Source organism: Sciurus carolinensis, chromosome 9 (assembly GCF_902686445.1).
Source record: "Sciurus carolinensis chromosome 9, mSciCar1.2, whole genome shotgun sequence".
In the NCBI taxonomy this organism is placed as follows: Eukaryota; Metazoa; Chordata; class Mammalia; order Rodentia; family Sciuridae; genus Sciurus; species Sciurus carolinensis.
The window spans coordinates 27887908-27992101 of NC_062221.1; the positions used below are offsets into that span (position 1 = coordinate 27887908).

Consider the following 104194-nt stretch of genomic DNA (forward strand, 5'->3'; position numbering starts at 1 on the left):
AATTCTTATAGGCAGGTTTTCAGTTTCATTCCATTGATATTCTCTAAAAGCGAAGTCTCAGAAGTCATTTTCCAGAATTATTACCTGGACATCAAAGGAGACAAACCATTGTCTCCTTTGCAAACTTCCCTAGCCCGTACACTGCAATTCTCCACTTTCCATTGTTGAGGACAAAACCATGGTAGTAGTAGTCACCCATGACTTCTCTCGTTTACTTACACCTAATCTGTCAGCAAATTCTGTAATATCTACCTTCAGAGTGTATTCAGAGTCCATTCACTTCTGTCTCTACTGCTGTCCTAGTCAAAGGCATCACTGTCCTTGTTTTTCAGACATAGTAGGTTATACAGAGCTAATAATAGTGGTGGAACTGGGAATTGAACTAATTGGGTTTTAGAGTACATGTCCTCAACCACTAGAATGTAAACTCCAGGAAAGACTTTTGTCTGTTTAGTTCACTACAACATCCCTAGTGCCTCTACTGATGCACAAATGGTGCACCATCAGTTAGTATTCATTGAATGAACAAGTCAACCTGCTACCAAAGCATAACATTTGCAGTAGAAAGAAGCAAGGAACTTTGGGAAATTCAAAGGAGGATATTTTGGACTCTTTTGGCCAGTGAGATATTTCTACCTCATCTGTATGTATGTATTGTGTACATATCCACAGTGTCCAGTTTATAGGGAAGCACATATTTAAAACTTTAATCATCAGAAAAAAGTACATGTACCTAATCCATAGAAGGCACTCAAATACTGTATTTAACAAAATTAAAAATTAAACATAGCCTGGGCATGGTGGCATGCACTGTAATTCCATAATCCCAGCAACTCAGGAGATTGAGGCAGGAGGATCTCAAATTCGAGACCAGCCTCAACAACTTTGTGAGACCCTCTCTTAAAATAAAAAATACAAAGGGCTGGGGATGAGGATGTTGCTCAGTGGTAAAACACCTGGGTTCAATCCCCAGTTCCAAAACAAACCCATAGATGAGTAAGTGCAAATGCTACAATGGATGATGCAGATGTCAAGAATTGGGACCCCTCTAGACTTAATGGCCACTAGCAGCTGACTACCTTGTCCCCAAAGTAGTTCCAACAAGCATTTTTTGTTGGAGGGGAGAGGTTTCTGGCAATTAAAACTAAGATAATTTCTTTTGTCAGAGATGGGCTTTGACAAACTAAGATATATGATCAAAATTTAATCCAACATTTCCCATAGAGCTATGAAAAATATTGTAAATTTATTGAGTGCCAACTGTGTTACGCAGGCCTTAGAGATATAGTAATAAAGAAAGTTACCCAAGATCCCTGGTTCCAGCACTGATTAAAAGCCTTAGGGAACTTCTGAGGGACACCATAGGATGACATTTTTTACACCCCATTCCTACTTTCATCAGTACCTAAGGTACTGTTTTTCAAAATGTATTAAAAGTTTTAGGCCTTATCTTCAAAATCCCCAATTGTAAACTCAAATGAGGAAAGAATTTAAACAAACACCTAAGCAATGGGTCAGACTAGTCTGATTTTTTGTTCTGTGGTACTGGGGATTGAACCCAGGGTCTTGTACATATGAAGCAAGCACTCCACCAATTAAGCTATATCCCCAGCCCTAGTTTCTGAAATTTGGAACTTAAACTATTTCCTTCAGGGAAGATGTTGCTGTCACCAAACAAGGATTAAGTCCATGTCATATCATCCCGATAGTTCATCGTACTTCTTCCTTGAGGTATTTATCACATCAGTCACTGTTCAATATTCATTTTTACCAGTGGTCTGAGTCCCATGAGCAGAGACCAACACTACTCTTGTTATAAGCCCCAGTGGTAAGCAGACTAAGTTCTCAAAATCAATTATTTAATAACTAGATAGTGCCTCTACTGAGCAGTCAATAACTGGGGTTAAAAATTTCAATAGTGAAGCATTTGATGGGTTCTAAAGCTTGTGTTTGGACTGGAGTCAGGGCTCAGTGGTAGAGTACTTTCCTAGCATGTGTGAGGCACTGGGTTTGATTCTCAGCACCACATTGACAACTGAAAAGAAAAAGAAAAAAAAAAAAAGATTGTATTCCCAGTTCCAGTGAGGTAAATCACAAGTTTAGAAGGAAAATCTGGAAAATCTGGTTTAGCCTATCCAGGATAAAACTGGACCAGTTTCCAAAAAGGGACCAATATGGAGTACTGAAATGCATCACGTATGAACCTACAGACCATCAGTTTGACCAGAGGGCTCTGAGTACTATGTGTTTAGGGCTAAAAGATTCAGATGGCCTATCTTCTGTAATGCAGCACTTGTGGAACCAGGTCCCAGAAACTGCAGTTCTCAACTTCTAAGCTAATGCATTGTTCCTGATTTTATTTTTTGCTTTCCTTTTTGGAGGCTTAACAGATTTATTAAAGATAAAGAGAAGTTGGGGCAAGGCACAGTGGCACATGCCTGTAATCTCAGCTGCTTTGGAGGCTGAGGCAAGAAGATTATAAGCTTGAAGTCAACCTGGGTAACTGAGACCATCAAAAACATAAAATTAAATTTAAAAAAGGGATGGAAATATACCTCAGTGGTAGAGAGCTTGTGTCTTATGTGTGAGGTCCTGGGTTTGATCCCCAATATGAGAGAGGGGAATAACATCTGGAAATAATATGGCAAACAATTTAATTCATATTTATAATTTCTGTTGCTGGTAATGTTTTCTCCTTAGCTTACAACCCCCTTTACATCTCCCAGTCCTCACTGCTCAACCCCCACCTTTTAGAGTACACTTCAGCTCTTCTTGGTCCTACTTTATGCATACAGATTATGCCCTCAGACCAAGAACTGGCAAACTACAATTTGCAGACTAATTGTAGCCCATGTTCTATTTTTTTTAGTTGTCAATGGATTTTTTTTTTAAATGTGTATGTTTTGCTGAGTATCCAACCCAGTGCCTCACACATGCTAGGTAAGTGCTCTACCACTGAGCCCCCGGTGACCTATTTTTGTGAGTAAAGAAATAGTTTTATTGACTCATAGTCACTCTTGTATGGCTGCTTTTTCTCTACAACAGCAGTGCTAAATAGTTGGCAGCAGAGATCATCTTATCCATACAGCCTAAAGCAATGAATCTGCTTTTTCCAAAAAGTGTATAGACTCCTGTCTCGTATCATAAAAGTGCTATTTAAAACTTTCAGTTCTCTTAACATTCTTCCCAAGACATGTGCAACGTACAATTCTTAGCACTATTATATTACCTTGAATAATTATTTTTAAAAGTTCTAATAGCTTCATAGACTTGGCCTTTAAACTACAAAGTTTTTGTCTTGTTTTGTTTTTCAAGCTCACTTTTGAAGCAAACCTTTTGTGAAATGCTATGATGGGAAACCTGAAAAGGATCTGGAAGAGGACAGATAACTCTTTGAAGAGTTTTAGCTCTACAGAGGAGAGTTAGGGCAGTGGCTTGAAAGGAATGGTGGTACTTATTAGGCCAACATTTTGTTATCAGTGTCAAGCACCGAGTACCCAGCAGGTACTCAGAAAATGAACTATCATACTGCCTGTCCTCTTCCCCATAACCATGGAGAAGTCAGAAGAGGACTTTTTTTTGGTACAGAAGATTGAATCTAGAGGTGCTTTACCACTGAGCTACACCCCAGTCCTTTTTTTTTTTTTTTTTTTTTTTTTTTTAAGTTTGAGACAGGTTCTTGCTAAGTTGCTGCAGATATCGCTAAATTGTTTAGGCTGGCCTTAAGCTTGTAATCCTCCTGCCTCAGTCTCTCAAGTCCCTGGGATTACAGGCTTGTACCACTGTGTTTGGCAGAAGAGAACTTTTATGTTTTTAAATGCTGGGGATGGAACTCAGAGCTTTGTTTCAAAGCTCTAATGAGCTGGGTGCAGTGGTGCAAGTCATAAACCCAGCAGCTCAGGAGGCTGAGGCAGGAGGATCACAAATTCAAAGCTAACCTCAGCAAAAAAGCAACGTGCTAGAAGCAACTCAGTGAGACCCTGTCTTTAAATATAATACAAATAAGACTGGGGATATAGCTCAGTGGTTGAGTACCACTGAGTTCAATCCTTGGTACCAAACAAAACAAAACAAAACAAACAAAAAAAAACTTCTAATGAGTTGTAAGCCAACATATGGAAATATGTTCTGCCTCAGCAGTTAAAAAAAAAAAAAAACAAAAAACCAGAAATAATGAAATAATAATCACTGATTAGATTAAATACAAAACAAAAGAAAAGTCTAGAAATCTGACAGTATTTACACAAGCCGTTTGAAGGTCACCACCACCTGCCCACTCACAATGATAGCATGCAGCATTCCAGGGATCACTGCAGCCCTAGTCACCATTTCAACATCACTTCAGATGGGCATTCTCTTTCTCCTACCATTAGGTAGTTCACCCTCTACCTGTCTTTGGGAGAAAATTTTAACAAAAAGTAATCACATTGAAAAAAAGTTTATTTAAAAAAGTTCTAGCAGCAAGAACAGTAACAAAACAAAAGGAGAGACAGACAAACAAAAAAGGAGGTGTGTCCTCTGGGACTTGTCTCCATTCTTAATCAAGTTCTTTATACCGAGCAAACATGACTCTTCGAACAGCATCTCGGTAAGTCTCATTGGACTGTCTCTTGCTGGTTCTTCCTGGAGTGCCAACTCCAGATCCCCTCATCCGGCCTTCGGTCTGCAAAACAAGACAGTAAGGTGGGGTCTATGAATTAATCAGTCTCAGGGTTGATCTCTGACCACAAGCATTTCTGAACCAGAAAGGAGAAGGTTATAGGGAACTTTTTAAAGAAACTTTCATTATAAAACAAATAAGGATGGTGATACCATGGCTGCTGGTACAGGCTTCAATATCAGAGACATGAGAAGCTCTGTAGGAAAGAGATAAGTCAATCTATGGTTGGCATTTTCAGAGAGGAACCAAGTCAATAAATAATGGACAATGTTTCCTCTTATTCTTTTCTTGAGGCTGTCACTGAGATATGAGAAGCAAAGTCCTTTCTGGAAACCAGGACTGACTTTATGCTCCTCAAATTTTAGTCATCAAAGACTCTACTTACAATCCCTCTAGAAGCCGCTTCTGTTTTTGTTTTGTTTTGTATCAGGGACTAAGCCCAGGGGTGCTTAACCACTAAGTCACATCCCCAGCCTTTTTTATTTTTTAATTTTGAGACAAAATCTCGCTAAATTGCTGAGGCTGACTTTGAACTTGCAATCCTCCTGCCTCAGTCTTCTAAGTTGCTGGAATTACAGGCAATGTGCCACCATGTCCAGCACCTTGTACTTTTTATTGCTGATTCCCTGGTTCTTTGTACCAAACGACCCTCAATTTCAAACGATCAGGTTCCCATACTGCGCTACCGCATGCTCTCTATAAGAGTACAAACTCCATTCCAACTTTTCCCTCCCACTGCAATCAAACCATCAAGGACCCGGCATGCCAAGCTATAACCCAGTGATCAAAACTGGGTTCCTGAGCTCTCATATCTTAGGTCAGCAATAGAAAAATCCTAGCTGAAAGGATACCATGCTGGGCCATAAAGTAAGAGAAAGTTATGATTTTAGGCTAAAGTAGCCTCCAACAAGATAAAAACCATTTTACCTCCTCTGATGAACCCAATCCAGGATGGCCATATCCCAAACCTGCCCCTTTCCTCCAGCCAGTGGCCTGCTGGACACAGCCTCCTTTGCTGCTAGTGTCAAGGTCTTCTTTATCAGCAGGTTTACGATCACTGTTAAGAGAAGCAGACATACACAATCATTTTCAAGCTGACTTGCTATTAGTGAGTCTAACAAAATCCTCTGTTCTTTTGGTTCAGATCTGTCTTTTATAAAATGTATGAAACAACACCTTTGGGTGCCTGGGGATTCAGAGATGACCATGATTTGGCCCTGTTCATGGAAAAAGATGAGAGAATTATGACAACAAATGCTTATAGAATACTGAAGGGTTTGACAATGGATGTGGATATCTGTTAGAGAAACAAAATGGGGCACAATCTCTGAAGGGTTGTACATTCTGAATTGGGTCTTGACAAATGATTAATGATCTAGAAAAAGTATGAGAGTAAAAGAAGACACAAGCAAGGAAAAGTGGAAGAACACAATTTGTCCAGGAGAAGACTAGTAGGAACCTGAGGCCAAGACTGTAAAAAGGCTTGGAAATTAAGTTAAATTAGGCCTCTGCACTTCATCCCTCAGGAATGGAACTCAGGTCTCTTACTAGGCAATGTTCACAAAAGGGCAAGTTTTAAAAGAACAGATTTCTGTTTACAAAGGTCATTTTGGCGGTAAACAATGAATTAAAGGGTTGGGGATATAGCTCAGTAGGTAGAATGCTTGCCTCACAAGTATAAGGCCCTGGGTTTGATCCCCAGCACTGCCAAAAAATAAAAAAATAAAGAATAGGTGGCTAGGGAGGCTGAGGCAGGAGGATTGTGAGTTCAAAGTCAGCCTCAGCAAAAGCGAGGTGCTAAGCAACTCAGTGAGACCCTGCCTCTAAATAAAACACAGAATAGGGCTGGGGATGTGGTTCAGTGGTTGAGTGCCCCTGAGTTCAATCCCCCCAACAAAAAAAAAGAAATATCAGAGTTCACTACACATAGTAGGAAGTATTTTACATGAAGGCTTCTTATTCAGTTCTCTCTCTCTCTCTCTCTCTCTCTCTTATTGGGTCATAATACAAAAATATAAGCTGGACACAGTGGCGCATACCTGTAATCCCAGTGATTCAGAGGGCTGAAGCAGGAGGATCGTGAATTCAAAGAGAGACTCAGTAATTTAGTGAGGCCCTAAGCAACTTAATGATACCCTATCTCAAAAATTAAAAAGGGTTGGGGATGTGACTCAGTGGTTAAGTGTCCGTGGGTTCAACCTTCAGTCACACACACACACACACACACACACACACACACACACACACACATATTGGTCTCTCTTACTGCGGGCTGTGCTCAAATTAAGCTGAACTATCAGGACCTCAGACCCTGTCCGCTGCCTCTGGGGTTTGCTCTGTCAATCATTTCCTTTCCTTACTATGGTAAGGAAATAGATAGTAACAACCTCCAGCTGCTGATTTTTTAGCTTACCAACAAAGAGACCTGCTCAAGTCTCTCTTGTTAAAAATGACTACTCCTCTCTGCTCATGCATCTTCTTGTCACCCTTTTCTCCCTTTCCTTTCAAGATCTTAACTGCCCCTTCTCCCTGTAAACACACGATAGAAACTTGAGCATCATCAGTAACTTTTCCCACTCCCCCGATAATCTACTGATCACAAACACTGATGGATTTGATACCTCTAACTCATTTTCCTTGCCATACTCACTGCCTGCTCTCAGCATTAGTTTTTCTATGAATTCATCTTCCACTCACTCAACGATCTCTCTAAAATGCAAAGCTAAATGAATACAGTACTTAAAATCATTCCATGATGTCCCAATACTTTTTTTTTTTTTTTTTTTTTTTGGCGGTACTAGGGATTAAACCCAGGATACTCTACCAGTGAACTACATTCACTCAGTCCCTTTTATTTTGACCCTTCTGCCTTAGCCTCCCTAGTCACTGGGATTAAAGTGTATATCACCATGCCTTGCTTTCCACTGTCTTTATGGAAACAAACCTTAACGTGTGTGGTGTTTAAGGAGTACAAACTTCATGAACTGGCTTTTATCTGTTGCATCTGCCTTATTTCCTGTCAGTCAATAACATGCTACCAATGGTTAGCCTCATCAAACTCCTTGTAACTCCTCAAATGCAGCATGAACTTTTCCATCCCTGCTATATGCCATTCCCTCTAAGTGAAATGCCCTCCTTGACATACCATCTCTAAACCTTCTCTATTATGTGTTCACACTGTCAGATGTTACATGTGTTGTCCACTTGAGTATACCTGTACTTACACAGTACCTGTAAACAATGGATTATCAACAGATTCCATGTAACTTTGGGCTTATAACTTAGGAACTATCTGTATTTTTAAATTTTGAGAAAGGGTCTCATTAAGTTGCTGAGATTACAGGTGCCTGACTGTAGCCACTCCAGCCCTGGCTTTGAGCAGTTGAAGAAGCCAGCCAACCTTTCACATAAACACATATATTTCTGGTGTAAACACATGTAGTCAAAAGGCCAGGGTGGATCTCATGCTCAGGGAAATCAGACAAAACTTGTTTTTAATAGCCTCACTTCCTTGAGAGAGGTAACAGTGGTACACTTAAAAGAAGAAGATGGTTTTACAATTAGGTCTTGAGGCCATAGCTAAGTCAAGAGTTTGTCTTACCTGTCAGTTTCTCTGGAGTATTTAATCCGTTTCCTTTCTGGAGAGTCAAAAGACTGGAGCTTTTCCCTGCGATCATTTCCCTTCTCTTTAAACCGTCCCTGTAGTTGAGCAGAAAAACAGACCTGAGATTTCCACTTAAGGAGGCTGGGAGGTAGAGAACCTGATATCTTTTTTTTTTTTTCCTTTTTCTTTCTTTGAAAGGGGACTTGCTATGCTGCCCAGGTTGGACTCAAGTGATCGTTCTGCCTTAGTCTCCCAAATGCTAGTACTACAGATAAATGCCACCACACCTAGCTCTAACACTTCTTTTAATGTGAACTCCTGTAATCTCACTCCTTCACATTCTTATAGAGAATACAGTGACTTCTTTGGCTGGTAAATTTGAAAAGAATTAACTGGCATGCTTGGCTCAGCTGTCTTTTTCCCTTCCAAGAAGGAGATAATCTCCCAGAGGTCTCTCCAGAGAAGGATTCTTAACCACCACATATGATCTGCCCTGAGCTGGTGGAACTTATGCCTGAGGTCATGACACTACTTAATTGTGTGGTCTAGATAGCAAGTCTAAGTGGCTCTCATACTAAACTATGTACTCCAACTTAGCCTTTAACAGTAAAAAATTCTATTTCAATGGTGCTAATATTCCTTTAGTTTCACAATTGATTTAAAATTTGGGCAAGAAAGAATGCTATTTATTGACCTATGTGAGAACCTAACACCATCTTTCAAAAAAAAAAAAAAAAAAAACACACAACTTTATTCAGGTATGTGTATGTATGTGTATATATATATATATATATATATATATATACACACACACACACATATATACATATAATTTATAATATATGTATATATACATATATATAATTTATAAACAACAAAATGAATCCATTTTAATTTAGAATTTAATGAATTTTAATGAACATATACAACATGTTTTGGGGCCTCCTTGTTTTCTGTCTTCTTGTAAGGGGGGATCAGTATAGCTTATAAAGTCTATACCAGAAAACAAAAAACAACTGGGGTTAAGGTAACAGGTCACCAAAGTTTACCTCCCGTTCTCTCCTCTCCAGGTAGGCTAGCTCCTGCTCAGACTGTTTTATCTTCCGGTGAATTTCCAGGTTTTGCTGAGAAAAGAAGGGAATCTAAGAATATAGGTCTAGGGGAAAATGGTCTGAGAAATGACTCTAGGCCTTTCTTAATATCTGTTTTAGAATTGTACCTCTTCTCATTTGCGGATTCTTCTAAATGATTGCTGTACCATGCAAGCAACAAGCCCAACCTGGGTGGTCTCATCAATGGGGAACCCAGATTCTAATGCAGGATTGTTGCACAGATTGGTTATATGGAGTGACACATGAGGGAATGTCAATGTACCTTTCTCCAAGATGTGGAAGACAAATTTGGTTTTCTTCTCCAACTAATGTGAAAATTAATGGGAGAGGAGATCCAAGTGCACCAGTGAAGAAAACTACATGCCCACACACTGCCTAACACCTCTATCATTCATTATCCCTAGACACAAGTCACTCTTTCAAGGCTCCAGAGAAGCATGAAAAGGAGCACCAGGGTCCTGAAGGAACAAACATACTTCTCAAGCACAGTGCCATTATATAAGAATGCGGGCACATATATGAATTGTAGGGAGTGCAAAACAGCTCTTGAATGAACAGGTGGTTCTTTATATTGGATGACCTCAAGAAAAGGAAAAGTAATACAGTCCCCTGTCCTAGGGCTGGTTTAGTTTGTGGACTCATCCTCTGTCCTGACCACTACTTTTCATCTCTTTTCCCATTCATTGGCATTTTTAGCAGAGAGCTGAAATTCAAATGTGTCAATAAGACGACTCAGAATTCCGGAAGGTCAAAGGTATGTGGGAGATAGTGTGTTTCCAGAGATTGTTAGGAGGAACTTCTCAGAGTCCTAGGAGTTTTGCATAGCCTTGGGGGATGGGGGGCACAGGTTGGGAAAAGTATTTGGCATACTTATACCAAAAGAAGAACTTTTCAGCTTTTAGTTATGTATGATTCTGGGTTTTATGTTGAGAAAAAACCTAAATCTATTCCCCTCACATCTTTTCTTTCAATGTTTGCTAGAAAAGGAGTATGAAAGAAATTATTCTGAGAACATGTGTTTATCCAGGGGTTTGTTTATAATTTGGCTAGCTCCTTAGTAAGTGCAAGCAAATGGGAAGACTGCAGGAAAGGACCAATGTATGTCAGTTTAATACCCCAAAATAGCTCCTTTTGTTGTGGCTTATAATAATAGTCACTACATGAAGAGATGGCAGAATCTGACTCCCTTATGGGGAAAACTGCACACCATCACAGCTGGATAGAACCAGGTAAGTGTCAAAGAGAAGGGTCTTATCTGAGGTCAACTGTGCACAGATGTGAACTATGCATTAATTCACATGAACAAAATGTAAAGATAATTAATTCTTGAACTGAACTGACTGAATAATAGAAACTGGGGACATCACAGGCTAAGGAAGGACAGTATAAGCTTCTCTGTAATACCCATCAATGCAAAGAATCAAAAACTTGAAAGGTCATGGCTCCTTCCTTGAATACCTTGTGCAGATCTGACAGCTGCTGGTGTTTGATTAGAACTTCTTTATTGGGAAACTGTCTTCTGCAGAGCAGACAAGCCAGTTTATTCCAGTCAGTAAGTTTGTCTTCTTCATTCTCCTTCTTGGTCATCAGTTCCCGTGACTGGGGCTGTGTTGGGCGGGGCTGTAGAGGAGGGGTCTGTTCCTCCTCCTCTTCTTCTTCATAGTCACTGTCTCCTCCATATTCACCCAGGAGGCCAATCAGTGGGTTTACCACCTTCGGCTGAAAGAAGGTGGCCAGGGATCAACACCAAACTCAAGCTACATTTTGGGGGCCTATTTTTTTGGATGTTTCACTATGGATATTTCCTGTCTTTTTTTCTCTTTTAGTTAAAGTAAAGTTTGAACTGGGTTCAAACTAGGCCCAATGACTATGCTGTTCACTTCCCAGGTGGCAGCAACATGTCTAGAGCTTGACCTTCCTTGTTTTTTGATCACTGAGGGAGACAGAAGGGAAGTGGCATAGAAAATAGCAAAAGAATTTAAAAATTACAAAGAGGAAGTGATGAACATCTCCAAGTCACTGTAATGGAAAAAGGAAAGATGAATTTCACCAAGGCTCTAGTGAAGGAGATTTAGGAGGTGGACTAGAAACAACTTTAGTCATAAGCACTCAGCTAGATGGATCTGGCTCCTGAGTAAGGTAAAGACATGGTTAGGAGAGATGCCATAATGAGCTGAATTAATAATGTGGAGTAGGCAAAGAGTACCTTTAGGTAGGAACTGCTTAATAATGATGCGTGGTCACTGGCCTATCATCAATTGAAATAAAAAAAAAAAAAAAAAAAAAAAAACATGGCCACTACTGACATATATTTATACTCAATTGGAATCATTAGTGATTAGATTGAGACTACTGCCTCAAGGTATTTAAAAATGGGTACCAATATATTAGCATCTTGGCCAGTCAGGTCAACTATGAAAATGACCACAAGGGTACTCCACATCTAAGATCCGTAATAAATGACACCAAAAGGAATAAAACATAGATACCAGGAAAATGGATTTCCTTGGGGATTTAGAAAAGAACTAACAAGAACAAGATTTTAACTAAAAAGGGCAGACATCTGATTAGGTAAAAACGGTGCAAAGTAGAAAGAAAGAAGACAGACACCCTTATTAACAGACTAGAAATTTTACCTCATACTTAACACTCAAGGGTAATCCTTATTTCTGAGACACAGAGAGTGGCAGGACCAACCCCAGAGTGAAGCATCAGCCTTTGAGTTTCCTTTCCCACGAAGAACCAGACCCAGCCCTACCCCCAGGGCAGCCACATTAGCCTTACTGGAGGAGGGCTTTCTTCCTTCTTCACAGTGGGAGGCAGGGGCTTCTTAAAGACATCCTCTGGAGGGGCCTTTCCCTCGCTGGCATTTTCCTGAAACTGACCAAAACTTGAGGTAATTTTTGCACCCCTCAGGACTGGGGATTGAACCCAGGGCCTGGAGCATGCAAGGTAAGCTAGCTTTACTATTGAGCTACATTCCCATTCTCTGAAGTCTTATATGATACTCACTCAAAAAAAAAAAAAAAAAAAAAAAAGTTAAGAGTCAAACCTTTTGAAATTGGGCATATTTTCTGAACCTCCAAACCTCTGTAATGTTGCTATAGTGATTTTGAAATATAGAGCCTTTACAAATAGAACATTTAAAGGTGGGGGTATGGTTCAGTGGTAGAATGTGTGCATCTACAACTACAAAAATAAATATGTTAAAAAATATAACATTTGCATATATTATATGACTACTACATGTATAGTTATTATCTTTTTCACCTTTTACTACAACCTTTCTAGATAGGCATAAATATTCTCATTTTACAAATGATTGAGAATACAATGAGAAAGATTAACGGCAAAAGAAGAATCCAAACAAAAAGCTATGAAGTTTAAATTCTTAGATAAACAAACATACATACATACTTTCTTCTCTTTCTCTGTTTCACTAAATGACTAGCAGTATTAGAAGGAAAAGAAAAAGGTGTTATGAATTATACCACAAGAAAATTAATCTATTTTCACTAATATGTAACTGGTATGAGGATAAATCAATATAATGTTTCAGAAAATAATATGACTTTATATTGCATGTGAAAATGCATTATCATCTTTGATTCTGAAAATTTATTCTAAAGAAGTAATTTAAAAGGAAAAATAGGGGCTGGGGTTATAGCTCAGTGGTAGAGTGCTTTCCTAGCACATGTGAGGTACTGGGCATCCCCAGCACCACATAAAACTAAATAATAAAATAAAGGTATTATGTTGATCTACAAGTAAAAATATTTTTTTAAAAAAGGAAAAATAAAATGATAAATGCTGCATATTATAATAGTTTAAGATTAGAAAGAGATAATGAAGGACTTCTCAAGAAAATGAAGGAATCGTTTATTGTGAATTTTAAGTATAGAAACATTGAAAATAAAGGATTATTTTCATGATATAAACATGAAAGATACTTACGATAAAACACAAAAGTAATAAAGAAAAAAAAAAACACAGAACAGTATATCCTGCTACAATTATACCTAGAGAAAAATGTATATACTGAGTCAAGCACTAAAAAAGGCAGGCAGAAAGGTAAACATTTGTTTAGCTGAGGCATGGGGATTTGAACTGAATCATTTTGTTCTACCATCCAATTTTTCCATTTGTAAAAAGGAGAGAGTAGTACTGTGGGGCTATAAGACATGTGAGAAGAAGGGATTGCCTACACCAGAGTTCATTCTTTCTGTTTTTCTTTCAGTACTGGGGATTGAACTCAGGGCCCTGCACATGCTAGGTAAGCACTATACCACTAAGCTACATTCACGGCCCTTTTTAATTTTTTTTCCCCCCTGAGACAGGGTGGTCTCACTAAGTTGCCCAGGCCATCCTCAAACTTGTGATCCTCCTGCCTGAGTCTTCAGAGTTGCTAGGATTATATGTGAACGCCACTGGGCTTAGCTTAATTTTTAAGGAACTTTATACCTCAAACCTGGATCACTGTCCATAAATCTTATATTCACATCTGTAATCATGTGGTAAAAGCAGATACCCAAGTCCTCTTACCCTTGTTACTCCTCTGTCTTTTTTCTCCTTGCTATCTTTTTTAGGCATTTCCTTTTTGCTACTTGACTTCCCTTGACTGGTGGGTTTCTTTTCTTTGATCTCTTCTTCCTCAGATGACCCAGGGTCCTGTGGCACATAGACTTCTTGCTGCAATATGGTGGGAAAGAGGTAAATCTAAGGAATAAGTTTACTTTCCTGCAATTTCAGGTCTAAGGAGCATAGTTCCCCTCGATGGAAGATAATCTCTCTTACTCACAAACCCAACAGCCTATATCAGTCCTTCCAGGGCTCAGGATACATACATACCACCCCATCATCCACTTTTTCCAAGAGCAGCACTGATCTTACCTGTAATGCTGCAAGGCACTGATTTTTCCATTTAGGTAAGAGTTCAGTTTCCATAGATTTAAACTTTTCCACTTTTCATGCAATGAGTATCCAGAGAATCCAGAATATAAATTCCTCAAAATGACAAATTATGGGTGTTTTTCTTAAAAGGACTGCTGGCAGAATAAACAAAGCCAAAAACTCACCTGGGTGTTGGGGTCATAATAAGTTCCTGCCAAGGGATCGTAATAGTAGCCAGTAGCAGAATCATATATGTAACAGTCAGATGATGCTACAAGGAATAAAATCAGAGCCAAAATTAGTCAATGTCCAATGAAGCCCCTACTAAGGAATAACCTAAAATTAGGGTGGTCAATCCAAACAGGTATAGAATCTTTAGATAGTACTCTCAATGGATGAGTTCCCCCAATCACTAGCCTTTCTTGCTAACTTTGTGACCACATAGATTTTAAGTAATGAGTAGCAAGTTGAGCAAAAAAGAATAAAATTAATAAAACAAAGGCTACTTACACTGCTGTCCTTGTCGATTTGTATCTGAAGACCAGTCTGAATTTCTGCCACCTCCCCTCCTATCTCGGAAATATTTTTTACCCTATCACAGAAAGGCAAGTTAAAATTATGGAACTATCCAAAAACCACACACCTTAACAGTCACCCACTGCATGAAATCATCCTTTCAACCACCTGAGTATTTTTTGTTTTTGTTTTTTTGTAGTACTGAGGATTGAACTCAAGGGTGCTCTACCACTGAGTTATAGCTGCAGTTCTTTTTATTTTTTTGAGACAGGGTCTTGCTAAGTTGCAAGGGTTGGTGTTTCACAGTTGAGATCCTCCTTTCTCCTTAGTCTCCTGAGTCACTGGGATCACCGGTGTGCGTCACTGTGCCTGGCTCATCACCTGAAGATTTTAACAGAACACTCCCCCATATTAAAGCCTACCTGATAGTAATGCATGTGGTCAGAATGGTCCCCAGAGTCATTTCTGCAACAAATAACATAACATGTCAAAGGTTGTTATCAAAAGGCACCTGAGAAGTGCCTAATCCTGCAGATTTAGAAAGAAACTCTTCTTCCCTTTTTTGAAGGGAAAGGAACCAACCCAGACAGTCTTGAGGGGAAGAGCAGTGGGATACCTGCAAAGCTACTGGCTAAAGCAGAACAGTGACTGAGTAGAGGATGAAAGAACAAGATCTGTCTCTTGATATGGCCATTTCCCAGCTACCACTCCTCTGTCAAAATGAGTGAAGGAATAAAGAGGAATTAGATTTCCCAATTCTATGCGGATATGATCAAGGTTAGGAGAGTGGGGTATCAGGACAGTTTTTACTTAGGATTCCAAACAACAAAGATAAATGAAGATTTTTTTCTGCACATCCAAGACTGTACTATCATTTGGGACCCAAAGATACCAGGTAGTCAAAAGCAAAAAGCCTCAAGTACCTAGAAATACTATTTAAGAATGAATATGATTTTAAAGCCAGAACAAGGCAGGCTTCAGAAAAAGAAAAAGTATAAGCACATATCTGAAGCAACCCACACTAGGAAGGCACCATGCCTTACTTTTCTCCAGACAGGAAGAGGAGTTTCTTCCCAGAAACTGAAGAGGGGGCAGTAGAAGGTATCTTCAGCCCTCTGCCATACCTTCGTTTTCCAGTGGCCAAGTTTACAGCTACCATCTTCCCATCAATGCTAAATGGTGGATCAAGGTTCTGTAAGATCTTCACTACACGAAGAGCTTCCTAGGGAACCAAAGACACACTTGAACCCAAAGAAAGGAAAGACTATATCTCTAGAAAGAGACTTGAACATGAATTTTCCTTCTCTGAAGAGAAATTTACTAAGCATTATGTTCTAGTCATAATTTTACCATAAGAGCACATTGGCAAACCAGGCAACTCTCAATGAAGGACTAGAATAGTGATCAGAGTAGACATCATTTTCTGATATAAATTTTAGAAATACAGGTTGCAAAGTCATCACATCAGATCCAGTTTAAAAGGCCCTTGTGATTTTTGAGCACTAAATCTGAGAAATATCAGACTTTTATTACTATTTTCACACTATTTCCATAGGAAAAAGAATTCAAGCATGAGATCTGATAAATACTTTGAATAGAAAATATCCTGTTATCAAGTATAAAACTATTTTGTAACTGGACATAACAAGTCCACAATTTCTTTCTTTTTATTTATTTATTTATTTATTTTTTTGGGTGCTGGGGATCGAACCCAGGGCCTTGTGCTTGCAAGGCAAGCACTCTGCCGACTGAGCTATCTCCCCAGCCCCTTCTTTCTTTATTTTTAAATCACTAAAACCTTTTAAAGGGTTCAGAAGAATCAAAATTCATATTCTTCACAAGCAAATAGGACAGAAACGATAAGCATGCCACAAGGGAGAAATTGACTATGAAAACCAGAAAAGCACAAAGTTCTAACTTTTTTTTTTTTTAGTTGTTGATGGACCTTTATTTTTATTTATTTTTCTGTGGTGCTGAGGATCAAACCCAGCGCCTCACACATGCTAGGCAAGTGCTCTACCACTGAGTCACAACCCCAGCCCAAGTTCTAACTTTTGAGGTCAGTCATCTCACTTGAAAATACATTAAACTCAAAGGAGAAAATTCTTAAGAGGGGTTAAGATAGCAAGTAGCACAAGAAAATTAAAAGGATACAGAAGTCCCATCTTTATCAAACCTTCTTAGAGTGTTTTTTAGTCATCCATCCCTGGACCATTTCAAGGTTTAAGGGAAACTTACCGCATGGGAGTCGAGGTCTATAAAGCCATAGGTGTGGCCCATGGGGCCAGTTCTGTTCTTGATGATACGGACATTGGCAGTAGTGAGGTGGACGTAGGGCTCCAGCACTTCCACTATCACCTCAGGTGGAGTGGAACGATAGATGCGTTTTAGCATTATTGCTGAATGAACCACACACAGATGGGAGAGGCGCAAGGAAAGAGAGAAAAAGATGAAAATCTTAAGTCCCAAATAGCCTGATGGTCATTTTTTATAGCATATGTTACTTTGTTCTAGGCAAGGACGGTTCTATAAAGAAATGCTAGACAAATGCTATATTTCTTCACCAATATTTGGAAATCTAAACTCACACCTTATTGCATTTGTACAGCAATTTGCTATTTTGAAGGATGTAGATTTCTTCACCTAGTACGGTAAGGTTAACAGAAAGCAACGCCTCTGTAACCAGATTGTGCACAGTTCTACTAAGGTATCGGGAAGCAGTTGAGGTTGTCACAGTCTGGTACACTCTCTGACAAAATACTTACTTTTGCTTTCTCCATCTTGCCGAGTCTCTCCAGACCATGGCTCCTTCTCTCGGTCTCTGCGGAAAGTGAATCCTTCCCTTCGAGAATGTGGCACATATCTTTCTGATTCTCTCTTTTGATGTCCCATGCGTGGTTCTTGTCCTTCTTCTTGCTTCCTGGATTCAGGTTCCTTATCAGCTGGCCTTGGGGACTGGTTGGATTGTTTTTCCAGTGATGGTGGTATGGATGTTTTCTGAGGCTGAGGGTAGGTTATTAATTCTTGCTTGGTCTCTGTCAAAAGAACAGAAAACAGAAGGAAATTCCCTTGAAGATTTTATCAAATAACACTACTACTTTGATTCTTTTTTACCTGCTACCAAATACTAATACTGGAATACTTTTAATATTGTCTCAGAAATTCATACAAAAGCCCTCTAACAGTTCCTAGGAAGACTTTCAGTAATGCTAATAAGACAGCACATGAAATAATTCATAGGAGAAATAATCCAAGCATTTAAAATATTTAGACTCATGAACTTTCTATCACCAATACTTTAATATAACAAATCCATCATGACACCCTCTGTCTGACTATTATAGCCAATAAGAAGAGAATTAGGGACAAAATTATCAGATACATGGCCATTGCTAGAGGTTTGGTTAAAATATATGTCCTGAAGATATGTCTAGGAATCTTACTTTTTTTTTTTTTTTTTCTGGACTGGGGATTGAACCCAGGGGTGTTCTACCACTGAGCCACATCCCCAGTCATAGTTTGTATTTTATTTAGAGACACAGTCTCACTGAGTTGCTTATTAGGTCCTTGCTAAGTTGCTGAGGCTGGCTTTGAACTCATGATCCTCTTACCTCAGCCTCCCGAACTGCTGGGATTACTGGCATGCACCATTGCACCTGGCTAGGAGCCTTACTTCTGGTGTTACAGTACTAAAACAACTATCTCAAATTCTATTAAGATCACAGCAGGCTGGGGATGTAGCTCAGTTGGTAGAGCACTTGCCTCAAAAGCATAAAACCTTGAGTTTAATCCCCAACACCACCAAAAAAAAAAAAAAAAAAAAAAGATCACAGGCTCCACCTCTCCAGCAAAGCTAGGAATAAACCTACCTGCATATAGCTCACTTATATGTAAGTTATTACAATGAGCAGATATCCTTTAAAATATGAATGATTCACTTAAAATTTTTGTCTACTTAGGGCATATTTTTGTAATTCATTCATTCTTAGAGGGTTTACTAGAAGCCACGTGGCTCAAAAAAAGATATTCTATGGGGGATAATATAGAGATTACTTAATAGCAGTGACAGGTAGCTAGTGAATATCTACCTTATGTTTCCAGGTTAAAGTCGTCTCTACCATCTTAAATGCATAAGGTGCCCACAGGTTTTCATAAACCATCTACTAATGTGTTAAAACAGCTTAATATCACAAGTTTGAGACCAGCTTGGGCAACTTAGCAAGACCCTGTTTCAAAATAGAATTTAAAAAATAATGTAAAAGGGATGTAACTCAGAGCTAGAGCACTTGTCCTGCATGGTGAGGCCTTGGGTTCAATCCCTATACCACAAATAAACCAATATAAAACAGCTTAGGAAGTCTTTAAGAAAAAAACCACAACTATGCCCAATTGAAGTGACCTAACAAGCTAAAAATGTCAGTTGTTTATTTCATTTCCCACATGTTGGTTTGGTATCCAAAGAAGTAGAGTCTTTCCCACAAAATTTTCAGAATACCTGCTTTACGGTTCTCACTAGTAAGCAGAATATGCTATGGGTCAAAGAGTTTCTAACTAAGAAACTCTTTGGAGACAGAGTAAACTGTAACCTCAGAACAGGTCCTTCACAAGGCTACTGAATCCCAGCACTGAACTGATTTTACGAGGTTTACCTTTGGGGTAATATCAGAAACAGGCATATAATAGTTATGAGTATAGGAAACCTTTGATAATTTTCTTGAAAGTTGTTTACCTATAGGTTCTCTGAAAAAAATTTCAGTGCACATATACTAGATACATGTATTGACTATGTGGCAATAAAAATTGATCTTAAAAAAGGGTAATTGCCTGAGAAACTGGTAGGTTTGATTGTTTTCGGTAGTACTGGGGATTGAAGTCCTTTTTAATCAATCAAGTCTATCTATCTATGTATCTCACAGTACCAATGACACTCTACAACTCTGCCACTGAACTACAAACATCCCAAGCCATTTTAATCTTTTATTTTAAGACAAGGTTTTGTTGCCAAGTTGCTTAGGCAGACTGAACTTTTGATCCACCTGCCTCAGTCTCCCAAGCTGCTGGGTATGTATCACCTTGCCCAGTAAAGCTGATAGGTTTATTCCTCTATAATAATAACATATCCCCCCCCCCAGTCCCAATTATTTTCTCATGTTTATATTTTTATTGTTACTTACTATTTTTCTGTTGATAATCCTGAAATGCTTATGAAAAATGTAAATTAGAAAATAATACAGCAATTGATTCTCAAGAACTTCAAAGAAGTGTGTGCGTGTGTTTGTGTATCTGGTCAAACAGACTGATGCCATGTAGTTTTTGTTGTTGTTTTGTAGTGCTGGGGATTGAATCCAGGACCTTACACATGCTAGGCAAGTGTTCTGCCCCTGAACTACATTCTTAACCTTTTTATTAAAAAAAATTTGAGATAGGGTCTCACTAAGTTGCCCACAGTAGCCTCAGACTTGCTTCAGTTTCCCAAGTAGCCTGGATTACAGGCATGTGCCACTGTATTCAAATCCATATACATTCTTTTTCAAAACTAATCCTTAAATGTATTCTAAATTAGAATACTACCGACTCTAGTCAGCTGCCCACTTAGCCAATATAGACTGAAAGTCTACAACCCCATCTGTTCCCTCTGGTGGAACTCTGAAATTCAATGTCATTTACTCAATAGGTCACATGAAGTTGGAAGCTGAATTCCACTTTACATTTGTATGTGGTAGTTCATGCCTATAATCTCAGCTTCTTGGAAGGCTGAGGCAAGAGGATCACAAGTTTAAGTTTAGCCTGGGCAACTCAGCAAGACCCTGTCTTAAAATAAAAAGGGCTGGGTGTCTACCTCAGTGGTAGAGTATTTGGCTAGCATACTTGAGGTCCTGGTGTTCATCCTCAGTTCACACACACACAGACATACACACACACATTACAAATCAACTGTATTTAGGAATGTCAATTCTTTAAAGTCAAGAAAATATGAATTTGTCTTGTTCAGTGTGTAAGATAAAAACCACCATGTCTACTGCTCACCTTCCCTTGGGCACTTGCAGAATGAACATGAAAATCGATGCCCACCAGTGCTAGCTTTACACTGTAAGGAAAAAGGAAAGAATTCAACTGACCAAAAACATTTTTAAAAACTTTATAAATATCCAACACAGTAACACCTGCTAAAAATGAAAGAAATAAAGCATACCGCTGAAGTCTAAAGAATATGATATTGCCCCACTTATCAAAGTTGCCAGGAAAGATCTGATGAGCTACTATTTAAGAGATGCTTTTCTAACAGAGCATCTAAACTTTGAAGCAGCCCATGATGTTTGCCCTGGACAGAGATTTTTATAGGAAATAAACACGACTACTAAATGGGTTAAAGGATACTACTGCCCCCAAACCATGTCCATTTATAGCCTGCACCCAAAACTTGGTTCTGGACTGATAAGGAGTCCCCCATTCATATTTGGCAGGAATTGAAAAGGAAACTGATAATGAGGAGCAAGAAAGGAAAAAGGAAGACATACAGGTAGTGCCTCTAGCAGTTAGATAAAAGACATTAATGGAAAGGGAACATTTAGTAGCCCAGAAGAAGGAAAGACATTTGTACTGTGAACATAATTCTTCTTGTCTGAGTCTATGAACAAAAAGTCAACTACAATGCCCCACCACCAAAACCCTGATCTTTCACCATTGAGCTTTAAGTGCTATGAAGGGCAGAGCATTGGCTGGCAGGAACACTCTTGTGCTGCATGCCTATTATTCCAGCTACTCAGGTGGCTGAGGCAGGAGGGTTGCAAGTTTGAGGTTAACCTCAATAACTTAACAAGATTCTCCTTCAGAAACTTAGGGGGAACCTGTGTCAAAAAATAAAAAGGGCTGGGGGTGTAGCTCAGTGGTAAAGTGCCCTAGGGTTCAATCCCCAATACTAGAAATAAGTAGATAATCAAGTGAGCAAGGAAGCAAAAAGGAACCATGAAGAGGGTACAATTCAAATAGGACCTTGTAGTACAGGAGTTTGCCAGATGGGAGAGAAGTGAGAACAATAACAGTAGCAGCAGTGGATAAATAATGCTTAAACACCACATACTAGGTACTGTTTAGTGCTTAAATAGCACATACCTACTTCACATTATTACTTACTGATTCCAACAATCCCATAAACCCCACAAAACAGGCACTATTATCTCTCCATTTTACAGATGAGGTCTAGAGAGGTTAAATAATTTCAGTAAGGTCATTACAGTTGGTTATTTCATTGCTCCCTCCCTATAAATGAATCATACACACACTGATCCACTGTTAAGAAGACTTCAGTGCCTCCTTATAGGCTAAGTGTACTTCCTTCTCCACTGTGTCTTGCTTTGGCCAGTAGCATGTGAATGAACATGACCTACACCAAATCTGGCAGAAGCTTTGGGATTCACTGCTTATATGAATGAACCTCTTGCTCTTTCCCTCTGCCAGGAGAACACAGTCCTACATTGGGCCTATTCCAATGGCCTGGGTCCTAGATTGAGAAGCTATGTGGCATAGAAACGAAGTGAATGAACCATGGCCCCAATAGGTAATATGAGTTAAAAAATGTTTGTTGTTTTTAACTGATGGAATTTGGGGGATGTTTGTTACTAAATGAAAGCAACTGTAGCATGTAACACTTCAGCTAGTAAATAGCATAGTCAGGATCCTAACTTTAGTAGATATAATTTAAATACTAAAAAAAAAAAAAAAAACTATAAAACTCATATTTAATATAAAATTCAATGATTTTTGGTAAATGCATAAAGCAATTATCACCATAGAACATTTTCATCATCCCCCAAAGAAACCCAGGAATGACTTCCCATTCTTACCACTGGGCCCTATGAAACTATGCAATAGTTTTTCTGGCATAGTGTTCTTTGTTTTGTTTTTGTTACCAGGAATTGAACCCAGGGTCACTTAACCACTGAGTCACATCCCCATCCCTTTTTTTGTTTGTTTTATTTTGAGACAGTCTCCCTACATCCTGAGGGCCTCACTGAGTTGCTGAGGTTGGCCCCAACTTACAATCCTCCTGTTTCAGGATCCCAAGTTGCTAGGATTATAAGTATGAACCACTATACTTGGATGGTACAGTGTTTTTAAGGTTTATCTGAGGTTGTAGCACATTCTCTTTTATTGTCAAATAACATTTTATTTTGTGGATATACCAATTTTATTTGTCCATTCATCAGTTGATAGACATTTGAACTGTTTCTACTTTTTGGCTATTATAAATAATCCTATTTATGAACATTAAAAACAAAACAAAACAAACACCAGAGGCTGGTGGTGTGGATCAGTGGTAGAGTGTTGATCTAGCATGTATGAGATCCTGGGTTTAATCCTCAGCACCACCACCCCTCCCATTCCTGTAGGAGAGATAAAAAAAAAAAAAATTTAAGAATTAGGTAGTGTTGATAGTTGCACAACACTGTGAAGGTGCTCAATGATAATGATTTTTCTTTTTTTTAAAGAAGGGATCTTGCTATGTTACCCAGGTTGCCCTTGAACTCCTGGGCTCAAACATCCTCCTATCTTAACTCCCAACCCAAGTAGGAATATATACTTAAGTGGTAAAAATGGTAAATTTTATGTTCTGTGTATTTTATAATAAAAAAATTAATTTTTAAAAAAATGATAATTTAAGGCTAATGATTATCATAGCTATCCAAGTTGTATTTGATTCAGACTACTGAAAATGTCAATCTAAAGTTTTCACTGAATTTTGCCAAGTTCTGTAAAACTTTTAATGAATCATGGTTCAGAAACTTTTAAAATTTTTACAATCATTTTCTTTTTTAAGCTAATCTGTAACAATGAAACTAAAATTATATTTTAGTGCTCACTACAATCAAACTGAACTGCTAATAAAAGAATAACCCTAAAAATTTTAATATGCCATTCTAAAGGAATATGGTGCATAATGGAGATAAAACGCCATGGTTAAGTTCTATACCCTTGGAAATCTCAGAAAACCCCAAAAATGTACGAGTACCACAGAACCATCCTTCTTCAAATCTACTTTTCCAAAAATCAATTCCCTATGTCCACCCTCAGGAAGTGTAACTGAATAGGGGCTATAAAGGTACTGTTACTGTTTTCATAATTAACAGACATGCCCTTGGGAAAGTTTCTACAGGGCAGCCCAAACATAACACCAGTCACATGCAGCAGCTGAAAAACAAAAATTATGGATGATCTTGCCCTGACCTCCATTCAGTTCAACTGAAGTAAAAAGAGGGAGCAGAGTTTTGTCCTTGGTAATACATGCTAACAGGCAGCATTCCTGGAGATATGGAAGAGCTGCTATGTGGGTTGCTTCCTTTTAAAGAAAGCAATGCTTGGTACTTACTCGTTTGCAGTACCAAAATTCCGTGCTTGGTAAATATTCAAGGGTGACCTCTTTGTCATGGATCATTAGAGTTCCCTGTAAAGAAAAAGACAGAAGTCATTAACATTAACCCTCAGAGAAAAAGACAGAGAGACAGGATGGCAAGAGAGCCTTTCCAGTCCCCAAGATGAAACATTTTATAAAGTGTGTGTTCATTCATCAGCAAAAGGAGATAGCTGTTTTAAGCCACAGACTTGGGGCAGTGTGGCAGAGGAAGCTTAAGCTTAAGGAAGGCAAGTGGGAGAAGTGAAATCGGTCTTCAGCCTTGGCTCCATGGGCTGGGGTGCTGTCCTTGGGCAGGCTATATCCAGTCTACTCATCCAGAGGTCACACTCACCAGCCCCAGCAAATCCCCTACCTGGCTCAGGAGCTAGCACAATATCAAGAAGCAAACTCTTCCTTCTGTAGCACAGAGGTGTAGGAACCCTCTCCTCTCAACTGTCTTCTTTTCTACCACTAACTTGCATCTCCTCAGAGAGGCAGTAAGGTCTGTAACTTTGGTGCCTAAAAATTATCTTTAGAACACTGGCTGCATGGCAAAAACACCAGGAGAAAGAGGTATAACACCGAAGACAGGAAGAAAGGAGGAAGGTAAAAGCTTCACAGCAGATTATTTTCTTATAGCAGGATTCTGTGAATGGCTGACGGCAGCAGTAAAGGTGGTGGTGGTGGTGGTGGGGCGGCAGCATCATCACTCTGGGTTTGCACTTACAGAGTGAGCCATCCCTGACATCTGAGGAGCAACCATTGGCACATAAGCCTTTGGGAAAGTGTGTCAAAGGAAAAGGTGGGAAAGGGGCTCAACAAGCCTGTAGTTACAGAGCTCCCTTGCCTTTCCATTTTGGATGTCTCAAATTCTATTTAACATCAGGAAAAATGTGATTATAAACATGAGCCAGCATACATGTAATGGAGCAAAAGGAAAAAAAAATCTCTGCCTACTAACAAGGAACCGTCACCCACACTTGTAAGTGAACTAACCGAGGATGCGACTCTGGAACTAGCCCCTGCGCTGTGTTCATTCTCCGCCCTCTAGGGTCCTCTGTGTCTCCTCAGACAGGGCTCTGAGTTATACAAGTCATTTCTCTGCAATTGGACCTCAGTTTCTTGCTTGAATCCATACATCTGTCAAATAATGCTTTACCTCTCTGCTTTTCACACCAAAAGAGTCAAGAGAAATACACAGAATAAGATTATTGTCTTGTCAAACCAAAGGAATCTGGGTAGATTTTCCCACCTACATAGGTCTTAAGAAACTGGTCTTTGACAAACTACTTGCTGGCTTGCTCTCAAGGCTAAAGGAAAACGATAATAAAAATTGCTAGCATTTATTAAGTGCTTACCCAGAGGCCAGAAACCACTAAGTACATAGTCTTATTTAATCCCTTGAGCCCACGAAGTAACATTTCCACTTTACAGATAAGGAAACATGTTCAGAGAGGCCAGATCATCCAGCTGGCAAAGGTCAGAGCTGGACTAATCTGGGACTATAGAGAATGGAGCTTAAGTCTTATTCACCAATTTGTGCTCAGTATTAGAACAGATAATGTAGTTCTCAGGAGACAAGCAGGAAAGATAAGTTCTTCAGGCAGGGAGGATCACTGCAGCACCATTTTTTCAAGCTCTACCCATGCAAAAGGTTGGTTAAGATGGTCCCCTTCCAAACCCATTTAATCATTTAAGAGTATGGACTCTGGTCCAGGTTCTCTAAATTTGAATCCTGCTTCTACTCCATGACCTTTAGCACTATCATGAACTTCTTTGTGTTTCAGTGTCCTTATCTGTCAAGTGGAGATTACAGTACTACTTCATAGGGCAGCAGTAAAGATTATATAAATTATTACACATAAAAAGCTTAGCATGGAAGATATAATGAAGGCTCTATGAATGTTATTATTGTTTTGTTTTGTTTGTTTTGTTTTGTTTTGTTTTGAGGCAGGGTCTTGCTAAATTGCCAAAGGCCCTATTGTAATCCTCCTGCTTCAGCCTCCTGGGTCCTGAATTACAGGCATGTGCTACCACACCCAGCAATGTTGATTATTTCAAGCCCTAAGTACTCAAAAAGACAATAATCATCAGCAGGTGAGACTATACAGGATTCAAACAGTCACTCATTTCACCTTACTTGCTTGCCAGATGGGAACATTTCACATCACACTTCAAACTCCTTAAAGACTAATAATCACCATGTACAGCAGAATCTGCATATTTGTGTTAGTTTTCAAACTGCTGGTCCAGATATTAAAAGAGTGCAGGCTAAATCTTGTTGGTCTTTTATTATCAGCACCAAACACAGTATCTGATTAATTAATAAATAAGTTTTTACTGAATGACTGGAAGACTGAATAGAAGCAACTATGTCCATAGGACAAGAGTACTTAGCACACAGTGGCTCTGGATTTAAATATTGCTGTCATAGCATACATCTGTACACCCAATCCATAAAACACGTAAGTTGCCATTTGAACAGTGAACAGTAGTAGGAATCAAAACCAGGCAATGTTAAATTTCACTATGTAAACTCTGACTTCACCACTTGGAGGTATCTGTAGATTTAGGAATTTCTAAGGCAAGGAGCACTTTGTACTTCACAGACAACAAATATACTATTTCAATAGCTGTGGATGGATGACCTTTTATAGAGGGTAGGGAACACCCCCTACTAGCAGAATCTATAGGCATGTCAACTCTGAGATTCCTTTTACCTCATATAATACAAAGGCAATTATTTCTTATTTTTACAGAATCCCTTTCAACTCAGGCAGTCATCCTTCTTAACTGGCATACAGACAGACATCAGGTTGCCAGTGGCTGCTATAGAATATGAAAAGGTTTTAACATCACTGATGAAGAATAGCCAATTGTCCAATAAGAATGAACAAAGAAAAAAACCTGAATAAAAGTCATCAAGTTTATCTATGATTTGATTTCTCAGCTGTTGTCAAACACAGGTAGCCCAGATGTTCTAAGCACAGGTGTGACATATATACACTGTACCCCTCCCAATCTATATCACATTCTTTCTCCAGATATCACAGAACAGAGATCTGCCAGTGTTTCCAATGAAAGTAACCTGTGGGGAGATGAACTAATGAATAGGTAGAAAGATGCAATCCTATTTTAGTGGCTGTCCATTCTTTTTTTTATAGTACGGGGATTGAATGGAGGACCTCACACATGCTAGGCAAGCACTCTAACACTGAAGTACACTCCCTTTTTTTTTTTCCCCCTTTAACCCAGGCTGGCCTGGAACTTTTAAGATTCCTCCCTCAGCTGGGATTATAGGTTTGTGCCACTGTGTCTGGTGCCTGTCCACTCTTAATGTTCTATTATCTAACATCTTTGCAGATTGGAATTTCCCCACATCATTTGAAATATTGGATTGTTTTTTGCTGTTATTATTGTTTTGGTCCTGGGAATTTAACCCAGGGGTGCTTTATCACTGAGTCATATCCTCCACCTTTTTTATTTTGAGACAGGGGCTTCTTAAGTTGTTTAGGGCTTCACTAAATTGCTGGGGCTGGCTTTGAACTCATGGTCCTCCTGCCTCAGCTTCCCAAGTCCCTGGGATTATAAGCATGCACCACCACAACCAGCATCAGCAGTGTTAATCTTAAATTAAACTAAAGTCTGTTAAAATCCTCTCAAGCCCAAATCCCTCACTTGTCAAAGTTTGCTAAGAGGTGTTTCTAAGTACACTTTTTTTTGTACTAGAAACTGAACCCATGAAGCTACATTCCCAGCTCATTTAATTTTTAATTTATTATTATATTTTTTTTTTGCGGTGCTGGGGATTTGAACCCAGAGCCTCAAGGAAAGTACTCTACCAACTGAGCTATATCCCCAAACCACTTTTTATAGTATTTATTTTTTTATTTATTTGGGTACCGGGGACTGAACTCAGGGACACTCAACCACTGAGTCAATCCTCATCCCTATATCTGTATTTTATTTAAAGACGGTCTCACTGAGCTGCTTAGCACCTCATTGTTGCTGACGCTGGCTTTGAACTCGTGATCCTCCTGCCTCAGCCTCCCGAGTCACTGAGTTATAGGTGTGCACCACAGCACCTAGCTCATTTTTAAATTTTGAGACAGTGTCTCACTAAATTGCTGAGCGCTCATTAAATTGTGGAGGCTGGCCTCAAATTGGTAATCCTCCTGCCTCAGTTTCCCCAGTTGCTGGGATTACAAGCATGTGCCACCACACTGGGCTCCCATTTCCTTTTTTATCAGTGCTCTCAGAGACTTCACAATTTCATTTTATGATGGTCAGTGAGTAAGGACTGATATCAGAGAAATAAGATTCTACTATATGCTTCGCTTGGCTCATAACTAACCCTCCAGGATCCTTAAGATATTGAGAGGTACAAGAGACAATGGAAAGAACTATTCTAGGCAGCAGTTTTACATCTTTGTTGAAGCTTGCCAACATAAGCTCAGTCCCAGTTATATTTTATGAGAATATGATTACTCGGTGACATAAGATTTTCCATTAAAGCCCAGAAGGACAGAGGCAGCAGGAGCAAAAGGCAAGAAGAAAAAAAAAGTATGTGAGCTCTTTGAATACAACTCACAATGAAAAATCAGCAACCCTTTTTTGTTGATTTGTTCGACTGATGGAAAAATGAGGTTATTGATGGCTGAGGGCTAGTACTGTTTATCAGAGATAGTAATCTTCATTCAAAAAACAACATACAATTTACAAAGGCATTCTTCACAAATGTCTATTTATCTGGTTAACAAATATTTTACTTCCAAAGATATGACCTTAGTGGAAGTTAAAAATTACATTTGAACATATTTCACTGATAGTCCTCAGAATAACCCCCAGAATTTAGGTTTTTATAATCTCCATCTCATTATTTCCCTTCTTTTCTCATTTGGTTCCAGTCACACAGGAATTAAATCACAGTATTCATAAAGAACACACATAGAAACAAGATACAGGTTGTTTTTTCTTAACGATTTTCTCAGTTGACTCTAAAATAATGATGAGGTATTCAGGGCAAGGGTCTTCAGTCCTGAAAGAGAGGCTATCTCCTATTGTAATTAGGGCTACTCCCTCTCCCATACACACACACACACACACACACACACACACACACAGAATGAAGGGCAGCTGATATGCATCATCTCTGTAACACTTTTTTATATTCTGAGCTGACTATTGTTTAGCTCTCTAGCTCTTTCTCCTAGAAAAGGTGGACTCTAAATTCAACACATAAGCATGCTTTACTGTCTAGGTCTCTAAACTGAGTTGCCATAGGGGAAGAAAAAAGGCAGTATGTGAAATCCATGTGGAAAATGTAAAGTTTCTTAACTTGCTTTGTTTATTGAATAAACATAATCAAACCATTTCTTTTTATTTTAGAGTTGATTGTGGGACGTGGTGGTGAACAGGCAAGAGAGCAGACTAAATCCTACTCATCCTAAGACACTGGGGAGGCCACACTGCTAAGCACACCACAAAGGCTGCTGTGTTCTGCAGGAATCCCAAGAGAAGCAGCAGCTATTCTTTTGGTTGCACCACTGAAGAGATTATTTCTACTGACTTTTTATCTATTACCTCCTACCCCAGAAACCTGGCTTTCTTGAAAGATGTCTCTTTTTAGCCCTTCTGGCTTCAATATCCTTGCTCAGAGAATTAGAGAGCCCATCTGACTTATTTTCTACAGAAACGGTATACTGAAAGACGAATATAAATAATGTAGAACCCACAGTACTTCCGAACACACACTGTTCAAATTGTTCAACCAACATTGTAGTAAGGTCGCCATCCACCATTCTTTTTTTCCTTGGGGAAAAATCTAGAGACCTAATGCTACACACAAGATATAACACTATGAATAAAAGCTTCAAATCAAAAATAGCCCATTGGAACAGGAGGTTAGGTCACAAATCAGTCTTGATCAACTCATTCTCAAAAGTAGATAACACAGAATTATCAAATTCAGTCACTGATGAAAAAGGGGCAACCTTACATTTAAGATATGCTAAAGTTAGTCTATATTTAGAAAGCAACATTTGCTGAACTGTAATAATGCCAGGACTGCTTCTGCCACAGAGATGTATATGGAGTGAGGGAATGAACCTTGCACAAAACAGAAATCTGTGGTTTTCCACCAGTGTGGGTAAAGACAAAGGTAAGAGGTCACTAACAAGGTCCCAGCAAGAAACCCTCCTAATTGAACCTATATGTCCTGGCAATCTATTACAGACTTAACCCTTGGTGCCTTCAAACGCTATCAGACCCAAGACACAGTATTTGGAGTGTTAAAAAGCATCTCTTACGGTTTGAAAGCTACCAGAAATGCTAAGATGTTAAATGATCATAAAATTGAAAATTTCTCCTAAGAAAAATACATTACAAAATGGAGAGTCTTGACCAGTATTAGGAAGCATCTTGAGGTTTTTATTATACAAAGTACTGTATGCCTGGATTTTTCAGGGCAGTTCCAACTTTGTGTTTAGTCCTGTTGAAAGATTATGTGTTAGACAGTGTAAACCAATTACAGATTCAAGAAGATCAACATATTTTTACATTATACTCCACAGGAGGGTACCCTCCAAGAGAGTTTGATTCTGTATTTTGATATTATTTCTTCTTGTGGGATGACTTCTATAGTTCCATAAATTTTCAAAAATATCATTACTTGACTTCAGGGAACTCCCACATTCTCTTCCTGAACTGTATGGGTTGCTCCATCTATTAATCTACTTTGAGAAAGAGGAAACTGAATGAAGTGAAGTCACAACACCTTGGCCATCTGACAGGGTCTCACTATGTTGCCCAGGCTGGTCTTGAAGCCTGATTTCAAGCAATCCTCCTGCCTCAGCATCCTGAGTAATTGGGACTGCAATCACACACCAGTATACCCAGTAACCTACTTGTATTTTTATTGAGCATCTTCTATATGCCAGGTACTAAACAATGAAAAGGACATGGTCTTTCTCTGCAAGGAATTTACAGCTTCAGGACAGCCACAAGACCAAAGAAAGAAACATAAAGCATCATCAGGAAGGAGAGTTCAGGAGCCCTAATACCTAACAGCACAAACCTGGAAGTTCTCCTTTTGGTAGGTTCTAGTCCAGGTCTCCTTAGTCTCATTATTCTTTGCCTTCCATTAGATCTTATCACCTCCTTTCAGATCTCAAAGGATTTGAAGGTACAATCCAACCTATAACCAGTTTCCTCTGGCCAGAATGAAGAATGGCATCTTAATCTTTGCCCTTGGCATAGGAGTACAAAATGGAAAAATTCAGTTCCTGTGCTTAGGAAGTTCTTGCAGTCTTGATGAGAAAATTACAATTAACAATGGTCTGTGCATTGACAGAGTTAAATTCCAGCCCAGGGCATCCCACAATGGGATACAGATACTAGGAGAGGAAAAAAATACAAATTTTGGCAGTACTGGGGATCAAACTCAGGGTTTTTGCACATGCCAGGCAAGCATTCTACTACTGATCTACATCCCCAGTCTTTTTCATTCTGTATTTTGAGACATGGTCTCACTAAGTTGCTTAGAATCTAAGTTGCTGAGGCCTGCCTTTGGCTCCTGAGTCACTAGGATTACAAATGTGCACCACTGTGCCTGGCTTATCTGTTCATTTTCAGTGATGACTGGGAAAAATACAACCAATACCTCAACTCTACCCCTCCCCAAATTACTCTTTCTGTAACACCCCTCATCCCCCAAAGTCACATTAACCAGAAGATTTATATTCTTTATTAAACAACAGATGTTTTCTGAGCAACTAACTAGGCCCAGGAGTTTCAACAGTGTGCAAAAACCTTGAACATTATGTTTTAAAGTGGAAAGATAAACTGGGTACAGTGGTACACTCTTGTAATCCCAGCTACTTGAGAGGCTGAGACAGGAGGATCACATGCTCAAGGCCAGTTTCAGATGCAATGGTATAGTGACCCTGGGTTCAATACCCAGCACCACAAAAATAAAATAAAAAAATAAAGTGAGAGAATAATAAAATAAATACATTTTAAGACAAACAAACCACTATCTGAAATAATTATTATTTTTTCCCTTTCCTTTTTGTGTGTGTGGTGATGCTAGGCATGTGCTTTACACTGAGCTATACCCTCAGACCCACTATCTAAAATTCTTACCAGAAATACAAAAATTAAAAGTTCTTTAATACTACTGGAAGTAAAGAAAGACAAAAGAGAGGGTAAGAAGTAAGAAACTTTATGTTGAGAGGTCAACTATGTCAACATTTTCCCAGATATAAAGTGCATTACAAACTGTACATATAATGGATAAAGCTGGAGGTGACTTGGGAGAAAATTATAAACTACACAAGTTCAGAAGTAAGTAAAAATCAAGACATAGTCTTATTCTTGCTAAGGTAGGCCTGGCAGAAAAAAAAACTAATCCTCATGTTTTCTCTGTCAAAACATGAACGTTTGAAGAGGAAAGAAAAAGAATCTAGTTCTGTATCTCTACTGGTGACCTAAAGGTTCTGCTGTCACCTCACAGTCAGCAAATCTAAAACAATAATCACTTCCTCCTGAATGTCTTTTCTTTCCATGTGCTTTATTTCTGGTTCAAGGTACTAACATTCATCTAACCTTTGAGTGGTCTTTAAATCTTTCCTCTCCCTTACAACTCCCTCCAATACCCAGTCTTACCAAATGCTCTGTTCAATCTCTTTCAAATCTGACCCTTTCCTTCCACATTTATCCTTACTCCCCACTGTAAACCATCAACTTCTTACATCTCAATTGCTGTTCTTCATTCTGAGAGGCCTTTTCCGCTTAAGTTTTTCCTCTTAATCTATATACTACCAAAGAAGAGTCTCTTTAAAGTATCATTTTCATTCTGTTACATTTGTGTGGTTTCTCCAGGTCTTCAAATGAAAGACTAAAATATTCAAGGCCCTTGACAACTTACCCGACCTACTTTGCACCTTCCAAGTCATTCCAGTTGTGACACCCCAGGGAATAAGAACAAAATCAGACAAGACTTTGGAAGCTAAAACAAACAAGATGTGCCAGCTCTATCAGAGCAGAAACAGTATTTATTAAAGATAATAGGGCATAAACCTTATTTCTAAGGTTTTTAGCAAATTGGGAGGTGGCATATTTTATGAGCACAAGGGTCTCACACATATTGCAGAAATTAAAAGGATCACTAAGGCTTTATGCAGATGGAGTTTAGAATCAGAAAATACTTTATCCAGCATTTATTAACCTAATCAACAAATATTTATTTAGGATGTCATATGCTGCCAGGCCCAGTTCTATGCCTGTTAAGTAGTAAAGAAAAAAAAAAAAAAATTAAAAAAGAAATAGTCTCTACCCTCCTGGACTTTTCAATCTTGTGTTATCTGTTAAGAGCACATTTGCTAGACATTACCCAGGCATTCTGTCTGGTTTAGTTATTTACTACTTTAGTCAATATTTCTCAGGACTTAAATGCTACCTGGAAATCACACACAAAAATTCCTAACAATGAAATGCCCCCTTAATTTCTAAGTATTCAGGAAGAGTCACAAGAAACATTTTCCTGGATAAGGTACCCAAAACAGATGTTCTCTGGCCTTAATTAAATTTTGGAAATGTGACAGAAACAAATGCAAATATGGTTCTGGGATGACTGATCCCCGTTTCTAGAGAATTGAACATATGCTGCCTTATTCTGGATTCATAGAACATAGGGAGAATGACAAACCGCTACACCTTTCAACTATTATAATATCTCAGGCAATAGGCCACATGAACATGATATGGGATGTTTATTGCCATTTATGTGGCAATAAATATGTCATTTAATGGTTGGCTACAGTCAAGAGAATCTGTTTTAAAAAAAGAAAAAAATGGAAGCAAATTCACTGTTCAACTGTCATTTGTAAACCTAGTCCTTGATATGCTCAAAACACAAATAACAAAGACTGACCCAGGCCATAGCAGCAAGTGCCTAAGACATTTGGTTAAACAAAGAAACAAAACAAAATAAAAACATACCCCAAAGAGAGATGGCTATGTGGTGACAAAATGGTAACTGTGAACAACTGAAGACTTCTAAACAAGAAATGAAATGTTGCCATCCAATCTATAAGCATTACATGTTTTCAATATCCCATTGCTCTAAGACAGAGACTAATAGGTACCCATATGTGAGACTGCCTGATCAGAAACTGAAAGCCTTACTATTCTCATTCCTGGGTATACCTAAGAGAATGGAAAAAAATGTATCCACACAAAAACTGGTACACAAGTGTTCATAGTAGCATTATTCAAAAGTCAAAAGTAGACCTAACTCAAATGTCTATTAACCACCAGATAAAGAAAATGTGATATACCCAATACAATGAAATATTCAACATTAAAAGGATTAAAATATTAATTCATACAATAGGAATGAAATTCCTGGAATTTCATTGGAATACAATGGAAAATATTATGCTAAGTGAAATATGCCAGTCAAAAAAGACACGTAGTATATAATTTCATTTAAATGAAACATCCAGAGCAGACAAAACTATAGGAACAGGAAATTAATAGCTACCTAGGACTTGGGGTAATACAGGTAGGAGTAGGAGAAAACAGGCAGTGACCACTAATGGACAAAGTTTCTTTCTAGGGTGATAAAAATGTTTCTTGATCTGGCACATAGTTACACAGGTGTGTTTAAATTGTGATTAATTCCCTTAGCAGTACATTTATGATCTGATATCTTTTCTATAGGTACAAATAAAGGAAAAACTAATGACTTAGAACACTAGCTGAGCTGCTTTTGTTCCCTCTCTCCCTCCCCCTGCCCCTGCATGAAAAGAAAAAAGAAATATTAGCTAAATGTGGTAGCACATCCGTAATCCCAGTTACTCAGGAAGCTGAAGCACAGGGACCACAAGTTTAAGGCTAGCCTCAGCAATTTAAAAAAACCTGACCAAAAAAACAAAACACCAAACTTGGGGCTGGGAGGATAGCTTAGTTGGTAGAGTGCTTGCCTTGTAAGCACAAGGCCCTGGGTTCGATCCCCAGCACCCCCCCCCCCCAAAAAAAACACCAACCTTGGGACTTAGGGATATGACTCAGTGATTAAGCACCCCTTGGTTCAATTCCTGGTACCAAAAAAGAGAAAAGAAAATTAAAAAAGGGACGAACACCACTGATTTCACAAATATTAAAATAAGAAAAAAAGACTATTTTGAAAAACTCCACACAACAAATTCCATAACCAAAATGAAATGGAACAATTCCTAGAAAGACACAATTTATCAAAACTTACACAAGAAGAAATAGATGATCTGAATAGAGCTGTATCTATTAAAGAAACTGGATCAATATTAGTAATCTTCCCAAACAGAAAGCATCATGCCCAGATAAGTTTGATGACAAAACCAATCAAACATTTAAGGAGGAATTTATACCAATTCTCTATAAATTTTTTCAGAAAAAAGAAACAGAGGAAATATTCTTTCTCTCTTACTTTTTTTGGTGGCACTGGGAATTTATTCCAGGGGTGCTCCACCACTGAGCTATACAGTCTTTTTAATTTTTTTGAGAAAGGGTCTCACCAACTTGCCAAGGCTGGCCTTAAACTTGAGATCCTTCTGCCTAAGTCTTTCAAGTCACTGGGAATATAGGCACATACCACCACCATGCCTGGTATACTAACTCAATCTATGAGACAAATATTAAGACTAATTCTAAAAGCAAACATAAGAAAACTACTGACCAATATGTTTCATAAACATAGATGCAAAACTCTCTAACAAAAATTAGCAAGTCAAATCCAACAAAGTTAAAGAATTATATACCATAACCAAATGGATGTATTCCAGCTATACAAGGTTGGTTCAATGTTAAAAAATCAATTAGTGGCCAGGCACAGTGGCACTCGCCAGTAATCCCAAAAGCTTGGGAGGCTGAGGCAGGAGGATCATGAGTTCACAATCACTCTCAGTTACTCAGTAAAGTCCTAAGAAACTCAGTGAGACCCTGTCTCTAGATAAAATATTTTTTAAAAGGCTGGGGATGTGACTCAGTAGTTAAGTGCCCCTGGGTTCAAACCCCGCTACCCCATCCCCTGCCAAAAATAAATAAATAAATAAATTCACATCAACAGATTAAAGAAGTAAAGCACACAAGCATATCATTAGATGGAAGAAGAGCACTTGACAAATCCAATACCCATTCAAGATAAGTATCAGCAAATTAGGAATAGTGAACACTTCCTCAATTTGCTATAGAACATCTGTAAAAAACTTGCAGCTATCATACTTAATGGTAAGAAACTAGATGCTTTCCCCACCAGATCAGGAACCAGGAGGGGATGTCCCCATTTCAACACTGTATTGGAAGTCCTAGGTAATACCATAACAGAAGAAAAGGAAATAAAACATACACAGAGTGGGAAGGAAGACATAAAACAATCTTTTCCAGGTGTGGTGGCCCACGCGTGTAATCCCAGCTACTCGGGAGGTTGAGACAGGAGAATTTCAAGTTCAAGATCAGCCTCAGCAGCTTAGCCAGACCCTGTTTCTGGGGTAAAGCACCCCTGGGTTCTATTCCCAGCACCACAAATAAACAGTTTTTGTTTGCAGATGACTTATCTAGTTAAAATATCCAAATATGGGGTGCCAAGGTTGGAGGGTAGAATCCTGGAGCTAAGTGATTATGACAAGGTTGTAAGATACAAGATGCTATGGTTTAGATATGGTTTGTCCCCCAAAGGGAAGATCTGCTGGAAGCATGGTTCTCTAGAGCGGCAGTTTTGAGATGGTAACCTAAAACATCTGGGGCCTAGTGGGACAGAATCAGGACATGAGAAATTTCACCTTTATCAATGGATTAAAGGTGATCTCATGGAGTTGGGAAGGGTCTCAGAAGAGTAAATTAATTCCCAAGAGAGGAGGTTATTATAATGTGAGGTAACCCCCACACACACTCCTTCCGCAAACAGCTCTTTCCCTTTCCATTTCTCTACCATGTTTTGACACAGCCAGGAAAGTTATCACCAGACACCAGTGCCATGATGCTTTCTTGGATTTTGTAAATATGAGAATTGTGAGCCAAATAAAGTTCTTTTCTTTAAAGTACCTAGCATCAGGAATTTTGTTACAGCAATATAAAATGGGCTAAGACACAAGATTAATATGCAAAAGTCAAATGCTTTTCTATAACAGGAAAAAGTAACTGGAATTTGAAATTAAAAGCAAAATAGTACTACATTAGCAACAACAACAGAAAATACTTGGGTAAAAATCTCACAATTTGCATAAGAGATATATGAGAGAAACTACAAAATTCTGATGAAAGAAATCCAAGACTTATTAAATACATAAATGAATCCAAGTTTATAGAAAGACTGATTTGATATTGATAAGATTTCTTCTTAATTGGATCTAAAGATTCAATGCAATCAAAATCCAGCAACTTGTTTTATGGACACCAACAAACTGATTCTAAAGTTTATGGGGCAAAGGAAAGTACCCAGAATAGCTAATACAATACTGAAGGAGAAGGACAAAGTCAGGACTGACACTACCCAACTTCAAGACTTACTATAAAGCTACAGTAAATAAGATAGCATGGTACTGTAAAAGAATGCACAAAAAGAAAAAAGGAACAAAACAAACAGCCCAGAAAAATTCACACAAAAACAGCTGAATCATCTTAGACAAAGGAGTAAAGGTCATTCAATGGAATAAGGATAGGCTATTCAACAAAGGATGCTGGAACAACTGAATAGCCATTTACAAAAAGGACCTTAGGGGGATGGGGATGTCGGTCAGTGATCCTGGGTTGTATCTCCAGCATGGAGGGAGGAAAAGGTGATCTTACATCCTTTACAAAAACTAACTCAAAGTAGATCACATACTTGAATGCAAAACTATAAAACTCTTAGAAGGGAACATAGATAAGAAAAAATACATGATCTATGGTTTACTGATGACTTTACACACAACCCAAAAGGAACAACACACGGAATGAAGAGTACAGCACTTGTCCAGCATGTACCAAGACCTGGTTCTGATCCCTAGCATTGGATGGTGAGGGGTTGAGAGGGTGATTATCAAGAAAATAATAAGACAAGTCACAGACTGGGAGAAAATATTTGCAAAACACTTATCTGTTATAGGACTGTTATCCAAAATATACAAAGAATATTTAAAACTCAACAAGAAGAAAATAATCTACTTAACTAAAAAAATAGTTAAAACATCTGGGGGTATATAGCTCAGTGGTAAAGTGCTTGCTTGCCTAAGAAGCCCAAAGCCCTGGATTTGATCCCCAGGACTGGAAAGGAGAAAAAAAAAAAAAAAAAAAAAACCCCCCCCCCCCACACACACAGAATTACAAATACATATACGAGAAGTTCATTTCTGGGGACTTATGATTCAGACAGACCCCCACAGAAATAAACTTAGCAAGGTTCATTCTCTGAACTGCAAGAGACCAAAGACCACCTAAATGTCCATCAGTAGAGCACTGGCCAAGAAAGAAAGGTCAGCCACATGGCAGAGTACTATGCAGCTATAAAAAAGAACATGTAACTCCTAAAAAAAAATAAAATTACCATATGATTCAACAATTCCACTCCTGGGAATATACCCAAGTGAAATGAAAGCAGGAACTAGAAGATATATTTGTACCTCCATGTTATAGTACTAGTACTCATACTACTCAATGAATGAATGGATAAACAAAATGTGTTCTAGTCTTACAACAGAGTATTATTAAACTTAAAAAGGAAGGGAATTCAGACACATGCTATGATTGGGATAAGTCTTGAAGACATCATGCTAAATGAAATACTCTAATCACAAAAGGATAAATATTATATAATTCCATTTATATGAGGTACCTGGAATAATCAGATTTATAGAAATGGAACACAGAATGATGGTTCTCAGGGACTAAGGGAAAGGAGTTGAATGGGTACAGAGTTTCAGTTTCAGAAGATGAAAATTTCTAGAGATGGATGGCAATGATGGTTGCAAAACAATGTGAGTATAATTAATGCCACCTAATGTACACTTAAAAATGGCTTAAACAAGGGACTGTGGATATAGCTCAGTTCTAGAATAAAAGGCCTTGGATTTGATCCCTGGAGTTGTTAAAAAAAAAAAAAAAGAGAAAAAAAAAAGAAAAGAAAAGAAAGAAAAAGAAAAAAGAAAAGGCTAAAAATGTAAACCTTATGTTATAAATTCTAGTGATTTACTGCATGGTATGGTGGCCATAGTAAATAATGATGTATATTCTGAAATTCCTAAAAAAGTAGACTTTAAATGTTCTTACCACAAAGAATTGATAAGTATATGAGGGGATGGATACACTAACTAGCTATATTCAATATCCTACAATGTATACATGTATCATAACAGCACATCGTACCCTATAAATATACATAATTATTGTCAATAAAAGTAGGGCTGGGAATATAGGTCAGTGGGAAAAGAAAGCCCTTGCCTAGCATGCATGAAGCTCTGGGTTTGACTCCCAGCACTGCAAAATAAATAAACAAACTAACAGACAAACAAACCAACAAACTAATAGATAAATAAGTAAAAACTTTTGGGTGGAGGATGTAGCTCAGTAATAGAGTGCATATTTAACACGTTCTAGTCTCTGGATTTGATTCCTAGCACCACCAAAACCAGAAAAACAAAAACAAAAAAATATTTAAAACTTTTTAGATTTTTAAAGACTTATCCCACTAGAATGTAAGGAGACATGTCTATTTAATTCATTAATAAATGTACACCACTTGCACCAGGGCGCCTCATAGACGGTACTCAACAATTATTAAGTTAATGGAAGTTAAAATTAGTTGCTTTGTTATTTCTAACATGATTATAAATACACAAAAACTTATATATAGCAGTCTATACAGAGTAGGTTCCTTTTATAGAAAAGTGCTAGGTTTTAAGAGAAAATATCTTTTACTTTGAGTTCAGTCTCTATAAATAGTCTAGCCTGTGGGCCCTGGTTAGATGGTTCTGTGTAACCTTCCTCTAAAATAGAGTCCAATGAAAAGATAGTAACAGATCCGAATGCTTGATACAGTATAACAAAAGCTGTGAAAATCAGTATTCACTTTTTAAATTTTCCCTGGAGGACAACTATCTGAAATGTGAATTAACTTGTTTGGTTTTTCAGATAACTGTTCCCCTCCTGACCACTCCCCTGCAAATCTGTTGGATGACAGAACACCTCAGTGATATGTCAAGCTTGTTCTAAAAATGTCTATGACCTTTGGTTATTCCAAGAACTTATTCTGGTCCACACATAAAATAGGTCTTGTTCTACAGCTCCTATCCCAAGAGGACACAGGTCTAAGCTTATGACTATGGCAGTCTGGAGTGGGGACAGAGCTGTGTCTGTACTTTCATTTTACTCTCAATCCTACTTACCACTCCTCATTCTAGGGGAATGAGGGACTAGGGGGAAGGTGAAGAAAAAGATGACTCATTATGATAATCCACAGCAAGCAAGTCAGGTCATCCTCTCTTTGATGAAACAACTCACTTATACCAGAATTTCTCAACCTTGGTAATACATTTTGAATCAGATAATTCTTTTTGTTGCAGGGCTATCATTTGATTGCAGAATGCTCAGTGCATCCCTGGCTGGATACCAGTAGTGTCCTCTTCCAGTTGTGACAACTAAAAATGCCTCTAGACATTACTAAATGTCCAGTCTTTGGGGAGAGAAGAGGATGTCAAAATCATCCTCCCTTCCCATTACGAACTACTGCCTTGCTGGGCACCTGTAATCACAGCAACTCAGAAGGCTAAGGCAAGAGGATTATGAGTTCAAAGTCAGCCTCAGCAATTTAGTGAGGCCCTAAGCAGTTTAGCAAGATCTGCCTCAAAATAAAACATATAAAAGGCTAGGAATGTGGCTCAATGGTTAAGCACCCCTGGGTTCAATCCTCGGTACCAAAAAAAACAAAGAAAAAAGAATCACTGCCTTGAATGGCTGGCAGAGGTACTGCTCAGTAGTAATACTAACAGGTGTGGTCTGCTGTGGAAAGAGCTGTTAATAGAAGAAACAGTCCCTGCCAATCACAATTTAACAGCAGAAAATCTCACTTCCTCTTGGTGCCCAACTTGGAGCTTCTTTGGAAGGCATGATCCTTGCTCTATGTATACCTTATCCAGTCACCTCACCCACTGCAATCATGGACCTCTGGACTAACTTAATGTACAAGACACCCAAGCTACAAATGGCCCTATAGTCGGAATCCAAAGTAGAATCTTTGATCTAATAGGGGCTCTTATACATCTAGGTCTCTAGAGGAAGACCTTAACTGCCCTTCCCCTACTAATGCCCCTTTTCAACTTGAAGTAGCCAGAGTGGTTGTCCCCCTTTTCCCTAATGGCAGTTAAGGGCCACTTCTTCAGAGGAGGAACTTGAATATGTAGGATAGTCAGATAGTAAAACACAGGCAGGCAATTAAGGAAATGGGCCCCCAAAAGGCTTCTCTAAATAAGATGGAAAGTACAGGCTGCTCCACAGAAATGGATTGCCCAGTGGAAACATTTCTAAACATTCTAGTTGACTCCTTTGTCCCAGAGCAAAAGGGAAAAGATAGTTCCAGAGAGGAGAGAAAAGGGAAAACGGGATTGAACTGAGTAAAGGCTACAGAAAATTACAACTCGAAGGCTACAAGGGCACAACCAATCAGAATGCTACAGACCCTACCAAGTCACCTTCCAGACACCTAATTACAAAAAGTTAGGACCAATAGTCTTAGTGTTCTTCTGATACCTGACTAGCATGAATATTGAGCAATGCTACTACCACATAATCCCGTTTCTTTTATTCTCCCTCGAATAAATACTCATTTGCACTAAAAACAAAACAAAACCACTACCATACAAAAAATATTTTCAGACCAGTGGAAGGGGCAGTAAATTTGCTTCCCTTTTCCCCTGGTTGCTATTGTTTCTTAGTCTAAAGCTGACTAGCACAGGGACATTCTACCACTAAGCTACATTCCCAACCCATTTTATTCTTTATTTTGAGAAAAGGTCTCCTATGTTACCCAAGCTGGCCTCAAAGTTGCAATCCTTCTGCCTCAGCCTCCCAAGTCACTAGGATAATAGGTATGTGCCATCGTGCCTGACCCTCAACTATTTTTATAACTTTTCTGTAAGTCTGAAATTGTTGGTGGAAATGCATCTTTGAACTGGGATCTTATTAGGATCATGAAAATGTTTTAAAACTGGATTATGATGATGGTTGCAGAACTTGATAAATTTATTTAAAAATAAAAGAACTATATAGTTGAAATGGGTGAATGATATATATAAATGAACTTTAAAGTCTCCCCCATTATTAAAACAACTTCTGCATTCCCCTTAAACTAAAGGTCAAAGATAATAGCCACAATGTCAATGTTGACAAAAGGCTCCTCTAGAGGGAAATGAGAGGAAGGAGGGAGCAGGGGTATGAAAAGTGGTAGAATGAGACAAATATCATTACCCTATGTACATGTATGATTAGACGAATGCTATGAATCTACATCACTCACAATCACAGAAATGAAAAGTAGTACCCCATTTGTGTATGATGAATCAAAATGCAGCCTGTAAAAATAAAAATAATTAAAAAAAAATATATATATATAAGGAAGGCACCTACCCCACTTGTGCTCTGCTCTTTTTTCTCCTGTATTTGAGCTTTGGATAGCAATTACAGGAAACCAGGAAAGATTATATTGGCACCTACATATCATCCGATTACAGGAATATCTGTATGAAAAAAATTAGCCAATGGATTTCCTTTGTATTCCTCAATTTATGGTACTATAGCTTGAATGAAGGGATACTCTACCACTGCGCTACATTCTCAACCCTTTGTATTTTATAAAAAGTCCCTATAAAAACTTTACAGTGCCCAGGAATGGGAACTTTCCTTATTGAGATGATCTCAGTAAGTTGCCAAGGCTGGCCTCAAACTTGCAATCCTCCTGCTTCAGTCTCCCTAGTCATTGAGGTTGCAAGTGTGTGTTACCGTGCAAGTTTTAAATCTCTAGCTTCCTCACAAATGATACACAATCTTCTTTTGGTGGGTGGGGGTGGTAAATGAATCTATATTGCATTTTAGTTGGATTTAATCCTTTAGGGCTGGGATATAGAAATTTGCTAGATGTAAAGACTTCCAACTACTCTACCACTAAGCTACAATCCAGTCCCTTTTGTTTTCATACAAGATCTCACTACATTGCCAGGCTGGCATTGAACTTGTTTTTGTTTGTTTTTGGTATCAGAAATTGAACCCAGCGGCATTTTACCACTGAGCCAGAGCCCCAGTCCTTTTTATTTTTCACTTTGAGTCAGGGTCTTGCTAAGGTGCTCAATCTGGCTTTGAACTTGGATCCTCCTGCCTCAGCTTCCCAAGTAGCTGGGATTATTGGTGTGAGCCACCATGCCGAGCTAATATTAGCATTATTAATTTCACCATGTGAGATTAAAAATAGTTATTATTCTAAATGATTAATAGTTCATCAATATCCTTTATAAGAAATATATAATCTATGAGATAGAGAATTCTATGGGTTAGACTGACAATACCTAAGCACCTGGTGCTGAGGAGAAAGGGAAACAAAGATGTGTTGTAACCTCCAAGTTCAACATGTTGGATGACTGCCACCTACAGTCTATATGAGAATTTCATGATAGAAGAACTACCTACCAATGCTAGCTTCAAAAACAAGGTTCATTACTGCAGGAGGTATAACACAGCCATGCCCTCTCACGGCTGGATGAACTTATCCCCAGATGCTGTCAGGGCAGGTGCTACTCAGCATCTCTCATTATCTCCCAGACATCTCAATTTCTGAGATGAGATGAAATAAGAGAGGCACTGGACGAAAGCACCATATGGACTAACTATAAAAGATTCAGCTGATATTCAAAGCAATAATGATGCTTTTCAAGCATTTCTGAATTCCAAGAGGTAGATAGGAGCCAAAGAAAAACAGGAACTGGTATAACCAGAGTTCAGAATTACAGAATCATTCTTTGGTATAAAGCAATTACCAGATGCCAACTACTTTATATGTATTATATACTCTAACTTCAAAATTTCTCTAAAGTGAGTACTATGATTATCCCTTCAGATGAGAAAACTTGAGTTTCAGAGTTACAAAAGAGCCAAAAAGTAATGAATTCAGAATTCTAAACTTTTCTGTCCTATTAACTCAGTATCATCTGGAGGTATTCTCAGTATCAATTTTTCATATTAGTCAGCTTTTTGTTCTCACAGTGAAATACTGGAGATAGGCTATTTAGCTCACAGTTTTAGGATATTCCAAATTTAAGATCAGGCAATCCCATTTGTTCAACCTCTGGTGAGGGTAACAGATGGTAGCACATCATGGAGGGAGCATGGTAGGATCAAGTAGCCACATCTTGACCCAAGAAGCAGAGAACTGAGTAAGGTCAGTCTTATTCCTTTTATAACAACCCTCTCTCAAGAACTCAAGGGGGTCTCATGAAAGTTATCTTTTGAGAATCTCCCAAAGACTTAAGGCCCTCCCACCAATCCCTACTTCTTAAAGGTTCCACAGTACCTTGTATTCAAGGTCACAAGTCAAAGTTATAATCAAGGCCACAAACTGAACTATGCCTTTAAATAACCTCCAGTTAATGCATTAAAATTAAACATATCCTGCTTTTTTTTCTACAACCATCTATAATCCAGTTCTAAAAAACCATGAGACAATGAAAATTAGCACCTCACACAATCCCACTTTTATAAAAAGTCAAACATTAGTTAAAAATACAAGTTCAAAGATATGTGACAACATTGAAGTACAAGACACATTTCTAAATTAGAACTAATTAAAAACTAAATTAGTTGGGTGAGATGGCATATACCTATATGCCCAAGTACCTGAGAGGTTGAGGTAGGAGGATCACAAGTTCAAGGCCAGCCTGGGTAACTTAATGAGACCCTGTCTCAAAATTAAAAATGTTAAAAAGGAGATGTAGCTCAGTGGTGGAGTGTCCCTGGGTTCAATCCCTAGTACCACAAAATAAATAAATAAAACTATGTCAATCCACAGAAATAACAAACCTATCATAGACTAGAAGACATACTGGAAGGTCTCCTAAAATGGTCAATGGATAATTGTCTATTTTTCAAGTTTGAGAAGTACATGTTATAATGAGAGCCTGAGGTATGGCAAAGTCAAAGGCTGACTATACGAGTTCAGGATTTTAAGGCCAGAGGCTAGATTTCATCATGGTCTAACCATACTGCATGTAGTAGTATCTATCTCCTGCTTTTAATCTCTCTCTCTTTTTTTTTTTTTTTTTGGTACCTGGGACTGAACCCAAGGATGCTTAACCACTGAACCACATCCCCAGTCCTTTTTTTTTTTTTTTTTTTTAATTTAGAGACAAGTTCTTGTTGAGCTGCTAAGTGCCTTGCTAATCTGCTGAGGTTGGCTTTGAACTCGCAATTCTCCTGCCTCAGCCTGCTGAGTTGCTGGGCTTACAGATGTGCACCACCGCATCCAGCTCTTACTCTTTTTTTAGTTGTGGATGGACTATCTATCTATCTATCTATTTATTTATATGCAGTGCTGAGGATTGGACCCAGTGCCTCACACATGCTAGGCAAGCACTCTACTACTGAGCTGCAATCCCCAGCTCCCAGCTCTTATTCTTGAAAGTATTTAAAACTTGACAGTTAAAGCAGAAGTTCCTTAAGGGACCTGGAAGCAGTCCTCCTGAATCTCAATAAACAGACTAAACAAGATGTACTGCTGATGAAAAAGAAAAGAAAAGATAAGATCCTCTTGGGCATTTCCACCAAATCCTCTTTTAGCAATGTACTTGATGAAGCCAAGACAGACTAATATAACCTAAGATTTTCTTGTCAATCAGATGAGAAATTGTGATTAACAGAAAGTACACATTCAACATTCAATGCACGCCAAGACCAGTTCTAATGTACCTTACATACATTAACTTATTTAATTCCTAGAAGGACACAAGGACACTGAGGCACTGAGAAATTAATCCACTTGCCCAAGTTACAGTAGAAGGTGACAGAGACAGAACAACTCAACCATGAGTTGCTTCCTTCCAGAGTCTGTTTTAACTATTACACTACACTGTCTCATGCCCATTGGAGAGTAACCAAAATGCATAATCAAATACCTAATCCTGAAATTCACTACTAATTCTCCAGAATACCCCACTCCTGAGAACAAGAATCTTCCATAACCCTTGGTTTGCACTTCTTTTAGATTGCATTTCCCCATGTTCCTGTCAATACTTTTACTGAGGGCAATCAGAAGGCACTGGGACTGATGTTTCCAAGCAAAATGGCATGACTCAAGTCACAAGTTGTAGAGGAGAGTTCTGGTTAGACACTACATTGTTCTGAGTGAAACAGTTTTGGAATAAGAGTTGTTTAAGTAAAACTACAACCTTCTTGTTTGTAATGATTAATGTGAATTGTCAACTTGATTGTATCAAGAGATGCCAATGATTAAGAGGCTTCTGGGTGAGTCTAGGAATGGTTGACATGTAAGATAGCGAACTGAAGTGGAGACCCTTCCTAAGCATGTGCAGCACCATCCAATAGGACAGTGGCCTGGATAAAAGCTGGAAGAACAAGGAAGCAGCAGCAGATGCAAGCCCAATTCTTCTTGCATTGGTTCTTGATGGCTGCTGCCATCACCTGAGGATATCAGACTCTCACTTCTTCGCTCTTCCAAAGTGGACTCTGCCAGTGATTCTCCATGGAGTTTCCAGAAGCCTCAGTCTCAGACTAGGGTAGAATCGTTGATCCTTCCTGTTCTGAGGCTTCAGCCTCTTGGACTGTGCAGCTACTGGTTTCTCCAGTTCTCTAGCCTGCAGACTGCCATTGTGGACTATCCAGTTTCTGGTTGAATAAGCCAAACTATTAAATTACCTTTTCATAATCATACTTCCTATTGATTCTGTTCCTCTACAGAACTCTAATACACGGTTGTTTACACAGATTAGTGGGGAACTTTTGTTTCTTGAAATTCACACAACTTACAGTACTGAAGTGTTTCAGATAGCATTATCTCGTTAACACCTTGAGTAAGTTTCAAAAACACTGGGTCTTCACTGGTTTTTGGTTGTGTGTGCTGGGGAATCTAACCCCAGGGGTGTTTTACCACTGAGCTACATCCCCAGTCCTTTTTAATTTTATTTTGGGACAAGGTCTCGCTAAGTTGCCCAGACTGACCTTGAACTTGTAATCCTCCTGCCTCACCATTCCAAGTTGCTGGAATTAGTCATGCACCAGCTCTCTTCACTAATTTTTTTCCATCATGGCCTCACAAATATTCTTTCCATCCCCAAAAGCGTAAGCTTTTTCCCTGATGCATTCCAATCTTAATAAAAAAAAAAAAAACAGACCACATTTCAGATTTTGCCTCCTTTACATACCTTCATAAACATCCAGATCATCCTGGTATCTTCAATAACCCAAACTCTCTTTAATTTTTTTGACACAAAAAAACACTATTCATAAAACTTCATGAATTTCATAGCTTTCATTCTCCACACCAGAAAAAAACTGGTGTCTAAAGGAATGTTTATGTTAATAACGGCATCCTTTTCCTTGCATTTTAGAAAATCAGGCTAACTGTGTCACACACAGTTAAGTAAAAAATCCAAATAATTATTTTCCCAGTTTTTTAAAATAAGAGTATTTTAGTAAATATCTGGACAAAAATTTGCATCACACCTGCAAACTTGAGAAAATGAAATGTTATTTCCTATAGCCTAACTGCCAACAATTTCAGGGAGCTAGTACAAGGGGTCATCCACTGAAAAAGATCAATGCTTCTGCTGGACATTGTGGCGCATGCCTGTAATAACTGGCTCTGGAGGCTGAGGCAGGAGGTCTGTGAGTTCAAAGCCAGTTTCAGCAATTTAGCAAGGTTCTAAGCAACTTAGTGAGACCCTGTCTAAAAATAAAACATAAAACAAAGGGATGGGGACATGGCTCAATGGTTAAGCACCCCTGGGTTCAATCCCCCATACCAAAAGAGAAAAAAGAGAGAGAGAGAGATCAATGCTTCTTACTCATTTCTCCAAATTCCAGTAAAAAGTCATACACAGCAAAAAGAGATATTCATCCTCAATCCCCAGAAATTTAGACCAAAAAGAAAGCCAAAGGCATATGACGATTTTAGACATACATTTCCTAGAAAAGGTGAAAGTCCCTGCCCCACAGTGTTCACCGATTGCCCCTTTCTCTTAGACAGACAGATGACAAAGGCATTAGCTAAATGAATCATACCCTCATGCCTACTGGAAACTACTTCCACAGACAGACAGACAGCTGATGGCTAAGTGATGCCTCCCAGCCACAATACTCAGTACTGCTGTGAAGAGTCCTGCTGTTTGACATCTTCACATAGACACTGGAAAAGGGCTACAAGGGCCCTGATTATCATTCTAAGCAACTTCACTGCTGCACACAGAACCCACAATATTCATCAAAGAAAGCTAGTAGATGTCTCTTTTATTCTCATCCCTAGGCCTATAAGGGTCAATAAGTGGTACATAAAAGATATTTCACACAAAGAGGATAGTGAAAAATTATGAAAAATGAAACTCAGCCAGGTGCAGTGTTAATCCAGCAACTCAGGAGGCTGAGTCAAGAGGATTACAAGTTTAAGCCAGTTTTAGCAATTTAACTAGGCCCTAAGCAACAATGAGACCCTATCTCCCTCACCAAACAAATAAATAAACAAATAAATAAACTCAAAGCATTTCACAGAAACTTCAGAAGTATATACACCACACTTGGGCCCTTCTCAGAGATGCCCAGCAAATCTTTAATGAATCAGGATCTGTACCAATTTGGTCTATAAGTAAAATTTGGAAGAAAGAAGAATAGATGAGTAGACAAAAATACTTCATCTATCATAAACACTTACTTTATTCATTCTGAAGTCAGGATTTCTTCCTCCATACTAATATATCTTTCACAAGACCCTTAACTACTGTGTGATAAAGAGCTTAATCTATATCAATTTTGTTAGTTTTAATAAGCCTCAAATATAAATTTATTTTCCTAGAATTATGATTACAAATTACCTGACATGTGAAGAGGAAGGAAGAAAAAAAGAACATAATCATATAATATCAAATGCTCACTAAGTGCCTGGTGCTATGCTAAGTGTTATACCTACATTATTAACCTAACCAAGAGTCATTACTAGAATGTAATGTCATTCCTCAAGAAGCTTCCCTGACCACCTCATCTATTCTTTCAATACCTTGCTTCAATTTCTCTCTCAATACTATGGATATTATATTATTTTAATTTATCAACTTGTTTATACCATATTCCCACAGTTAAAAATAAAGTTATATACTCTGCCTTGTTCCCTGCAGCACCTCTAGTATTCTAACAAGAACCCCTTGATACACTGGGAATAGAGGGAACTGAGGCCTCAGGAGATTAAGAAACACACAAAAATAGCCCAACTAGGAAGTAACATTTGACTCCACATGCATTCCTTTCTTTCTTTTCTTTTTTGACAGTGCTAAGGATTGAACCCAGGGCCACAAGCATGTTAGGCAAGCACTCTACCACAGAGATATATCCCTATCCCTGTCTCCCTATTTTTACACTGTATTACCTAAGTATGAAAAATTCCCAGATTTCATTCTCAAAAATTTTCCTTTCAGAACAATATACACACAACCTGATATGTGGTAAAGGCTATCAAAATAATGCTGATTTAACATGACATCCATGTAGTTCAGCAAGAGAGGATTCTATCATGTGGCAGTGTCAGCAATCTGTCCTATGATTAGTGAAGAAATAAAAATCTAGGAAATGGGATTGACTATATAAGAATATTGAAGAGAATATCTTAATGGGGATTAACTCCAGTGAATACTGAAAATGAGATCAGACAGAAATTTGGAGTTTGAGAGAATACTCTATGGGATTTTCATCTCCGACTCCTTTCTAGATGCCATAAGGTCCTAGAATGTATTCCTGGCTAGATGCATGCCTACAATCACCAAGACTTGGTGAGGCTGAGCCCAAAGAAGGATCACCAAGTTCAAGGCCAGTTTCAGACTTAAGTGAGACCTTGCCTCAAAATAAAAAATGAAAAGGGCTGGGGATATAGCTCAGTGACAAAGCATCCCTGGATTGAGTTTCCTATTTAAAAAAAAAAAAAAAAAAAAAAATTAATTATACTCCTGAACACAGCACTACTTTGTATCCTATGCATAAGGACTGCTACCTGTCAGAAGACTCTAGTTCATAATTGAAAGATCACTGGCCCTGCTCCTGCTTTGTTCACTGAGCAGGAGTCATTTATCGGGGATCTGGGAGCCTTAGAGTGTTCCCAGAATGATGGGGATTGGGTAAGATGTCAATAAGTAACCTTTCAATGTTATTGTTGTAAATGAGTATTTTCTCAGATGGGGTTCCAACAGAAAATGTGCCTAAGAAAGCTTGTTTTTACAAAAGGCTGCCCTAGTTCTATTTAATACTATTGTTTAGAGGACTGGATGCTTCAGATGAAATATTTTGTTGGAATGGAGAGAAGAGATGGTAAAGAAATATTGATATTTTTAAATCAAAGATTAAATAGTGCTGATACAAAGTAATGCCACTCTAGCAAAAACACATAAGAATAATAATACAGGGCTGGGGTTGTGGCTCAGTGGTATAGCACTTGCCTGGCATGTGTAGGCCCTGGGTTCGATCATCAGCACCACATATAAATACATAAATAAAATAAAGGTCCATCAACAACTAAAAAAAAAAAAAAGAAGAAGAAGAAGAATACAAAAGAGATGGCATCTCCTCATTTATATTTCCACCACTCCCAGAATTTAGTACTGTGACAAAAAACTGATAGGAATAATCTGCTTATGACTTAAAAAGAGTATCCTCAAATTTGGATAGACTGTCTGAATAAACCATGAGCATACAGATTGAAATCTTCTTTATTCTCCTCAAAATTGGAGAGTGCTGGGGCTGGAGTTGTGGCTCAGTGGTAGAACACTTGCCTGGCATGTGTGAGGTCCTGGGTTCAATACTCAGCACTGCATATAAATAAAATAAAATAAAATTAAATTAAATTAAATAATCCACTGGCAATTAAAAAAAAAAAAAAAAAACCTGGAGAGCACTGATTTAATCATGAAGCCTATGCAGTTCAGCAAGAGAGGATTCCGTCATGTGGCAGTGCCAGCAATGGAAGAAGAAAAATCTAGGAAATGGGGTTGACTATATAAGAAAATCCTCATAAGTAAATTTTATGGAGTACAGTTTGATACAAATTAATATTTGCTCAATGATTGGACATTGAATAGTCAATAAGAATACTGTTAAGTCAATAAAAACCCCTGTTAAGAGGATATGGTCCTGAATGAGGCATTCTCTAAAGATCTGACAGTGCTTATACTACTAATAAGAAGTAAGCATACATTAACAAGTTTTCTCTAATTAATGCTTGATTCTAACCCCCATTCAGAGTATGTCATTTCTATATCCATAAGAGAGAATAGAGCCAAAGAAGGAAACAGTGTAATGAGTCATGCTGAGTGGAGCAAAGCTGATGAAAGGGCATTAGGCTACAGAAGAGGAAGAAATCTCATGAAATAACTACTCTTCTCTGGCAGAGCCTTCTTTTAAGATGCAATACCACGTTAGGAAAAGGCAGTAAGTACATAAAAATCAATATTCCTAGGCTTCTTATTCCCACTTTACAGATGGAGAAACTGAGATACCACAAAGAAAACTACTTTCCCCCAAGGAAACATTGTGTCAAGGCAGATTCTATCTATTTAGCAATTCCTCACTCCCCCACCCTCCCCAATCCCAGCACCAAAACTACCAGGCAGGGTTCAATTAAAGATACAGATTACAATTCTAGGTGACAAGATGAATAGCTCCAGATGGATCAAACATAAGTTAAGTACAGATTTAGATTCACCAGCTCTGACTATATGCAGTCAAGGACTTGAATATGAAACTCCAACTGGCAAAGAACAACAATGAATGCAATGGACACAATCCATTCCTCTCTCCTCCCCGATGGTCTTCTTTCAAAAGTAGCACATACAGGCAGGACCTTGGTGCCACAGAAGTTACTATCAGTGGAATTCACCTTTGGTCTGGGTGTGACCACTGACCTAGAATTGCTGTGCCAGGCAGTTCCTTGGGGATAATCAAGGCTCATTCTTTGCTTCAGGATTCCCATCTCAGCCACATTCCAGAGGGAAGCACTCTAGACCTGTCATCTAAAGTCTGGAACCTAATCCAACCACATTTGGGCTCTAGTTTTTAAAACACTCTTTGTACCCATTAACTCTTCTAGAGAAACATTCCCAGACTTTTTAAAAGTTTCTCCTCATAACTGCTTTTTGGTTGGATGTGGTATGCTCTAAAGATACTTGATTTCTTGTACCTCTCCAAAATGAAATCATGTGAAACCCTCCCTCCCAATACATTTAAAAAAAAAAAAAAAAAAAAAAAAAAAAAAAAAAAAAAAAAAAATCCTTCCAGCATCATTTGACCGAAGTATAAAGCAACCTGGTTGGCCTCCATGCATCCGATGGCATCTTCCAAGAGTGAAAACTCCACGCAGACATAGCCATAGTCGTAACCTGGGGACAGCATTTAAATACAGACGGGAGTGGTGTTAGTGCCTTGCAAACACAAAAGACACACTTAAATCCCCTGTTTGTGAACCCCTTAAACACAAGTCCTCCCAACTAGCCCTTCCCTCCCCTACACTAGGCAAAACTGCTACCCCAAACAGAAAAAAGTACTGAAGGGAGAAAGTCTGGATGTTTCTGAACTTTGATTCATCCCAAATTGGCTTTTTTCTATTAACCAAGAAGATCTTTGCCCTCTTTAGCACTGTCGATCTGGCGAAGGTGCCCCACAACCGGGTAATCCCACAGAAAGTTCATGTGGGAACCCAAAACATTTTAACCACAGGCTGAATCTTCTGAAAAAACAAAATCAACAAGAACAGGAAATTATCCGGGGGAGGAGGGTTAATCCAGAGAGAAGGAGAAGCAATAATTGGATGTTATGCTAATAATCACCACTTTTCAAGCATAAACCACCTTCAAAGAGAATTACTGACAGATTGAGGCAACTATATCACAGGATGTTTCTGGTTAGCAGGGGAGAGACCATGTCAGGTCTTCTCTTTGTTTCCTTCTATCAGACAACTCTTCCAGCTAAAATCTTTATGAAAGGAAGGAGGTATACAAGCATAAATACGAATACTTGGGTCCAAAATTGTGCTTATGGACAAAGACGAGTAGTGGGGCCAGCTGGGGGAAAGATAAAGGTGCTAGCAATCAAAACATGTTCAAAAATTGTATACACTATTAGAGTTATAAAACACCCTTCACCTTAACCCTGAAGAAGTGTCATCTGTAGCATGAGACTGGGAAGTCATAGGATTTATAGGTTGCTGAACTCTGATACTAATTCATCCTATCATTTCCCTAATACTGCCTCTATATGACTACAAAAATACATTTGTCATTGTAACATTCCACAAGTGGCTTCCATAGTTCCTCCACTACCTCACAGGATAAAGATATTCATTTCTAGGAGTGGCATTGTTTAAATGGAACATCAAGGAAAAGATGTGATTTGTTCAGATGAGAAATAAAACTTAGGCAAAGTAAAACAACAAAAAACCCATGATAATTTTGAACACACAGTATATATGAACAATAGGAAACTGAAATCATTGAATCAAGATATCAGAAAAAAAAAACCCTAGGGCAATAGAAAGTATAATTTGGCTGGGATTATAGCTCAGTGCTAGAGCATGCTGAGCCTGCATTAAGGTGCTGAGTTCAAACCCCATACCGAAAAAGAAAAGGGGGAAAAAAGTATAACTTTAAGAATATCAAATTTAGCTGGATATAATTTAATCCTCAAATCATAAATTTGAGGGCAACCTGGTCAATTGGTGAGAACCTATCTCAAAGTAAAAGAAAAAAAAAGAGCTGGGGGAATGTAGCTTAGTGGTAGAACACTCCCAAGGTCAATCTCAGGGACAACCACCCACAAAAATTAAATTTGATGAAATGGGTAGGATTCCTTGTTATGAGGAATGAATGGCTTAAAATGTTTTATTATGATAATAATAACTTTTCACTTTTGGACTTGTTAAACACTTCAAGTTCACTATGAAATGTTATAATGATATAGGACTATCCTTCCTGTGACATTTAGGAAATGATTAGGAAGAAGAAACAAAAGCTACTAGAAATGTCAGCAGTATCTTAGGCTGAAAGATAGATTTTCTATCCTAATTTCAAAGTTTAGGCTAAAAGATTAAAACTAAGACCAACAGATTAAAATTAACAATTTGTTAAAATTTATCACAAAATCAGTCTCTTCTGATTGGTAACTCTGTGAAGAAATAAAAATAAAGAAACAATGTACATATTTATACATATCTCACGAACAATGGAAATTGTTTTGTTATTTAAGTCCTTTCAAGTGAATTATCTTGACCAAATTCAATGAACACCTGACACATAAAATATTCTCCACTTTGTAAAGGATTCAGAATATTATTTGGAAACATGGTAGAAGACAGAACTAAAATAACTGTTATCACCAAATATCTACTGCAAACACAAAAGCATGTCCACAACCAGAGAGAGGGAATATGGAACAAACAGATGTGCTCTTGAACATGTTGATTTATCGCTACAGAGTGATTCCAAGGAGTGCCCAGGCCAATAGAAACCAGCCCTCTCCATAGCTACTAAAATGTAAAGCATGAGAAACTAACACCAAATTGCCAAGCCTTAAGTTTCTTTCCTATGCTTAAAGAAGTGACTGCTATGGCCCAGAAGAATACAGAATCTGTTAATAGAGACACAGAGAAAAGATCCATGATGACATTCACATTTTGCTAAACAACAAAAAACGAAAATTGCTGTGAAGAAAAACATGCACATCAACCCTATTATAATATTAAATTCATAAGCCCACCCACTAGATTTCTTCTGCTTGAAACTTTAGCTATCAAAAAAACCAGAAACTTCAGGTTTAATTATACTGCCTAATTTGCAGGTAAATGGATGGAACTGGAGAATATCATGCTAAGTGAAATAAACCAATCCCAAAAAACCAAAAGCCAAATGTTTTCTTTTAAAAACGGATGCTGATCCATAATGGGGGTGTGTAGGGAAGAAGAAGGAACTTTGGCTTGTACAGAGGGGAGTGAGGGGATTGAGGGAAGGTGTGGGGTGGGTGGTGATGTGAAGGATGGTAGACTGAGACACATATTACTCTAAATACATGTATAAAAAATTTTTTAATAAAAAATTTTAAAAAACAAAACAAACAAAATTTATACTGCCTAAAACTTTTTTTAAAAATGAAGTACCCAGAGTTGGGGATATAGCTCAGTTGGTAGAGTGCTTGCCTTGCAAGCACAAAGCCCTGGGTTCAATCCCCAGCACCACAAAAAAAAAAAAAAAAAAAAAAAGCACCCAAACTAGAATCCATTCCATGTGTTCAAAACTCATAGTTGTTCCATGAAGACTTTCAGAATTGCCGTAAGACAATCATATTAAATAATATTTACATAGAACGTGTTGGAATACGGCTCTTGAAAATTTCAGAACACTTTACACAGACTGATGAGACTATTCATGAAACTACCTTATGAGGTAAATATCATAAACTTCATTTTACTGATAGGGAAGCAGGCAAAGAAAGGATATTGTGCTAAAAGTCACCCTAATGGTAAGTACCATTACTGTGCTTTATATCTAGGCAGTCCAGATTCAAATGAATGCTTTTAACCATACGCTGGATATCTCATTCTTTTAATAAGGTCCTAGATTAATTTAAATAAACTGAGAGCCCAGTTACAGAAAGGGTCCCTTATGCCCGAGGAAAGGTTAACTCCTTGTGGCCAGGCATGGTGGTACACACCTGTAATCCCAGAATTTTGGCAGAATGAGGGAGGAGGATTCCAAGTTTGAACCAGCCTAAGCAACTTAGTGAGACCTTGTTTCAAAATAAATAATTAAAAATGGCTGGGACAGGTGTGGTGGCGCATGCCTATTATCCCAGTAGCTCAGGAGACTGAGCTTCGAAGGATCATGTGTTTGAAGCCAGCCTCAGCAAAAATGAGGTGCTAAGGAACTCAGTGAGACTCTGTCTCTAAATAAAATACATAGGGCTGGGGATATGGATCAGTGCTCAATCCCAGGTACCCTCTCCCTGCCTCCCCTTAAAAAAAAAAAGGCTGGGAATGTAACTCAGTAGTAAAATGCCCCTGAGCTCAATCCCCAGTACAAAAAAAAAAAGCAAAAAAACTCCCGGAAAGGACAGGAAAAAATAAAGAAAGAATCTATGGCAGAACAAGTGTGAATGGGCCTGAATAAGCAAGTTAAAAAGTATTCACACAAAAAATGAGTCTATTGGCTTCCCAAATTCTTCTGAAAAATCAGACAACTAAAATGTCTTGTTATAAATGATGGCTATAAAAATTACATAACACTATGGAAAGATACTTGATGTAGTATATTTTAAAAGCTTTACAAATGAATAAACCCTTGTGAATAATTACTTCAAGTATGTATTTTTTTTTACAGGACTGAAATTACATACAATGAAATTAAATCTAACTCAGAGGTTAGAGACAAAACTCAGCATGTGAGATGAAAACCATGCACTATCAAATCATACTTGGAGATCCCAAGGTAAAGAACAACATACCATCTTTCAACATAGGTAAGTCCAATATTGCCAGTTTTTCCTCCAGCGTTGCAACAGATCATTTTTCTTTTGCCGACACCAGATGAAGTGGCTGGCTTGCATTTAAGGGCCATAATGTATGAAAAATATGTTGCTTTAAATAACAGAATCACAGCAAGCAAAGGAAATGCTCACACCCAGAGAAACTTGGAAATGGAAACCAATGGAAGCCATAGCTAAATCTCATCCCCACCTTCCATGATCACTCCATGAGAGGGAAAACAGGATGTCGGGTAGAGGGAGGTAAACAGGGTTTAAGCAAACACAAATGAATATGTAAAAATCTGAAAATGCATATAATGCAACACAACTGTATACCAAAATGATTACAATTGTTGTATTGCTATAGTAGGATAATCAGGGATTTTATTTCCCAAATGTAATTTTATAATTCACAGAAAAGGTTCTAGTAGGCAGAAGATATTCCACCTAGAGAAACAATATTCTAAAAACAACCAACAAACCTTATATTCTAAATTGCTAGGAACCATTTGAAATCATCAAATGGTAAACTTAGTGTTGACAGTATCACAAACAGATTTTTACCACAGACACTACCTTTTCCTTCAACCATAACTTGCAAGACGACTGGTGGGCTAAAGGGTCTGTGGGCTTATTTATATGACTATTAAAAAGCATACCCTACTCCATTTTCTAACCTAGTTCTTAAAATCTCAAAAGAAATATGAATGTTCCCTATACTTTTTGGGGGCAGCTAAGAAGGATGAGAAAAAAGCAAGGAAGAGAAAATCTAAAATGCTAACATTAGAATTTTAAATCTCTATTTTCATTAACCATGGTTGCCTGTTCCCCCCAAATATATTTGTGATCAAAGCAAATCAAGTAGTTAAGGAGGAACAAGGTACAGAAAACAAAGACCTGATGACTACTATTCAATCCTATAACAACTTTTCAGTCTATGCCCCTACAGAAAAGCTGATTCAGTGATGCTAACAAATATAAACCCAGATTGCTTGAGTTAATTGTTACTCTATAACAGGGCCACCTTTCACAACAATGATAAGAAATATTTGTTTAGGCAAATGAGACACACAGCTCTAACTTCAAACAAATCAAGAAAAGCCCAATTAACATAAAGAAGTCCTATTCAATTTCCTATTAAGAGCATATTGGTTGGGGCTGGGGTTTTGGCTCGGTGGTAGAGTGCCTGCCTAGTATGTGTGGGGCACTGGGTTCGAGTCTTAGCACCACATATAAATAAGTAAATAAAATTAAAAGGTCCATCAACATCTAAAAAAAATATTTTTTTAAAAAAAGAGCATATTCGTTGACTTTGAAAAAGTCCAAAATAGACACATCAACGTAAAGGAAGAATCAGAATTTTAAAGTACACAGGCAGTAGGGAGATGATATTTATTGTACTGACAGCTTTAAGATGGGAAGAAAACACTTTTATCCTGTAAACAAGGAGTATTATTTCTATGGGAAAAAAGCATTAGAATATTTAAAGCACACTAAAAGTCTTAGGAGAATAAAGAACCTATAGATTCCATTTTCCTAATTATTTTAAATGGTAATACAGGTTTTTTTTAAAAAAGTAAAATATAAGTTAGAGACTTCAGCAAACACCAAAACAAAATTGATCCAAGTATCTGAATTCCCTTCAAGGGGAACAATACAAGAAAGAAGGCTTGTATCCAGGATTTCCAGTAGGTACTTTGCTCTGTTAAAACCTCAAGTGAGGGGCTGGAGTTATGGCTCAGTGGTGGAGTGCTTGTCCAGCACATATGAGGTATTGGGTTCAATCCTCATCACCACATAAAAATAAATAAATAAATAAATAAATAAAATAAAGGTACTGTGCCCATCTACAACTAAAAACAATTTTTTAAAAACCTCAAGCAAATATGAACCTGGCAGCCTGCATAATAAAAATTAGGAAAACATCTAATTTATATGTCAAACTATCATCTGGGAAGAACAGAATTGGTACACATGAAATCCATCACTTTAACATCTTACAAGCATTTTCAATTCTCTCCCACTCAAGTATGTACATAAGGATTGCTAGCTTAATGATAAAACAGTTAAAACAAGCAACTGATGATTACTTGAAAACTACATATGATTCTATTTTATTTAGTTCTCCAAACTCTGCCAATGCGTTGTTTAAAGTATTAAAAAAAAAAAGTTTCCTTTTTTTTTTTTTTTTTTTTTTTTTTTTTTTTTTAATTTCAAAGTCCAAATTAATCCCAGGGTCATTTCATCCTTATGACAGTTTCCTAGGCCCCAGGTAACATTTGGTAGGAAATTCTCATTTTATTCAATTTATTCAATTCCTTGGCAGTAGCAAAATGAATGACAGTATCTATTCTACATAAAGAAAAATGGAGAGTTATGAGCTAGGATATAGCTCAGTGGGAAAGCATTTGCCTACAATGCACAAGGCCCTGGATTCAATCCCCACTGCCACCAAAAAAGCGGGGAAAGGAGAGTGGGTATTCTTTGAAGAGCCAGTGATCTCATTCAACTTTCTTTTTAAGACCTTTATTTTATTCATTTATTTATTCGTGGTACTGAGAATTGAACCCAGTGACTCACACATGCTAGGCAAGCGTTCCACCACTGAGCCACAACCCCAGCCCCCTCATTCAACTTTTATTCAGATACACACACTTACACAGAACCCTGTAGAGCAGCCATAAGGAATAAGAGAAGAGTCCTTGCAAATCTGTTTTCTTCCCAGTCAAGAACCCTTCAACCTGACAGGAATAATATTACAGGCATGGAAGAAGGATCACTGAAGAGCACCATCAATATTGCTACAAATTGCCCATATAGAGGTACCTAAACAACTGAGGTCCAAGATTAGGGACTGGGGTCTTCTTTTCATTTCTGTATCCCTAACCCTAGCACAATACCTAGTACACAATGGTGGTCAGTCAAGTTACATCTCTCTGGATCTGAGTTATTATGTAAAGGAGCAATAGTGGCGACTGTTTTGCAGGGTGGTTTCAGGGGTGCAACAAAATAATATATTTAAGCATCTCATTGCTCTAATTATGAAGCACTATCAGGGACCAAATATCAGACTTCTGTGTTATTGTTTCTCAAATATGCCCCAGTTTTAGCATTTGAAGCTGGGAGGCATCATGAATTTCTTTACCAATTTCTATTATATACTAACAATGTACCTGTTTTCCTCATAGGTCACAAAGCTATTTCTTTTTTTTTTTTTTTTTTTTTTTTTTTTGGGTGCTGGGGATCGAACCCAGGGCCTTGTGCTTACAAGGCAAGCACTCTACCGACTGAGCTATCTCCCCAGCCCCAAGCTATTTCATTTTGACTAGGAAGGAAAATATGACCCATAAACATTACTTCTCATTGTCTCCACCCTAGCACAAACAAAAGGAAACTTAACACGATCCTAAGACATCTTGAGAAGACTGTAGTAGTAGGAAGGTAGTTTGCTTAGTATAAGGGCAAGTCACACTGGTCTAGTTACTTACTATTCTCGAAGTGAACTACCATCCAGAGAGGGATCAGACAACTGGCATTCTCTGAGAATTCAAATTTAACCAGACCACAAAGTAAGGTACATAACACTAACACTGCAGATGGGCTATAAAGCAACCCCACTGGGCCACTTATATCCAACAGATAACCAATGCTCAACTAAAGGCACTAGGTATCAGCCACATCCAGTATTAGGGTCCCCATCTGTGGTTATCATTTGGTCCCTGTGTCCCTGGTTCCTGGCACAGAACTCCTAAAACCCTTGGAATTTCCCAGGTTGATAGAAGTACCTTTTTTTTATTTCCCCTGCTAGAATCCAATCCTAGTAGACCCCTATCACTTGGAATAAGAACTGGTTACCAGGGAAGGGAGAAAGGATAGGGACTTGAGTCAATCCCCACAATGATTTAATTGATCATACCAGCACACTGAAACCTCCATAAAACCTTCTTTACATAAAGTTCAGAGCTTTCATGCTGATGAACGTACTCACATGCTGGAAGGATGGTGCATCCTAACTGTGGAAACACAGGTTTTTTTACACTCAGGACTCTTCTGAACCTTGTCCTATGCTCCTATGTTCCTCATATGGTTACTAATTTGTATCCTTCATCTTCCCCGCTCCGCTACCCCAGTACTGGAAATTGAACCCAGAGCCTTCTACCACTGAGTTACACCCTCATCCTTTTTATTTTTATTTTGAGACAGGGTCTCATCAAGTTGCTTAGAGCTTCACTAAGTTACTGAGGCTGGCCTCAAGCATGTGATCCTCCTGCCTCCGCCTCCTGAGTCACTGGGGTTACAGAATGTACCACCACATCTGGCTTTTCCTTATCTTAAACTTAAATGTTTCCCCAAGTTCTGTGATGAGTCCTAGCAAATTTCTGAATCTGAAGGGAAATTATGGGAGTCATCAACTTTGTAGCCAAGTCAGATAAAAGTACAGATAGCCCTGAAACCTGATACTTTGGCAACTGGTGTCTGAAGTAAGGGTTTTTTGTTGTTGTTGTCGGTGTGGTTTTTTTTTTTTCCCCCCTGCTAGGATTCAACACAGGGCCTCACACAAGCACTCTAAAACTGAGTTACATCCCCTATCCCCAATAAAGGTGGTCCTGAGGGACTGAGTTTTTAAGAGTTTTTAACCTGTGGAGTCTGAAGAATGGGTTGATATCAAGAGGAGGAAAGAAAACTTTCACCATCTCTCTGCTTCCATGACAGAGAAGGTAAGCTTTGCTTTCCACTAACATCATTCCTAAGTAAGTTCATATATCCAATTCTCAATTTGCCTGAGATTTATTTTCTCCCTACTTTAGACCCAAGTTCAACTGCAAACACTACTGTTTCTAGGTAACTTACTACCTATACTTGTCCTTCAGGTAGCCATTTTTAAATAAATAGAGGCCTATTCTTGGTTAAGATTTCCCACAAAATGTTCCATTTTGCCAAATCTATATATACATTTGTTTATCCATTCCCTCATAAACAAGGTGAGTACATTATAGGGTTCCGTATTAATCCAGAAACTAAAAAGAAAAAATAATAATCTTCTAATAAATATAGTGTTTTACACTAGCCAGAGCAATTAGACGGACCAAAGAAATTAAAGGGATACAAACAGGAAAAGAAGAATTCAAGCTATCATTATTTGCTGACAACATGATTCTCTATTTACAGGATTAAAAAAATTCCACCAGGGGCTGGGGTTGTGGCTCAGTGGTAGAGCACTTACCTGGCATGTGTGAGGCACTGGGTTCGAGCCTCAGCACCACATATAAACAAATGAAAAAAATAAAGGTCTATCAATATTTAAAAAAAAAAAAAATTCTACCAGAAAACTCCTAGAACTAATAAATGAATTCAGCAAAGTAGCAGGATATAAAATCAACACTCATAAATTTAATGCATTTCTATTCATAAATGATGAATTCTCTGAAACAGAAATTAGGAAAACTACTCCATTCACAATAGTCTCAAATGAAAAATTTTTTAAAATTAAAAATAAAAAAACTTGGGAATCAATCTAACAAAAGAGGTCAAAGACCTCTACAATGAAAACTACAGAACACTAAAGAAAGAAATTAAAGAGGGGTTAGGGAGATAGCTCAGTCGGGAGAGTGCTTGCCTTGTAAGCACAAGGTCCTGAGTTCGATCCCCAGCACCCCCCAAAAAAAAAAAAGAAATTAAAGAAAACCTTAGAAGATGGAAAGATCTCCCTTGTGCTTGGATAGGCAAAATTAATATTGTTAAAATGGCCATACTACCAAAGGCACTATAAAGATTCAATGCAATTCCAATCGAAGTCCCAATGATGTTCCTCATAGAAATAGAGAAAGCAATCATGAAATTCTTCTGGAAGAATAAGAGACCCAGAATAGCCAAAGTAATCCTGAGCAGGAAGAGTGAGGCAAGAGGTATCAAAATACCAGACCTTAAACTATACTACAGAGCCACAGTAACAAAATCGGGCATGGTATTGGCACCAAAATAGACAGGTAGACCAATGGTACAGAATAGAAGACACAGAGACAAACCCACATACAGTTATCCCATGCTAGACAAAAGTGTCAAAAACATACAATGGAGAAAAGATAGCTTCTTCAACAAATGGTGCAGGGAAAACTGGAAATCTATATGTAACAAAATGAAATTAAACCCCTGTCTCTCACCCTGCACAAAACTCAACTCAAAATAGATGAAGGACCTAGGAATTAGACCAGAGACTCTGCACCAAACAGAAGAAAAACGGCCTGAATCTTCATCATGTTGCCTTAGGACTAGACTTCCTTAACAAGACTCCCAGAGCGCAAGAAATGAAAGCAAGATCAATAAATGGGAAGGAGTCAAACTAAAAAGCTTTTTCTGAGCAACAGAAACAATCAATAAGGTGAAAAGAGAGTCTACAGAGTGGAAGAAAATCTTTTTCACACACACACTTCAGACAGAGTACGAATCTACAAAATTTATGAAGAACTTAAAAAACTTTACACCCAAAATACAAAGAACCCAATCACTAATGGGCTAAGGAACTGGGCAGACACTTCACAGAAGAAGATATACTGGTGATCAACAAATACATGAAAAAGTGCTCATCATTCCTAGTAATTAGAGAAATGCAAATTAAAACCACCTTAAGATTTTATCTAACTCCGATTAGAATGGCTATTTTCAAGAACACAGGCAATATGAGGTGTTGGCGTGGATGTGTGGGAAAAGGCACCCTTATACATTGCTGGTGGAGTTGCAAATTGGTGCAGCCACTCTGGAAAGCAGTATGGAGATTCCTCAGAAAACTTGGAATGGAATCACCATTTGACCCAGTATCCCACCCTACTCAAAGGACTTAAAATAAGCATACTACAGTGATGCAGCCACATCAAAGTTCATAGCAGCTCAATTCATAATAGCTAGATTGTAGAACCAACCTAGATGCCCTTCAAGAGATGAATGAATAAAGACACTGCGGTATATATACACAATGGAATATTATTCAGTCATAAAGAAGAATAAAATTATGGCATTTGGAGGTAAATGGATGGAACTGGAGAATATCATGCAAAGTGAAATAAGTCAATCCCAAAAAACCAAAGGCTGAATGTTTTCTCTGGTAAGTGGATGATGATACATAACAATGGGGGGTGGAGAAGAACTTGGATTTCGTAGAGGGAAATGAGTGAGGGAAGGAGGTAGGGGAGGGAAAGATAGTGGAATGAGGCAGACATCATTACCCTATGGATGTGTATGATTACACAAATGGTGTGAATCTATATCGTGTACAACCATAAAAATGAAAAGCTGTACCCTATTTGTGTACAATGAATCAAAATGCAATCTGTCAAAATAAAATTAAAATATATAGTGTTTTATATTATAATGATAAAAATGACAACACAAAACTCTTTTCTCAGGCTAGGGGTGTAGCTCATTATTAGCAAAGTCCTGATTTCCATGACTAGCATAAAAAGAGAGAGAAAGAGAAAACTCTATTACCTTAACATAATGCACAACAGCATTAGCATGGCACAGTTTTTTTGTTTTTGCTTTTTGGGTTTTTGGGGGTTTTTTTATTTTGTTTTGGTACCAGACTGAACTCAGGGGCACTGCCCTTTTTTATATTTTATTTAGAACAGGGTCTTGCTGAGTTGCTTAGGGCTTTGCTAAGTTGCTAAGGCTGGCTTTGAACTCACAATCCTCCTTCCTCAGCCTCCTAAACTGCTGGGATTACAGACATGTACCACCCTACCCAGTCACTGCATTTTTTTTTTTTTTCACATAAGAGAGTTTATTAAGCAAACAGGTAGAGTGTCTCCCTGCAGGGAGGGGGGGAGAGAGAGAGACAGAGAGAGAGAGAGAGAGAGAGAGAGAGACAGAGACAGAGACAGAGAGAGAGAGACAGAGAGAGAGAGAGAGAGAGCCAGGAGGAGAGAGCATGAAAGCAAGGAGAGAGAGCCACTGCATTTTTTAAAATTAAATATTTTAGGAAAATCTTCTTGGGAGGTTCTACACTCAATGCTCTGTTTCTACCTTTTACACCTATTAGTTTATCCTTTGGGATGAATAAACATCATCACACCACAAACAGTATTTAACCAACAAATTACACACAACCTACACATAGCAGCCAGGAATTTCTATAGCACACAATACAAAAACACTGTAATGTACAAAGCTGCTCCCCCTGACCTTTCGGGTGCAGCCATTTTCCCCGCCTCCCAACCACTTGTCAATCTGTGAACATCCTAGCTAGCTATTGGTTCATCAGTCAGCTTGCAAGTATCCTTCTCCGATATTGGTCCCCTGTTAGCCCGGGGGAATTCAATTGCTTTACTGTAGCTACCCCGCCATCTTTTCTCATCCTTCTGTCTCTCCTCCTCACTTTCTCTATCCTCCTGGCTTTCATACTCTCTCTTGCGCACGCCCTTTCTCATTCTTTTTCTTTACCTCTCATTTTCTCTCTTACCCTGCAGGGAGACACTCTGTTTGCTTAATAAACTCCCTTATGTGATTTCCCATGTCCGGCGTGGTTTCCATGGGATCCCTTTACAAAGACAACACAACTGATAATTTCTTCTTTGATTTAGAGACAAGAAAGGAAAATGTTTGGTTTGTGACATAAACCCAGTTGATACAGGTCACTAGGGAAAAACTAATGAAGTTTAGTTTGATGTGATGATTTTCCTACTTTATCACTATCATTTGGGGACAATTTAATTTTTTTTAAATGACCTTATCAAGCTATATTCTTTTCATTGTAGCTGTGAAGTTCTACCTAGAGAAGGGTAAGGAAATCCACAAGGTAATGGAACTCACAGAGGTTTGTAAATTCTGTAGAGTTTCAAACACTTTCCTCAACCTCAGAGAGGCAAACTCCACCTCAGCTAAATGGGTCTGAGGAAGAGACTATAATCTGCCTGTGTCTCAAAACTGATATTTCAGAATATGCAAAACCTGGCAACTTCTTTAACTGGTGCCTTCCTGGCTTTATCAACTGCCAAGATTTTGGTGCTCAGGACCACATCTTCTTTAATAGTAAGGCTAACCACATGGTTTCTGCCTTGATTATTTTATTTTTATTTTATTATTGTAGTAGATAATAGGCAAGCATTCTACCACAGAATATATTTCCAGTCCCTTGATTATTTTAAATAATCCACACTTTGGCAGTCATGTGAACTTGGTTATTTTCTCCCAGGAAAAACTGCTACATTTATGAGATTCCCTGCTGTGTTTATCCCTTGACAAGGAAGGGAGCAACAACTTGTCCTAAAACATCTCCCTCATACGCAGCCAGAGCCTGAGCAGACTCCTAAAAATGTCCCCTAGAGCCACATTCTGTGTTCAGGTGAGACTTGTGTGGTCTCAAATACAAACTTTAAAGAGGGATTACTTTAAAGAGGAATTGAAAGCCCATGGGTATAGCATTTAATCTGAGAAAAGACAAAAACCAAAAAACACCCAACAACTGAACATGCTCCTCTTTCCTACCATTACTCCAACTACCCAGTCTTTAAGAACCCAGATTTTTTGTTTTATTATTTTTTTTCCTTTTGTGTGCGTACTGAGGATGTAAACCATAGTCTCACGCATGCTAAGCATGATCTCATTCACTAAGCTACACCCACAGCCCCTGGATTTTCTTACATGGCACCAAAAATAATAAATAAATAAAAGTATAAGACCTCTGAGAGGGAGGAAACTGTGCTCTGCTGAAAGCCAAAAGACTTCATGATTTAAAAAAAAAAATATTTTTAGATGTTGACAGACCTTTATTTTATTCATTTATATGTGGTGCTGAGAATCAAACCCAGTGCTTCATAGAAGCTAGGCAAGCGCTCTACCACTGAGTCACAACCCCAGGCCCACAACTTTGTGATTTTAAACATTTCTTTTTTACCACTGAAAAAGTTGAACAAAGAAATAAGAAGTATGGCAGTATTTTGAGATACTCCGTCCAAAGCAAATTATCTCCTGTGAATCTGGAAATATCCTGATGAACATAAGAAAAAAAAAAAATGAAAGAGAGGAGTAGCAGAGCATAGAACAGTCCCTTTTCTAAATCATATTACACATAAATCAAACGGATAACTTCAAAATCTATTCAGAAAAGGACTACCCTCCAAAATAGAATAGTAATTTAACACTATCAGTAAAAAGAAAAGCAAAAACCAGTTGAAATGTTCTGCTCATCACTGTCATGCTATATTCTCTAAAGAGCTACCTTTTCCAACTCCAGATGTTATGTGTGGTTTAGGTAAAGACTTCTAAGGTAACACAAGTCACCAACTCAAAATCACCAATCTGGTGGTCCTTATTTGTGAATAAAGAGCGTTTTAAAGATGTCTCATTCTCAGATCAAGAATGAGACTGAATAAGTAAAAGTCCCAAAGAGAGGTAGTATACAGAGAGCCAATAAAAGTCCATGATAGTGTTAAAACTGCCCTTTCAAGAATATGAACTACCAACTAACCAATCCCTGTTAACTTACGGGGTTTCAATAAAGGAGCTCAAACTAAAGAATGAGTTAGTATCCAGGAAAGAAAGTGAATTTCATCTAGATGTCAGAAAAGTTAACTAAAGGCTGTTAAATTAAACCAGTAATCCTAAAGTCTTTCTTTCCCAAATAATACTAAGATTCTATACTTTAAAGTCAGCAGCTGGGCTGCAAAAGTAGCTTGGTGTAGACACTTATCTAGCATGCATGAAGCCCTGGATTTGACACCCAGGATAACAAAAAGGAGGAGGAGAATGAAGGAGAGGGAAAAGGAAAGGAACAGGCAAAGGAAGGAAGAGGAAGAGGAGAAAAGGAAAAGAAAGGAAGAAGTATCAAGCCCTAAAAAGACATTTTAACTCCTCTTAGGTCACCCTTCCCTTCCCTAGCTGACAGAACTAAATCTCACACTTCCCTTAGACACTAAAGCTTAGTACCTTATTATTCCTGCAGTCCACAGTAACTTTAAACTATTACTTCCTTAAGAGTTCAAAAAACCCCTATTCTGCAGCAGCCAACATATCACCTAATGAGGTTCAAAATATATTATTGACTAGATGGGGCACAGTGGGCACACCAATAATCCCAGCAACTCAGAAGATTGAGGCAGGAGGATCACAAGTTCAAAGCCAGCCTCAGCAACTGAGAGAGATCCTATTTCGAAATAAAAATAAAAAGGGATGGGGATATAGTTCAATGGTAGAGTATGTGCCTGGCATGCTTGAGGTCCTAGGTTCCATCCCTAGTACCTTTAAAACAAAACAAAACAAAAGTATGTATATTAAAGTAGACAAGTTTTCCATTCCCAGAATCAATACAAAGGTAATCTTTCATAAGAGAGGTAATCCCTTAAAATGAAGTTAAGGGTCACAAGATACTCATAACTCATTAACAGAACTTTCTACTGAAAAGTCTTTGGGTGGGGAATTTTAAAATAAATAAGACAAACCTCAGGTCATTCCAAAAAAATGACTAAATTTAACCCAATTTCCAGGCCCTCTCCCCAAGCTTACCTGATCTCTCCAGCACCAAATCATGGAATTCTTCTCTAGGTCAGCCATCCATTGCCTCCATAAGATTGACCTGGCCCTAAATCCACCTCCTGGAATCTTTACATTTTTATTTTTTTAGGCTTAGTCATCTTTCCTTAAAGTTATCTGTTAACATATGTTCCAAATGTGGTAATAAAACTGGGTAAAGCTCTTGGAGGAAGGCAGGAACTTTTCAAGTTTTAAAGATGCAACAAGTAAATGGAGTATTTTCCAATCAGCCTATGGTCAGTTTCTACCTAAAAACTAAAAGTGTTTACCTGTTTATTCTATAAATGCCAAAAAAAAAAAAAAAAAAAAAAACTGCAAAATGTGCACTGCCACTTTTAATTTAATTGTTATTTATTTATTTACTTTTGGTACTGGGGATTAAACCACCACATCAGCTTGAGTCATTTTTAAACTGTGCAAAAAATTCTAGAATAAAGAATCTAGCTGAGTGCAGTGGCACACACCTGTAATTCCAGGAAGATCACAAGGTCAAGGTCAGTTTTGGCAATTTAGTAAGACCCTCAGTAACTTAGCAAGAACCTGTATCAAAATAAAAATTAAGGGCTGGGGATATAGTGCAGCTGGTAGAGTGCTTGCCTTGCATGCATAAGGCCCTGGGTTCAATCCCCGGCACCACAAAAAATAAAGAGGACTGGGGGTATAGGTCAGTGATAATGTACCCCTAAATTCAATCCTCAGTACAAAAATATAGAATCTAAACAGTTATCAAATGCAGTGGTTCTCACAATTCAGGGTACATTAGAATCAACTGGAAGCCTTGTTAAACCACAGATTGCTGAGCCCCACCTCCAGGGTTTGTGATTTGGTAGATCTAGGGTACAGTCTGAGAATATGGATTTCTAACAAATGAATGGATATGATGCTGCTATCTAGAACCTACTCTTAGAATCACTTGTTGATAGAAGCTATTCATTATAGTCTTTAGCTTGCAAGGTTTCTGCTCATCATTTAGTTATTATAGTTCAGTGGCAGAGTGCTTGCTAGCACACACCAGGCCCTGGGATTCTATCCCCAGTACCAAATATAAAATAAAAATAAAATAAATCAGCATTAGGCATGGGGGGTGCACAACTATAATCCCAGTTACAAGGGAGGCCAAGATGGGAGAATTGCCAAGTTTGAAGCAAGCCTCAGCAATTTAGTGAGACCCTGTCTAAATTACCAGCTCGGCAAAATGAATGAATAAATAAATAACATTTTAAAAGAAAATATTTCATTTTTATGTCCATTTTACAATTTTTTGGAGGGGGGGTACCAGGAATTAAAACCCAGAGGCACTTAACCACTAAGCCACATCCCCAGCCCTTTTTTATATTTTATTTAGAGACAGGGTCTCACTAAGTTGCTGAGGCTGGCTTTGAACTTGTGATCTCTTAATTCAGTCTCCCAAGATGCTGGGATGACAAGTGTACATCACCATGCCTAGCTCCATTTTACATTTTATTGGAATTTCCAAATTACAAAGAACTTGCAAGAATAATAGTAAAAGGAGAACATAATCCACTTTATCTAGATTTAACTTGGTAACATTTTGTCCCTCTAATATTACTCTCTTCGTCCCTCCTATCAGATACATCAAATATTTATTTTAAGCCAAAGAAAGTTCATATATCATGGTTCTTGACTTCTCTAACATAACCATAGTAATACCAATGTCAGTGAATTTAACATTGATAGACCACTATCACAATCAAGATAAAAAAAAATTCTATTACACTCAAAAACTCTCACATACTTCTACACCTCAGTCAGCACCAACATTCTGGCAACCATTATTTTCTATCCCTAAAATTCTACCTTTTCCAGAACGTCACAAGAAGAATCACACAATGTATAGCCTTAAAAAAAAAAAAAAAAAACAGCCAGATAAGGTGACACATGCCTGTGGTCCCAGACACCCGGGAGGCTGAAACAAGATCACTTGAGCCCAGTAATTTGAAAGCAATCTGGGCAACATAACAAAACACCCCATCCCCAAAAGTGACACATAACACAAAATGCACCATTTTAATGTCTACAATTCAACAGCATTCAGTACACTCAAAAGGGTGTGCAACCATCACCACTATCTGGTTCCCGAACGTTTTTATAACTCCAAAGCAAATTCTATATTCATTAAGCAGTCACTCATCATTTGCCCAGCCTCTGGGAGAGGATTATTTCTCCTAGAGGAGAGATATCTCTTATAACCCACTTATCACATGCTCTCTCTCTTTGTGGATATTTCAAGAACCATACAATATGTGGTCTTTCTGTCTGCTTCTTTCATAAGGTTTTCAAGGCTCATCCAAGTTGTAACACATATCAGCATTTCACTCCTTCTTATGTCACTGCATACAGGCTTTTGAGTCTGGTTTCTTTCACTCAGCATAATGACATCAAGAACCAACCATACTGTTATGTGAATGAGTAGCTTCTTCAGTTTTACGGCTGCAGAGTATTCCGTCATACATACGATATACCACAGCTTATTAGTCCAATCACCAAAAATCATTTTATTTCTGATACTTTTTCCAGAAATATAATCATAACAAGGTAATTTATAATTAATGGGTTATAATATATATGCAAATGACAAATGAAAAACTCAAATATATAGGACATATATAGATCACAATCCCTTATCTACAATTCCAAAATCCCCAAATCACTTAGATATCAAGTTTTTGTTAAATCTTCAGCTAAGTTTTTAAGGCAAATCTTGGCCTACATTGAATCTCTTTTATTTATTTATTTTTTATTTATTTATTTATTTATTTATTTATTTATTTATTTTTGGTGCTGGAGATCGAACCCAGGGCCTTGTGCTTACAAGGTAAGCACTCTACCGACTGAGCTATCTCCCCAGCCCCCATTGAATCTCTTTATAGTCTTCATTTAGTCCTGTTACAATGGCCATAGATTTTGCTCCACAAGTATTATGTCTGAGTATTCACCCCCTTAGGGGATAGTAATTCATATATGACCTATCTATGACACTTCTTTTCTATAACCAGAAAAATTTGTAAATTAATTTAATACCTCAGCTTCTGGACCCTAGTGACCCTATATATACATAGCTCCAAATGGGACAAAAATGAACACATTACTAGAGTCAGAGAATAGTCATTAATCTTTTCTGTTACAGAGCTCATTACTTCAACTAAAAGGATGAACTCTACCCAACAATTCCCCTTTTATGAGCACATCCTCTAGCATGGACTCTTGCAGATCATTATTTATTCTAAAAATCTGACTGCCATTTTTCTTTATAAAAGTCATCTTTATCACTGAGTTTACACATGATCTTCTTTTCTTTCTGATACCCCCTAGAATTGAACCCAGGGGTGCTTAACCACTGAGCAACATTCCCAGCCCTTTTTTAACATTTTATTTAGAGACAGGGTCTCACTGAGTTTCTTAGGACCTTGCTAAGTTGCTGAGGCTGGCTTTGAACTTATGATCCTACTGCCTCGGTCTCCCAAACTGCTGGGATTACAGGTGTGCGCCACCACATCTGGTGGGTTACACATGATCTTGTAATGAGTATATGCTAAAATTCTCAGAACATCTGGTTGTTCCAAGACACATTCTTCGGCAAATATACAAAACCTAAGTTGTATAGCCATGAAACCTAAACTACCCTTTAATGCTCTTCACCTGAGATCACAACTGTTCTCCACATATATCACAGATACTTATCTACTTCATGTATACTAAGAACCAACCAAGTGCCAGGCACTGGGGAAACAGGAGAGAACAATTCATAAAAGGTTCCTGCTGCCATGAAGATACACAAAACCATCAAGCAAAATATCAGAGTGATAGACCAATGCACAAGAATATAATGAAAAATGACTACAGGGTGTTTAAATTAGATGGTGAGGTTAGGCTTCAGAAAGGTGAAACTGAAGACAAAAACTAAACCCCAGAAGATAAGTGAGGATCAAAATCAAGGGCAGTGCAAAGGCTCTGACACAGAAGGAAGTATGTACTAGTAAAGGGCCAGAGTAAAGCTCAGTGTGGCTACAGTGTAACAGGGCAAGTAAAAAGCAGTAAAGGGTGAAGTCAGACAAATAGCCAAGGGCCAGTTCATGCAGGGCTTTGTTATGTCAGAATAAGGAGTTGGGAATTTCTTCCAAGTGAGATGGAAGGCCATTAGAGGGTTTTAGGCATAGGAGTAACATGATCTGACTGAAATTTTCAAAAGTTCATTCACAAAAAGATGTTAACATTGGTAACATGGACCAATTCTTTCATTAAAAGAAAAAAATTACAAAGTACATATCACTTCATATAATAAAATGCCTTTTTTTAATAAAAAAACACTGTCCTGGATGATTTCACATGTATAAAATGTTTTTTATCTGTCAATTACAATTCTAGTAACTACTACAGGCAGCAAATTTAAGAACCTCCCCTTTAGCCCCTGTATATCAATGTAATTTTTCCACACGATGAAAACCACAAGAATGGGAAGTTATACTCCATGTATGTATAATATGTCAAAACATACTGTCATGTGAATCTAAAAAACAAAGGAAAAAAATTTACTGTGCTAACAAATCTGACAATTTAAATAGAAAGTCAATGACTACTAAAGAAACTGAAGTTTGAACTGCTGCTATTTAAACATTAATACACTTTTTTTTCCAAATACATCAAAACTTAATTACAGCACAATTTGTGACACAAGATTGAAGCTGAGGCTATCACCCTGAGAGTTAAACAGTATTGCTAGCCTGTACTACCTTTTGTTTCCAAAGAAAGGCACATATGAGACACATGCAAAAAATAAAAAAAATTAAAAATAAATAAATAAAACCAATGAAATTGAGATATGCAAGAACAACAACGTAACTACTCTTAGTCATGTGTCCCAAATCCAGGGTTGATGTTTTTAAAACAAAGAAATAATTGACTTTCTGAGAAATAATATTTCTAAGTTTATTCACAAACTGCAGAAAAAAACATTTACTGAACTTAACACAAATACCATATTCTTTCAAGCATAAAATTTACTTTTGTGGATAAATTTCTTCTATGAAACCCATTTAAAGAAATAACTACCTAATGCAAAAATTCCATTTAATGGTAAATTGTTTAAAAAAAAACTATATCCTCAAAAATAATACATCCTTTTAACTTGAAGATTTCCTTAGCTGGATTACTGTAATTCTGTGTTTTATGAGATTAAGGTCTTTCTTCAATTTTGAATTCTACAAACAGGTCACTTAGAGATTACTTAATAAACCATTTCATATTATGCAGCCCTAAAAATATTGGTCAAAACCTTGAGTGCTTAGTATTTCACTTTTGACTACTTTTTCTATAATAAGATTTGAAAGAACTGACCAAATTTGATACTCTGAAATACTATGAGTATATTCTGTCAAGTTTCATCAGACCATAGACTAGAGGTCAAAGAGAAAGCTCTTCTGGATCTATTCATGGATTTCAACAAAACAGCTGTTTCAGGATTTTGTTCTCAGAGCAAGAATGAAAATTCAAGAAAACACTAATTGGTACAAGTCTCTGTGGAAACTGGTAAATTTCACTTTGAAGCAAGGAAATGTAAAATTTTATATTCAACAAATTAGTAAATCCTAGACTCAAATGTAAGCATTCCACCACCATGAAGAACAAACAAAGTTTAATAATTTAATTATATAAAATATATTCAGGAACAGATGCTGCAACACTCACTTTATATCTCATAGGAATTCAGAAGAACTCGAACATGCATCCTCATCGACCATGTGTGGACAAACATCCACAAAGAACCAGCTAAGACTAAAGCTGGATATTATTTGAAGGCACCAACAGGAAGCTTCTGGAAATCTTAATTGTGGTTTCTTTAAAAAAATTTTAAGTAGCACATGATGCAGAGATCTGACAAAGACCCTTCCTAACCCAAGGCCACATGCATATAAAGAAACTCACCTGTGTTATACTCCTTTAACTGCAACTCCTTTATAGGCATGTCATCGGGAGTCCGAAAGGCGTTAAGAATCTACAAGAAATTGGCATTTACACGTAATAATACAAATCATATTCAAAGAGTGAATTTTATATTTTCCCTACTAGTTTTTATTCTACATAATTTAAAGTTGATTATTTTATAAAGGCTAAATTAAACCATGTACACAAGACATTCAAAAAGTGCCAAATGAGTAGAACATGCTTATTCAAAAATTCCCAAGAGTATAAGAAAATAAGAAGAGCATAACCTTCAAGAGCTCAAGCTCAAGATGCCTTCCAAGCATCTCCTGCTCACTTGCTGTGTAATCTTTTAGTGCCTACTTTATTATCTGTTAAACATAAAATGATGCACTAAGCTCAACCAGTCCAGAGTCACAGTAATTTGGTCTGATCAGCTTTTTCTATATATTCAAATGAGCTGTTCTCTCACTACAAATGTCACTTCTTCAGTGATATCTTCCCTAACTGCTCAATCTAAAGTGACATTCTATATCTTTTTGTTGTTGTTGTTGTTGTACTGGGGATCAAACCCAGGACCTTGTACATGCTAGGCAAGTACTCTACTAGTTATATCCCCAGCCCTAACCTTTAGTCTTCTTCAGAAAATATATCACTGCTTCAAAATGTTACCTATCTTTTGTTTGCTTCTGTGTTATTGATGAAGGTAGTGACTCTATATTATTCACTGCTGTATCATTCAGTGCCTGCCTTGAACACAACATAGGTTGAATCCTTAATCCAAAAATCTGGAATCCAAAATTCCAAAAAGCTTCAGATTTTGCAGCATTTTGGATTTCAGATTTTCATATTAGGGATGCTCAATCAGTAAAGTCTACTCCAAAACTCCCAAATCCAAAGCCCCCAAATCTGAAATACTTTTGATTCCAAGCATTTCAGATACGGAATCTTCAACCTGTAGTACTTAACACTTGCATTAAATGAATTAAGAATACCAATTCATACTGGACAGGAGGGCACACACCTGTAATCTCAGTTACTTAGGAGGCTGAGGCATGAGGACCACAAGTTCAAGGTTAGCCTCAGCAACTTAGCTTGGCTCTAAGCAACTTAGCAAGACCTTGTCTCAAAGAAGAAAAAAAGAGGAGGATATCCATTCCCCCAATAAAAAAAAGAAAAAAAACAAACAAACAAAAAACCTATTCATGAACATTATGAGAATTAATGCTTATAAGCATTACACAATGCCTGGCACAGAAAAAGCACTGTTAGCTCTTGTTGCAATATTCTGACCAATTCTTCCATAAGTTCTGTCATAAGTTTAGTCAGTCAATCCTTTACAACTGAGCAGATAGGCAGCTTCTAGCTTTTACTACTATAGATCAGCATCTTTTTTTTTTTTTTTAGTTGTCAATGGACCTTTATTTTATTTATTTATATGCGGTGCTGAGAATCAAACCCAGTGCCTCACAAATGCTAGGCAAGCACTATCAGCATCTCTATCTATGCACTCCTGAAATAATATGTCCTACCAGATGATTACCGTCTGAATATAGCTACCATTTGTCATGGTTTTACAAACCTCACCTCAGTGAATACATATATAACTAGTACAATCTGAATAAGCTCTATGGATTATACCAAAGTCAATTCCTGGTTTATACATACTATAGTTATGCAAGATGTTAACACTGGGGGAGACTGGGTAAAGAATACACATGCTTTTCCTCCCTGTATGTTTCTTTGTACTTTCCTGTGAATTCATAATTTTTCAAATAAAGTTAAAAATTTAATTGACAGAGACACAGAGACATAAAAAACACATGCCTCACCTCTTCTTTTGTGGCATTTTCAGGCACCCCACTTAATCGAATAAACCTGCTAGGCTTCTTCTCCTCACTTGTGCCAGTCCTGTAATCTTGATCCTTAAATTCAGAATGTAAAATTATTTCGCAAATAAATATATTTCTGTGTGAAAGTGAAGTAACATAGGTATTCAGGATCAAAAATGAAAATGACTTTAATCATGTGAAGGTACGAAAAAACACGACTTTATTATTCTGAGTTCTAAATATTGACTTCAAATCCTTGTATTACAAGTGAATTATAACCCAGGCTCAGTGAAGGAGTCTTGAAATTGTAAAACAGAACATAAAGAAAAACAATACTGGGTTGGGAGTTTAAGTGAGAGCACTTGCTCAGTGTGCACAGGCTCTGAGTTTCAATCCCCAGCACCAAAAAGAGAGAGAAAGAAACAACCCTCAATAGGACTTCTATAGCAAAAAAAAAAAAAAAAAACCCTATTATTCTCAAAACTGTATTTTTTTCCTGAATGAGCAAATAGCAAAAAGAGAAATTTGAGCCAGATGTCATTTAATAAAGATGACTTCTTACAAATAAATTTCAGAAAAAGCCAAAAGATTTTGTAAGTAGAAACAATATAATAGAAGAGTATAATTCAGAGAAATCTGTACTCTTCATACTTATACAAGTCTTAGCTCCAACTCTATTTCAAAAATTATAGAAAGGATTTAACTTTTGAGAAAAAGTCTCCTGTAACTAAATGAGTCTCCTGTAACTATCTCCTAGTTATGCTTATTGCCTAAATAAATCAACAGTGTCTTCTTTCACTCTTGAAAGCAGACTGAGTTAGATAATAATTATGTGGTCGCCTGGCTCTAACATTCTCAAAACCCATTATTAGGTAATATTAAGATCACTGTCCAAAATAACAGAAACCAAAATAGAAATTGATAAAATCTATTTTAAAGATAACATTTTCTAGGCTGGATTGTGGCTCAGTGGTAGAGCACTCACCTAGCATGCATGAGGTACTAGGTTCAATTCCCAGCACCACATTAAAAAAAACTTTTTTAAAAAAGCTAAATAAACAAAATAAAGGTATTGTGTCCATCTACAATTAAAAATATTTTAAAAAGATAACATTTTCTTATTAAATTGCAAATGTAAAAGTAAACTTCCTTGCTTAGAAACATAACATTTAAAGTTAATTAAGTTAGCCACTTATAATAACTTTTTTTTTTTTTAAGTTGTTGATGAACCTTTTTTTTTTGGTACTGGGGATTGAACTCAGGGGCACTTGACCACTGAGCCACATCCCCAGCCCTATTTTGTATTTTATTTAGAGACAGGGTCTTAGCATCTCACTTTCTGCTGAGGTTGGCTTTGAACTCACAATACTCTTGACCTCCCAAGTCACTGGGATTATAGATATGCAGCACCATGCCCAGTTTTTTTTGTTTTTGTTTTGTTTTTTAATTTATTCACATGCAGTGCTGAGAATCAAATCCAGTGCCTCACACATGCTAGGCAAGCACTCTACCACTGAGCCACAACCCCAAACAAAATTAGAATTTTTGTTATTTCCACAATCCCAGAGCGCTAGGGACTCGAACACAGGCCTCCAGCATGAGAGGCAGGCACTCTACAAAATGGGCTATATGACCTGCACCAAAATTACAATTTTTAACATCACCTTCATGACTGCAGAAAGACTTCTAGGTAGTCCAAGTTTAAATAAGAAAATGAATCCTAAATCACAATAATTAACTATAAAAGAGTTGTGAGAATCACTTCTCAAAGTTAATAACTTTCAAACTAAATTGTCCCAAGGTATTTATTTTTTTTTTATTTATTTTTTTTTTTTATTGTAAACAAATGGGATACATGTTGTTTCTCTGTCTGTACATGGCGTAAAGGCATACCATTTGTGTAATCATAAATTTACATAGGGTAATGTTGTTTGATTCATTCTCCCATTTTTTCCCTTCCCCTGTCCCAAGGTATTTAAATCAGCACAATAAAGCAAAATAATAAATCAACACACATGTAAAGTATTATAAGGTTCGGCAAAGTGGTGCACACCTATAATCCCACAACTGGGAGGTTAAGACAAGAGGATCACAAGTTCAAAGGCAGTCTCTGCAACTTAGCAACATCCTAAGCAACTTAGGGAGACCCTGTCTTAAAATAAAAAATAAAAAGGGTTGGCAATGTGGTTCAGTGGTTAAGTGCCCCTGGGTTCAATCCCTAGTACCCACCCACTTCAAAAAATATTATCTGAACCAAGGTCCCTTTCTTTAGAGATGTATATTCCTACATTTCACTAGTGAATAAAAAATCCACTTTTTCTATTTTGAGACAAGGTCTCCTTTTGTTGTTGTTGTTTGTTTGTTTTTGTTTTGGGTACTGGGAATTGAACCCAGGAATGCTTTACCACTGAGCTACAACTCTAGCCCTTTTTTTATTTTGAGACCAGATTGCTTAGGGGCTTGATAAGTTCCTAAGGCTGGTCTCAAACTTGCAATCCTCCTGCCTCAGCCTCCTCAGTTGCTAGGATTACAGGTGCTTGCCCAGCCAAATTTTGTCTCTTTGTTTTGCAGTGCTGGGGACTGAACAAATTTTGCTTTTTAATGGTAGTACAATGAGACATCAGGACTAATGGTCCTATATTCTATACTTAGTCCTTTAGAAAAGCCTTATGAAAAAGGAAAAAAGCAATCCACCTCATCAACATACCTGAAGGTCTCGTTGGGCATCTCGGGCAGTTTTGCCCTCTGGAAAAGACTTGCTCTGGCCATAGCCAAATATCTGGCTTCCTGGCAACCTATGATCCACATCACGGTACTCCATGCTTCTGTAATCAGTGTCTTGTTGGCCAAGAAAATCCAGATCACCTTCTTCTTTAAACAGACCAGCATCTGAACTCTGTTCACCTCCAGAAAGCTGTGATTTGTCTTGGTCTTGAATAGGACTTTGGCTGTTCTGAAAGTCTGATGGAGATTCATGTTCAAAGGCTACACCTTTTGTTTCTCCTTCTCTTGTTTCTGAATGCTCAAATTCTCCCTTCTGAACACAAAAAGCAGGCTTTTCTACTGTATGGTCATGTGTGGATTCTTCTCTCTTGTTCACATTGATACCAGAATGTTCTCTATCTTGCGCAGAAGGCTGAATGTAATCCAAAATTTTTGGATCCCCAGGAGGCATCTCCCTATCTTTAAATTCCATACAAGGTCCCACCTCTCTGCCCCTAAAATCCTGATCAGTCCTGGACCGGTGTCTACCTCTGAAATTTGAATGTGGTGTATCCCTGTCCCTAAAGTCTAGATCAGTAGTACCTGAACCTCGACCTCTAAAGTCCAACTGTGTTCCATCTTTATCCCTGAAGTCCAAATCAGATATATCTCTATTCCTAAAATCAGAACGAGACTGATCTCTGGTCCTGAAATCCAAATCTGATAAATCTCTTGCCCTAAAATCTGCATGGGACCCATCCCGGCCTCTAAAATCTACATCATAAGTGCCCCGGCCCCTAGAAGCATCCCTACCTCTGAATTCAACAGTGTGAGCATCTCTGTCTCTATAGTTCATATGAGGTGTCTCCCTACTTCTATAATCCATAGAAGTACCATCTCCACCCCTATAGTCCATAGGTGGCCCTTCTCTATCCCGAAAATCCCCAGAATGTATGTCCCTACCCCTGAAGTCCAACTGTGAAGAATCTCTGCTCTGGAATTCAGAAGATGAAAAATCTCCCCCCCTGAAATCATGTCCAGGTCCCTCCCCTCCTCGATAGTCACCATGCGGTCCATCTCTAGCTCCATAGCTGAAAGAATGCTCCTCTACATTTGCAAAGGGAGGCCCCGAATGCCCCTGGAAATCAAAGGGAAGTGAATCTCTGCCAGGAAAGTTGCCAGAGTGTCTCTCTTGAGCATGACTCTTAAGGGGAGGAGGAGGATAATCCCTGTTCCACCCGGGAGCAAACCTTTCTTCTTGGCTCCCACTGTAGAAACAAAGACAGTGTTATTCATATTGTCCAGAGAGTTTGAAATCTACACACCAGCATATTCTTCTCTAATCACAGCACATTCTTCTTTAAACATTTTTTTTTTTTTTTGGCAGAGTTCTGTAACAAGGTCCTAGATCTGCAGAAAACAGCAAAGTTTTGCTATTTTAAGACGAAGTGGCGGAGTAAACTTTTATGCTCCCATTTCAGAACACGAGGAAAGTCAACACAAGGTTTTCAACATGACTGCTGCAGAAAAAGCTTTCACCCAGTCCTGCAACAGGGAAAATCCGCAATACCAGATAAGCTAACAATGGTGACATACTACAAAAATGTCCATTTCCTACAGCCAGGGAACTTAGAATTCCAAGGTCAACATGATGATTCCTATACATTGGAAAAATCAATGCACTATAAATTTCTTACACTAAATTTTAGGAAGTGTCTATTGCTATATCTAGGGGTAACATCCCAAAATATTTTATTACAACTACAGCATGGATACCACCCAATTAAAATGGATTCAGTCCTCAAAGAAAGAAACACTGGTTATATATCATCACCATTAGGAGCAAACCAGTGTTTGTCAGATGAGCATTATTCTGGCTGCATCTAAATTGCAGTTCCACAGTGGCTCTGCCCGAAAGAGCTCTCAGCTGGGTCTTAGTATTATAACTACCCAAGGGTATCACAGAAATAGAATCATGCTACAAATCATCTGTAAGGTATCTAAGCTAAGCAAGAGCTTCTAGGAGCTTAAAACTAGAAACAACCTAGTGACAAGTATTTCCATGTCCCAAACAAAGAAAATGACATGCCAGATACCAATGCCTAGCTTTTCAAAGAAACAAAATGTATTTTAAAATAGGTATGGTATTAAACTCACAATCTCAGTTTACAGAGCTCAGTAGATCTGGCCCAATCTTTCATACTACCCAACTTCTTCCCTTTCCCTAACCTTCATTTTGGTTTTGGTCAGATATTATGGGATTTAAGTAAGCAATTAAGCACTTGGAATCCTGGGTAAGGACACATGAAAAAGGAAAGCATAAAATTATTTGAAAGGTCATCTGCTGTTTAGCAGTAAAACAAAAGTATTAAGAGATCAAGACCAACTCAGTTCTCCTTCCAGAACACAGAGTTTCTATTCTAAGACACTTCTGAGCTCAGATTATACCACTATTAAAAAATCCAAAGAACAACTAATTCTGGGTCACTCAGTACAAGAAAGTTACACTACCAACCCCTTTTTAAAGTAACAGAACTCTACACTAACCTAAACACAAGAATGATGTACATTTGATGAATTTTCAGAACACAACGTCTTCTATTGGCTCCCATTAACATTAGTTATGTTCATCATAAGAGGAACAAGTTTAAATGTATACATAAGAAACACAATTTAACACCAAAAATAAGATGTTATAATTAGCTTTAGTGTCTCTTATACTTAAAAATCATTCAACAGCCAGGTACAGTGATGCACACTTGAAATCCCAGCTATCTGGGAGGTTGAAGCAGGAAGGTTATAAGTTCTTGGCAAAATAGCAAGAACATCTCAAAATAAAAAATACAAAGGGATGGGGATGCAGCTCAGTGTTAGAGCACCACTAGGTTCAATCACTAGTAACACAGAAAAATATGTATCATTCAAGTCCTATTAATTAGCCTGCTGAAAGACTGAAGGCTCCTCAGATTCATGGGATAAGGGCTAGCATCTAAAATTTGTATGTTTATGTGCCAAAACATTTTCTGAGCAGAACACATCCAACACTGCTGTCTTTGAGTATTGCCCTAAGGATTATTTTATCCTCCTAAGACAAAGTAGATCAAGAGTAAGGGACTGAATAAAGATATTCCCCCCGACACCCCTCATTGGAAATTAAATGGAGGAGCACTCTACCAACAAGCTACACCTCTAGTACTTTTTATTGATTTTATTTCTGGTACTGAGGATTGAACCCAGAGGCTTTACCACTGAGTTACATCCCCAACCCTTTTTATTTTTATTTTTTTTTAAATATTTTTTGTTGTAGATGGACATAATACCTTTATATTATTATTATTATTTTTTTAATGTGGTGCTGAGGACCGAACCCAGATAGATGCTAGGCAAGTGCTCTATCACAGAGTTACAACCCAAGTCCCCCTTTTAATTTTTGAGACCAGTCTCACTAAGTTGTTTAGGGCCTAAATTAAATTGCTAAGGCTGGCCTTGAACTTGCAATCCTCTTGTCTCAGTCTCCAGAGTCACTGGGATTACAGGTATGTGCCACTGCACCCAGGCTTTTTATTTTTTGAAACAGGGTCTCCCCAAGTTTCCAAGGCTGGCCTCAAACTTATAAACGTCCTGCCTCAGCCTCTTGAGTTGAAGTGATTTTAAGTATGTGCCACAATGCCCAGCTATATAGGAGTCTTAACACTATTTTAAGGGGTTAGGGAAGTACTTCAGTGGTGTAGTGCCTGCCTAGTATGCACAAGACCCTGGGTGTAAGCCCTAGTACCACAAAAATACAAAATAAATAAATAAATAAATAACGGTATTTTATAGATTGTAATCTTGCAAAATACCTATTTTTGGTTCAAATTAGTACTCAAAAGAAGAAAGTTACATAAATTATATCTCCCTCTAGTCAAAAATCTTAGAAGTAAGCCAGGCACAGTGGCGCATGCCTATAATCTCAGTGGCTCAGGCTGATGTAGGAAGATCACAAGTTCAAAGTCAGCCTCAGCAACTTATCAAGGACCTAAGCAACTCACTGAGACCCTGTCTCTAAATAAAATATAAATAAAAAGGGCTGGAGATGTGGCTCAGTGGTTAAGCACCCCAGGTTCAATGCCAAGTACTGGAGGAAAAAAGAAAGAAAGAAACCTTAAAAATAAGATTTGGGGGAATGGCTCAGTGGTAGAACACCCCAGGTTTCATCCCTCCCACCACCACCCCCCAAAAAAAAATCTGTTTTAAAGATGATACAGGGGTTGGGAATTTAGCTCAGTGGCAGAGTGCTTGCCTAGCATGCACAAGGCCCTGAGTTTGATCCTTGGCCCTAAAAAGAAAAAGATACAAAAAAGTTGGGCCCAGAGACACATGACTATATAATCTCAGGAAACTGGGAGGCTGAGGCAGGAAGATCACAAGTTCAAAACCTGCCTCATCAACTTGGTGAGACCTCAGCAACTTAGTGAGATCCTGTCTCAAAACTAAAAATTAGCCAGGCAAGGTGGCACACACCTGTAATCCCAGCAGCTCAGGAAGTTGAGGCAGGAGGATTGAGAGTTCTATGCCAGCCTCAGCAACTTAGCAAGGCCCTAAGCAACTCAGTGAGACCCTATCTCTAAATAAAATACAAAAAAGGGCTGAAAATGTAGCTTAGAGGTTGAGTGCCCCTGAGTTCAATCCCCAGTACAAAAAAAAAAAAAAAAAAAAAAAAAAAAAAACCTATCATCAGTGCATCTGTGTGTATTATACCAACTATAAAAATATTAATTCGGGATGGGAATATGGGTCAGTTAGTAGAGTGCCTGCCTCGCAAGCACAAGGCCCTGGGTTCAATCCCCAGCAACATACACACACACACACACACACACACACACATAACACATTAATTCCAGTTGGGTACCATGGCACATGCTTGTAATCCTAGCAATTTGGGAGGTTAAAGCAAGAGAATCACAAGTTCAAGGCCAGACTAGGCACAACTTGGCAAGACTCTATCTCAATTAAATATAAAAAGGACTGAAAATGTAGTTCAGTGGTAAAGTGGCCCTGGGTTGAATCCACTAGTACTGGGGGGAAAAAATTTAACTCCAGAGTTAGGCCTAGGGGCATATATTTGTAATCCTAGCTACTTAGAGAGCTGAGACAGGAGCATTACTTGAGCCCAGGTAGTCAAGGCCAGCTTGTACAACACAGCAAGATTCTGTCTCAAAAATAAAGGAAAACAATTAACTCACTATAAATGTAAAATATAAACCAGAGGTAGGAGGAACACAAGTTCAAGGACAGCATGGGCACTTTAGTGTGACCCTTGTCCCAAAACAAAAAATAAAAAGAGCTAGAGATGTAGCTCAGTGGTAAAGTGCCCTGGCTCTTCAATCCCCAGTACCATGCAAAAAATACACACCACACACGCACACACACGCACAAACACACACACACACCCCTCCATTTATAAATAAGATGCTCCCCACTTGCTCATACCCAGTAACTCCCAAGAGATCTTAATTGAACTTTAATTTATGTACATTTTGCTAACTTTCCTTACTATCCAAGTATGCATTACTTTGCTATAAGAGATAAAAATAAATATGTACAACATTTTTAATGTTTAAAAAGTATTAAGATTATGTATAACTATAATAATGCACCAATTTAAAATGTGTGTGGGGGGAGTGTTAGTAAGAGCCTGGCGTGATGGCACATGCCTATAATTCCAATGACTTGGGAGGCCAAAGCAGAAGGATCACAAGTTTGAGGCAAGTCTCAGCAACTTAGTGAGGCTCTAAGCAATTTAACAAGACCCTGACTCAAAATAAAAAATAAAATGGGCTGGGGGATGGGGTTGTAGCTCAGTGCAAGAATGCTTGCCTAGCACATGAGAGGCACTGGGTTCAATCCTCAGCAATACACACACACACTCACACACACACACACAAATAAATATATATACACATAAATACATAAATTGAATGAATTAAATAAAAATATAATGAATTAAATAAGTAAAAATATGAAAATACATAAATACATAAATTAAATGAAGGAACCAGGCATGGTGGCACATGCCTGTAATGAAAGTAGCTCAGGAGGCTGAGGCAGGAGGATTGCGAGTTCGAGTTCAAAGCCAAGCTCAGCAAAAAGCAAGGTGCTAAGCAACCTTGTCTCTAAATAAAATACAAAATCGGTCTGGGGATGTGGCTCAGTGATCAAGTGCCCCCAAGTTCAATCTCCAGTACCAAAATAAAATAAAATAAAATACAATAAAGGTATTATGTCCATCTACAACTAAAAAACGGGGGGTGGGGGGGTGCTGAGCTGGGGATGTGGCTCAGTGGTTAAGGGCCCCTGCTTCAACTACTGGAACAAAAAAAAAAAAAAAAGAGAAAGAAAGAAAGAAAGAAAGAAAAATGTTATGAAGACAAAACACTTGGCATGCTTCATAGTCTCACAATCACAATCCTTTAGAAATAATTAGCAATGGGTTGAGGATATAGCTCAGTGATAAGAGTACTTGCCTAGCATATATGAAGTTCTGGGCTCCATTCTCATTCCCTAACAACCCATAAAATGAAAAAGAAATGACTAGAAACTTTTTAAATAGCTTCTATTTCTAAAAGCGCAGAGTAATTTCTCCACAAAGAAAACATTTCCCTTTATAGTAAGCCAAAATGTTATATTATACATTTATCATTAAAATACTGACAATTTCAATATTCAAATTTCAGAACTTACCGAAAAGGTCCTGTTCTGTTAGCAGATCGAGAATCCCCCCACATCTCTTTCTATCTCAGGAGGGGCTCAGTAAGTAGATCCTTTTTTCTAACAAACTCTACTTAGAGTAGTACCTGTATAAAATAAACCACAAAAAAAGTAAGTACTTGAGAACATAAAGCAAACCAGTCAATCTCTGTGTGGTATACGGGGGACTACGCATTAGTGGGGATATTTTTGAGGTCACTCCTGATTATTTATATATCAATTTATAATGACAAAAAATACATTTTCAATGAAAAGTATGTATTTTGGTCATTTTGAACTTTTTTAATATACTCAAAGCATATTACTACTAAGATTTTCATATTTATTAAATTAAATAAGCACTTATTAATTTTTCTAGCCCCATATACCCTTCAGGTTTTTTTTTTTTTTGGGTGCTGGGGATCGAACCCAGGGCCTTGTGCTTACAAAGCAAGCACTCTACCAACTGATACCCTTCAGTTTTGGAAGTAGTATCTTAGCATTAAGCCTCATTCTCAGTCCATGTAGCTAATCCTACACCACTCAACCTAACTAATCAGAATAGTTTATTATCTTCACCAAAGTGATTGCTTTAAAGACAGGTATATAACCCAAATTCAGGAGTTATCTCCAGGACTTTTTCTTTAGCAACTGTAAACTCTTCATGTATTTGACAAAAGTTTCCTAAAATGAAACTAGCAGCAAAATGAACAAAACAAAAAAGTAGACAAAGTAGACTTCAAAATTACAGAACTTTTGCAAATCCGAAGACATTTGATACCAAAAAAATGACAGCAAGACAGTGGGGAAAAAAAACCCCATAAATTAACAAAATACCTAAGTTCCAATGCTCATTCCTCCACAGAAATATCGAAAAACATCTAATACTTTGAGTTTAGAAAACAAAGGCTTAGAGTAACTAAGTAAATGACCACCTTCAGCTGAGCAAGGTGGTACACACCTATAAATACCAACTACTCGGGTGGCTGAGGCAGGAGGGCCCAAGTTAAAAGCCAGTGTCAGCAACTTAGAACCTGTTTCAAAAAAAAAAAAAAAAAGAACTAGGGGTGTGGTGGATCCCAGGACTACAAAACTACAAACAAATGACAACAAAAAAGTCATCTCCAAAACACTAAGAAATTTTTGTGGCATTTTTTACTTGCCCTTTCCCCACCTCCTCACCAGCAAGGCATTGACTATGGTCTTGAAGCAGTGGTAGCCCAGTTCCTAGCTCCCTTTCTTAAAGAGCAAAGCAAACTTTATTCACAAAATTATCATATATACTTATTCTATTTTGGGGTACGGGGAGTATCTACTGATGCAAAATGCTTTTCTCTATTTCACCTAACGCAGGAAAAAGTTCAGGCACTGCTAATGAAGCTGTAAAGCAGGCTACAGATTCATATCTGGGGCAGGAGAACACTGGTAAAGGCACAGTGGAAAAGCTGTGATAAAATTCCTCGGAAATTAGGACATTCAAAAGCAGCATGTAGATGGGAAAATTTAGAAAGTCACACAAAACGCAAGCAAGATGAAATCACACAAGACCAGAAAACACCACTAACACTTATTTTCAGGCTGATTCCCGGGCTCAGAGAAAACATAACTAAGCGCTGAAAAAATCTTCTAGCAAAAAGCTAATCTGCAGACGGGGAGAAGTGGTTGTTTTATTTTTGTGCAGTTTTGGGAGTTTGGTTTGGTTTTGTGATTTTGGATTTTTTTTCTTTTTGTGGTACTATGGATTGAACACAGAACCTCACACATGCAAAGCAAATATTCTACCAATGAGTTATATCTCCAGCCATTTTTATTTCGTTTTATCTTATTCTGAGAGAGGGTTTTATTAAATTGCCCAATCTGGCCTCAAACTTTCTATCTTCCAAGAAACTAGGCATGTAGCTCAGTGGTAGAGTGCTTGCCTCTAGCATGCATGAGGTCCTGAGTTCAACCCCCAGCAACACACACACACACACACACACACAAAGGAAATTTTGATCCAATCCTCCTGCCTCAGTCTCCAAAGTTACTGGTATAGATATGTGACACTGTGCCTTGCTAAAATAGGAAAATTTAAATTACTAAGTCAGAGAAGCAGAAAGAATAAACAAAAGTAAATAAAGGCCAGGCATGGTGGCACATGCCTATAATCCCAGTGGCTGGGGAGGCTGAGGCAGGAGGATCACTAGTTCAAAGCCAGCCTAAGCAACTCAGCACAATCTTTAAGCAATTCAGTGAGACCTTGTCTCAAAATAAAAAATTACAAGGGCTGGAGATGTGGCTCAGTGGTTTAGTGCCCCTGGGTTCAATCCCAGTTGTCAATAAAAAATAAATAAATAAATAAAGTGAAAAAAGCGTAGACATGCTGGGGAACACCAACAAATGGACCCACATATACATTATGGAAATTCCAAGGAGAAAAAAGGAGGCAGAAAGATTATTTGAAGACATAATGGTGGTTCATCTCTTTTCTAGCCACTGCTAAAGTGGCAGCAGCCAAATGAAGTTCAATCCTTCTGTGACTTCTGAGCAAAGAAAGAAGAATAAAAGGCATTTCAAAGCACCTTCCCACAGGCACAGGAAGATTATATCTTCTCTCTGCAAAGACTGCAATAGAAGTACAATGTATGATCCATGCCTATATGAAAATATCAAAAGTTCAGGTTGTGTAAGGGCATTATATGAGTCAGTAAACTGGCAAAGCAGTCTAGGTTTACAGGAAGAAATATAACATCTACACTGAACTGGTAAGAAGGGAAAAGGCTAAAAACAGAACTATCTGTGTGGGCATTCACCCTAGCAACATGGTTATCACTAGGAGAGCTATCACTAGTTAAAGTTATCACTAGATAAAGTTTCCTTGAAAGGAAAGCCAAATTTTGCCAAGTAGGAATAGGACAGATATAAGGGAAAAACAACTAAGATGTAGAAATAAAGCAATCTCATATAGAACTTTCACTAAAAATTGATTAAATGAAAAATAAAAAGCAAAAAACTCTCCAAAGCTGATGAAAGAAATGAACTTGAAAATCCAATAAATTCACAAAGTACAAGACAAACTCATACCAAGACACACAATCAAACTGCAACAAGACAAAGAAAGACTCCTAAGACTAGGGCTACAGCTGGAGCAGTAGCACACACCTGTGATCCCAACACATCAAGAGGTTGAGGCAGGAGGATCCCAAGTTCAAAGTTAGCCTCAATAACTTAGCAAGGCCCTAAGCAATTTAATGAGACCCTGTCTCAAAATAAAAAAGGACTAGGAACATTGCTCAGTGATAAAAGGTCCCTGGGTTAAAACCAAAAGAAGAAAAAGAATCCTAGGGTGCATAGGTACATATGTGGCTCAGTGGTACCACATGCACAAAGCCCTCGGGAGGGAGGGAGGGATGAATGGATATAAAGAATGACAGAAAGGGGCTGGGGAGATAGCTCAGTTGGTAGACTGCTTGCCTCGCAAGCACAAGGCCCTGGGTTCAATCCCCAGCACCACGGGAAAAAAAAAAAAAAAAAAAAAGAATGACAGAAAGAAAGGGAAGAATGAATCCTAGCCAGGCAAGAGAGTATACATCTAAAATCCTACCTACTCCGAAGAATTCCATATTCAAGGCCAGCCTGAGAAACTTAGACACTCTAAAAATAAAAAGAACTGGGGATGTAGCTCAGTGGTAGAGTACTTGCATTTGAAAGGTGCTGGGCTCAATCCCCAATACCACAAGAAAAAAGAAAGAAATCAATCAATTGATCTTGAAAGCAGCAAAAAAGAAATCATCCCTCACATACAAGAGATCCTCAATAAGATTTATCAGTCAATTTCTCATCAGAAATCTTGGAGCTGCCAAAAGGCAGTGGAACGATAACCTAAATACAGGAAGGAATATATCCAACAAAATTGTCCATCAAAAAAGTCACAAAAAAATTTTAAATAGTCTCAGACAAACAATAGTTGAAGCTATTTTTAATGGATTTCCTTTAGAATAAAAAAAAGGGGGCAGGGTCTAAATAGTAACTCAAAGCCATATAAATAAAAAAGATTCCTGGTAAAGGCAAATACAGAAGCAATTATAAAAGCTAGTATCATAGTAACTTTGATTTACAGCTTCATTTTTATTTTCTACATGACTTGAAAGAAATGCATAGCGGGAAGTGATGACACATGCCTATAATCCAAGCAACTCCAAAGGCTGAGGCAGGAGGATCACAGAAGTTCAGTGCCAGTCTCAGCAATTTAGCAAGACTCTCAGAAACTTCATGAGACCCTGTCTCAAAATAAAAAGTTTGGGGAAGCCAGGCAAGGTGGTGCATACCTGCAATCCCAGCAGCCCAAGACGATGAAGCAGGAGCATTCCAAGTTCAAAGCCAGTTTGAGCAAGCAAGTGAGGCTGGCTTTGAAGTAACTTAGCAAGACCCTGTCTCAAAAAATAAAAGGAACTTGTATGTAGCTCAATGACTGAGCAACCCTGGGTTCAATCCCTGGTACCCCCCGCTCCAAAAAAAGGGCTGGGATGTAGCTCAGTAATAGTCAGTACCCACCCCTCACCACCCATACAAATGCATAAAAAATTATGAATGCAGATTATTAGTGGCACAATTTATGAAGATATAACCTAGGGAAGAGGAAGGAGTTGTGTTGCAGCAGAGTTCTCATATGCTACTGAATGTTAATATAAACTCAAAACACATTATAATTATAGAATGTTATATATGATTTCCAAGGTAACAAAATTATCTTTAGAATATACACATTATCTTTAGAATATACACATTAAAGCCACAGTAATCCAGTAATCCCAGCTTCCCGGGAAGCTGAGGCAGAAGAATTGCAAGTTTGAGGTAAGCCTTGGCAATTTAGCAACTCCCTTCTCGAAATAAAAATTCAAAAGTAGGGCACCTTGCTGGGCACAATGGTTGACACTTGTAATCCCAACAGTTTAGGAGACTGAGTTAGGAGGATTGCAAGTTCAAGTCAACCTCAACAACTTAGTGAGGTCCTAAGCAACTCAGTGAGACCCTGTCTCTAAATTAAATATTAAAAAGGGCTATGGATATGGCTCAGTGGTAAACCAAAGCCTCTGGGTTCAATCTCTGGTACAAAAAAAAAGTAGGACACCCCTGATTTCAATCTCCAGCACCACAAAATCAGAAGGAAATCAAAATGTGGTGAAGAAAAAGAAGCAAATGATGGAGAAAAGGAGTAATATAGTGATGAGAGTGACAAGTACAATTAGACTCTGATAGATTTTTTTCCTTCTCTGTCAGACTCTTACCATTTTGTGTTCAGGGTTAAAAATATGCTCTATTTGGAAGTATATTGTTTTTTTCCTCCAAGAGGGGGTTTAATTAATTAGTTTATGGGTTTCACAGATTGTCTAACATAGTCAAAGTTCCTGGCTTGGGATCCCACTGAAGTATTATTTCTGGTTTTGGGTAAATGCTATGCTGCAGAGTAAACTCTCTGAGCCATGATTCTGGGCTTTGTGAACTAAGTTTTGAAACTGTGATTTCTTCTAGAATTTAGGCTTCATCACTTTAACAAATACATTCTAAGTTTAGCCTTAAAAGCAAATAAAGTAAATTATAAAAGCAAGCAAGCAAGAGAAGAAATAAAGGAAAAAAAATCTTTGAGGCATGTAGAAAACAAATAGTAAAATAGCAAAAGTCCCTTGAAGATTTAATAAAAATAATTATTGTTGTTATTTAGTTTGTACTGGGGATTGAACCCAGGGGTGCTTTACACTGAGCTATATTCAGTCCTTTTTGTCTCAGCCTCTGGAGCCAATGGGATTATACGCTAGCACCATCATGTCCAACTTCTTTTTGTTTTTGGTACCAGGGATTGAACTCAGGGGCACTGAACCACATCCCCAGCCCTATTTTGTATTATATTTAGAGACAGGGTCTCACTGAGTTGCTTAGCACCTTGCTTTTGCTGAGGCTGGCTTTGAACTCGAGATCCTCCTGCCTCAGGTTCCTGAGTTGCTAGTATTACAGGTATGTGCCACCACACTTGGCACACCCAGTTTCTTGGTGATTTTTTTTATTTTTATGGTGCTGGGGATTGAACCCGGGCCTTGTGCTTGTGAGGCAAGCACTCTACAAATGAGCTATATCCCCAGCTCTCTTGGTGATTATTCTTTCCCCCTTGGTGATTTTAAATGTAAACAGTTGAAACTGTCTTTTTAAGATAGATTGAACTGGGTAAGGTGGCACACGCCTGTAATCCCAGTGTTCAGGAGGCTGAGGTAGGAGGATCACAAGTTCAAGACCCACCTCAGCAACTTAGTGAGACCCTAAGCAACTCAGTGAGACCCTGTCTCTAAATAAAATATAAAAAAGAGCTGGGGATGTAGCTCAGTGGTTCAGCACCCTTGGGGTTCAATCCCCAGTACAAAAAAAAAAAAAAAAAAAAAGATTGTTGGCAAAATAGAGTAACAAAAACATGATCCAAGGCCAGATATGGGGGGTTCACCTATAATCCTAGTTACTTGGGAGGATGGGGCAAGAGGACTACACATTTGAGATCAGCTTCACTAATTCAGCAAGATCCTGTCTCACAATAAAAATAAGAGAGACTGGGAATGTAGCTCAGTGGGGAACCTCGCATGCATGAGGTCCTAGATACAGAAGGGAAAAAAGGAGAAAACATTCAACTTTATACTGTCTAGAAAAGACTCACTTTAGTTCTAAAGATGCAAATAAGTTGAAAAGGGATGGAAAAAGATAAATATTCCACGCAAACAGTAGCCAAAAGAAAGAAGAAAGTTAAGGTGGCCGGGGAGCCAGGGTTGTGACTCAGTTGGTAGAGTGCTTGCCTAGTATGTGTGAGGAGGCACTGAATTCATTTCTAAGCACTGCATATAAATAAAGGTCCATCAACAACTAAAAAAAATTAAAAAAATAAAAAAAGAAGAAAGTTAAGGTCTATAATCCCAGCAGCTCAGAAGGCTGAGGCAGGATTGCAAGTTCAAAGCCAGCCTCAGCAAAAGCTAGGCACTAAGCTACTCAGTAAGACTCTATCACTAAATAAAATACAAAATAGGGCTGGGGATGTGGTTCAGTGGTTGAATGCCCCTGAGTTCAATCTCTGGTACCCCCTCCTCCCAAAAAAAGAAAGAAAGTTAAGATGACTATTATATTAGTCAAAATAGGATTTCTTCTTTTTCTTTTGCAGTGCAGGGTATCAAACCCAAGGCCTTACACATGCTAGGGAAGGAATCTACCAATAAGCTACATTCCCAGCACCAAAACAGATGTTAAATCCAAAAGAGTAGGGCTGGGAACATAGTTCAGTGATACAGTCCTTGCCTAGTAGCCTGAGTCCATAGGTTCAAAGCCCAGTATCACAAAAATAAATAAAACAAGAGACATAATATAAATTAAAAGGTTCTGGGAGACTGAGAGTACACTTCAGTGGTAGAGTGTTTAGCAGGCATGAGGCCTTGAGTTCAATCTTCAGCAGCAACAAAATAAAAATAAAAGGTTTAATACAATTGATCCAAGTGGAGTAGTCTCAACCACCTACCTGCCTGTAGTCTCAGCAACTCAGAAGGCTGAGGCGATGATGTTAGGAATGTGCCTCAGTACTAGACTACTGACCTAACATGTGCAAAGTCCTGGGTTTGATCCTCAGTACTAAGAAAAATAGAAAAAGGTTCAATGCAGCAAGATGATGGAGCAATAAAAAAATATAATATACCTAATAATGGAACCTCAAATTATATGAAGCAAAAATTGAAAAAAAATCAACAGAAGAGATATTTCTGTAATAATAGCTGAGGGGGCTGGGGAGATAGCTCAGTTGGTAGAGTGCTTGCCTTGTAAGCACAAGGCCCTGGGTTCGATCCTCAGCACACCCCCCCCCCAAAAAAAATAATAATAATAGCTGAAAACTTCAAAAATGCCACAATAGGACTGGGGATTTAGTTCAATGGAAGAACACTTGCCTAGCATGTGTGAGGCCCTGGGTTCAATTACGAGCACCACAAAAAAAAAAAAAAAAAAAAAAAGGATGAAGAGACTGAACAGACAGAATATAAGAGAAGAGAGAAGTGAACAGGAACAAGACAATTAATCAATTAGACCTAACAGACATATATAAAACACTTCACCAAATAGCAGAATCACATTCTTTTCAAGTTCACAGGGGACATTTTCCAGGATGGGTCATAAAAAAGATCTTAACAAATATAAAAAGATACATACAATATAAGGTATATTCTCCAACCCAAATGGCATTAAGTTAGAAATCAACTAAATAACATAAGATGACCTGGAAAATTCAAACAAAATTGAATGTATATGACCTGACTTCCCAGTTCCTCTTCTAGAATTCATTCTCTAGACTTTATGGTGTAAGGTGACAAGTTTACAAAGGTAGATAGTATAGCATTATTTGTAACAACGAGAGATCATAAAACCTAAATGTACATCAATAGAGGATATTTGTAAAATTCGGATATTATGCAACTCTCTGAAAATAATGAGGCAGCTATGTTAACTGATACGGGATAAGGATATATAAGTTTAAAAAACATACAGGTGGGTTGGGTTGTGGCTCAGTGGTAGAGCACTTGCCTAGCATGTGTGAGGTCCTGGGTTGGATCCTCAGCATATAAAAATAAATAAATAAATAATATAAAGGCATTGTATCCATCTACAAAAAAAAAATACTATTAAGAAAAATAATACAGGTCTGAGAATGTACCTAACTCAGTGGTGAGACCAAGCCCCATATTAAAAAAAAAAAAAAAATTTTTTTAAGTGAAAAAGCAATCTGCAGAATGGGAGAAAACTTGTAAAAATTACATATTTGTTAAGAGATTTGTATGTAGACTATAGAAATAATTATTATAACTCAATAAAAAAAAGACAATCCAGCAAGAAGCAATGCCACAAGCCTGTAATCCCAGTGACTCAGGAAGCTGAAGCAGAGGGATCACAAATTCAAGGCAAGCATCAGCAACTTATGCAGGCCCTAAAAAACTTAGTGAGAACAAGTCTCAAAATAATATATCAAAATGAATGGGTATGTGGGATGTGGCTTAGTGGTAAGACGCCACTGGATTCCATCGCCAGTACCAAAAACAACAAAAGTGCTGAAGATAATCAGACCTCAGAAAAAAGTGTTGGCTAATACAGCAGGACAGAGCTCAATAATGTCAGAAATCTACTAAGGAGTGATAACAAATCACCTACTATATCAACTAGTTTGAAAATAAACAACACTGGCTGGGCTGGATAGCACATGCATGAAATCCCAGCAGCTCTGGAAGCTGGGGCAAGAGGATCGGGAGTTCAAAGCCAACCTCAGCAACTCAGCAAGGCCTTAAGCAACTCAGCCAGACCTTGTCTCTAATAAGAAATACATATAAAAAAGGGCTGGGAAATTCCTAGTTAAAGGGGCTCTAGTACCATGTTGTTGGAAACATATCCAAGCAACTTCTACAAATAAAATGCATCAGAATCTCTAGTCCTAGAAGCTGAAAGCAAAGAAACCAGTCTTTGTTTATCTCAGCTCTAAACAGAAACCAGTTGATTTTTTTCTTGCTCTCAAATATAACAACTGGTCTGACCAACCTAACAGTAGATACATTACACAGCTATACCTTGTGGGCCTTATTTGTACTTAATCACTATAGGTTTACTGTTTAATTGTATATAATTTGCAAGGTAAAACTATGAAATTTTGGTGATCAGTATGGGCAGGATTTGAGCAACATGATTTTAATAGGGCAGAATAATGGCTGAGGTTGTGGCTCAGTGGTAGAGCACTTGCCAAATACATGTGAGGCACTGGGTTCAATCTTCAGCACCACATAAAACTAAATAAATAAAATAAAGATATGTGTCCATTTACAACTAAAAAATGTAAAAAAAAAAAAATAGGGAAGAATAAATGTGAAGAAAATGTGCTTTTAGCAACTCAGTTTTAATCATACTTTGTTATAGAATTAAATTTTCAATCATCAAAAAAAAGGGGGGTGTAGGGGGTCTGGAGATGTGGCTTGGTGGCTAAGCACCCCAGGTTCAATCCCCAGTACCAAAAAAAAAAAAAAAAAAAAGCTAAAATATCAATTTCAGAATATGGCAGACTATGGCTGTCATCTAACACACAAATGGAAGCCTGCTACCTCACTACCCAAATCTTAACCTCAACAAATGCTACAATTGCAAGGAATAGAAAGGCCCATGTGGCAAGTTCTGAAGGCTAGGATGCAGACCCTGGTGAAGTCACAGCATGTGCAGATCTTGGTGACAAATAAATATTCAAATAAGAGCTTTGAAGATTTAAGTGAAAAATGGTTCCACATTGAATATGGGTCAGCTGGTCCTGAGAGGTGACAAACATCATAAACTACAGGCTATAATCCCAGTGATACTTCCATTGCTTTAAGTTTCAATTCAACAACCACATTACCCCAGAACCTAAAAACTTGGGTTTCCTGATAGCTGACCAGCACATTGTAAGAATAAAGCATTCCCATTGTAGGTCAGCAGTCTTTATGACTGGAATTATGATGGTAGCTGATTGTTTTTTGAGTCTACTATTTCTCATTCTTTTTGTTTTTTTCCTCATCCACCTTTGGTACAAGGGATTGAACCCAGGTGCACTTTTCCACTGAAATACATCCCCAGCCCTTTGTTATCTTTTATTTTTGAGATGGGGTCTTGATAAATTGCCAGGTTAGCTCAAATTTGCAATCCTCCTGCCTCAGTCTTCAGGGTAGTTGAGATTACAGGTACACATCACTATGCCTGGTTCATTCATTGCTTTCTTAACTGTTTTATTACGGTAAAATACATATAACATAATATTTACCATTCTAACTTTTTTTTCCTTGCCGTGTTGGGAATCAAACCCAGCTACATCCCCAACCCTTAACTTGTGTTACTGAATGTTACAACCCTTAATGTTATTGAATATACAATTCAGTGGTATTAAATACATTCATGAACTGGGGTATATCTCAAGGATAGAGCACTTGCCTCGCATGTGTGAGCCACTGGGTTCAATTCTCAGCACCACATATAAATAAATAAAAATAAACGTCCATCAACAACTAAAAAAATTATTTAAAAAAAGATTTTCTTTAAAAAATTACATTCATAATGTTGTATAACCATTATCACCATCCACTTCCATAACTTTTTTTTTTTTTTTTTTTTTTTTTGTGGTGCTGGGGATGGAACCCAGGGCCTTGTGCTTGCAAGGCAAGCACTCTATCGACTGAGCTATCTCCCCAGCCCCACTTCCATAACTTTTTAAAAAAATTTTTTTAATGTTTTTTTTTTTTCAGTTGTAGATATACACAATACCTTTGCTTTATTTTTATATTTTTATGTGGTGCTGAGGATCAAACCCAATGCCTCACACATGGCCAGGCAAGAACAACTGCAGCCCCTCCATAATTTTTTTCATTGTATAAAACTGAAATACGAGCTGGGTACATGCCTATAACCCCAGTAATTTGGGAGACTGAGGCAGAAGGATCACAATTTAGCAAGACCCTATCTCAAAACAAAAGGACTTGAAATGTAACTCAGTGTAAAGCACCCATGAATTCAATCACCAGTACTGAAAGAAGTTTTTTAATTAAAAATGTACCACACCCAGGCAGTGTATACCTGAAATTCCAGCTACTTAGGAAGCTGAGGCAAGAGGATTGCAAGTTTATGGCCAGAATTGGTAATTTAGCAAGATCCTGTCTAAAAAATAAAAAGGGCTGGGGATATAGTTCAGTGGTAGAGTGCCCCTGGGTTCAATCCCCAATATCACAAAAATAAAAAATTAAAAAATAAATTTAAAAAAAAGCTCAGTGGTACCCAGGCCTGGTGGTGCACACCTATCATCCCAGGGGCTCAGGGGGCTGAGGTAGGAGGCTCACAAGCTCAACACCAGCATCAGCAACTTAGTAAGACCCTATCTCAAATTAAAAAAACAACCATTACATGAATGATGTGTATCTACATTGTATACAACCATAGAAATGAAAAGTTAAACCCCATTTGTGTACAATGAATCGAAATGCAGTCTGTAAAAATAAAAATAATTTTAATTAAAAAAAAAGGGGGGCTGGGGATGTAGCTCAGTAGTAAAGTGCCTCTGGGTTAAATCTCTAGAATACCCACCCTCCCCGAAAAAAAACAAAATTAAAAAAAAAAAAAACATAAGTTCAGTGGTAGAGTGCTTACCCAGCTTTCAGGAGCTCCTGGATTAGATTCCCAATAGAGAGTAGAGAAGGTCAAAGGATATAAACAGACATTTCTCCAAAGAAGAAATAGCCAATAAGCATATTAAAAAGATGCTCAAAATCACCAATCATTAGAAAAATGCAAACCACAATGAAAAGCTAACTCACACCTACTATATTAAAAAAGACACACACACACACACACACACACACACACACACACAAACACCCAGAAAATAAGTGCTGGCAAAGAACATGAAGAAAGTGGAACCTATGTTAGTCTACTAATACTGCCATAATGAAATACCACTGACTGAATGATTTAAGTAAAAATTTATTTATTATTATTTTTTTTTTTTAGTTGTTGATGGACCCTCATTTTACTCATTTATTTATATACGGTACTAAGAATCGAACCCAGTGCCTCACACATGCTAGGCAAGTGCTCTACCACTGAGCCACAACTGCAGCCGGCAAATTTTTGGCAGTTCTGGAGGTTGGAAGTCCAAAATTATCATATCCACAAGGTTGGTTTCTGGTGAGGCCTCTCTACTTAGATTGCAGACTTTCTTGCAGTGTCTTCACATGGCCTTTTTGGTCTGTGTGTACACTCCTGGTGTCTAGTTCTCTTATTATAAGGATGCCATTCCTATTATATTAAAGCTTCACTCACCCTTATGGCCTCTTTTAGCCTTATTTCCTTAAATATCTTTTCTTCAAATATTTTCACATTGGGATTTAATCCCCAGTATTGTTTAAAAAATAATAATAATAACAAACACACACACAAATTAACATTTAATACAGTGATTCTATTTCTGGGTCTTTACCCAAAGAAATGAAAGCAGGGAACTGAACAAATATTCCCACAGAAATGTCCACAGCAGCATTATTCACAATAGCCAAAAGGTAGAAACAATTCAAATGTCCATCAGTGGATCATGGATTTTTAAAAAGTGGTGTATACATTATGGAATATTATTCAGCCTTAAAAAGAAATTAAATTCTAATATATGCTACTATATAAATGAACCCTGAAAGACTTACACTAAGTAAAGTAAGACATATATAAAAGGCAAATATATGATTCCACTTATGAGCTACCTAGTCAAATTCAGAGACAGAAAGTAATTGAATGGTGGTTGTAAGGGAAGAGAGAATGAGGAATTAATGTTTAATGGATACAGTTATCAGTTTGGGAAGATAAAAAAAGTTTTGAACTTAGATGGTGATGATAGTTAACACAACTTAAAAGTAATTAAAATGGAACTAGAAGTTTAGCTCAGAGGTAGAGCAACTGCCTGCCATGTGATCTCCAGCACCAAAAGGTAGGGAGAGGTAGGAGAGATAAAGGGGTAAAAAAAAAAAAAACTAGGATTCAAAAAGATATTTGTATATCAATGTTCATAGCAGATGTAGTCACTAGTCAAAAGATAGAAATGACCCAACAGTATGCTACAGATGACTGAATAAACAAAATGTGGTCTATATGCTCAATAGAATATTACTCAGTCATAAAAAGGAATGAAGTTCTGATACATTCTACTGACATGGAGGAACTTTGAAACCATCACACCACATGAAATAAACCAGACACAAAAATGACAAGTATTATATCACTACATCTACACTTGTACCTAGAACATGCAAATTCACAGAGAAACAAAAGTAGATTAGAGGTTACCAGATGTTAAGAGAAATAGGGAGTTACTTACTTCCTGGCTACAGAGTTTCTGTTTTCAGTGATGAAAAGTTTTGGAAATAGTATTGCTGGTTGCACTACACTGTGAATGTAACTAATGCCAACAAGTTGTATACTTTGAAATGATTAAAAAGGTAAATTTTGTTACTATATATATATGTATATATAGATACATACATACACACCAGTTTTAAAAAGTAATTTGGTACATCAAAAATTACTAAATTAAATACCTTAAATGGGTAAATTCTATGGCTTATAAGTTGAATTTCAAAAAGTTAACATTTAACAAATGCTTTCTGTGCACCAGGCACTGTCCTGTGGGCATTACATGTATTATATAACTCTCCCCCAAAAAACCTATCAAGTGACAATATTTATTAATCTTATTCCAGGTGAGGAAATGGAGGCTTAGAGAAGCTAAGCAATTTGCCCAATGCCAATGACTTAGTGAAGTGAAGAAGGCAGGGATTTAATCCCTATCTGATTATCTGAGACCCTACAGTTATACACTCTTGCTATGCAGAGGCACATAATGTGACAGATTCACAAAAGGCACTCAATAGGTGTCAGTTATCTGAATGAACAAGGTGAACAAAATGAATGTGTTGTGGGAACATAATAGAAAATTTGGTTCTAAACCAGGCATGGTGGCACACACCAATGTAATCCCAGTGGCTCGGGAGGCTGAAGTAGGAGGATCTCAAGTTCAAAGCCAACCTCAGCAACTTAGCAAGACCAAAGGAAACTTAGTGAGAACCTGTCTCAAAATAAATAATAAAAAGGGCTGGAAATATGGCTCAATGGTTAAGTACCCCTGGGTTCAAGCCCTGTTACCAAAAAAAAGAATAAAAGAAAATTTAGTTCTACATACTTGGTCTATAGCTATAAGACTCCTTCAAAGAATAACATGTTTTTGTTGGTGTGTGCGTGCGTGTGTGGTGCTGGGGATTGAACCCAGGGCCTTGTGCATGGAAGGCAAGCACTCTAACAACTGAGCTATATCCCCAGTCCAATAACATGGCTTTTAAAATTTCACAACTTTGCCAGCCATGGTAGTGCACACTTATAATCCGAGCTACTTGGGAGATTAAAGCAGGAAGATCACAAATTTGAGGAGGGCCTTTCAACTTAACAAGACCCTGACTCCATTTTTTTTTTTTTTTTTTTTTTTTTTTGTGTGTGATTCTGTGGATTGAACCCAGGGCTTCGTGAATGCTAGGTAAGCACTCTACCAACTGAGCTATATTCCCAGCCCTCAAAATTTTAAATAAAATAAAATAAAAATAAAGGGTTTTTACCCTTTATTTACCACTGGCAAAGCATCCCTGGGGTTCAATCCATGTGCAAAAAAAAAAAAAAACAGGTGTGGTGGTGCACACTGTAATCCTAGCAACAACTCAGAAGGCTGAAACAAGAGGACCACAAGTTAAAGGATATCTCAGCAACTTGTCAAAAATATTTTTAAAAAGACTTGATTCCCAACAAAATATAAAATTTTGCAACTTTCCAAAAATTTTAATCCCTATACGACTTTGAACCAGTTTACATTAGTTGATGCAATTAAACATGTTGGCAAAAGAGTATAATTTTTCTCAAATTTCTGTCTGAAGAGAATATTTAGTAACCTCCTGACAATTCTACCTGGTCTGAGGGGCTAGAAGAACTTATGATATTAAAGACAAGAAAAATAAGTCCGTGTCTTGTAACAAAAATCTATGAGTGCTGGAGGATAACTCAGTAGCAAAGCACTTAGCTAGCATGCAAGAGGCCCTAGATTCAATCCCTCCACCTTGAAAAAATTATAATGAAGGGTGCTACAACGGTCCAGAGCAATCTGATCCCTGGTCCAATACCTAGATGCGTGCTGCTTAAGGAGACATGGCTTAGGTTCAATTTGTGTTTCACCAACACAAACGTATCACTAGTTACTTTCCACACTGCCAGTCCTGCGGTCTCTCACCAAGTTCTTCACACCCCTTCCTACAATCCTCACAAGTTTGGTAATGGTGACATATTTAAGTCATTCAAACTGATGGCATCCTCAACAGGAATTTGGAAACTAAACAAAGTTAGGGCATGCTCCACAGTTCAGAAAATGAACCAGGTCACCAAACCCATCAGTCTGCTCCTTCACTTAGATCCAGCTACTCTGAACTTCACAAGCAACCTAGATACAAACAATATAATTACCCTCACAGTTTATGCACCCTACAAAACAGGCCTTTTCTACTTACAAAAAAAAAAAAAAAAAAAATGCAATTCCCAAAGTTGAACCCATTAATAAAACATCAGTTCTAAAGTTTGGAGGAAAATACATATTTACAATGCCTAAAGGAATCTAAATCGTGACTACAAAAAAAAATCCCTCCCCTCCCACGTTCGTCCAACGGGCACAGAACCCACCAGACCACTCCCCCGCCTCCAGGTTCCACTGCCGGGCAGGCCAGGCCGTGAACTCTCGCGCTCTACGGTCCCACCGAGCCCACTAGTGTCTGTCCGGGTCTGCGGGCGAATATACGAGCTGGGCACAAGAAGGGATCCTCTAACGATGCCTCAGAACTGGATCAGTAGCAAGAAAAAAAAAAAAAAAAAAAAAGGAAGAAAGAGCTCTCTTGCAGTTCCGCTGACTAGGAGCATGGAGCCACGCCACGCGCCGGCCCCCAGCTCCACAGCTGGCCGCTCCGCAGTTGGACCGGTAATTCTACCGCCGCGCCCGGCCCCGCCCAGGGCCCGCGACCGTTCTGGGGCGTTCCTGCCGCGGGCGGCGCCTCCCTCACCACACCGCCGCTTGACTCTCTTCTTACCAAGCGAGACAGCGGCCACCCCACGACTCCGAAACCGTGGCTTCCAGGCCGCTCAGGTCCACTATGTCCAGAGCGGCCCAGTCCTCTGCCTCTTTCCCCGCAAGCTCCGGCACGCCTTCACTCGCGCCCTGGGCCCTTACCGAAGGAGCTCAGCCTCCGCGGCCCGCTCCTCCTCCTCCTCCACCTCCTCCTCCTCCTTCTTCTCGGCCGCCGCCACCGACCCAGCGCCGCGGACACCGGAACTTCCTCCCCGCCGGCAGCTGCTTCCACAAAGACGCCGCGCCGCGGTCTTCAGCGCTCTGCCAGCCGGGAGATTGAGTACAGCGGCCAGTCCCGCAGACTCCACTCCCGCGGTGCACCGCGCGCAGAGGGATTGCCTTCTGGGGCGGGGCATAAGTGCACGCTCCTTACCACTGTCCAATAGGAAGGCGCGCTTTCCCAGCTCCGTTCGGTGTGGCCTGCTGGGGGTTGTGTTTTGTCCTTTGCCCTACCTCATCTGGTTGTCTTGCGCTATCCTAAAAATTGGACAAGGTGTCCTGTTGATTGGTGACTTTGCCTTCCGTACGTTTGTTCCTTGCGAGGTACGGCCCTGGCCTGCCTGGCTCGAGGCCGCCTTATTATCAGTTTGTGTGAAAGAAATGGAAAATAGCATGTTAGGGCCTAAGATGTTTGGGGAAGGGACTCCTGGTCAGGTGCCCAAACAGGGCCCTAACCCCGGGCTCTCCCAGCCCAGGAAACAGAGCCCTTCTCCCTGAGATCTGAAGATAGGTACGAAAGAAGCACTTGGATAGAGAAGGAGTATGTTACAGAACTCATCCTCTTTTCTTTCCAATGGATTTTAGGCATCCCAGCTCAAGAATACCTGGCAGACATGATCCATGTTAAAGGTTCACTAGCCCAACCCATAAAGAAAAATCCACCCAACTTCCACAGGGTCATGCTAGGTCTCAGGCTATAACTAGTCAGGAGTGACTTGTGCAAGGTCATAGAAGAGCTGGGAGGAAACTGCAAATCTGCAATCTAGCAGAAAACAAGACAACAAATACAGCTTTCAGTTTTGCAGCTCACCTCCAGAATTTTCAAGCTAATATTCCTTCAAGAACCAGGTCCAAATAACAGAATGAATCAAATGGTATGACTACACAAATGAGATGCCTCTACTTCATGTACAGAGAAACAAGATGTATCCCATTTGTTTACAATAAAAATAAATAAATAAATAAATAAATAAATAAATAAATAAATAAATAAAAAAGAAAGAACCAGGCCCAAGTTCCCAGATGGATTGTCTACATTATTGAAACGCTTACGGGTTCCAGCCACCTGGTGTCTTTGTCAGTATGTCTTCAGGGAAGGTACACTGATTTTGGAACCTAAATTCAGCATTATATGATCAAAGAAATCAACTGCAAGAATTGCCCACAAAGCATTCTAAAATAAAGCAGGCTTCATTATAGAGAAAGGAGGTTGTTGGGTGGAGTAGTCTTTAAAGTTATCTTCCACCAGGCAGTGGCATAAGCCTGTAATCCCATCTTCTCTAGAGGCTGAGGCAGGAGGAGCACAAGTTCAATGTCAGCCTGGACAATTTAACAAGACCATCTCAAAAAGTCAAAAGGGTTGGGACTGGGGGCTGCAGTTGTAACTCAGTGGTAGAGCTTGCCTAATGTGTGAGGCACTGGGTTCGATTCTCAGCACTGCATATAAGTAAATAAAATAAAGTTCCACCGGCAACTAAAATATTTTTTAAAGGGGGGTGGCTGGGGATGTAGCTCAGTGGTAGAGCGCTCCTGGGTTTAATCTCCAGTTGCCACAGGAGGAGGGGGGAAACAGA

General features: G+C 38.2%; 1 protein-coding gene across 5 annotated transcripts; it reads right to left on the reverse strand.

Annotated features, from left to right (window-relative positions):
• Positions 1-4422: 4422 nt before the first annotated feature.
• Positions 4423-102655, reverse strand: Rbm6 (RNA binding motif protein 6). 5 transcript variants are annotated; one of them, XM_047563655.1, is made up of 21 exons: positions 102504-102655; positions 85658-85770; positions 78939-80202; positions 76232-76324; positions 74403-74472; positions 52734-52807; positions 24150-24224; positions 20810-20870; positions 17548-17817; positions 17021-17181; positions 15826-16004; positions 15205-15247; positions 14777-14858; positions 14452-14537; positions 13919-14065; positions 12161-12256; positions 10835-11095; positions 9314-9388; positions 8262-8359; positions 5588-5717; positions 4423-4663 (listed from the first exon to the last, which is right to left on the reverse strand). In XM_047563655.1, exons 2-21 carry the CDS (start codon positions 85699-85701, stop codon positions 4538-4540), a joined length of 3435 nt encoding a protein of 1144 aa, XP_047419611.1. In that variant the 5' UTR covers positions 85702-85770; positions 102504-102655; the 3' UTR covers positions 4423-4537. The 5 variants fall into 5 exon arrangements, with proteins under 5 accessions (XP_047419611.1, XP_047419613.1, XP_047419610.1 ...); XM_047563657.1 differs by lacking the exon at positions 102504-102655 and adding an exon at positions 102364-102496 and having other exon boundaries at positions 15907-16004; XM_047563654.1 differs by lacking the exon at positions 102504-102655 and adding an exon at positions 102364-102496.
• Between the last annotated feature and the right edge of the window lie 1539 nt (positions 102656-104194).

Excerpts from the sequence above, each read along its gene's own strand:
- Rbm6 (XM_047563655.1), bottom strand. The coding sequence starts at position 85,701 with ATGTGGGGGGATTCTCGATCTGCTAACAGAACAGGACCTTTTCG. Across the intron at positions 74,473-76,231 it reads AAAATGCCACAAAAGAAGAG|ATTCTTAACGCCTTTCGGAC; the intron begins GTGAGGCATGTG and ends AATTTCTTGTAG. Across the intron at positions 14,859-15,204 it reads ACCACATGCATTACTATCAG|GGTAAAAAATATTTCCGAGA; the intron begins GTAGGCTTTAAT and ends TTTCTGTGATAG.